The sequence below is a fragment of the Plasmodium malariae genome, assembly GCF_900090045.1.
Source record: "Plasmodium malariae genome assembly, contig: PmUG01_00_3, whole genome shotgun sequence".
Taxonomy (NCBI): Eukaryota; Apicomplexa; class Aconoidasida; order Haemosporida; family Plasmodiidae; genus Plasmodium; species Plasmodium malariae.
Window position 1 is genome coordinate 111,479 of NW_021638313.1, and position 138,399 is coordinate 249,877.

Genomic DNA, 138,399 nt, shown 5'->3' on the forward strand with positions numbered 1-138,399 from the left:
TGATACTTTATATTATTTCTCATATTCCTTTATAATATTATTATATTTTGGTACAATTAAAAATATCCATTATACTTTTTATTTTGAAAAATTATGTGTCTTGTTATATATTTTATAATACCATATTAATATATTTTTTTTCATGGATATATATATATATATTTTTTTTTTTTTTTCCTTAAAATAAACTGTAAAAGTTACGTTTTTATATATGGAAGTTTCTATGTAACAAAAAAATATTTTAATACAAAATGAAGAATTATCTAAGAGTGAATTAAATAAAGAATCAAATTTTGTATGCAAGAATTAATATATGAGTTTTTTTATTAGTATACTATATAATAAAATAAAAACATGGAAAAGCCATATGTACGTAAAACGATTATAATTTAAAAATAATTTATAAATAAGTTAAGTTTTTATGTAAACGAACTATTCCGTTATCGTCAAGTATAAATTATAAAGAAAAAATTAAAATGACACAATATTTTTTTCCCACAACATGTATAAATGCTCGTAAACTTATACAAACTACGAACACAGAGTTATAGAATACCTTTAATCAAGTAGAAAGATAATTGTTAATAAAGAAACAGATATAAATCTAAATTATAATATAAGAAAAATGACATGAATGAAATCATAAAATTTTATTCATCTAAAATAATAAATTAGATATATATTATTATGTAAATATATTAATGTTCAATTTCTAACAGAATAAATTAAACAATGTAACATTTTTATAATAAGTACGTTAATGTATTACAAATTATTCATGAATTATACACTTAATTTCTTCTCGATAAATATTAAAAACTTTTTATTATGTCTTAGACAAAAATTTTAAAAGAACGGTAATAAATTTCTATATATGGAATAACATTGAAAAAATATATTAAGAATATAATATATGAATGTAAATGATATATTTAAAAAAATGAAGAAATAAAAATTATTTTAAATATACACTTAAATGTACAAATCATTGCAAGATTAATACGAATACATATAAAACAATTCATGATATAGTAATTTAATAAGTAGAAAATTGAATATATTATAAAAATGGGAACTATTTATACATAATACTTTAATTTTACAAAAATGTGGAAAATTTAGAAAAATATATATGCGCAATTAATAATATATACGCCAAATATACGTTTAGTAACAATGAACTTATCTAACAATAATAAATTCTTTATATAAGCAAACATTTAGAATTATTTTATTGTATATATGTATTTTTGTTTTTTTTAATCATTATATATGTTTTATTTAAAACTACTAAAATGCATTTACATATATTTTATATAGAAATAATTACTGTGAGTAAAAATGTGAAAGAATCAAATTACAGAAACAAAAAAGTGTAATTAAATAAACAAATTTATAAGAATCAATAAAACACTATAAAAAATTTTAAATAATAAAAGCGAAATAATATTATTCTTTGTAAATTAATTTTTAATAATATATAGAATTTTAAATTTAATTATATTTACTTTTTTAAACTTTCTTAATTATTTCCATAAAAGTGTAATATCTTAGGTGAAAAATAAAATAATTTAATAATATATTATTACAATAATATTGTGTAAACATAATATTTTTATAATTACCAAATATTCAGTTATAATACAAAATGAACAGAAATATCTGAACTCACCATATTTTTTTTTCTAAAACCTTTTTTATCAAAATTATATTTATTTAAGTACATTGTTTTATTAATGTTCTAAATAATGTTCTTGACATTATGTATTAGTAAAAGAATAAATAAAAAATAATATCTTATTTTTAAAATTGTGAACATAAAAATTACTATATTATATATATAAGTATATAATTTCGTCATTCTTCTTATTTGTTATACATATATTACACCCATATATTATTCTTATTTGTAAATATATATTATCTTTAGTATATTAAAATTAATACTATTGAATATAATATTTCTATGCTAGTTTACTTTTAATATACTTTTTTTTTCATTATGTTCTATTATATTAACATTTCTTGTAAATATATTTATTTTTAAATAAAAAAATTAATTGTATTTATATATTTAAACATTTCATTTAGAAATAGTAGGTATTATTTTAATTTAACTGAAGATAATATTTTTAAATGCTAGATCATGAATAAAATATATATCTTTATTTCACTTAACAATAAGTGTCTTAATAGATTAGATAATATGAAATAACTTGTTATTTTTAAATATAATATATGCAATAAAAAAAATCATATGAGCAAGTATTAACTAATGGACGTGTTATATATAATTTAATAAAAAGCCTTATATAGAATATTACTTTTTTTATTTATTATTACCATTATGGATATTATAATTATTATTTTATAATAATTAATGAGTTAGAAGTAGTTTACAACAAATTATTTTATAATATAATGATTATAAAATTAAAAGTATAAGATAAAATACTTAGAATGATGATTTATTATTTTAATATGTAGAGAAATATAATATATATATATATATTCTATATATTCTCTTCTACATATAAATCCACTATATCGATGCAACAATATATAACATATTTTTTTTATTAGCTAATTCTTAAAAATTTAATAAAAATAAAATTTAATTAGTGCATTACATTAATTATATATTTTGAAAGTTTATGAATGAATTAATATTATTTTGTTTTAATGTACCTTAGCTACTTTTCCGATTAATATTAAGATAAAACTGTGTTTTATATTTTTAAAGATATATTTCCTTGTTCTTGTAAAAAGAAATACATTTATATATATTTTATTAAGTATTTACGAAGCAATTATAAAGTTAAATTTTAAAAATACATTTTCCATATTATCATTAGAAATACATTTTTTACTAATAATTTTTTACCCATTGAATACATTAGACTATTATATAACTATATAATGTATCATAAAATTTTGTTACTATTATTTATTAAAATTGATGCATTTATCCTTTTGTCTTGGATATTCCTTTTTAACCATAATGTTATATAATACTTTTATATAAGAATATTTATTCATATTTTACGTATTTTGTTTTTATTAATAATGTTTCTTTGCATGAATTATATATTTCTTACATAATAAATGTTTACGTTATTATTTTTTTTTCTTTAGAACTTGTTTAACAAATCTTTGGGTAAGGATAGCAATTCTTGGGAAAAATTGGATAAAGCAAGTTGTAGATTATTGGCAAAATATAATAATGATAAGGATTCAAATGTCTTAGTTTTAAAAGATTTACCATATAATGGAAAACATGAAAAAATGATTATAACTAATAATGAAAGAAGAAATAAAAGAAAAAATAAACAATCAATCAAAAGTTTATTAAATAAGGCACAATACTATACAGAAGTTATAGATTATAATAATGGAATGTTCGACGGAAAACATTTTCATTTTGAAAAAAAATGGATTAAAAAAAAAGATTACGATAATTTTCTTAAAAGGAACAGGAGAATTTGTAATATATCTTTAAGAAAAATAAGATTTAGAAAGTATGGTACTGGAGTTGCTATGTTTGTTATTTTTTCATTGTTTGCAGCAGCAATTGATGTATTACCAAGATTAGAATCTTTGAATACTGCATGGAAATCGCTTAAAGGGGATACTAATATAATGAAAATTTTGTATGACTATGTAAATGGATGGGGGCAGACAGTAATGACCTCTATTTATTTAACATTATATAGTGTACTTATGCTTATATTGATTATTGTGCTTGTAATTGGAATTTGTAGAGTCTTAGGAAACAATGAAAAATATAATAAAATTAAATTGATATCTGAACAAAATGCATATTAATAGAGTTATATATTTCTGTAATTATTTCTTTAATATGAGTAATGTCTGTAATATATTTAGTGATATTCCTAATACGAATACTTATAATTTCTAAAATATTGTAAATTCGCATGAACAGAATTAGTCTTTTTGGCATACAACAGTATATGTTCCTCGTCTTTTTAGGAATTTGAAAGTTAAAAATTTTTTTAATTTGTATTTTAACGTATAATTTAAGCTTAACTAAAAATACTTATAATAAATATATTTGTGTAATAAATAGGTTACAATGGACAATTATGTCGGTGCTTTAAGGGGAGTAAATAGTAGAATTATTCATAAAATATTATAAAACTCAGATAAATTACATTATAATTAAAAATTATTGTCTCCTATTATGTAACAGCTTTTATTATAAAATTATTTTTTACTAAGGTAATTAAAAGATATTATATTATTTTTTTTAAATTAATAAATGCATCTAGTTTAGTATTTAATATAATTATATGGAAACATTAGGTTGCACGGTTATATATATAAATATATATTTTTACTTAAAAATGCCATTACTATTTATTAGACATATATAAAATAATATATTTATTGAAAAAATATTCTCAACATATTTTGATTTCAATCTTATTCAGTAATTGTGAAGTATAAATATATAATGAAATAATATATTTTTGGAATATGGAAAATTTATAATTGTTTAATAATTTGTGTATTATGAAACTTCATAATTATTTCAAGAACAAAAACCAGTTATTATATTATTATTGTTCATAATTATATTGTTAATTATATTCATTATAAATTAATTTAATGTATATTATATTGAATATACATACATATATTTTATATTGTTTTTATTTTCATATTATTAAAAAATTAAATTTGTGAATTAGTTTTAATCACTTATTAATAAGTAATATTTATAATTATTTGGATTGTAAGGCTTATCATTTTAAAGTCTATTAGGAGAGTATAAAGTTTTCATATTAACTGGAAGAACTTAAGCATATAAGATATATATGTATATATATATATATATATATATATATATGCTTTTACTGAAAACATATGTCAAAGTAGTTCTGCTTAATTCTATTCATATTTTCTAAGTTAATATAATCATTTTGTTACTTTGCTACAATATTGTTGTATTATTATTGCATTCATGTTTTAAAATAATAATATATCTTATTTTTATTACTGATTAGAGTAAGTAGAATTAATACACATAATTAAATTTTTCAAATTAATAATGGAATAACTACATTTTTTATAATAATTTTTATAATTATAGACTAGCCACATATATGATATTTTATGGTTATATTAAACGTATTAAGGGTTAATACTCATAAAGTACATTATCACTTATATTTTGTTTATATATTATTTTATTTATTACTTCAACAGATGAATGATTATAGAGCAAGGTATATATCGAATTATTTGAAATGATAGTTATATAATAAATATGTATAAACTTCATAACTTAAGTATGTTTTTATATTAATATAAATATTATTAATTTATTTTGGATTAAATATTTCAAAAATTATATGTTATTTCTTGATTATTTTTTTGCTATTACTTACATATTTCAGTAATATTTATATTTTATATACTGAATTTTTGATATATATAAGGTAACACAATTGTTGAATTAAAAATAAAGAAATATCTATTTTATAGATAATAAATCTTGCACCTTTTATTTTTTTACGTGATTTAGTTAATTTTTTTTTTCTGATGAATTTTTAGATAGGAAATTGTATAAATCTATTATTATAGTGAGAATTATACGCTTATTTTAGTTTTTTCTAAACAACTATGATAATTAATTCTAATTATGAAGATTTTATTAATGTGTTATTATAAATTCAATTATTTAGAAATATTTTAAAAATTATACAAACTCGTTTTAATATATTGAACATTTATAACTAACATTTAATGAAATATATGACTGATTAACATGTTTTTCAGGGTTTCATTTCGTTGCACTATTCCCTACGTCGTTATAATATAAAATATGAAACTTAAGCGTATAAATGTAAGCATAAAACCTAAATAGTGAACCGACGGAATTGTCTAATTTTAGTACCTAAATAGAAGAAAATTTTATAAGTGTTTTAATATTTATTGTTAGATATATCGTGGTTTATTATATCTACATTTGCTTTCCAATTTATAGCCTTTTTTTCATTATTCTGTATATTCCATTGTTTTTATTTTCAACTTTCTTAACAAATGAATACTTCTATTAATTAAGAAAAAGGAGTTTATCCATTATTCGTTTTTTCTCTATGCTTAATATATTTAAATAAATAAAATTTTTCTAAATTATCTACCAGTTTTTTTTACTGCTTCACTTTTTAGTGCATCCTTTCTTCTCTTATGAGCCATTTTTTAAATATGAATATAAAAATGTTATTATTAAGCGCCATATCCATAGCGCACCAACTTTTTCTCTTTTTATAATCGGAATAATTGGTATATGTGTGAGCCAATCCACGATATGTGTGTTGTGTGCATAAACATATTTCTGCATGCCTTAATTTTTGTTATTATTTATTTCCCGATAATATGAAATATTACGTTACAATATACATTAGAAATTGGAGAAAAAATAGATATCTAGTGACAATTGTTTTTCATTACTAAAAATAAAACAAAAAAAAAGGACATATATTTGTATATAAAGAGTTTATACAATGAAAAATTTTTTTAAGAGAATACATTCCTATAAGAAATAAAGAAAAAACGAAATAATAAAATTTTAAATAATGTATTATCTTTACGACTGTATAACGAAAAAAAACAAAAAAACTGGTTTAAAACAATTTATCAGAAAAATAAAAAATAAAATTAAAAAAGCACTAGAAAATATTTAAATATTTGAATCCTTTATAATAGTGGTTAAATATAAGACGTATTAGCCTTTCAATTTATATAAGTTAAAATAATACAAAAAATATATATATTTTTGCATATGATTATTTAATGGAGTAATGTCAAACATTACGATTAAAAATGACTATTAACTCTTCACTAGTAAAAATGTAATAACTCCAAATCCATTAAATTAAGGGTATTTAAATATCAATACTATTACAAGTTAAAAGCACGCAGCTCATGTTATATAGTGCAAAAAAGTATATGGTATGCTCATTTATTATATAATATTAAAGAGTTAATATAAATTACTTTAATGAGGAATTTTATACTTATTGTGTAATTTTAATTGAGGGATGAATTGATCATGTCCTCACTAATAAATTTAAGTCTAAAGAAAAATATTATTTATATTAGGCATCCTAATTATAGATCTGTTATTATGAAATATAGAAATAAATGTAGTAATGACTGAGAAATATCTTTCTAATAAAATTATATAATGATATATATGATTTTAAATAATAAATTATTTTTATAAATTAAAGAATAAAACAAAAGCGCTTTATTATAATATATTTTTTTTCATATATAATATAAATTCTATAAAAAAAAATAATATATATGAACAAATACTATTTAAGCACAAATTTAATAAAAGCAAATAAATTAAAAAGTAAATTATAATATTTTATATATGAATGAAAATTTATGGTCACCATTATAAACTATTATATGTTTTGTGTTAAGGTGAGTTTTAAACTGTAAATACCACTCAATTCAGTTTTTCATTTCATTGATCTAGTTTCATTTTTTTTCTACTTTTTTTTTTTTTTTCCTTATAATCATTTTTTTTGTTTAAGAAATATATAATATATTCATTACATATTACATTACAAAAAAATTTTATATGTTTTATATTTTACATAATTGTATCATTCATAGCCTTCATTTTTGTATGATGAAATATTTGTAAAGTAAATAGAAGGAAAATTTGTAATTTCATATTGTTTATTTTACTAGAATATCTAATATTTTTAAAAACTAATCTATTTCATTTTCTTTTCTATAATCCACACATTCCAGAGTTTATTTTCTATTGAATTTATATAGAACAATGCTAACCAATAATTATAAGCCTCCGTAATTTGTTGAGCCATTGGTGTCAAGGTTGTGACTGTATTATCTACATATTCTTTTTTAATATTCTAAATTAAAAATTCCCACATTGTCTCTTCTCTTTTTTTTATATTTACTCAATATGGATAAGCTGCAGCACTTAAATAAAAATTTGAATCTTCACGTAATTTATTTTTCCTTCAACGTACTTCGCAAAAGTTATTTTCGATTAAATCCCATTCGCATTTCTTCTTCTTATTCCACCTAATCAATTTGGATGTCATAAGTTTATAGTAGAAAGATATATTTTCATTCAACCAGCCCTCAAAATTTGATGTTATATAATATGTTCCATGTTTTTTTAAACCGTTCCATACATTAATCTATGCTCCAACTAGAGCATACATCATAAAGATATGATTGATATTCTTCCTTCATACTGGGATTGTAATGCATCCATTTATCCTCTAAGTTGTTAAAAAAAATATTAAATTCCTGCTTTTTTTTCAGGCCAAGTATTCTTATACTTTTTAAAATCTTATATCATTTTCTTTTTCCATCTACTAAGCCATAGTTCCCCAATAAAATTTTTATATTTTTCTGATAATTCATATTCCGTTATCTTTTGTTTTAAATATACTTCTGGTATAACTTTAGAGAATTTATAAGATTTTCAAAGTGGAGACTCTGTTTTTCCCGAAAATATTTAAATAAAATATTAAAAAAAGTTTATTTTTTAAATTAATTTAATTTTGAAATGGAATTAACTAAAATTCAAATATATTTATTTGAAATATTTTATCTTACCCAACTGCAGTAATTATCATTTGAACTGGTAGAAGACAATTTAAATATGACTGTCGAAAAAGACATAAAAAAGAATATTGTTTCAACTTTAATAATAAATAGTGTTACTTTATATTATTTAATTTTCAATTAAATATATTAAATTACAAAGGTATACACTTTAATATAAATATGAAAATATAACTGAACAATATAAAATGATTTATAAAAAATATTTAAATTACTGTTCAAAAAAAAATAATGAAACAAAAAGTTTTATATAAAAAAAAAAAATTAAAAATAATGATTTTTATTAAGAATTAATTTTATAAAAACGTTATAACATATCTATAGAGAAACGCCTATATCTACTTAAATGTATTTAAATATTTATTTATGTATCTATGTCCCCTTATAATTATTTTAATAACATTAAATTATTTTATTTATTATTTTTTTTTATAAGTATTTAATTTAAAAATATAAATAATAATAATATATAAAATTATTGTAAAACTTAATATAAATAAATCTGTATATATAAATGTATAGATAAAACTTCAAGTGTTACAATAGATTCTCCCATTCATTCCTTTTTATCATATAGATATATCATTAATATAAGCCATATGGATTTTATTAATAAATAAACTATCCGTCATTAATATTATTATGATTATAATTTTTTTTTTTTATGAACATATTATTGTGTATAATTATAATATGATAATAAATATGCTGATATAGAAATGAAGAAAAAAATATAAAAATAAATAACTAAAATATGAAACTCAAATTTATATTAATTTTAAATATAAATAACGATTATATAATGGAAAATAATAAGTTTTTAAAAAAACCTTTTTAACATTTAAAACAGACTATGTTTTCTATATTATATAGTTTTACATTTTTCTCAACTATCTTTTTATTTTAATTTATAAGATTTTTCAAACCTATTTTTTGTTCTTCTAATACTTCTATTACTTTTTGTATTTATTTTTATGTATTTTACACATTCCTGTTAGTTTATTATTTTTATTCTCTTTTTACTTTTTCTATTAATTGTTTTCATATTTTATGTTTTTTACCCATTTTTTTTCTATTAAAAAAAGTTCAGTAGAATAAATTCTGATCCATGGCATTATTGGAACACAACTTGTTATATTAAAAGAAATATTATTTGCATATTTTTATTATTTTCTTTTTTTCCTAATTGAATAATTTTTATATTAAAAAATTATAATATATATAATGTATTACATTCGTAGAAAATAAGTATTTATATCTTTTTTTTTTTATGAATTCTAATGATTTTAAAATAATGTAAACGTCATAAAAATTTGCATGTATAATTTTTTATTATTATAATTCCATAACAGGATTAATATTTGCTATATTAGTAAAATGTTCTAATAAATTGGTTTTTTTATTTATAAATATATTATAAGAATTGTAATTTTTAAAAAATATAGTTAATATTTTAGGAATAATGTTAAAAGATAATTTAAAAAAAAAGTTTTTGCTAGTAGAAAGTATAATAATATAAAAATTATGGTTACTGTACATTTTATAAATATTGAAATATGTGTAACAAAATAAAAAAAAGATATATATTTAAAAAAAACAAATTTATTTATTTAACGTGAAGGTGAATGTTCACTTAAAATTTACGCCATGCGCTAAAAGTTAATTAATAACATGTTTTAATGAACATAAAAAATGATAATATAATACAATAATTTATACACAATAGAATAGCATGAAAATTGAAAAATAACGCCATAAATCGGATTACATATATCATTCCCATGATCTACTATAAGGTTGTTCATTTTATTAATATTTCATCAATCATTAATAATAATTACTTTACATTTTAGAAATATATAGGTAACATAATAATTAATTCAATTATTTAGATATATAATTTATTCTAAAATACGTTCTAATTGAGAATATCTCCCACAACTGTAGTAAAATATATAGCATATTGATTTATGGTATCTTTTTCTTATTCTCCTAAAAATGAAAAAAGAATATTTTTTTTTATAAATATATATATATATATGTAAATGTGTTTAGTTTATTATTCATTATATATTATGGAGAAAATGAAATTCTTCATTAAGAAATAGAATTCTTAAATATAATTTTTTAATTTTTCCAAAAAATAAATAATTAAAAAGAACGCAAATATAGCTATAGGTAAAATTTTGAAAATATACAATAAATGAACGCTATTAATGTACTATATTCATTAACTCATAACAGAATAAGACGTTTTCATTAAGTATGTAGCATATTTTTTTTTTTTTAATATAATTCGTAATACAGATTTTGTGTAAATTATCATTAAGTTTTCATCCATATAAAGAGTTCTTTTCCTTATTTTTTTTTTTTTTTATGAACAAATTTTTTATATAAATTGAAACATGAAACCGGTTGATCAATGGAAATATATAAAAGATACAAATAAGTATATTTCTAAACGTGAAAATAACTGTAAAATAAGAAGAAATGGAATAAAATAGAATTATATAAATTTTTGTAATAATATTATATTAATTCAGGAATAGTGTTACAAATTTTTTATTTTGTTTTTTTTTATTATTTCAAATTATAATTTTTTCAAGGTGTAACATTTTCGAAAAATTTTAATATTAATCTTTTTTTTTTATATGTGTATTAACATATTACTATTTTTGTTAAATCAAGTATTAGCGAAGTGTCCTAATGTATAATATTACAGATATAAAAAAACGTATATAATTGTAATATATTTTAAATGCTTCAATTTCAAACTTTATGTTTCATGATTTATTTTTTCCTTTTTATTACTTATTACTTTACATTCATTTTCTTTATTTCCTAAAGACATTAAAAAATTTAAATAATATTTTTCATTAGTAGCCTTTGTTTTTAAATATCATTTAAATATATTATGGAGGTATACCTATGAATTTATAGAAACTGTTTTTCTTCTATTTCATCCGATTTGTCTACTGTTCTATCACTAACTATAGAATTTGCATATAAGTCATCATCTCTTATCCAATCTTCTATTTCATTCCTGAAACTATCTTTCCATATATGAGCATCAAATTCCTCATTTCTTTTATTTTCTATATCATTGTTATTACATTCAATTATATTTTCTGTAATTTCTTGTTTTTTACTTGAATATCCTTTTCCCTTCCATTCATTTATGGATCTATCCAAATATGATTCCCTATTATCAAAATTCACCTCTTTTTTATATTCTTCTAACATGGACATAAGTACTAGAATACAGAGCATTGTTAATAATTTTTTTTTTATATATTTACATAATTCTTCATAATTTTCTTTGTGCTGCAATTCTTCTATATTCATTAGTGTTACATAATTCTTTGTATCTTCCTTTACGCATTCATCTGACATAATGTTTAAATCCATATCCAATTCCTTAATCCATTCCTGTTCCAAATATTGTTCTATAATAATACCCTTTTTCGATATCCAGTGTTTCCATAGATCTTTTTCTATTTCTAAAAATGGAAAGTTGTGATTTTCATTAGATGATTTCTTTTTTAATTCATCTCTTTCTTGTATGTAAGCTATTTCTTTTTTCCATTCATTTTTCAAATTATTATACCAGTCTTCTTTTTTCAATTTTTCAAAAAGATATCTATGTCTTTCTACCCATTTATTCCATAGAATATTTTGTTTCTCAATATCATTGCTACTTTTAATATTTTCTGTTATTAGATCATTATATGTTAAATTAGGATAGGTTCTATAATCCTTTTTTGTGAACTCATCTAGACAAATTTTTAAGAATGCTTCTTTGTTGTTTTCCCAATCTTCATTTCTGCATTCTTCAAGTACTTCCATATGTACTTCTATTATGGTTTTGGATCTGTCTTTTTTTCGTTTTGATAAGTATACATTTTTTGTAAGTTCATTTATTTTAATTTTTTTTATGATTTCTTCATCATCATATATTGGGTGTTCTAGATTATCATGTGTTAAAAACTCACTTTTTCCCCCCCAATGCGATGGTATTAGAATTCTCAAAAAGTTCATTTGTCTTTTTTTTACCTTTTTTTTTTTTTTTAACAGACTTATTAATACGCACTAACATAAAAAGAAAAAAGGAATTATTAAATAAATCATTGTTATTATAGTATGTTTATTATTTTTTTAAGCTTATATTTTTATTTTACTTTAATAAAAAAAGAAAATACAATAATAGTTAAAATGCTTATTAATATAGATATTATGTTTGTGGTAGACACATATCCTTCTGGATCTGTAATATTTTTTTAAATACATATATTTTTTTATAAATTATTTATAAAATAGTGAAATAAATAGCATTGGTGGTACCTGTTGTTGTAGAATGTGAAGAATGATCAGTAGAAATTAAGCCAAAATTGGGTGAAGCAGTATAGGTCGAAATATCTTTAGGATTAGGAAGTGCTACTGAATTTTCTGGAATTGGAGATTGTAATCTAGGAGATTCTTCTCTTTTTGAGTCTACATATTTATTAGCTGTAGTAATTTTTAATTCTACAGACAGTGAAGATTCTGTATCTTCATTTTCTGCAGTTCCATCTTGGCTAATTGAACTTTCAGTTGCTGTTTGAAGTGGAGATATCTCTAAAGGTGGAGCTTCCGCTTTGGGAGAATCTTCTCCTTGAGATAGATCTTGATTTTTAGGTTTAACGGATTCTCGAGAGTTATATTCACTTTCTGACTCTTGCGAAACTTCATCTAGTTTTTTAGGTGTCTTTTCTTCTCTTAAAATTATATCAGACACTAAGCATGTATTAATTCCTTGGAATGTTTTGGATTCGAGTATGTTGCATTTTTTTGTTGGAAATTGGGATAAATGTTCTTTGCTTCGGCAATTTTTGTATAACTGAACCTTCTTATTATTAAAATGAACCATCCTTTCTTTAATCCACACATTATATTCTCTACATTTACTTATGCAGTTAGTATCACTCTTACAATTATATTTATTACCTTTTTCTTTGAATGAATTTAGATATTTCAGATATTCTTGTTTTTGTTCACAGAAATCTTCTGCTTCATAATTTAATACTAAAATTTCTTTATCATTCTCATCTAAAATCATAGGACATCCTCCATATTTGGTTAGTGCTGCATGGTAATTTTCGTAAAAAGTCCTTAATGCTCCTTTCCATCTATTTTGATCAATATATTTTGTTCGAGGAATTCTACTAATTACATGAGTATTCAGTGCTAGACATTTTTTCCTGAAATCATCTTTGTTATTCTCTTTTTGTATAGATGCAGTTTCACTTCGAATATAAGCTCCAGTTTGTGTAAATAGAGAATATGTAAGGAAATGCAATGCCCCGAAAGATTGAACTCTTAAATTCTAGTTTCAAAATAATTATTAAGATTTATTTAAAAATAAATATTTATGTAAATTCTATTACGACATTTTTAATCATAAATAAACAACTTATGAATAAATGTAACCATATTAAAAAACAAAAAAATATTACCGAAGATAAACATTCTTCCATATTTATACTATATTAATAATATATTTGTGGTAACTATCAATTAACTGCAAAATACAAATTTATATCTTATTATACATCAATAGTGAAATTTTAAAATAATAAATCATAAATCATAATAAAAAGAAATTACGAGATTACCATTTATTTAATAATTTTTTATATCAAAGTATAAAATAACTAAATATATTAATATTTATTTTATATGATTAAAATATACATTTACATTAGAGAGTTATATAACTTTAGATATATATTAATAATATTGTGTTACTACAACACAGTTAAGTATATATGTCAATATAAAAATAATAGTTCATTTACAAAATAAAATCAAAATAACTTAAAATAAAAAATTACATATAAGTAATATTAATAAGTACTGTAAAGTTTTATGGAACATAATTATTATTAATATCTATATAGTGTCTTCTTCTTTTTTTTTCTAATATGGATTAAATAAATATTGTTACCTGTATTAATGTAAATAATTCTTATTATTCTTATTTTTTTCAAAAAATAAATAATCTTTTACGGTATCATCAATACTACTAATAATATGATTCTTTTTTATTTTGTTATTTTTCTATTTATTTTTGGTATTAACCATTTTACTTTTGTATATTCTTCGTTAATCTTTTTTTATATTTACTATGTTTTTTCTAGAAATGAGTATCAGTAATATATAAATTATACTAAATTTGTTCTATGGCTACTTAAAATACAGGCAACTAAAATATACTGACGCTTAATATTATATATATATATATATATCATTTACGTAAAAATTAATTATAATATATACTATGGAATTATATATTATCAAAATAATATATTTTAATAATGATTTATATGTTTCTCTGTTTGTGCTTATTACCACTTCTGGATATTAATTATTGAATAGGATTAAAATTTTATTTAATAAAATGCATATTTAGGCGTATTAATTAATTGAAATGTGTTTTCCTATTTAGTCTAAATACGAAAAGTTATTAGATATACATTTAGTAAAAAAACGATACTATATGAATGAAAATAAGTAAAGTAAGTATTTTATACAAAAAAGGAATGATATTACAATTTCGTGTAAATAAAATAAAATATTTCGTTAAATAATACAAATATTGAATTATCATAATTATATTTCTATAATTATTAGTACATATGTTAGAAAAAAAATATTATAAATATTTAATTTAATTTTTGGTTTTTAATAAAATTAATAACTGTATGTAAATAACATCTTAAAACTACTGATAAATATTTATTTAGTATGCAAAATAAAAATGCTTATGTATTATTTTATAATTATTTTTATTATTTGAGTGTTTAAATAGAATTACAGGAAAATTCAAAATTATTTGCGACAGCATTGGTTATTCTGTTATAATGTAAATATATTATTTATGAATTTAATTCATTATTTGAAACAAGCATATAATAGATGTAGGATGATTCGAAAATTAAAAATAGGCAAATAAATTAATTGATAGTAATTTTTTGTCAGTAGTTAACTTAATTAATTTATTATAATTATGTTAAATCTATCAAAATTAATAAAAATATTACTTTTTTCATATATATTTAATTTTTTATTTTTGGATTTATACAAATTTTTTGTTGTAAGTTTTTTTTTCTTTTAATTCCTTAAATTTTATCGGATCATTTTTAAATATATTTTTATTAATAGCAATATATGAGGAAGAAATATAAAAATAATTATTAATTTTTTAATATATTATATATTAACATTTTGTATTTGAATATATCATTTATATGTTAAACATAGTACATAATTAACATGTAAGAGTGGATGATTATCTAGCAAAATAAAAGCAAATATTATTTTCTCAAATATCTGAAAGTATTTTGGGAAAAATGATTAATAATTGTGTTCAAATATATATATAAATTTTTTTCTTTACTATTTTATGATTATATGAAAATATTTTTTTTCTTTGTTCATTTATTTTTCTTTGTTTTGTTTTAATATATGTTCAAATGTGTTGTAGGTTACTGTAGTTTTTTCGTAATTTTTATTTTAAAATAATAAAAAATTAATAAACATTCATAAAAATTATTGAAATTTTTTCATATAACTATGAGTATTTTAATTATATGTTTAAAAAATAATATTCGTCATTGAAATAAATGTATTGAATATATAAACTTTTCAAGTCAATAGCCTAATGAAATTAAAATATATATACAGCAAAGTATATAGATAAAAATAAACTTAAAAATAACGCTATTTGATATACTTTAGTAACTTTAAATGATACATTATAATATTTTCTTATTTAGTATATATAAATATACAATGCAATAACTGTGATATATATTATTATAAAAATTTCTAACGAATTTAAAATTATACTTTATATTATATTATAGTTGAGTTTATAATTATTAATGTATTCCAATACTTTAATACTTTTTGAGCAATAATATAAATGATTAACATAATACAAAAGTTTATATTATGATATATATTATGTAATATTATGTATATTCTTTTATATATACGTATATAAATGTAGACTCACAACATACCATACAAAGAACTTGTTTTTTTGTGCTTTTACTAATAATAGAATAAGCTGCTTTTATCCATATTATTATTATATGAAATATGTAATATTATTATTAGGATTTAATGTTGTTTATTCCTAAGGAACAAAACATTATTGTTATATATATAATTTGTTTAATTTCAAATTATGTGCTCATAGCACTAATATTTCATATATAAATTTCTATAATTTATTACGTTCTCATTATTTAATTATTAGAGAATATGTGATATAATATATGATTAATATTACATTAAATGAAAATTTATTTTTCTTATTATAAACATTTAGATAATTTATTGATAATTCTGTTTTTCCATTGAAGCTGATATTCATATTACTATTATTTAAATATTAAATAGTCATTTTTCTTACATATCCATTTATATACTTTATATATATGGATTGTTTTTACGAAAAAATATTTATCCTAACTATACACATGATGAACAATTATATGGGAAATAGGGATAAAATTAAGCTTAGAGCTTTTTTATTTCTTATATGTTTAGCTTATAATATATAATTTTGCATAAAATATTTGTATTTTAATTACATGTTTTTTTTTTCATATTGTGAAATTAGTTCTCACTTTATATTCATTATTTTTTTAGAATTACCATCTGTTACATATCATTATATTTTGCAATTTAAATATTAAAAAAATTTATTATAATATTTTCTTTTTTTTTTATTTTTAACATTACACCTTAGTTATCTTGTTCAAGAACTGATTTTATATTCAACAAAATTATTATTATAGAACATCTATACATTCAAATTATTTACAGTATATATTGTATAATATTTACTGTCACGTAAATAAGGTAAGCATTTCCAGAGCCATGACTGTTACTTGGTCATTGTTCTCAAATATACATTTCAAATTATATATAATATTTTTTGAATATAGGGGAAAAGTTAAAAAATATGTAATAGTATTAAAAAATATTACTTAATTGTAAATTAACGTTTATTATGACATCAATGCATTGTCTTAATATATAATAGGTTTCAAAGTAGAGTATTCAAATTTTTAAGTAGAATAATTGATAGTTTTAGAGAAAAACAGTATGATATATATTGAAATAAATGTTAATATAATTACTTAAAATAATGATGCGTATTAATATGTACTAGAATCAGAAGGTTCTTTTACTGGTAACGCGAGAACCTCAAATGAGTATTTTTAACGAAAACGAAAATCATTGACATTTAGTGGTTTTATTCGGTTCATTAACATGTTTTAAGATAGTTACACTTTTAAACTTAGTTATATTATTCTTAGTGTTTTACGTTGAATACAAAATATATTTCAATTTTATACAATACATCTGTTTATAGGGTGACATATTAAGTTATGACTTTTAAATAGATAATAATACTATATGAATTAACTGAAACATAGAAATTTTATAGAAGTAGAAAGCAAACAATTGGTAACAAACATGTAAAAAATGAGAAAGTTTCAAACAATTTATCTTTATAAAAAACGGAAGAAAAGTTTATTTAAAATAATAATACTTGAATCCATAAAAATAATGCAATAAATTCAATAAAAACTGAACATTTAAATAAATCTATTATTTTGTGTGGATTTTGAAATATATAGTTATTTAAATTATAAAATAATATTTTGGACATTAAAATTTAATAATAATTCACATTTATTTTGTCTTATTTGTATATAATATATATTTGATATAAAAATGATATAACATGAAAAAAATATTCACTTTATTGATATATTTGTGCATATTTAAGAATATAATATATTTAATGAACAATATTTAATATAGATATATAAAGCATTCAATAAAAAAGTTAAAAAATGTGTATATTATTTTTTAATTTATTTACAAAATTAAATAATTGAGAAAAATATTAATTTATTTTTTAAAAAAACATTTCAAAAAGAAAACGATTAGAACTTATGAATGTTGCTAATCCTGCAACGTTTTATATATGAGTAAATATTTAGGAGGATTTTATTATATAATGTACTTACTTCTGATAATTTATTTTACAGTTTATGTATATAAATTATTATCAAAATTTTTAAATGGTTTATAGTGCATTATATATGGAATCCTTATCTGAGAGTAAGAAATTGGAATAATCCAGTACTTTGAAAAAATAGTAGAAAATATATAAGATCACTCATAAATCTTATAACGGAAGTAATATATATATATTAAAACATTAAAAATATGATAATGTTAATATCTGTAAACTTTTTTTTAATTACTCTTTAGTAAGAATAATATTTCTTATGAATTATTATATTAAGTTGAATAACAGATGATTACAATAATTTTTTGTATATATAATATTTGTATAATTATATTCATCCGTATTGCTTTTCAAACGTTATGGAAATATGTAGGTACAATACGTTTATGTTTCTAAAAGTACTTTTAACACAATATTAATTATTCATATATTTATTTCCACTTATTATGGTTAACATGTAAAGCACGTTCCTAGAATTATATATTTTTAAAACAATAAATAAAAATAAATATATTAGTTATAAAATTATAAAGTAAATAATTGTTTAATCATATATTTTTTTGACGATCAAAGCGTTAATATTTCTTATGTTTTATGTAATTAAGATATCTTATAATTTATAGTATGTATATTAGATTGATATATTATTATATTAATGAAATTGTATGCAATATTTCTAAAACTATCTTACATTTAATCTGATTTTTTATTATATTATTATTTCTCGTAATTATATATATTTAGTTAAAAAAAAAAAATTTTTTATAGATGAATGTGGAGACGTTCACTCAGAAATAATGTTGTAAGTTAAATTTAATAAAAAATTATAATTATCAAAAATTATAATAAGAAAACATTAAATTAATTTTCATTTACCTTTAAATATATATTTATTCTTAGATCATTTTAGGTAATAACACATTAATTTGATTTTTTAAAGATATAATAAAATATTGTGGATTGTATGTACTCAAGGAATAACCATAAAAATGTATCATAAATAACACAGAATATTGTCTTCTCCATTTATTATTAGTATTACTATATTATTATAATATTTACTATATTATTAAAAATTGTTTTTCAAAAGTAAATTTTTATAAAATTAGAAATATTAACAGTATATCATCCGTAAAATTAGTAATTTTCTTCTTAATATATAGAGGGATATTCTATATATATATTCTCTACATTCTGTATAACGGATAAATTCAACATTTCCCCATAACAAGAAATAGAGTATTTGTTTCGTTTTTATTAATGACAATATTAGTAAGGAAAATATTCAGTTAGTTCGTTACATTAAATAAATAATTATATGTTTCTAATATTTATGAATTATTTTCAATTATTTTATTTTTTTTAAGGTCATTTTGTTTTTTTTATAATTTATGGTAACAATTATATTATTTTTAAACTTATTTTACTTTATATATATAGTAAAGCATATTATATTTGTATATATATTATTATGTATTTTTGAAGATAAAATAAAAAAAGTTTTTAAAAACAAATTTAGCTTACTGTATCTTTAAAAGTAAATTACTCTTAATTTTTTCCTCTCTGCATATGTTAAATATGTACATGATGAAACAAAAAATGAACTTACATATTATTATAAAAATTTGTGAGTTTCTCGTTTTAACTTGGATATACCCTTTTATCAATGATCTGGTGCGATTGTATTATTTAAGGGAAATTGTCTTGTTTATATTCATAATGTTTTATTTTTATTAATCATATACTTTATTATGAAATTATTTTTTTTTTAAAAATATGTACCTTGTTTTTTTAGAATGTACCTAATTATTATTTGGATAAATGCTACAATAATAATAGAATGTTAGATACAAGAAATTATCGATCACTGACAAAAAATAAGCGGGAAAAAGAATCAAATATTGCAGGAGTAAAAGAAGGAAAATCAATATATAAGAAATTCGAAAAAAAAGAAATATTTAATAATGAAAAAGAATCTACAGTTAGAAACAAGCTATCAAATGGAAGTTTACTAAATAAGGCACAGTACTACACAGAAATTATAGATTATAATAATGGAATGTTTGATGGAAAACATTTCCATTTTCAAAAAAAATGGATAAAAAAAAAATATTATGATGATTTTCTTGAGAAAAAAAAGAGAATTCATGATATAGCTTTAAAAAAAATAAAATTTAAAAATTACGGATTTGGAGTTGCTATACTTTTTATTTTTTTCTTATTCGGATTAGGATTACCTACACTAAATATATTATCTACTTTAAATATTATACAAAATGGAGTTTACGAAAACACATTAATGCATAAGATTTGGATATTTATAGAAGGATGCATCAATGGAATTGGTTTAAACAAAGATAATATATATTTAGTATCATTGTCTATACTTCTCGTTTTATTAGCTATTGTAGTTATAATAGTCTTAACTAGGATTTTAAGAAATAATGAAAAATATAATAAGACTAAATTGATGATTGATTAAAATAAATATAAAAAATTTACAATATTATGTGAAAAATCCTTTAGTAAGAACTAATATTTGTAATATCTTTAATTATGTTCTTATTAAACTTACTCATAATTAATTATATTTTATAGATTCTCAAGTATATGCTTTGTCCTTTTGATGCAGATCAATGAAATATAATGTTCTTCGTTTTTTTGTAAATTTGAATATTTGATGATTTCAAATTTGTTTATCAAAATAATTATTTCAACTCAATTATTTTCTTAATATATATATTTGTGTATCTAAATGGAATTTTATGAAAAATATATGCTTTTTCTTATAAATGAGTATAAAGCAGCACAACTCATATATTCTTATTAGTGTGTTATATTTTATATTTGATATGAAAATTGTTTTCTTATCTTTTTTATCTTGTTCTAATGTAAAATGATTATGTTTTAAAGTTATTAAATAAAAGTGTTATTATCTTTAAATTTACAATAGCTATATTTTATTTTATATTTAATGAATAGGAGTGAATATATATTTGTTAAAGTAATATGTATATTATTTATACATGGAAAAATATTTAATTTTATTTCTATAAATACTGTTTTATGTGATATATGTAATAAAATATATTAATTTTAAAAGATGTATTTAATAGTCATTTATATTTTTTGCATTTTATATTTATGTAATTATAAATATATAATAGTATTATATTCTTGTTAATTATTTATTATTTATAATTAAATACTAATTTGGAAATTCGAAATAATTACAATTAAAAGGAGTTAGATCCATTTATAATATCATTATTATATTTCTTATTGGCACAGTTATTTCGATTCCGAATAAATTATTTAAATACAAGTTGTTTTGAAAAATTATAGAAAATTATACTAGATATGATTCTTATTTTTCATGTCATTAAATTTTTAATATATTAGATTGAATCAACTGTTAATAGGCAAAATATGCAAATATACCTTATTTACTCCTTAAAATTTTAAATATCTAAAAATGCTTTATATGCCTATAAATATATATTTATATGTAATTAGGATAAATACATATTCTTACTATTTTCTATTATGTGTAAGTATTTATTTATATATTTGTCTTACTTCGTATGGTATCTATACATATATTAAGTAAATGTTTAATATTATTTAGGTGTATAAAATTACATAAATCGTTTATATTTATCATTACTAATTCCTTCATATTTATAACGATAATTTTTTAAATAAAATAACAGTAAAAAAAAAAATTTTATTTTTCTACGATTAATTTATAAATAGATGTTCAAAGTACAGATTATTACTAATATATATTAAAATTTTATTATTTCAACTTTTGTTTTAGTATAAACTGTATTTAAGGAATAATATATTTTGTGTGTTCCTACGATATTTCTATTAATAAGAGGATACATACATTTAATATTTTATTAATCCATATAAATAATTTTAATTCATATCTATTTTTAAAAATATTACTTCAATGGTTTTAATAATAATACATGATAACGAAAGATGTTATAAATTACTATTACTGGCAAAATAAAACGAATATATTATTTAAGTAAGGATACTCTGGAACTAAATATTTTCCAGAAAGAATAACGCTATCATTTAATTTCTTTTTTTTTTTTCATTATATTTCTTCTAAATATGTAAATTTAAATAAAAAAAAAAAAAAAAAATTCTGGTAAATGAATTTAAAAGTAAATCGTTAACGAAAATGATAAGAATTAAAGTAAAAATTATAATATTCAGAAATTATTATACAAAAATAAAAAAATTTAATTTATTTACCTTTTATATACATATTATTTCATAGATTTGATTGTAAGTTTTACGTTCTATATTTTAAGTGATTTGTAGTCCTTTGAAAAACGAAAGCTTTACATTTAGTATATCATAAGATGTGGTGCATAATATTGCTTTTTTTGTTTATCATTTTTGCTATTTTTTTATTAAATAATAATAATATTACTTAACACTAATAAAACGTCTTTCCAAAATACGATGTTAATAAAATTAGAATTATTAATAGAAAAATATTGTCATAATTATATATTATCATCCCCAAATAGAGGACAATATATTTCCTACATTCTATACATACTATATTCTATAGATTCCATAAACTAGATATATTCAGTATTTAGAAATATTAATGAAACTTATACTTTAATTATTAGTAAAAAAACAATTTGATTAAACTCCCACATATAATAAATAAATTATATATTTTAAATATTCTTGAATAAATTCAAATTTTGTTATTTTTATTATAATTATTTATTTAAAAATATAATTAAATAATAATTTTTTAATATATATTTAGAGTTTTCATTTTATATATCTGTATAAAAATACTTTGTAGTTACATATATGTTATTAGGTTTTTATGAAAATATATAAAAAAAAATTAGAAAAATAAATGTAGCATCATATATGATTAGAAGTATACAATATTAATGTAAATTTATTCGTCATTTTATACATTATAGATCTAAAAATGTATATCATGAAACAATATCTTAAGTCAATCTTATTTATTAAAATTTCTGTGTTTGTTCTTGTAACTTGGATATCCCATCTTAACGATGATAACGTATGCTCAAATTATTTAAGGATATTTTTATTATTTATATTTTTCTGTATTTTATTCTTATTTATACTGTTTTTAGTGTTTTATTTTTAATTTTATTAAATCATAAATATTTAATTTATGTTTTCAGGTGATGTTTAACAAACCTCTAGATAACATATACAAATTTTATGGAAAAATATATACAAGAAATTATCGATTACTAGCAAATTATAAAAAAAATAAAGACTCAATTATTACGGGGTTAAAGGAGGAGATATTAAATAATGGAGTTCATGAAAGTAAAGATCTAACTTATAAGGAAAAGGAGAAGACAGGACAAAAGAAATTATCATGTAAATATTCATCCAGGAATGGAGGTGTAGATGTAAAAGCTATGGGAAATAAATATTGTACATTTGAAACAAAAAAATATTCCAATATGGAAAAAAAAATATTCAAAGAACTTGATTATGTAAATTTTCTTCAAAACAACAGAACAATTAGCGACAAGACTTACAAAAAAATAATCCATAAAAAATATGGTTTAAAACTAGCTATACCTGTATTATTGTTCTTGTTTTTCTTGATAGTATCCATAGTAGATTTCTCACTAGGTTTTTCTACAACTAACGTTACATGGGATGGAAGTTTTTTAGGACTATGGCCTCATTTAAAAGAGTTGACTAATAATGAGGATGGATGGTTATCGACTGCATTAAAATGGTTGAAAGGAAATACATCAGGATTATGGAAGCACTATGTTGTTGGGACACAGAATAATGTATGTGATTTGTGTAAAAATGCAGCTGATAATCTGGATATAAAATGCATATTAGGACAATTACTTGGATACATATTATATTTCGTACCATTCATTATATTAGGTGTCACATTTATATCATGGATTATTTATTACCATAAAAAAGTTAAAAAATATCAAAAAATTAAATTAAGGAAAAGATAAAATTAATAATAAGAAAAATGTTTTATTCTATAAAGAAGTCTTTAATATGATTTACTAACTCTAACACCTTTACTCAAGAGTTTATTAAACTTCCATATAATTACTTATATTTTATAAATGCATATGCACACAAGTCGCTTTTTTTTTTTTACAAATATATAACAAAAGATTTTATTTTATCTAAATTTGAATTTTTAACATCCTTCAATTCTATTATAAGGTAATGTATGAGAATGATTAATTTTCATGGTTTCCTATATACAAGTATGCATTTATATAGATTGTCATTAAAAATGATTATATATACTACATATGTGGGTTAAATTTAATATATAATAACCAAATTTATATAAATTTACTGAAATATTTTATTTTCTATTTTATTTAAAAGAACTCGTTTTGTGTTTTTTATTTTGTTATAATCTAAAAGTGTTATTTATTTATGTTATTAAGAAAAATTATAATTACCTTTGTATTAGCAATTAATTTATTTTGTTTTGTATATAATAAAAGTGAATATATGTCGTTTCTCTTATATGTATATATATATATACTTCTTAAACCTTGGAAAGAGCTTATATTTCTTTTACAAAATAGGTGTATGAAAAATATTTTGTAGAACGTAATTGTTGTAAAAAGTTTTTTAATGTATATTTATTTTACTTTGAATGATATATCTTTGAAGATATAAAAATGTATTTAAAATATATTTCTTTTAAATTTTTATTATTTGTTGTAGTTTAAAAACTTATATATTTTTTATATATTTGTAACTTAATGAAGAGTTAAAAATATTAATTATTTTATTATTGCGTTTATTTGAGGTATTTAATTAATTTTGCAGTAACTGAATTGTATATATATATATATACACTATAGAAACAATTTATAAATAAACATACTGCAAATTTATTTCATTTATTGTATTACTAAAAAATTGAACTAATGAATTAAATGTAATCATATATGAATGAATTATATATGTAATTTCTTTTTTTCTTCTTTTTATAAGAATTTATAAACAATTAATCATGTCATATTATTGAAAAAAATTATATTAAAATTATGTAGTCCTATATTTTTCATTTGTAGGAAATTATTCAATAATATTAATAAGAAAAATGCATATATTATATAGAATTACAAAGTATAATAAAATGTAAGTAAGAATGTTCCTATAGTTAAAAAAAAAGAAAAAAATATTACGAAAATGCTCTTTTGTATAAGGCATAACAACAATATTTATAAAAATATCTATATGAATAAAAAAGTAATGATGATAATAAAACTTGTATAGAATTATAAAAACTTGTTTTCATGTATTTATTCTTTTTCTTTAATACTATTAGCTTTTCATTTATTTGTATATTTATTGTATTCCCAAAGTAAAATACATGACAACAAAATTCTTCTTTACTAGAAGCCACTTAAGAAAAAGTTATATTTTGAGCATGTATAACATTAAAACCGTAAAAAAGTTAGATACTTAATTCAAAAAAAATAAAAATACTTTTTGGGAATTTTCTGAATATTAAGATTTTAATTTTTCTATGATAATATTGAACTTTAATATATATAATTTGTTTTAAACTTTCTTTTAATTGTTTTTAATTGTTAATATATATATATATATATATATATATATATATATATATGTAACGAACATACATTACGTGGGTATGTATATTCCATGAGAGATCCTTAGTTCACATATTTACATGTCCCTCTTATCTGACTTCGTTTATTCTCTCTTTTATCTTAGTTTTTTAGTTTTCTATTTTTGTAATTAATATTTGAAATATTAAAATCTAAAATTAAGATAATATTAAATTCCAATAGAAATACATCGTATACTAGTTTTTAAGAATAAGTAATATTTGAAATTTACAGTTGTAGCAAAATAAATGAATTTAACACATAATATTGAATTAATACAATAATTATTGTAATATTTATAGTTAAAATTATAAAAAATAATTTATTTTATCTACTTAGGGTATCAATTTTTATTGTACCTATATGTATTTATAGAGTGTAAATGCACACATTTCAATAAATAAAAAATATAAGAATTTCGTGAATTAACGTTGTGTCCATGCGACGGTTATCAATATTATGGATATAAACAAAAGGCTTTCTTTTTATTTGTTACTTGTATCTGTATGCAGATGACTTATTTATCCAGAGAGAAAGTTGCGCTGAAAAAGGAGATAATGCAGAAGTAATATATTATCCAACATGATTATGCAAAAGTGACTTCAAGAAAATAAAAAAAAATTAAATAACATAAAAAGTGATTAATATTGATACAAAATGTATCTATATAATTGGAAATTTTAAGATAATTTTTTTTTTCTGTTTTAGGATCTTATAGCAATTAAAAAGAAATTTTTCTGAATAGGAAGATGGATATATATGTAATTGTTTTACGTAAAAGATACAGAAAAATATAGTTATATATCTGTTTAGAATATTTCTCTAATTTATTTTTTCTTTACTTTGTATGAATGAAGAAGTAAAAAAATAAGCCTTTAACTATGTAGTTTCTTTAGAAATGGGGATATAAGACTTAAAAACAATTGTTATCAACATATTTATATGTGTCAATAATGTTGCTATACGTGTGCATTTATATGTGCATACATATGTGTGTGTGTACATTTGCACATGAACGTGCATACATGCGTGTATGTATATATGTAAATAATTATAGGAGAGTGTACATATGTATTCTTAATGTAATATATCCATTTACATATTTCAATGCATGTACCTACCTATATTTCAAAAAACGTATCTTTATTTTTAAACTTGAGAAAATACGTAGAATTATTTGACTATAATAGTAACAGGGATGATGTAATCATGTTTTACTAACTAAATGGAGTGAACATAAAAATAATAGTAACAAATAAAAGACATACAATATATATTTACAGACTGGTTTATCCATTTCATCTTATGAGATTATTACAACATTGACTTATCATGGCTTAGCTTCATACATATATATGAAAATTTTTTTTTATGTTATTGCATCCATCATTCAAGACATCAATAAAGAAACTCATAGGAAGTGTGCATTTATACAGACACTAATACTAATTTAATCCGTTTAAAGTAAAATAAATAGAATAAGTAATTTATCTCCGGAATACAATGTTATGTCAATAACTTAAACAATTTGAGGACACAACTGAGTTAATAACTATGTTCATTAATAGGATAGCATTATTCACGATTATATGCTTATCTATGTGTACGACTCTCACGCATATATATATTTTGTTATATTCTCTTTCTCTGTATGTGTTAAATCATTTATATTGAAAAGTCATAAAGGGGAAAACATGCGCACATGCATATGTATGCAAACATTGAATAGTGGAAATTTATTTAAATGAAATTACTAACATTACCAAGATATGTTAATCCGTTGTAGTTCTGAAAACTATAGAATAAGTTAATGTACATAAGAGAGAATGTAACGGATGATAAAATTCAAATAAATGACAAATAAGAATAACAACAATATATAAAGTTCGTTGAAACACTAATTTCTCTTATGGATGTTAATAAAGAAAAAGGAAAAAAAAAATATATATATAAATTATATATCATTTGAACAGAGATATGTACAAATTAATAAATTGAAAAGGAAATTAGTTTAACTATAGCCCATTTTTTATTGCGTCAAAACTGTTAACGTTCATTTGATTACCTCTATTAAAGATATTTATAAGGATATTAAATAATGAGTTCACCGTAAGCATGGAAAAAACAAAAAATAATAATATAGAAATTACAAAAACATAAGGGGTAGAGGTATAAGAAAAAACCGAACGTTATTAGTTCTTCGTAGTAAGTTAAAAAACATATAAGTAAATAAGTGTACATATACATGAACTGTAATCACATGCTGATGTATATGTTAATAATTTTCACTATAAATAAACTAGTATCTAACGAAGTTTACACATGTAATAGTAAAAAATATGCACAAGTAAATTACGTATGTGAATTTGAATGTAATGAATGAAATAATATGGAAGAGAGAAAAAGGAATAAATTTTACATTAATTTTTTTATTTTGGTAAGAATTACATTAGACATATGCATGGAAACAAATCTGTAGTAAGAAGGTATTAAATATGTTTTGAAAAAAATGAATTAATTAGAAAAAATAAATGCTTGTAAAATTATAGAGTAATATAAAACACATATGAATGAAACTCATAAAGGTTCTAATTTATTGATTATTTTAATACGTGTATGTTTGGGCGGACTTACTTTAATAAAAATCAAAGTGTATTAGTATTATTGTTAAGATTTAATAGTTATATCATGTGTGTTATTGCAAAAATAATGCCTAATGAAATTATGTGAAAATAATAATTTCACTGAATATATATATAGCACACATAAATTAATTTTTAAACAAAATATTAAAATAAAATGCCATATATCTCATTATTATAATATTAATAACAAGATAAATTAAAATAAATCTAATCTATTATATCAAACACTATATATATGATAAATGACTATTAAAACTGACACTTTATGTACAATAATTTAAACAATATTAACGTATTAATATAAATATGTATGAATTAATAAATATACATATAGGAAATAAAAATATATATTTAATAATCAACCTCCATGTCGTATAAGTTCACTTAGGAATTAATATATTTCAAAAGAAATGACAATTATATATTGAATGTTCTTTCATTTTGATAAATATGAATAACTATTTAATTTAAATTGACGTGAATATTTTTAATAGTTCAATCATGCATAAAAGATTTTAGGAAAAAACTATAGTCTTAAAAATTATCAACTGTATTAGTTACATGCATATTTATAAAATAACTATAAAAATGAAGTTTATAAATTTATGTAATTACCATTATATAATATTCAAAACAGATAGAAATATTAATTATGATGCTTTATTTTTTTTTTTTATATAAGAAAGAATTTATAATTTTTGGAAGAGTTATGAATATCCAAATGAAAGTGTTATTTAAGGGTACCAAAACAAGAATATATTTAAATATGTTTATATATATACATATATATATGTGCACATGAAAAATGGTGTAAAAATATAACTATCTTATTTATGTAATACAGCCAAACGTAGTATGCATTATATAGAACATTAAAAATATAAATAATTTATATATTTTTTTTTAATTAATTATTTTTTAGAGAAGTAATTTGCATACAAAAATTAGCATAGATTTATATTTATTCATCTAACGTAATATATTTAATATGTTACATTTTTATAATTAAGTCCATTCTCTAAATTCAACAGAAAATATGTAATTTAAATATATATGATTATATTAATATATATATAATATATTTAATTTATTTAAGTTATGTAATAGTTGTATTTTAATACACGATTTTGGTATTATTAATTTATAATTCAGAAAAATATGTACAGAGCTATCTCCTTCATGTATATATTAAAAAGAAAAATAATACATTAATTTTTTTCCTAAATTTTATTGTATGTATTATTGTACATAATTTTTTCGTATTTTCTAATGATATTATTTTTCTTGTAATTTTTTTTTTAATTGTTTAATTAGTTAAAATGTTTATTTATTACATTTACTTCAATGTTTTTTTTAATATTATAATTTTTATAGAATTTATAATTTTATATTTAAAAAAAATAAAAAAGAATTAAAGAAAAATATAAATGAATTCTTAAATTTAGTAAATTTCTTTTTAGTCATAATTAACATAACGCATTATTCTAAAATATAAGAAATTATAGTTTTTCATTTTTAATGATATGATATAAATGCGTAAATGCGTTAAATTGGATAGTACATATTTAGAGATAAAACATTATGTATGTCAATTAAAGCTTAGAATGGAATTTCTTTAGTTATTTATGTAAAACATTCTATATGTTGGAAGTATATGACACAAGTTAGATTATAATTTATGCTATAAAAAAAAAAAATTTTTCTTAAACTGTGTATACTATTATATTTTATGCTATATCTTATATTTTGAATTATAAAATAGTACATAAACGTATTACGTCTAGAAATGACTAAGTTTATTTTTAGGATTTGACAAAAAAATTAATAACTATATTCCTTATACGTGCTTATCTACCTGTTCTCACCACATATGTATTTTTTTTATTCTAATTATCAAATAAAATCCATATGAATAAAGAAAAAGTTAATTTATCTCATTATTTTTTGAAAAACATTGATAACTAAAATTTAGAATTGGTCTAATAGATTATTATAATATATATGTTGTGCATTTATTAAAATAACTAGTATTGCGAAAAATTATTTTGATGTTATCTTTTTTTTAAATAACTTTGTCAGAATTATTTACAATAAAACTTTTTAAATTATCTTTATTTTTTGTACCAGATATTTGTATTTTATTTATGAATTTTAGTATCTTTTCATAAAATATAATAAAATAAAATGAGTACCCCAATAATTTTATTTTCTTAAGAATATCTTCATATTATACAGAGTTTTGTTTACAGAATAAAAGATAATAAAACATAAAAGGATACCCCTTAAACGGAAAAAGTAAATATTTAATTTAGCTAAATCTCCTATATTTATTCTTTTTATTTGGATATATTATTTTTTAAGTAATATAGTATAATGATAAAAACAAAAAAGTTTACTTTTTATTTTTTAATGCTTTGTGTTATATATACTTATATTAAAATTTTCCCTTATTCGTAGGTAAAATTATTAGGTTATAAATAATAAAAATATTTTCATTTATTTGTTGTGTACCTTTTAAAAATATTTTGATAAATAGGAGAGTGTATATTGAATATTATATTCAAGAACCGATATATTACTACATGAGAAGAAAAGAAATAATGCAGGATTAATTATGTTTTATTTGGAAATATATATATACTATTAAGACAGTTAAGTTATAATAATGAATGAAAGTAAATTAGGAAAGGCGAATCGATAGATAAAAATAATTATAGTGGTTTCCGCCAAAAAATTAGTCAAGAAATGAAAATATGTCATATATAAAACTTTTTCGATGGTAGATAACTTGTTTGAAAATGTATTATATATAGGATTTATTCTTATATATTTAATACTGGAAATATATCAATTCTACAGAGAAAATAAGTTTAATGAATTTAGAAATACGAGTACCTTTTTAATATATGCTTTACAAGAAATATTTATGATATCTGAATTTTCAACTATATTATTCATAGAAATCGCCAAGGAATTTACACAAATATTTTCATTATTGTTAGTTATTTAGTATATTTTGATAGTTACTTAAATATTTGTAAAAATCATAATTTATACAACTGATATATAAGGAAATTCATTTAAAGCCTATTTAAAATGAATATTTGTTTTTTAAAAAAAGTGCTTTGTGTAACTAAAAGGTGTGTACTTAATTCTAAGTAAGAATATATGTTCAAATTAATTACATGATATATTCATATAAAATTAAATATTGTAATAAAAATATATGAGAATATATATATATATGTATAAATGTAAATAAAATAGGGGGTAAATGTTTATAACATTCGAATGTTTTTATGTTTATTTTTATATTATTATGTATTATATTGTGTCAATTTATTATTGTGACTTAATATAGCTGTATTTTTATTTTTTTCTGGTTCATAGTAGTACATAAATATTATAGATTAATATTCAAAACAAAAGTATTCATTTTATGTATAAAAATTGGATCCATATATGTTTGATCTTAATTTTTATTATAGCAATTTTGTTCACTTAATTTAATAAACAAAGTTACAATTAATAAAACATCACCAAAGATAATGAGGTAATTTATGTTTTTAACAATTATAATATCCCTTTTCTTTTTTTTCTATTTTAAGTATTTATTTGAAATCTTCTTATTAGAATATATTTTATATTAGTCATAATTTAAATTTTTTATGTTGTTTTTCAATTGATAAAATAAATACATATATTTTTTTTTTTTCGTTCATGAGTGGTTTATATTTAAATGTATACACAATAAATAATTTTTGTAACAAATATTATGAGTAATACATATTTTAAAAATTAATTTACACAAGAATATTTTTATTAAATTTCTGTATATTTATTCTAGTTATGATACATTTCAATGGTTACTAATATTATTTTGATTTTAAGGATGAATTTTAAATATGGAATAAATTTTTAAATATATAAAGACCGTAATTAAATAAATTGATTAAGTAATATTCATCATTTTATTTTTTAATTTAAGAAGTTAATGGAATTAATGGAATTTTATAAAAATTACCTAAATTTCAATTATAATAATAATGTTGATAACAAAAAGTTATATTTTTTGTTTTAGGTTCTATTAATTGAACACAGTTTAAAACTAATGTTAATACGATAATAATATATACCGTATAAATACTAATTTCATTCTAAATCAATAAATAAATAATTACTAAAACTTAATAATATATTTTTAATGAAATTTAATTAACAATTAAATAAAATATACATAAATTTTAAGGTTAAATATATTTTGTTCAAGAAAACACACACCCATGGATAATAATTTATATAGTTACGATACTTTTAATTATTATTCTATATATGAACATACCAGAGCAGTAATGGTGCATAAAATACGTGAAAAAGTGCAAATAATCTATATTAACTAGAGTTTTTTTTCATATTTTTTATCACCATATATATAATAATTTAATGCTAATTAAAGGAAACATATGTCATATATAAAACAACATAACACAAAAGTTATAATGCTTTTATTAACACTCTAACTTCTTATATATTTTAGTTAGAGTATTAAGATATATTTTGCATAGAAATATTAATTATAAAAAGATAAATAACATGATTTTTGGAAATGCTATATTTAAGAGCCTTTAAAATGATTAAATACTAATTTTTTTATTTAAATACTATATTGTAAATTCAAATTGAACCCCAACATGAATATTAATATTTGTTTTATTAACCACAAGGCATGTATTTTTTGGAATGTATTACTTATACTATGTATTTTCTTAAGTATTTAATGAATTTTTCAAAATTATAGTTCGACATAGAGGAATTGAAATTAAATATTGGAATGATATTCATAAAAAAATTAAACAAATCGTAATAAAAGTTTAATATTATTTTTAATTTTTTTTTTTTTTAACTATATATATTTTTTTTCTAAATATACATATATATATAATTAAATATGTTTATATTTTTTGTTAATGAATTTTAAAATATTACCTTTAGTAATACTGGCATAAAATGATCTTAATTATAAATTATAATTTTCAAGTATTCTAATTTAAATATAAATAATCATTTCTATTTATCTTTAAATGTAATATCTTCATAGATTATGTAGTGCTCTATGAATTAAAAATTTTATAAATATTTTATTTAATATAAAGGAATGAATCCGTTCAAATAGTAAATCAAGTATACTCTAAAATTAACAAAAAATTAAATGTTCTACTAATTATTGGAATTCTGATTTATTATTATATTGCTAAATAATTAGTATATTTAATAAAAACATCCAATTTCTGAATTATATATTAAATTATATATTGTTTATGAAAATTTTATTATTAAAAGTAAAACATCGTTAAATAAGTAGTTTATTAATTTATGGAACTATGAATTATATCTATCTTCTCTATATTCCATACTTTATATAATTTCCATAATTCAGATATTAAAATATATATTATTTTGTAAAAAACTAATAACAATAATTTATTCATTTACTATAACAATCAATAAAATTATATATATTTAATATAATTTAATGAAAGCAAAATATATTATCTTAATTAATTTAGTTTTTTATACATAATAATAAAATAAAAATATTATAATAAATTTTTAAAGTTGTTTTTCTGTCTATTTTATAAAACATGTTATCGTTATATTCATTTTATTATAATTTTATGAAATTACAATAAAAGCATAATCAAAAATTAAAAACAGAAAAAATATAGAGTCCTTTAGAATTAGAAGTATATTATGTCGATATAAATTTTTAATTGCATATATTATAAAATTAAATATATATATTATGGATCAAAAAAATACGTTACTGTTATTTACAATAATTTCTGCGTTTATCCTTTTAAGTTGGATATGTCTTTTTAACATTGATCTCGTATGATAATAATAATTAAGGATACGTGCATTATCTATTTTATTCTTGCCTTATTTTTATTAATATATTTTTTTGTCATTAAATTACTTATTCTTTTAAATAATAAATATTTACATATTTTTTTAGAGTGACTATTATAAAACTTCAGAAGGAAACTATAAAAATAATAGAAAATTAGATAAAAATTATCGATTACTAGCAATATCTAAAGAGGATAAATGTTCAGTTTTTGTAAGATTAAATGAAGAAGTACCAAATTATGCTGTAAGCGAAAATAAAGATGTATATTTTAATGAGAAAGAACCCAAAAGAGAAATAAAACATTTAAATAGAAAATCATTTGTGAATGCAGGAGGAAATAAACAAAATATGAGGAATAGGAAATGTATATTTGAAACGAAAAAATATTCTCGTATGGAAAAAAAAATATTCAAGGAACTTGATTATATGGATTTTCTTAAAAACAACAAAACGATTAGTGATAAAACATATAAAAAAATTATATGTAAAAAATACCGATTGAGATTTGTTTTACCTTTATTATTAATCATCGTATTACTGATATTATACATTTTAGATTTATTGGTGGGTTGTGGGCTTAGGAAGGTACTGTTTAAGGCATTGAAATTGTGTGGTCCAGCTAATTGGTACAATAATTTAAGTGTGTTGTTAAGGGATTCTCCTATTAGTTGGTTGTTCAGGTCAATAAATAAAGTAGATAAAGCATTGGAAAAGATAACAAGTACGAAGAGGGGGGGAGCACAGGTAAAGGAGAGAATAGCAGGATACGTTTATGTAGATAGTTTTTTTAACTATCTAATATATATTATACCTTTGCTTATATTAGGTGTCATACTTATATTAGGCCTTCTTTATTACCACAAGAAAGTTAAGAAATATCAAAAAATTAAGTTTAAGAAAAGGTAAAATATATGGTATGCATTATGTTTTTATCTGTAATGAATTCTTTAATGTAAAAGAACTTCGGTAATATATTTAATTATATAATTATTAGTAGTATTTATAAGTGCTTAAATTTTATAAATGCGCCTAATTAAATCAGTTCGTTTTTTATGCATTATAGTAAAAAATTATTATAACAGTAATTCTATTTATAATTGAATATTTCAAAGTTTTTAATTAAGTATTTCATTGTATTGTATAAGGCTAACTAAATATTATAGTTTCATATTTACAATTTTAAATTTAATTAAATTTCCATGGAAAATATATGTTTATACATTAAAGGAAATATATTATAGTACAATTCACATAATTTTATTGATGTATGATAATTTATATTCAATTCAAAATTTTTAGATTTATATTTTTCATATTGTTCTTGATTAAACGTTTAATTGTTAATATATTTAAAATAATTTATTATGAGTTATAAATCAAACATATGTTTGTCTTTCTTTAATTTGAGGAAATGAAGTGAATAAAATTTGTTGCATTGATATATATATATATATTATTCATTAAAGAAAAAAAATATATATTTTTTTTATGGTATGTTATATACTACAACATAAGCATATTCTAGAGCAAAGTATTATATGAATGTAAATGAATTAAAATATAAAATAAATTTATATGAATCATGATATAATAACTTTCATTACTATAATATATAATGTATCAAGTTATATAAAAAGAATACTATTATAAAAATTCTATTATATATATATATATATATTGTATAAATAAAAGAAGCATTTATATAATGAAATATTTTGCGATGATTAAGTATTAATTATAATAACAAAATTAAGAGTTTATTTTATCCCCATTAACTTGTATATATGAATGTTAACTTATATAAACTTTGATAACGCAGCATGCTGTATAGATTAATTAGAAAATAGAGGAAAATATATAAAAATATATATCTCAATATAATAATAATGTAAAATGAACATAAATAAAATCATAAAATTTAATTATATGAAATATTATTTAAAATATTTATTATCATAAGAACATTTGTATGTTTAATTTATAAAGATATAATCAAAAAAGAGTAATACCTTTATTATTAATATGTAAGAAAATTATCTATTATTCAAATATTCTAAACAAAATTTTAATTGCAAATATAAAAATATTTTTATTATATCTTAGACAAAGATATGAATGAAGAAAAGTAAATTACTTAATATCAATATATCATTTGATATAAATATAATGATGTAAAATATATTAGTATAAACAATATATTTAAAAGAGCATTATAAAGAAAATAAGATAGAATATACAGTTGTTTTCAAAAGATATTGGAATATTATTAAGAATATATATATAAGACACATTTCATGATATAGTTATTTAAAAAGTGGAATATTAAATATATTATAAAGCATGTAAACTATTTGAATATAATACTTCAGTTATTTTAATATATAAGTTATTTACACAAATATGTACAGAATTAATAAAAAAAAGAACAAGAAAATACTTAGAAACCATGAATTTTTCTAAGACTAAAGAATTCTTTACATAAGTAAATATTTAAGAGGTATTTATTATATATAGAATAAAATTTTTTATATATATGTTATATGTTATAGATTTGATTTTAAAAATATATTATGAAACATAAAAGAATACATATATTTGTGTAATGACTAGAATACACTTTATAAAAAATATTACACAAAAATTGTACAACATATAGTTATATTTATTTATTATTAGTATTAATATATTGTTACCAATAATTAATATTTTATTAAAAATATATAATTTTTTGAAAATATGTTTATATTATTATAAATATTACGATATTACATCCATAGAATTAGTAATTCCTGTTTTAATATGTAGAGCAATGTACTAAATATATATTCTCTATATTCTATATTTTATATATTCTTAATAATTAAATTTAATAGGGAACTATATGTTTACTTTTTAGTTTTTTCTAAAAAGAATTAATAAAAAATTATATAACTTGTACACTATATTAAAAAGTTAAATTTTATATTTTGAATTTTTATAAATGAATTCAATTTATTCATTTCAATGATAGGTATTTTTTTTTTTTTTTAAATTTAATTACTATAAAGATTATATATATTATATTTTAAAAGTTATTTATTTTGTAATTTATGTGAAACACGTTATAGTTATATAATTTTTGAAGGTATTTACGAAGAAATAATAAAATTGAATATTAAAAATAAATATTTAATTTTATCATATGAGGAATATTATATTATTTTAAAATTTTTTTCTTATTTAGTATAATATAGTATTAGAGAAATATATGATGGAACAAAAAATTAAGTTAATCTTATTTATCAAAACTACAATGTTATTCGTTTTAATATGGATATTCAATTTTATCAATGATTTCGTACGTTATTTTATTTAAGGATATATATGTTATTTATGCATTTCGTGATGTACTTTATTTAATACAGCTTTTTACTACTAAATTATATAATCTATTATATAATAAGTATTCATTTTTTTTTTCTTAGTATATTTTTAATAAATATTTGGCTAATGAGAACAATTTTAATAAGACATTAGATACAATAACTTATAGATTACTAGCAAAATATAAGGAAGACAAATATTCAAATATTACACAGTTAAAAGTGGGTATGCCAGACAATGGGAAGTCGGATAAAGAAAATATATCTATTAATATAAAAAGAAATAAAGGAAAAAATAAACAGTCAGATGGTAGTCTATTAAATAAGGCTACATATTATACAGAAGTCGTAGATTATAATGATGGAATGTTTGATGGAAAACATTTCCATTTTGAAAAAAGATGGATCAAAAAAAATGATTATAACACTTTTCTTGAAAAGAACAATAGAATTGGGAATATAGCTTTAAGAAAAATAAAATTTAGAAATTACGGATTTGGAGTTTTCATATTTTTTATTTTTTTCTTGTTGGGAATAGGATTACCCATATTAAAAGCACTATCTTCATACAGTGGACTTGAAGAAAAATTAGGTTTTATGACAAGCTTTTGGAAGTATATAGAAAAACCTTTCACGTATATAGTAGAAGAACAAGAAGCTTTTGTATTATTTTCTTTTGTTCTTATCATTATATTAGGTGCTATTCTTATAATAGCTATTCCCAAGATCTTGAGAAATAATGAAAAATATAAAAAGATTAAGTTAATGACTGAGTAAATGAAAAAATAAGTATACGAATTTTTATGTGAGGCAATTATTAATATGAAGTAATATATTTAATATATGAGTAATATATTTCTGAATAAGATAACTATTATATAAAGTTTTATAAATGTACGTGAGTATACTTGGTCTGTATGTTAAGAAACGGTAAAATATAAACATATATGTTTCCTTATGAATTTCACATTTTTAATACTTTTCGTTTTTTATTTTAAAATTTTATTTTCGCTTAATTAAATATATTTAGACAAATATAAATGTTTGTGTATGTAAATAGATTTCTATAAAAAATATATGTTTTTACTTTCAAATGAATGCATAATAGTACAACTTGAATAATTACAAATAAATATATTCATTTATGTTAGGGAACTAAAGTTTTTTCTATTTTATATGTAGTTACAAACTATAATCACTATTTTTTCATGGTTTTAAGAAAATGCATTATTATATTTGAATTAATAATAAATGTGTATAGTATCAAAAAAAAAAAAAGTGAATAAATTTGGTTGTATTAATATTTATAGATTTATTTTTATTAATTAGAAAAAAAATTTTAGAACAATTATATTTAGAGCTTTTTTTAAGAGATATAATGTAAAAAATTTTTAAAAATTATATAGTAACTATCTTGTTATAATTTATTTTGAAATTAATTTTGATAAAAATTGTTAACTAAAAAGGAGAGAAATATGTATAACAGTAACAGAATTATAATATATTAGCTATATTTATATTATATGTAGTATTAGGTTTTAATATATTTTGATCTACAGTACCTACTAAAACCTAAGCTGGAAATACATAATTATTTAACATATGCATAGTTATATTTTTATATTATAAATAATACTTAAAATTATTAATTTGTATAATAATACAAGAAATAGTGCTATTAATTCTTACAGATCATATATATTTATATATGAAACCAATAATTCCAATAATATAACCCTATAAAGTATATTGAAACTTTAAAATTTGTGCTACTATTATTCTTTGTTTTATAAATGTCTTAAAAATACAAACAGGAAATGATATAATAAGAAAAAAGGCAACTAAATTAAGCATTAAATTTTAAAAATAAATTGTTTCTTTTTTTTTTTTTAACATTCTACTGGATATATTTGTGTACAGTATTTTTTTTATTTTAAGTTTTTTTTTTTTTTTTTTTTCTATTTAATAAGGTTATTTGTTCTTTATTAAATAATTTTATGTGCATTTTTTCAATCCAAAGACCATTAGCAAAAGCAGTTGATAAATTAAAATGTAATAATTTTTAAACATATTTTAACAACGTTTTAGAAGAATGATTTTTTATTTTATAAGATAATATTAGCAGAAAAATAAAAATAAGTAATAAGGAAAGTGATTTATATTGGTTTTATATGAAGTATTTTGTTTATTAATATTACTTTTTTCTTTTCATATTTGATTCTACCATATCTTACAAATAATTATATTTATAAATTACATAAAGTTTTATATTTAAAATATGTTTTTGCAAAGTTAATGTTAAAAATGATCAAATATAAAAATACTCTTAAATGTAGCGAATTCTATTATTATAATGTAATGTGATTCCGAAATAAAATAAATGATAAAAAAAATTTCTTTCTTATTTATTTGTTTATATCTTTTTTAAAAGCAAATATTATATAAGCATTAATGTAAAAAATTAGATATTCAGCATAGTTTCATTATTTTTATATATTAATGATTTTAATAATTTCAATCATTTACACAATGAAATTTAATAAAAGCTATATAAACTAAAAAAAAACACATTAATATTATCAATATATATATATATATAAATGTGAATATATTACATTTACGATAACATATTTATTGTATAGAAAATTAAATTATTTATTAAAAAGTAGAATTTTTAAATATAATCCTTTAATTGAGTGAAAACATAAATAATTCGAAAGAATAAGCATGCATTTATCTGAAAAGAGGTTAAAAATATATATTAAGTAAATATTATTAATCTCCGAGCATTTACTAGCGGGCAGCACCTTAATATGTTTAAGTATATAATTTATAGTTTTTATAATTTATAATAAAATATAATTCGTGTATATATTTTTATCAAGTTTCTATATATTTTACATATTTTCTATTTATTTTTTAAAACACTAATTTTTTCCATAGCCCCAAAAATAGCATATTAATAATTTATTGAAATTTCTATTTAAAATAAGAATTTAAAATGTTAAAGTTGAAAAAGTCTAAATATAGAAATAAATCTAAGAAAAATGATATATGACATTATTGAAAGTATAATATCATATTTAAAATAAATATAATGAAAAAATATATATATATATTACTTTTGTATAAGTATGTATACGTTGATTATACATGTATACATAAAGCATTATAATAATAATAAAAATGAAAATTTTTATATTATTAACGATATATCTATATGTCAACATTTGTAGAAAAAAAATTATTAATATGCTGACATATATATATAGAAATAAGTAAAAGGGAAAAATGTGATTACTAAAATATATGAAGCGTTCAAAATTGGCTTTATTCCACATTAATAATATATATTTTTGGAGAACAACAGAAAGGGAGAAATTTAGAAAAGACGCATTGAAATAAATTTAATTAAATAATAATTCTGTATAAATATGTATACTTAATAAATGTTTATTAAATGAAGTTACTGTTTGTATTATAAAAGAAGTAATTCCATGCTACTTTTTTTTGTCCTACAGCAAAAAAAAAAAAAAAAATCATCAGAAGTTAAAATTTCCACATAAATAATATTTCTACTAAATATAAATAATTATGAAATTAATTTTTATATTTATTTAAATAATTTTAAATTCTCGTAAAATGTTTTTTTGAGCAAATTTATTATGATTTATTTGTATTAGTCATTTATGCATAATTAGTAAATGCATTTTCCGGATTAGAACAAAATAAAATTTAATGTTATATATATATCTATAAATTTAACTAATATATTGAAATACAAATAGAAATGAAAACAAAAAAGCGGTAAATTAAAAAATGAATAAAAAAAAATAGTCAAAATTAAATTCTTCAAAATTAACGAAAACATATATATAAAGGTAATTATACTATATATCTAAATAGAAAAAAATGAATAATTTAAAAATGTAGATACTCCTGTAGAAGTATTCATAATTATATAAGTAAACACTAAAAATATAGATTATCTATTCATATGATGCGAAATAAGAACAGTATTAATAAAATTATCTTAGGAAAAGTTAAAAATAATATAATAATTTTATATAATAATTGCAACTTTATGCATTGTTAAAATAATTTATTTGAAAAAATGAATTTATATTTTTATAATTTATATACATATTAATAAACAGCTTTCTTAATATTAAAATAAAAGTAGATAAATTTTAATACAGGTATATAACGTAATATATATATATATGTTAACCATTGAAATTTTATTTTTTTAAATAATCTTCTTACAACTAAAATAATAAAAAATTCTTTGAAGCAACTGATATCTTACGTATAAACAAAATTTTAAAAATAATTTTGAATTATGCCTAATATAATTAGAAAAACAATATATATATATAATAATAACGAATAAAATTTAATTGAGATGAAATATAAAAATATTAACGAAATATATATTTTAAGAAAAAAATATTTTATTAACTGCTAACACAAAAATATATACTGCTTAACTAAGGTTACCTTTACCGATATATCATATTTAAAAAAATAAGACTTTTAATATTTTAAATAATATAAAAAATATTTTTCTTATGTGCTGGTGACATTATGTTTCTTTAATATGAATTCAAAATTTTTAATAATACAACAGTTTAAGAAATAATATTAAAAGTAAAAATTTGAAGATGAATAAGATTTTTTTTAATATTGCTACTATTATTAGAAAAAATATAATTTATAAAAAAAAAAAAATTAGTAAAAATTAAAAAAGTTACAATGATTTATATATATATATATATATGTATATAATTAATTGTTCCTTTAATTTTACTTTAAGGTGCAATTATTATGTATCTTTTATTGTATAATAAGAATATACTTATATTAGTATGGAAATATACTTTTACTAAAGTACTTTACCCCAACAAAAAGAAGATTATGAAAAAATGAAAAAAAAATTATCAACGTTACTGGTACTAAATAAATCTTAACATATGTAAATTATTTTTAAATATTGTATTTATATTTAAATAAATTTTTTTTATAATTTATTAATATGCTACGATTGATGTATATCTATTGAAGCAGTATAAATATATATACTATGTATAAATTATGTTTTTTATGTAATAAATTGATAATGAATAAATTAAATACCTTTCTCATAAATTTATATTTTTTGTAATATATCATACATTAATACATTAATTATATTTGTTTTTATTTATATATATATATATATATGCATGTACATAATGACAAAAAAAATTATTTTTGTACTTGGATGATGCATTTTATATCATTACATATATATAAGGTATTTTTCTTATTTTAGTTTTTATATATTTTATATTATAAATGTTATAATAATAGTAAGATATTTTCCTTGTATAAAATATTGTAAGATAAAATGTATCGAGATGTATATAAAAATTTAATAAACATAACATTTATATGAAAAACTCTAATATAAATACATTGATAATGTATTTATTTAAAATTTTTTTAATTGTTGCTTGTAAACTTTCACTGTTTTAATGTATGAATAATGAATATTTATTTTTAAAAAAGATATAAAATTGATTTATATGTAAATGCTTTTTTTCATGAACTTTACTCATAATAATATTGTTAATAATTTAAAATATATATACATTAATAATTCTGTGCAAAAAATATATTATCCGTTTTTAGTTTAATATTGAAATAATTAAGAATGAATATTAGATTTTATTTGTGATTTAAAGACTCTTAATATGAGTTCCATATAATATATCATTAATATGGATAAAATATATCATAAGGAATTTCCATATTCATGAATTTTATATATAAAAAATGAATTACTATTTAAATTTAGAAATAAAAATTATTGAACTTGCATTAATAATAATATTACACTTAATTTTATATTATTAATACTATGTTTTATGAGTTTTTTCTAAAATTAATTAAAAGAAGCTTTAAAAGAAATTGAGTTGTAGTTTTTAAACAATAAATAAAAAAAAATTAGAAATATCAATATAAAGTAGATTTACTTGTTAATTCTTAATTATTATAGTACCTTTAATAATATATTACGAAAAAACAATAAAATTTTATATATAAAAATATATATCCTACATTTCTTTTATAGAACTTTGCAAATAATAAAAATATTATATATATATATATATACATTTATGAATATATAGCCCCTCAAATTAAAGCTATAGGTTTTTTATAATTTTTTTTGTATTAATTTAGCAAAATTGATCGTAGTTTCTATGTACTCAAAAAATACTCTAATATTTTATTTTAGATAACAGCATATCTTACATATATAACATATGAGTTCTTGCGGAAGATATATATATATTTTAAATATAAAGAATCTAATATAAGGAATATAATAAACTATTATTAATTAATTATATTGTAAGAATATATTAATCAATTATTTATTATAAGTATATTATTGTAATATTTATTATTAATAAAAAATTATATTATACTTCATAATTATGTATTCAGTTAATAATAGATTTAATAATCTTTTTAAAACTTATATATTATAAAGTTATTATTATAATAACTCGTTTCTTCTTATATTAATATAAAAGAAAAATAAAATACTAAAGAATATATTTATTCATTTTTTCCAATGGTTCCTTAAAAAAAATATTGTTATTATACAAAGTAAAATATTATTTATTTTAATAAGAATATAATATTATATTATTATAATATTAAAATATTAAATTAGATAAAATAATTATAAACACATTAATTATTTAAAAGAGAACGGAAAAAAAAAATATAATATATATATATATTTATATAAATTCATAAGTGTATACTAATCTGAGCTTTAATATTTTATCTGGCACAGGAAGGTTACCAATATTAGATAATGTAATAATTTAATATATATTAAAAGTAAATATACATTTTAAAATTATAAGTTATAAGTTCAATATGTCTTATGATTTTTTGAAAGAAGTTATATATTAAGTAATAAAAAAAAAAGCATTTCATAAATTTTGCTGAATTAGTATGCTAAAATTTATAGTATGAAATTTATTTTTTATTATTTATACATTGGCAATTGGCTATTATTATTGATTCAAGTATTAATATAACGTGTTTTAGATATTCTTATAGAATTAAAAAAAATTATATATAATTCGAATTTTTTTTATGTAACTCTGTTTCAATGTTATTATTTCGCAAATAATTTCTACTTTTATTTTTCCTTTACTTTATAGTTATCTTTTTGTGTTTTTCCTTTCAATATCGCATAGTTTAGCAATTTTACATTATATATATTATTTTATTTCAATAAATTATTCTTCGAATACATTTAAATTTGTCTCTATCTCTTTATAGGATATATCAATCTAATTTTTCTCAGGATATTTATAATTTGTTCTAATTGTTTATAAAATTTATATATGTATTTTCTTCTCTTATCCAATCATTCAGTTCCTGTATAAAAGGTTCTTCTCCTTTATTGCTATAAGATTCCTTATTTTCCCTGTACTCCAAAACATTTCCTATATCTTTATTTATGTTTTCTGTAATTCCTGATTTTCCATCAATATTTTTTCCTAACTTGCAATCATTTATGGAATTATCCAAATATGATTCACTATTCTCTGTATTCTCCTCTTTTCTGCATTCTTCTAATATTGTCATAAGTACAAGTATACACAGTTTTTCTAGTAATTTTTTTTTTACGTATTTATATAGTTCTTCACTACATCCTTTTTGTTCCAACTCTTCCAAATTAATTAGTGATACATTATATTTATTTCTGTCATTTCCATATTCATCTAAGGTATTCTGTAATTCTTCCGTTAATCCGCTAAACCATTCATATTCCAAATACTGCTCTATAATCCGACTCTTCTTTGATATCCATTGTCTCCATATATCTTTTTCTGTTTCTAATGATGAAATATTTGGGGTGTCATTTGGAATATTATTATTTAATTCTTTACTTCTTTTTATGTAATCTCGTTCTCTTTTCCACTCATTTTTCAAGCTGTTAAACCAATCTTCTTTTTTTAAATTTTCAGAAAGATATTTGTATCTTTTTATCCACTTATTGCATAGAGTTATGGATTCTTCAGTGCCTCTACAGTTTTTAGTACATTCTACTAATAGTTGGTCACTTTTAAATTAGGATAGTCTCTAGTTTGCCTTCTGTGAACTCCTCCAAGCATATTTCCAAATATTCTCTTTTTTTTAAATCCCATTCTTCATTTCTAAATTTTTGAAGTACTTCCATATGTACTTCTATAATAGTTTTTGTCCTTTCCGTTTTACTCTTTGAGGAGTTACATTTTGTTTTATTTATGTTCTTGTATTTTTATTTTTTTTGTGATTTCTTTATCATTATATTTTTGTTGAACCAATTGATCATTTGTTAAAAATATTCTTTTTCTCTCAGAGAAAGAAGGTAGTAGTATTCTAAGGAATTTCATTTGTTTTCTCTTTATCTTTTTTTTTTTTTTGAACATCACTATTAAAGCATACTATAATATAGAAAAAATATATTTATAATATATATTATTACTGAACTCAAACATATATCATGTATTTAATAATTTTGTTTAAATTTACTTTAATAAAAATGGAAAATACCATAATAAGAAGAATGGTTATTAAAATAGATGGTGTGTTTATTACAGATGAATTTTGTTCTTGACCTGTAATAGTTTTATAAATAAATATATTATTTATTTTATTTGTTCCATATATATAAAAATAAGTAGCATTTATACTACCTGCTGTTCTAGGTAAATCAATTGGAGCACGAGATGTCGAAACAATAACTGGTGATTCTTGAGATTGCATTCCTGAATCCAAAGATTCAGAAAGTTTTGGTTCTTCTGATTCAGCATGATGTTTATATTGATCACCTTTGATTAGTGTAGTTCCAATATTTGTATTTGAACCGTGATGTAGAGCTAGATTTTCTTCACTATCTTTTGATACAGTTGATTTTTGAGATTCTACTATAGGGAGAACTTGAGATTTAGCTGAATATTGTTGTTCGTTTTGTACTTGTAAAGAGTTTTTTTGTGCAACGGGCTTTTGTGAATTGCATACAGGAATTTCTTTAAATGTTTCAGGATTACTTACATCGCAACTTTTTTTTGGAAAAGGTAGTAATGAATTGCTTTTTCTGCATTTTTGATAAATTTGTTCTTTATTATCTGTAAAATAATTCTTTCTCTTTATAATCCACTCGTTATATTCACTAATTTCTGTTGAACACCAACTATCACAATTATTGGGATTATCACGTGCTCCCTGAAGGCATTTTTTATTTGGTTTTTTACTTTCTTTTTCCTCACAGAAATCTTCTGCATCATATATTAATTGTAAAATTTTTTTATCTTCCTCATCTAAAATTATAAAGCATCCGCCATAATTTTTTAGGTCTTTATAGTATCTTCTGAACCAATCTCTTATTGCTCCTTCCCATTTTTCCTTTTGTTGAATATAATATGAAGGAGGAGCCTTATATTTAATTAGTAACTCAGTCAATTCAAGGCATTTTTCCCTAAATAGTTTTTTATCATTTACTTTACTTAATGAACTAGTTTTATCACTAATTAATTGTCTAAGCCGATTAAATTTTGAATCTCCAAAGAACGTGAATGAACTGAATCCTAGAGCACTAAGTTCCTAGATACAAAAAGAATTATTAAGAATTATTTATACATTAATGTTTAGGTTAGTTTTATTATAACTTTTTATCATAATTATATAATTTATGCTTAACTTATAAATATTAAAAAATAATGAAGATTACCGAGGAAAAACAACTATCCATAATGACTGTACATTAATATCCTGGTTTAATGTAAATAACAGTCTAAAAAAAGAATACAAAATATTTATTATTATTTATCTGTAGTGTAATTTTTGATTAATTTTTTTTAATAGAAGGAAATTATAAATTATTATATATATATGTATTTATATAAGTATTGTAAAATAATCATATACATTACTATATATTCGTACGATTATTATCTTATTTAACCTTAAATGAATAAATTACAGCTGAAGATGTATCAAAATAATATTATGATATTAAATCAGAGTCAATTATATATTGAATATAAAATTCATATGCTCTTTATGAAGAAAAAGCTAGACAACTAACAATACAAATTACATATAAGTTGCATCAACAAGTATTATAGTCTTTATTTTTGCAAAATTATCAGTAATATATATATAGTTTTATCTATCTTATTTTTAAAATTATGACATATATGTATAAATAATATTACCTGTAGCAGTGTAAATAATTCCTTTTTTTCCTACTACTTTACTAGGAAAAATAATCTATAAACTGAGTAATTATTGGTATTCATAGTGTGTCTTTGTTTCTTTGATTTTTTTTCTTATTATTTTTATTTACTTTTGTTATAGGTCATTATATTGTTTTAATTATATCGTTAATATTTTTTTAATATTATGTATATTGTATAAATAAGTGATAAATAACGATATATAAATTAATCTATATTGTTTCTTCATTTGCGGAATATTCTTAGCATTAACTTATTTTTATGATACTTAATATTATTTTTATATTTATTACCTATAAATTCTTTATTTATAGTATATATTATTCCTTTCAATACTATTAATATATTATATTTTAATATATACTAATTTTTTTTTTATGGGAGTATTATCAATTCTAGATATAAATCTATTCATTTGTACAAAAATTTGATTAAGTAAAAGTATATACTTAGTGTAATAATTAACAAAATTATGTATGGTTACTTATTCTAACTATAAAGAATAATTAAGGTATATTTATAATATAATAAATTTTGCAATATAATCGAAATAATATAAAATTAATTATAACATTGAAATAAAAAATAACATAATAATTGAATGTAAATTGAATAATATATCAAAATAGGCAAATCAAAAATTTTTGACACTTTGCTTTTGTTTTTCTGTAATTTATATAAGTATATTCTAATAAGCTGACTTAAAATATATAGTATATTTATTTGATTTTTGCTGCATTTAATTATAAGAAAATGTTTTCTTAATAATAATATATGATTAAATTGTATGAAAAATAAAAAAGATTTTGAATTATTAAAATACCTTTAAGGAGCGAACAATTAAATGAAAATGAAGAACAGTTTAAACTTCTAACCAAAAACAATTGCTAGTATAATACAATATACGTATACTGTTACTTATTTTAATGTTTCTTTTGAAACAAGTGCATATTATATAGAGAATGCTAAGAAAATTAAAAAAATATATTTTAATTTTAAAATTTTGTAGCTAATTACCCAGGAAATTACGTTATTATGGTTATTTTTAATAAATCATTCATAATGAGTTACATATTAATTTATTTATATAGGATTTATTTGTTCGTTATTCTGTTATTTTTATTTTAATATCATATATTTTACTTAATTTTTTTTTCATTAAATATGTTAATAATAATTTATAGTGGATTATAAATAAAAACAAATTATCATGTTTAAAAATATATTTTATTTATATTTATGTATTCAAATATATTACATAAATATATGTAAAAATATTTTATATAATGAATTTATAATTGTGGACTAATATTTACCAAAAACAACAGAATATTATTTTGTCAAGTATTTGAAATAATTTCAAAAATTATGAATAAATTTAGTTTTAAAATGTTTATAAAAAATGTATATTATTTTCTTCTTTTATTATTTTATAAAAATATGAATATATATTTTTTCTTTGTTAATACATTTTTTTATTATTATATCATTATAATTTTTCTTATTATACTGTAATTTATACATTATATTTATTTAAAAATTATACAATATTATTAAAAATTCATATAAATTAATGAAGTTTGCTTCATAATATTATGAATATACTATTTATGTTTTTCTTTAAAAGATAATATTTAATGTAAAATTGGATATATTTTTATGTAAAATAATAACATAACATAAGTTATGCAAATGCTGTATGAATAAAAGTTATTACATCATGAACCCTGAAATATATGTAAAAATAAATGTATTTAAGAAAATGGAGTTCTTTGAATAACAAGTTATATTTCTTTTTCATCTAATATATAAAAAAACGAAATGTAAATATTGTCGTATATAAAATTATAAAGAGACATTAGGTTTTTAAATTTATAGTTTATATTATACAAAATATAGTTCATAATTATTAGCACAAAATTATGTTGTTAACAGTCTTAAGTAATAATATACTTGAAAAACAAAAAAAATAAATTATTTTGATTATACATATGTCTTAATTTTACGAGTATAATTTTATATATATACATAAATATGTTGTAGTATCAAATTATAAAAGTAACATTTTTTAAAAAGTATTTTCTAGAATAAATGATTAAGTTATATTTGTGCATATTATTATAATGTAAAATACGTTATATAATATTAATGTATTAATAAGTATCATTTAATCTTATTGGATTATGTAGGATCGTGCTATGAATAATTTATTCATTATAAAATTCTATTGTTCTGGTATGCATTTTTTAAAATTTGAGTTCCCTAACATATAACATTACTAATCATATAATTATGTTAGCATAAATGTTTGTATTTATGTATTAATCCTGTGTTTATATATGATATAGTGTTAATATTACGAATTTTTATTTAAATCTCATTATAATTCTGCTTATCTGTTACATCTACTGACAATTATACGTTTATTGAATTATTATTTTGCTCTTTTTGCCTCTTTTTTATTCATGTATATTGTATGAATGGATTTCATATAAGAAATAAAATGTATCCTAAGTATGTTAATATTCAACAATAATTCGTATATTGGTTTTCCAATTAAAATTATCTGCTTTTTATATTTCTGTGCCTGTATTACTCATATTTTTTTTGCGAAAAATATTTGTCTTTCAATTTCATATACTATTTTTATTTTTTTTATCTTGCTATGCTTTTTATGTGAAAATTAATATATGAATTTTTTATAATACTATTATAATCATAATTATATACTATTATATTTGTAAAGTTATTATTAAAAAAAATTATTCTAATCTTTTCTTTTTTGTTACTCCTTTCAAAATGCATTTAAGTTAAATTGTTCAGAATTCTATTTCATATATACGAAGGAATATGTAATTAAACATTTATAAATTACAATCTTGAACAGCATACATTATATAGTTACTTCTCTAAGACGAATTTGCTATTTCTTTCACATAACCATTTATCTGTATTGGGGAATTTCGTATATATATATATTATTATTTTTTCTTATTAAAGCTCAAAGAAGAGTATAAGTGAAGTAAACTATTATTAAATAAATTGCATATTTATATATAGAGCACTATTGAAACAGTAATTTCTTGTAGTAACATATTACAGGGATACTGTGAAACGTTCAAAATTTTGAATAAATTAATTTTTAGTACTAAGCAAAAGGAAACGTGAATAATACTAAAATAAATGTAAATATAATAAGTGAAAATATAAAGATAAATGCATTCACCGTAGCTTTAGAAGTAGATTTTTTTTGTACCAGTAAATGAAAAATTAGAATTTTATTAGATCTGTATATCTTTGAGATTTAGTACTTTCATGCAGTTAATTAATATGCTTTAAAAGATGTATGCTTTTGAACATACGTGCTATTTATAAGGGAGTTATTCATTTGTAATATTTTCCATCTATGTACAAAAATTATTTTATTTATTGTATCATATCTACTAATATGACTATTATATAATCAATTATATGTCTTAACTTGGATGATAAGGATACATATGCAGTTGAATTATGGGAGAATTTTAGAAATAGTGAAACAGATAATTTTTGTGTTAAATTATAATAAGGGCTGAAAAATGAAACATGTCTTCTTTGTAAAAAAGTAAAATATTGATTTATTTGGTTAATTATATACGAAACTACATAAATAATATATTAGTTGCGATAAAAATTAAATATGTAAATGAAAAATTTATTTTTTATAAACATGGTATTATAAATCTAGTAAAAATATGAAAATTGTATTGTGGAAATGGAAAATTAATATCTTCTGTTCATTAAAGTGCGTTATTACAATGAATTAATAATGGAACATATTAAATATAAAAAATATATTACACAAAAATAGGCAAAGATTTTTGAGATATATATGCAAAGAAAAACAATTCTTATGCTATAAGTACGTGAAAATATATAATAAAATATTTTACTAGAAAAATAAACTTTTTGTATATGAATGCTTAAATTGAGAAAATTATATATAATTCATATAAATAAATGTTTATTTGTTATGAAAAATGATCAAAATATATTAAGAAATAATGAATATTGTTAAAATTAAAAAATCCTGTTTATAAGTAAATGACTTGGAGGATTCTGCGGTATTAAGGGTTCAATTTAGTAATACATTTTGCAAGTTATATATATATTATTATGAATATTTAAAATATTTTTGCATATATTTTATAATAAAACATTAACTGTACTTATAAATGTGAGATTACCGTATTAGGAAAAATCTCAAAAAAAACTAAGAGTCTCACTATATGACTTCAAGACAATAATATATATATATGTATGTTAAAAGAGCAAAATGCATAGGAGTTAATTTAAAATTGTTTTATTTTAAAACATTTAATTGTTTAATTTGATGAATAATATTTATTGAAGTAAAAAATAGTATATAGTTTTACATCGGATAATTATAATATGTTTTTATGCTTTTGATATATTTATAATTTACATGCTCAACATACAATACATAAAGTATAAAATTATTAAGGTGTATAATATATATTTTGTAAAGTTATTTTTAATAAAATATTATTTATTTATGTTAATTTTTTAATGTGTCCTTAGAATTTGTTCCGGGTATTATTGCTATGAAAAAGAACAAATAGAAAAATAATATATTCTTTCAATTACTATAAAAAAAATATTTCCAAATAACATATTTTATTAAAATATATTCTTATTTATTATGTGTATATTATATCTTATAAATTATAATTATTTTTTTATATACTTCATTTGATACATTATTGAACCGAGAAAAATGTATTAAATACTTTCAAGGAAATTTTACTTCTTATCTCAATTTTTTGCTTCTTATTTTTTATTATATTTATGTTTCTTCTGAATATATATTTTTAGGTAATAAACAGTAAAAATAAATTAATTCCATGAGTTTACAGTTATTTCGCTTACAAATAATGATATATAATAAAATCATTTAAAAATTATTATTTTCAAAATTATGCTAATAATATGAATAATTTTTTTTTTCAATTAGCTCTGAAGTATATATTTTTTATATATATTATTGGGTATCATATTAATATGATTATTTAAATACATTATATATCGTAATTAATTCAATATTTTTAATTTTTATAATTAATATAATACATAATTTGTTCAAAACGTTTCCTCTATTAATTACTATTACTATTATCATATTGTTACGATAATAAATATTTTACTACAATAATAAACATTCGTTCCATTATGTAATATTTACAAAATTAGCATTATTAATAAGAAAGAATCATTAAAACTGCAAATTATCCTCTTAATATATAGTATAATACATAATATATATTCTATACTTTATACATTTAAATATATTTAATAATTTGAAATATTAGAAGATTATGTATATATTTGTTTATTTTTGTTTTTTTCGAAAAGAATTATATAAAAATTATTTAATTACTGTACTATATTAAATTATATATTTTGGATATTTATGAATAAATTCAAATTATATTATTTTTATTAAAATTAATTTCTTATAAATAACATAAAGATATAAATTATATATTATATATTTAGAGTTTCCATTCTTTGTATTTTTTGTAAAAAAAATTTTAATTATATATACGTTATTACGTTATTAATAATAAATACGAAAATAATAAAATAAATATAGTAAAAAATATAATTAAAATATATTAAAGAATAATTTGTTTTTTTCCTACTGAATATAGTACTATATTAAAATTATATATCATGCAGAAAAAAATTTAGTCAATATTTTTCATTAATATCGGTATGTTTATACTTTTATCCTGGATATGCAATTTTTACATTGAACAGGTATGACTATATTATTTAAAGAAATTCGTATTTTTTATTATCCGGTTCTTATTTTTATCAATTCTAATTTTCAGATTGAAATTAATTATTCTTTTAAATAATATATAAATCTTTTTTTTAGTAGAGTAAGTTTAATATATCAAAGAGAGAGCATAAGTATCATATGAAATTATATTTAAGAAATGTCAGATTACTGGCAGAATGTGAATAAAAAAATCATTCAAATTTTGTAGAATCAGAACAATAGATAATTAATGATGAAGAGAACGATGAAAATGTTACATCCAACAATAGAAAGGGGAACAAAGAAACGAACATACAATGAAGCAGAAGTTCATTTTATAAAAAAAAATTTGATAAGGAATATAAGGAACGAAAAAAATTAATATATATAGGAAAAAAATGATATCACTTTGAAATTAATGTTTTCAATAACCTTGATTACATAGATTTTATTAAAAAAAGGTCGTCAATTAGCAATAAGACTTAACAAAAATTAGGGCGTAAAAAGATTGGACATAAAATGTGTTTACCTACTCTAGCACGCACGTGGGTATTATTAGCATCATTACGAACTACAATATTTGGTTTATTTAAGAAAACAAAATTAGAAGAATATTATGATTTTACATTATTTCTTGTTATATTATTCATGCTAATTGTCATGTTCATGTTAGGTCCTGTTTTTACTTATATGAAATATAGAAAACATAAAAGAATTATGAAGAAGATTTATTAGATTAGATAAAATAAATATTTTTATTTATGTATAGTATGAATTAATATGATTAAATAAATGTAGCATAGTTAGTCTTATATTTTATAAACATATATAGAACTGCTTAAATTGCATAAATGTAAGTATGAATAGCTAGATAGTTTTGATATACAAGATTAAATAAATATTTTATTAGTATATTTGTAAATTTGAATGTTTGAGCGTTTTTAACTATATAATATAGAGTATTATTTCAATTTAATTAAATATTATGAAGTGATATATACTCGTATATTTAAATAGATTCTTATGAAAATGTACATATGTAGGTAAAAAGTAATAAATAATTGTATTGTTCATACAATTTTTTTGTAATATTATTATTTGTATTTGATTTAAAAACTTCTCGTTTGATTTTTTTTTTTTTTTCTTTGTACTAAACTAATGTGATTATTTGTTGACGTAATTCCAGTATGAAAATTATTATTTTTATAACAAAATAAATGTAACTTTCTTAATATCTAACGCAATAAACTAAAAGTATTTTATTATATTTATATATATGTATTTATTTACGTAATGAACACTTAATATTTAATCTATAAAAAAGTTCTATAGAATATATGTAAAAAATCATATTTAGCATAAGAATCATTTTAACCGTATTCTATTATTTATTAATTATATATTTGTAAATCTATGAATATATAATGAAAAAATATCTTTTTTAATTGAAAATCATTTATGACAATTAGTCACGAGATACTATGTCTTTATAATTAAGTGAAGCATTAATATCATTTATAATTTTATTATTGTTACTAACTGTAGTGTTAATTAAACTTTTTATAAATTGTTTAAATATATATTATATTGAAAATTTATAATTATATATATTGTGTATCATTCAACAATTACATCAAAGAATAAAATTTAGTAAGACATTTATCTATATTATAGAGAAAAACGTTTCTTTTATATTTTAATTGTAAATTTCAAAGAATGAGTTATATATCTATTAAAAGCTATATAATTTTAGGAGTTATTAAAAAATATGTATAATTTTTACAATACTATAATAATGCATAAGTATTGGTTTATATGTTAGTACTACATTTCATAGTATCTACAAATATATTAAGTAATATTTTAATATTATTTTATTAATATATAAAAATAATTATAGCTTATATAGATGATTTCTAATTCTTTCATATTTATACCTTCATTTTTTTAAAAATATAAAAATAGAAGTTATATTCCTTTTTTCTCTATATAATTCATAATACATATTCAAAATTTAATTTATTTCTAAGAGATATTCTATAATTATTACAGATATATGAGTTGTAATAGAATTGTTATATACGTAATTATTTATTTTGTTAGTTATTATACTCTTTTAATAAATACGAGTATTAGAATTGTTTTATTTTTATTATAACACATCTGTGATCTTTGATTAAATTCCTCTTTATGGAAAGTAAATGCGTATCTAAGATAATACATATTTACAGCTAAAAAAAGATTTGTATTTTTCTATAGGAAAATATATGGAACCTTCCATATTCATAAAATTTGTTTCATCATCCTTTTACATATTTTTAATTTTTTCGATATGTGACACTTTGCTTGTAATTTTATATGGCTATAAATAATTTTGAGTATCAATAAATTTTGCATGCGTTTCATGTCTTTTTATATTTAATAAATAATTCTATTATTATATAATATATATAAATAAATAAAGATAAATATAAAATAATTTCGAATATCAATTTTCAAAACATTACTTCTTATTTAAAATAATTATATATTTCAATAACTAAAAAAATTGGAATGCTTATTAAGAGGTTCAATTTTTAGAGAAGGAAATGTATAGTTTACATGATTTCATGTACAATTATCTTAAATATATATATATATTTGTTTTCCTACAAAGAAATATTACTTGAAAAGTTTTTTTTTTATATATATTTATAATATATTTTACTTGTATTACTATTCCTTAAAATTTACCATATTTAAATTAATTCATATAGTCTTTGTGTATATTCATAGAATTAACGTTTATAAAGTAATAATTTTATATAATGATATATTGCACACAATGGCAATAATTGTTGTACGAATTGCAATATTTTTAAAAGAATTTAAATACTAACAAATAAATTATGATTAAGTGCAATGTTGTATCATTCGAAAAATTTATTCATTATGTGTATAAGGCTTCTCATACTAAGTAAATCCCATTTTCCTTAAAATTTTAACTGAGGCAATCACAGTTACGAGAAAAATTCTTATCATGTTAATGGGTATGAATTTATTTATTTATTCTTAATAATTACAATAAAATTTGTTCCAATATTTTTCATATTTTTTATTGAGGAAAACTACAATATGTTCCATTTATAAATATGAATCTTCTTGTACAACCTTATAATCCATTAGAACAAGAAATTATTGTTGTAAAAGTGTTGTTTTTACGAATAAGTAATTTTTATAATAATGGTTTATTCTATTTGGACTTTGTCTTATTCTTGAATAGGAAAAAATAAAAATATATTAAAAGATCTAGACGAACATAATGATCATTTAGCGCCAAAAGGTTCTGAAAATTATCGTGAGAACTCCCGTGATATCAGATATCATATCATACTGTACGCAATTATAATATATAAATGTTCAAAAAAAGATATTTATATTAATAACAATTATAGTTGTGAATAAGTTAAATGAATATTATTTTAAAAAATACAAAAAATAAAGGTGTTAGCATAAATTGTTATTTATAAGTATATTGCATGTACAATATATGTATTGGCGCAATAATATGATAACTATAAAAAGTTCATACATAAAGATTCATGTGATATATTTTAACAGAGTAAAAAAGAATATATATATGAAATTAAAAGATAATTATCTTACTCAAAATTATAAGTAATTAAAACAAAGAAAATATAAAAATACATTAACTTTTTTTTTGAAAAACGATTATCGATATAACTCTTCAATAGTGACATAGTTAGGATACACAATATTTATTATAGGTAACTCATTAATATAATATATATAAATGGACATGTATCAAAAAGAACGATTTAATAATTAAATATGAGCAATATGGACAATGTTTGTAAATGAAAAAAGAATTATTATTACATTTGCTAAATATTTGTAATAATAAGCGTATGTCATATATTATTGTAATATTAATACATATATAATAATTTTTATACTATTATAATTATATTATTAAAAATATGATATATTTTAGAGCTATAAATTTAAAAGATAAGAAATAGTACTATATAACGTTATATTAAGTAAATTATACATAGAACAATGATATGTATTTTAATAGGATTTAATAATAATCATTAAAACAGCAATAATATTACTTATTTTACATTAAGATAATATGGATTAATATAACTCATTGTAATTTTAATGAAATGACTTATATATGTACGTTCATTATATAGTGTGTTTCCATTTTGCATTTAAGTGTATATCTAAAGGTATATATGTAAAACTAGCATCTATTTATCATAAAATAATTTTTTTTTACTATATTTTAATAAATAATATTCTTTAAAATTACATGAATTCTGAGAATATATCTACAATTATAAATTCTTGTGTGAAATAATATGAATTGTAAATTTAATTACATAAGTGGATTTTTATAATAATTCATATAATAATTAATACATATTAAATAAGACAAAATTATGTTGTCTAAAGTGAATAAAAAATGTTAAATAGGACTGTTTTAATATAAAATTTTCATCTGTATTTTGTTCTACTTTATATATATCAATTATATTAGTATAACTTATGTGAAAAATGCGTATGTTCAGCATATGTATTTTAATGATAAATATTATTTTTTAAATAAATAAATAATATATTCATAGTACTACGAAGAAATATGCAATCGCTCATACGAAATGTTATTAATCTTGTATTACTTTTAATTAAATATTATAAATAAAGTGTATTAGAATATGTTAACTTTCATAATATATTAGAACAAAAAAATTAATAACAAATTAATAAAAAAAATAAAATGTTCATATATTTATAAAATAGTATAAAAAAAAAAAAAAAGATAAATTTGATTATACAAATATTTGAAAACAATTGTCATGTTGTTCTTCTAATATTCCTACAGATATTTGGAAAAATCATATTTTCATTAATATTTCTATATATTAGCCCACTATTTTATGTTTTTTAAGTATTATGTTTACCAAATATGTAAATAACATATTATAATACAACAATTTAAATACATAATATCTTTAAAAATAATAAAAAATTTTTATGAATAATCCCCTTGTATATAGTTATTAAACAATTTATTTTGAAAACAAAAAGAATAGAATGTAAAAAATTAAAATATAAAAATAGAGTAATAAACCAAAAAAATATATAAAAATAAATTCAAAATTTTAAAATAAATCAAACCAATTATTCTTTAAGATAAAAGTTTTATTAAACATATATATAATGGATGAATCTATTATGTGAAGCAACAATTTACAAAAATTTATTTTCAGTTAATATATATATATATATAAATATATATACATATTTTTTTATTTTCTCACCAGCTTCTATCCCTTGTATAGACGTTTCACCATAAGCATTAAAATTATTAATAACATATTTACATTATAGTATAATAACCTATATTTTTGGTAATACTTTTAATTTGTTTTGTAATTACATTCACAATTCTATGTCCTAAAAATTTATAAAATAATATGGCAGCTTTTTAATTTTGCATGCTAATTAAATATTTATGAATAGTGATAAAAGTATATTTTCATTAGTTATCAATTAAAAAAAGATACAAAAAAAAAAAAAAAAAATATAGCATCTTTCTAATCCATTTAGTAGAATATATCTACTAATAATTACCATAAAATAATTACGATGTCTAAATATTTTTTGTATTATTTAGTGTTGTAAATTATTCCACTTACATGGAATTATAATATTATAATATTTTCTAAACAAATTTATACTTCATTTTACTTTTTTAAAAAAAGATAATATAATTAATTTTTACTTAAGAATATCCTTATAATATTCAATATTTCAAAAAAGTACCTGACGTTATTGTCATTGATTAATGTATCTTAATATGTATTTTAATTTTTAAATTAATTCCTGAGAAATCATATTAATAAGTGGAAATATATATGCACTATAATTATATATTTAATAAATTATACTATTTTAAATCATTCAACAGAATAATAAATATCTATTATAATTAATTTTTAGGTAATTGACATACATATATATATATATATATATATAATATTAAAAGTTATATATAATTTTCAGTCGTATTTACTTTCCGCAACTATAGAAACAATTTAGTATAATTTATATAATATTAATTCTTCTCTGTGTAATATCATAGTAAATATGAAGAAAAACTAAAATAATACTAATAATACAACAATGGTTTATATCAAAAATAAATATAAAATATAACACAAAATAAGGTATGTACTAATATACTAATAACAATTTCTTTTATAGATTATATATTTTAAAAAAAAAGAAAAGAATAAAAAGAATTAATTATATTAATACAGGTAGTGTTATTTCTATATATGTGTCTTTGGTAAGAACAAAAAAAAGATATAATACTTATATTATAATAATTTTTATATAGTAACTTTTATATCACTTATATATAATTTTTTAATGTTAGTTATTTAACTTTTTCTATATAAGGTTTGTATGAATTTTACACAAAAATAATTTCTCTACAGTGATTTAAAGTAAAAATAATATTAGAATATATCCTTAGTTGTAATATATTTATATAAGGTAAAAAATATTGGAAGCATATAAAATGAATATTAATTTATTATATCATTTTTTAGTGCACATATTTATTCCTTAGTTCATAATTTTGTAATTTCTATTAATATTTATTATTTTAAAATTATGCTAATGATAAATAGAAGGATATATATTTGTATCTTTTTTTCAGTTTGTTATTTAAAACGAACTAAAGTAATAATGTAGAGTCAATATGGAAAGTTGTACTACCCGGGTAATAGTTATTTTTTTAATACTAATAAATTTATGGATAAATTATTTGCTTATAATAAAAAAGAAATAATATAGATAAATCAAAAAATTAATGCTTAAAAAATTCCTAATAATTTTTTCGAATGTAGGACTACAGTGGTTTAGGTTTTGGAGCATGGGAATACATTGGGAATCTAGAATTTATACAAACTCGAAATCAAATTTTATCTCGCCTTGCTTCTTTAGGAAAAAAGATAATTAAAGAAGAATTCAGGAAAGAATGCTTAGAACTGACTAATTTTTTAATTAAGAAAAAGGATGAATATCCTAAATATACTGATAAAAATCGTTGGGTTCCAGTTCTTAGGAATTATTTTGGAAATAAATTTGACAAGCTTACTCAACATGGTGGTTGTCCTATGATTTTTGATAAGAAAGAAAAAGATCTTTTAGTATTAAAATATAATGCGTTAGACTTCTGTGAAAAAAATATATCATATAAAAATAAGCTAAATACCTTCAAAAAGGGAAGTAATACATATGATTGTAATAATGATACTCAGTGTATACAAGATTGTACAGAATATGAGAAGTGGTTTATAAGTAAAAAAGAATATTTTGAGAGTAATAGAAATCTCGTTAGTGAAAGTTGCACATTTAAAAGCTTGTCATCAGAATTTCCGACAAAACAATGCAACATAATGAATTCCAGAATGTTAAATAATATTCCTAAATGCCTATATAAGAAAACACAGGAACCTGCTAAATCTGCACCTAAAGAACAAAACGAAATAAGCAGATCCAAATTAGATCAAGTCAATGCTAAAGATTCGCCAGTATCTGAAGATCAAAGTCCATCACAAGTGGAACGTCCACCTGATGACCAACATAGTCCATCTGAACGTCAACCAAGCAGTTTACCTGAAGATCCACCTTCAGATCAAACTCAACTTCAGGAAACAACTGAAGAGAATTTAATGGAAAATTCAACTAATTTAGATTCTGATACACAAAGTACAATTATTAAGAAACCAGATTCTCTTATACATTCATCATCCCCACAGGAAACATTAGGCATTTCTTCATTACAACCTTCAACTGGACAAGAATCAAACGCAGACAATGCTATTGGAACTATTCCTGCAGCTGCTGAAGTATCACATCCTAAACTTCTTCGTACTACTCCTGTAGACTCTAAAATACAAGGTAACATTAATTCTACTTTCTTTTCTATTTTTGTAATAACTAAACAAATCAATATATACATATAATGTTAATGCAGATCCAGTAGCAAATTCACATAACCCATATGTATCATCATTTTTAACAACGTTTCTAATTATTATTGTATTTACTCTTTTTATTAAAGTAATATAAAATTAAGTATTAAAAATATTGTAAACATTAGATTATTGTAATAAATTAATTTTTAAATATATTTCTCTTGTATCGTAGTACGTTCTAATGGGAAAGTTTAAAAAAAAGAAAAATATAAGAAGACAAGTTAAATTTCTCAGAATATTGCTGCCTTCGAAATCTGACAAAATAAACAAGTTTTTATCAGATCATCATTCAGATGAGCCAATATATGATGATGAAGAAATCATAAAAAAATTAAAAATACATGAACATAACACTATAAATAATACAAATATGCTAAAGAGAAAAAAGGACAGATCCAAAACTATTATAGAAGTACATATGGAAGTACTTGAGGCATTCAGAAATGAAGAATGGGAATTTAAAAAAGGTGAATTTTTAGCAATATGTCTAGAAGCATACAAATATGAAAAACATAGATCCTATCCTAATTTAATAAATGGTGATCAAATGGAAAATATTAAATATAGCAATGGTATTGAGGAAAAAAAAATTATATGGAATAAATGGATAGAAAAGCATAGAAATCTTTCTGAAAAATTGAAAAAAGAAGATTGGTTTAATAATTTGAAAAATGAATGGAAAAAAGAAAAAGCTAAGTTAAAAGAAATAGAAAAATTAAAATATATATCTTCAAACGAAAATCAAAAATGTTCACATTTAGAAAGAGAAAAAGATGCATGGAGAGAGTGGATATCAAACAATGGTAAAATTGTAGAACACTATCTGGAAAAGGACTGGTTTAAAGGATTAACAAATGAATTTGATAATATATTAGATGAATATGAAAATGAAGAAACTGAAAATAGAGTATCACTAATAAATATAGAAGAAATGGTACATAACAAAAGTTGCGAAGAATTATATATGTATATTAAAAAAAAATTATTATCAAAATTGTGTGTACTTGTATTTATGACAATATTAGAGGAATGCAAAAAAGAGAAAAATGTAGAAAATAAGGAATCATATTTAGACAGTTCAATAAATGAATGTAATTCAGAAAAAAATTCAGATAGGAAATATCACATTATAGAAAATGGTGTTGAAAAGGAAAAAAAGGTTTTGGAAAATAGTGAAAATACTGAAATTTTTGATTATAAGGAAAAAAATAATTTTACAGATGAAATAAAGGATTGGATAGGAGAAGATGATACACATGTAAATTCTATATAAACTATGAATAAAGTAGACTAATACAATTAATTAATACAAAAGGACAACATATAAAATGGTAAGAACATGGTCAAAAGGTATCATAACGATATTAAAATGAAAACATAATAAGTCAATGAAGCAGATATCTTAAAATTTTGGATATATTAGGGGAACAAAAAAAAAAAAAAAAATGAAATAAATTATCAAGCACTGTATATGACGAATAAATATAATTTTGAGACATAAAGAGTATTTTTTATGACAAAATGTTATTAATTATAATCTTCCTATTTAAAAGGTATTCTATAATTTATGATTTCTAAAAGTTCACCATGCCTATTCGCATTAACCTAAAGGCACCATAAAAATATATTTTGTTATAATTATGGTAGTCTCTAATTAATATATACATATATTGCACTTAATATGATTAAGTAAATAAATAAATATATATTTATTTATATTATTGAAAAGCATGCTATGAAATGTTTCCGTAAAAACAACGTTACCAAAATAGTTGAGCCCAATTGTTTAAAAAAGTTGCAAAAAAAGGAAATCAAATTTTATTTTAATTTTTTAACGCGATAACTACATACTTCCGATTATAAATAATAGAAAATTAGAGTAATTTATAGAAGTAAATTATTATATGAAAATACATTTAAATACGATTTTTTGTTTTTCGTATATTCACTAATAATTACTGAATCCTAAATTATTAACGCATATTTAATTGTATATTTTTAAGTGTATCATTTATTTCTATTGTAACTATTCCGATACTAATCGAAATAAATTTTTTAAGAAAAATATAAGAAAAGTTATAAAAGGTAATTCTTATTTTATTTTCCTTATATAATATTGTATTTGAAACTATTAAAACTTTTTCTGTGCTATATGTTCTATATATACAAAGTAATTGCTCTAAGATATCTTAGTCATACTGACGTATTTACACAAAATTAAATATATATTTTAATGGAAGGTTACAATTACTGGTATGCTTGTAAACATATGGAATGAATGAATCTTTCTACTTGTTTTTATATTTGTACATGGGAGGATGCTAAATTAACATATATTTATGGTTTTATAATTTATTCATAGGAAACAATTTTCTATGTTAGGAAAAATATATAAGCAAAATATATATTTGTAAAATGGTATTATTATACACTTTTTGTATTGTTAAAATATGAGAATTAATAATTTTTTTTTTTTCCTATTTTATTCTTTCGTTTTTGCTTATTATTTTATATATGTCTTTTTTCTGTGTTAATATGAGTTAAAATTCCTTTCTCTGAATATTCAGAGTTTAAATGATAAGACAGTTTTTATTATAATAATTTCTAATAAAATTAGACCTAAAATTGCATTTATGTTTATATCATGGAATAAAATATTACATAATTTTTTGGGTACATTGGATTAAATTTTGAATTATTATATTTGCTTTTTTTTTCGTTTTATTTGATACAAATAATTGTATTAAAATTTTTAATGATGAACTTTTTTAAGTTTATTCTTATAGAGTTTCTATGTACTACTCTAATATTTAATATATATTACCAATAAAAAAATACGACAACACGTTTAATATGCCTTCTGCTATATGTATATAATATTCGCATTATATATATAAAAGCTGTGTTCTACAGATACAAAGTTATTTTATCCAAAAGCTTTGGTCAAATATGAATATATGCTTTTTATTGAAAACCCAAATAGTTTTAGTATTGAATATTAAATAATATTTAATCATAATTTGATAAGTATATTTTTATGTAAAAAAAAAAAAAAAAAAACAGTAGGTTTTTATTTAACGAGTTACACCAATTTTATTTACTAACGATAAATTGTCCTAATTTAAGTGCTAAACTACTAGTTCCTGGAAAATTCAATAAATTCAAATTTATTTTTACTTTAAATATAACTATAATATATCTTAAATGTGTTATGCTTTAAGAACTCATAATAAGAAGTCAGGCTACAATCTCATAAGTATAATTAAATAAAAATGCTTTGCCAATATACGCTTTTGAATTGTGGCATATTAGAATCTTAAACTATTATTAGATAGGAACGTTTTAGTTCTTTTTTACATATATAAAACAAATATTATTGCAAGTTCAAATTAAATTCATTAAGAAAAAAAATTAAATAAATACAAAAAAATTATTTGACAAAAAGTTAGAAAAAATAAATTATTCTAAAAGGACAAAAAAAAAAAAAAATATATATATATATATATATATATATATATATATATATATATACATATATACATACATATATATATTAAAATATATATAAAATGTTAAAAAGTATCTATATTTTATTTATGCTCCTTTTTTTATTGTTTGATCTTTTTATTTTACTTAATAGAAATGTTTATATAATCCAATTTTGTGGGCTTCTTAATATCTTTGATATATGTCAGTTGATATTATGTAAATCATTTCGTGAATGAAGCTGATCTTCTATATTTACTACGTTAAATCTCCTTCTGTCAGAATGCCTATATGTACGTTTTAAAAAGCGCCTTGGTCGTTTGCGTGTATATAAATCCGTAAAATCTTTCCTATATCTTTGTTTCCTTTTTCTATCCCTACGTAAACGTGATCCGAAGGGAGTAAACTAATATATAAATGAAAGTAAAAAACATGCATAATATGTTTAATTCAGAACTACAGTATTTTAAGAAAAATGTGTTATAATTGGTAACTAATAACGTATGCATACAGCAAAAAATAATTTTGTATTTACTTTAAAAAAAAGGTAAAATATAAAAATAATTCCCATTACTAGAGTAACTCCAGTAGAAATGCGAACAAAAATGTTGTTTAATATATTTGATTCATTAGCTGATCTCCTTTTCCTCACTCTTTCGCGTGCTAGTTTTAAATCATCTTTTGTCCATGACTTTCCAGCCTGCACTTTGTATCTTTTAGTACCTTCCATTTGTGTAGCAAATTTTCCTTCAACTAATACATCCATATACTTGCAAAGTAGTTCTTCATTTTTATCTCTGCTTTTAGTTGGACACTGTAGTGTTCCTTTCTGGTTAAATTTCCATCTAATAGGACCAGGTGCATCTTTCACAGGAGGTACAGCTTCTATTTTTACTGAGATCTCACCAAAATCCCCTCTTATTCCTTTTGCATCAGGTTGACCTTCTTGTAATGCGTTTCCTTTTGGTAGTTCTACTTCTGCCTGATGTTCCCCGAACCCTGAATTCGCTCTGCGTAAGGGGGATTCTCTACGAGACACGTCTGGCCTATCAATTTCATCTGTAGGAGAATTTTTAGTTAACAAAGCAGATGTTGCTAATAAGCAAAAATTTTGTTCTGTTGTATTATCTGATGCACGTTCTCGATTATTCAGATTGATGCATGCACCATGAGTAATTGAGTTTAAAACTTCTGAATCTGTTTCAACGGAATTTAATTTTTCTTCATCAAAATTAGCGGTAATACTACTTAGTCCATCACAATTCTCACTACCTTTAGATAGCAATGCAGATAAAAGTTCACTCGGATCAAATTCATTTTTACACGTCAAAAAATAATTATCACATACAGATATCCCATACGAACAACAATATTCCTTCACATTGTTATATATATCACTAATAGATTTAAGGTATTCTCTATATTTACCGTTGTTACATTTATTACAAGTTTCACTACTTTTTATAGTGTTATAGTTTTTAAAATAATCATACAAATACTTCTCTTCGATATTATATTTCAATCCCTGTAAATTCTTAATATCAAATCCAAAAGAACAATTACGTTTCCTGTGCTTAATGAAAAGGTCAATCTGTAATTTATTAAATTTATTAATAACACCTTCGATATCATCATTTGATTTACCTTCTTTAAACAAATTCCATATTTCTTGATATACCCAGTTTCTATAATGCGAACAATATTCTTTAAAATTTTCTGATGTATCCTTTTTAAATACAAAATCTAAAAGTTTTGATACCTTATTACAAAGTGTAACATATGTATCCTTGTGAGTGGATGCTATATCTTTAAATGCATTACATTTTTCTTCATTTTCTACATTTTTGACTTGATTATTTAGTTCTTCATATATCTTATATGGATACGATTCTTTTAAAACTGCATCCTGAAAATTAAATAGATAAAATGAATTATGTAAATACATAAATACTTCTTACAAAGAATAATTTTTCTCATGTTGTATATGAAAAATGGTATTTAAAGAAAGTGTCACTATCATTATTTCAACTAAAAATAAAAATATACATAATCAATATCTGCCATTTCTGTAATTTCCTTTCCTTTTTGTACTGTATTTACTAGATGAAATAGTTGAAACTCTAAATATATGTATATTTACGTATGAATAATTCCGCAATATTTAAAAATGGCTCATTTCGAGTATTTTGTTTTTTTTGTAATTACATATATTTACATAACTCTTAAAGAAATGTAACACTAATTTATTTTATAGAATAAATTAAAGTTGTATTATTTTTATTATAATGGTATTGTTAATTAAAATATAAATAACTTTAACACTGATGGAGTATATTAGTAAATAGTAAAAAATACGAAATGTATTATAGCTAAACATTATTCTATATACACATATATATATATATATATATATATATATATATTATATATATGTCCATACGTAATTAATTATTACTATGCAATTTTCTTTAAGAGAAAATATAATTTTTACTATAAAAAATTATAAATTGTAATGCCCTGTTATATATTTTTTTTCAAGCACTTTTGTACTTCTAAATATATATTTGTATCTTAATATGGTACCTCTGTAAAGTTACCAAATTTCCTTTTTTAGAAAAAATACTTGCATAAATAAGTATAACATTACTTCATTAAAACTTTATATTTTAACTTATTATAAACAATACGATATAATATTATACTCGCATTACTATAAATAACTGAGTGCATATTACAAAAATTATTAATATGTACATAAAAAAAAGAATATTTAAAAAAAAGAATAAATGAAACATAAACAAATAAATTATTTTTAATATGATAAAATATTTTATTTGGAATATATTTATTTTATTTATAATTTCATTGTTTTTTAGGTAGACTATATATAAGAAGAATACAAATTATTCACCTCTATTAATGACCACAATAAATTTTAAGTCAATATTTTTTTTTGTTATATTTTTACAGTCCACATAGTGTATATTAAATTGTTCATCAATACTTTTATGCAGAAATAAACCAATCAAATGAATCATTTTTAATAAAAACTTTAAATTGTTAATTACATTAAAAAATTGGAATATAATATATTTATCTATCGAGCGTAATAAAAATATTATTTTTAGGATAATTAAAAGATAATTAGCACAATTCAAATATAGTTGAATACTAAATTTGGGAAATATATTTGCAATATTTATTTAACTTTTCATAAAAACTAAAAAAAAATTTTAAAGGAACATTATTATGAGGAACAATTTGTACGGATTATTTAATCCTTTTTATATATTTTCTTTTGTTTAATGATAAATGAACTAAAATATAATTTATTATATTAGTAATTAAGAAAATATTAGAGAATGTTTTCTTATTTTTTTAAATATATATATAATATATATATAAATCATTCTGTGTTTTAAAAATAACAACATATAAAATATTGCAATTCGGAAATGAGTCGATTATTAGCATGTTTTAATAAAATTATAACACATGAAAATTAAGAATGTAATATTACAAGCTATATAGTATATAATAATATACATGGAAAGAAGATTTATTTTCTGTCAATTTTATGCATAAGAGAAAATAAATATTTATTATGTTACATATTACATTTACATTATATTTAATTTAATTTTATTTTTTGTTTACTTAACTTGTTGGTCCGCATAGTATGCTTTTGTTTTGATACATAAATATAATATTTTATTATGCTCATATTATTATAATTTGTTTACATGCAATGCAAAAATGAATATAAAACTAAGTTTTCTTAAGTTTCATTAGAGAGAAAATAAAATATTTAATACTTCATTATACAGTGAATAAAAAAAATAATAGTATTGCAAATATTTTCAAAAGGTATCATATGTTAATTTTTATTTATATTGTTCTTATAATTTACTTATTATGTTATATACTTTCTTTGATTAGAGGTATTAACAGTTGTACAGATTACATTATTGTCACTCATAAGATTACACAGAATTACCTAATAATACAATAGTGGACATTGCATAATGTAAATAAAATGCTTTAATTATTTTTGTTGAAATATATCTTTCTTAAATCCTTTTATAAAAATTTTTTCTTATTATGTTAGATTATTTATTTTATATTTCGGGAATCTCCATATGTTAAATTCCATAAATTATACGCTTCGTAATTTCTAATCATAGTCATCATATTATTACCATTAGATATACAAATTATTTTTATAATCCTCGCTTATTTTTATTTATTAATTTAAATATCTTATACTTAAATATATTATGTATAACAAGTGAACCAATTAATCCATTAATTTATTAATGTTTAAGTTAAAAATTCACCTCAGACTTATTCCTTTTATTGCTCTACTTTTTAGTTTAAAGTTAACTTGAAAGGACAATGATAACATTTTCTTTATTCTCGAATGTACGTAGTTATATACAGAATTTATTTTTAGAAAAATGTGCAAACAATTATTAATTACTTCACATTTTTTATGTTCTAAAGAATATAATATTATATGAAAAAAGTAATACGTTCGAAAAATATCCAAACTTAATATTTTTTCCAAAAAATACTTATCTGCTGATTGTATATAATATAGTGCTTCTTATTATCTATTTGTTTAAAAATAAAATATTTAAAAAGAAAAAGTATCCATTTTTGTTAGATATTTTGTAAGTTCAGTTTAAATGTAAATATTGTTATACTTTTGGGATGACCACATTATAATATTACTCAGCAGTTAAAATAACAGGTATATTTAGAGAACAATTAGATATACCATTATTAATATTGTTTTATATACATTTTTGTCGAACATTAATTTAAAAAAATATAAAAAAAAATTAAATAATTTATGCATTATTTAAATGAGAAATTTTATTTCATGTAACATTTTCTTTAATTGAATGAATGTGTTAAAGGGGTATATTATTTTCCATATAATTCATTCATTTAAATTTACTGTTTCAAATTATATTATGTGGTATTATAAACTACTTTAGTGTATACAATTAAGTGTAAAGAATTCAAAAATATTTCATTTATTTGTTAAATATTTACTAAGTCTATAAATAGATACATAAAATTATATGCATATACATTTGGTCAAATGAATGGATAAACGAATAAAGAACCAATGTACCTCAATTATATAACATCTATTAATAAATACTTTATATTCCTATATATCTTCTACTAAAGATATATTAATAAAATATATTATTTTACTTCACCTTTTCACCTATTGCGAAATTTTTTGTAGTTCGTTAGAGGTTTAAGAAATATTTTTTCAAACTTTAAACGGATTAATAACTGTTTCTAAATACGTAATAGATAAGATGATAAAAATACTCGTACTATAACATTATATATAATAATAAAACATATAAATTATCTCAAAAGTGTTAAATTTATTAGTTTATTAACTTCTTATATTGTAGAATATCACTAATAATATATATAATGTATTTTACTTATTAATACCTACAGGGAATACGAAGCGCGAAATAGACATCCATACATTTCTTGCAAAATATTTATTCACAAAAAAATATTAATTTAAAATTAATATATATATATATATGTTATCATCCTAAATTTAAAATTCTATAGAATATTGGACAAGCAAATTGATAAACAGTACAGGGGATATATTACATCATGCTTATTAACTAATTTTTTGTGTATGTACAGATGGAATGAAAAATTCTGTATGTAAGGATAAATACAAAAGTCAAAACACTTGAAGAATAATTAACTAATAGTCCATTAATCATTCCCGTAATTAAAATTCTCTAATATGTTTATTTAGACGATGTTAATATATATACATTACACTCACTAGAAAAAGTTAAAGAAATAACTCAATCCAAAAAGTAATTTTAAAAAAAATAAGGATACTCCTTAAAGAATAAAATAAATAACACATATTATTAAAAAAATAAGTCTTTTATTGTTGCTAATTTGATAATCATAGCAAACTGCATAAAATATTCAACATATTTAATGATACTATTAGTGAAGTATCAAAAGAGTAGCACAGTTCTTAGGAGTATATAAAAAATATGCTTTCCGGTATTTAAGCAAATATTAATTAATAATATTTAAATACATAGAAAATATATTTAAATTATTCAGTTTGTATATACCTATTATATAGCTTTTGCTTAAACGCTTTAATGTAAATACATATATATATATATATATGTCGTTCCTTAACTATTCTATCGTCTATGCAGTGAATAACTTAAATATATGTAGAACAAATATACAACTGATACAACAGTATATGAACATTAACACCAAATGTGTTACATATACATATTTAACAGAACATTTTAGACCAGTGAATAACTATAAAATAATTCTTTGAAAAGTACTGGAATTTCACTAGTGATGCGAATCCCTATAAATATATGTTCTACTTACGCCTTCTCTAATTAATATTAGAAATAAGAAAGGGAAATATTTTAAGTTTTTTTTATTTTAAAGCAAAACAGATAGTTATAAATAGAAAAATTATAGCTATCTTCATATAAACGATATACTGAATTATATAAAAATTGATTATTAAAGTGAATATTACATAATTTGTAAATATTTTACTATTTAACTTGTATAAATATGATTATAATATTTTGAAATGTAATATTATTCTTTATATAAATATTTTTAATTGTATATATTAAATATGTAAACGACATAATATGAAAAATAAGCAAAATTTATTAAAGTATATATATATATATATATATCGCTAGAAAGTAAATTTTTAATTATATTTTAAATCTTTAATAATTTAAACTAAAAATTAAAGTACAGAATATATACTTATATTACAAGAAATATAAAATTATATAAAGACAATTTTTTAATAATAAGTGCAAAAAAATATAAAAAATTCATATATATTAGATAATTGTATTGGTGGCATACATTTTTTTACAAATGAATATATAAAATTATATTTTATTTCAGATTACTAAAATAAATTTATAGAATTAAATTTTTGAATAAAATAATTGTTTATCACTTTTTACTAGACTTGGATTAATTTACGAGATAGTTTTATGTATATTAATTTAAAACAGTTGTATTCTCCAAGGAAGCAGAATGAAATATGAAAAAAATATTACTAGTAATACAAATATATAATGGATTATAATATGAAATAGTACGAGACATAATTATTTTTGTTGTTCTTGGGTATAAAAATACAAAAGAAAAATTGGAATTAAAGGAAAAAACGGAATTGTTAGCATCATAGTAAAGAAAAAAAAAATCGCAGATCTTATTGGATGTTTATGATCATATTTTACACTAAAATTAATTTTATTTTTTTTAATAATACAATTACGTTTATTACTTGAGCTGATGTTGTCTAAAGATGAATCAATCTCTGAGTATAACTTTTTTAAAGATTTGTGTATGTTTTTATTGTTCTGAATATTATTATAATGTTTTAATGTAGGAGATTTTTCTTTTAAATTATTCTTAACGTTAGAAGCTCCATGTTTTTTAGGTTTTTTACGTGGCATAAAATCATTCAATTCTTCTTGATACGTATCATTGTATATTGATTCATTATCTTCTTCTTGAAAAAGGTTATTTTGCTTTAATGCATATGGTTTTTTTTTAAATGATGCAGTACTTTTTCCTTTTAAATCATATATTTTTTCTTTTAAACATTTATGTTTATCTTCCAGGGATGCTCTTATTTCACTGCTTAACAATCTGCTATATTTAATATTTAATATGTTATTTATGTTCAATTCCTTGTTCCGCGTTTTATCGTAGATATTTGACTATAAGTATAAGTTCATATTAAATATTAAAAAAATGTATATTTATATATTATATGAATAAAATATTCCTCTCATTTAAAAACATAAAATAAAAAAGAAAACGGGAAAAAATTAAGTATAATAACTATGATACCTCGTCAGAATATTTGAATATCCATATTAGACAGGAAAAAATAAAGGATCTAATAAAAAAAATGATCATTTGTGTATTTTGTTTTATAATGGATATATTTAAAGTTGTAAAAGCTTATATATTATTTTACTAGATATATTTAATATTTTTCAAAATAAAACAAATACATGAATAACTTAGAACTTGATGTATATATTTTATATATTGTCTATACAACAATTCTTTAAATTTTTTTTAAAATAAATATAAATGTAGTATTTAATGAAGTACAATAAAAAAGTTATAATTAAAAAAAATATTTTCGTAAAAGCTATAATTAAAATACTATTAATTAATATTATATAAATAAAACAAATAAAAAACTATTTAATGAGCACGTTACGGAAATAATTGTGTTAATATTATAATTCACCATACAAAATTTCATTTCGAAAAAAAATTATATATTTATATACATAATGTATATTGATAAAATATTGCTTTAATGAGGATATAATACGAGAAAAAATTCTAAAAATAAAATATGTATTAGAATGTATTTAGAAAATATTTTTAGAACAGTTATATTTTGATCTATTGTTAAAAAATATACTGTAATATTTTTTTAGAAAATATCTACTATCTTGTAATTATTTTTGAAAATATTTTTTATAAAAATTATTAATTAAAAAACAGAAGGAATATACATAGCAGTAACAAAATTATAATATATTATACTTACATTTATATTATATATAGTATTATATTTTGATATAATTTGATATAGCATAACTATTAAATGCTTAGTTGATAAAAAATATTATTATTTTACATATACATAGTTATATTTTTATATTATATAAGATATATGAAAATTTTATTTATTATAATATCTTCAATTTTGCTGTAATCTGTGCGGATAATGTACATTTATATTTTAAATCAATAATTCCAATAATATAGTTATATAAATGTATATTAAAACAATAATATTTGAGCGGTTATTATACCTTATTTTATAAAATTTTCAATAATATATGATAAATTAAAAACAATAATAATTAAATTAAAATTTGATTATTAAAAGTATACATTTAAATTTTTAACATTTTACTAGTATTATTTGCGTACATTATTTTTTTTATTTCAAGCTTTTTTTTTTTATGCACTAAGGTTATTTGTTTTCTCTTAATATTATATTTATTTTTTCATTTCGAAGACTATATTCAAAAATATTGGTAAAGTGCCATATTGTTTAAATGTATTACAACAAAATCATTGAATAATTATTTTTTATTAAATAAGATGAAAATTAGCAAAAAAAAAAAAAAAAAAGTGTATAATGAAAGGGTTTTATTTTGGTTTTATATGAAATATTTTATTTATTTATTATTATTTGTTTTTAGATTTTGATATATGTTTACTATAACGTATATAAAATAATATTTATAATTTATAAAAATAATTTTAAAATAAAATTTTATAAAGTTAAAATTAAAAAGGCTTCAAAATAAAAGAACAAATAAAATTTCGAATTGTGCTATTATATGTAATGTGATGCTTATGGACATGTTCACGATAAAAAAAAAAAAAACTAAAAGAATCTTTCCCATTTTACTTTATATTTATATTATATATATATATATAATTAATAAAAAAAATGTAAATAAAATATTTGTTATTATATATAACAAATTAATATCAATTCTTTTTTATTAAAGAAATTTATAGTGAAAATACTTATCTTTTTATAGAGGTAAGTAAAAAGAAAAAAAAGAATAAGTGTCATTGTTAATTTTTTAATTATTCAATTCTTACCAGTTTACATTATTTTACTAAGTTTATGTATTTGTTAATTATAGAATAATTAGTTTAATATTAAAAAAAACTAAAATTCACAGTTTTATGTATATTCTTGTATTTCTTTATTTATAAAGAAGAAAAATAAAATAAAATAAAATAAAACAAAGAAGCAAATAATAAAATGGATACAATTATACTTTATTTCTAAAATAGAATCTAAAAAGAAAACTTTAATTATGATCGTGTGATATTTAAAATATATAAAATAGAAATGATTAATACGTGTATTAAATAATTTAATTTTTTTTTAGTTCATTTAAATAATTTTTAAAAATATGAGTATTCCATGTAGTATTTACACCAGAAATAAGTAGGAAATGTTGTTTAGTTGTATTATTTCGATGGATAAATTATTTTGTTTGTAGAGGAATTATAACATTATACTATAGTTACATCAAATATCAGTAGAAATAGTGATATTCTTGTATTTCAAAAATCATGGTTTATTTCTGAAAAAAAATAAAACAAAACAAAATAGACATGAAAATAAAATTTCTAAAAAATATAATTTTTAATTTTATCTGAATTTTTCTTTTATTTATGTTTTTTATTTTTTATGTATAAAGGTAATTTTTTTATTCCTGAAATTATGTATTATAGAAAAATAAACTTTCTAATAAATTTTGGATTAGTTCCTGCACTAATTTATATATATTATATTAAAAATATATTAAGCGTATATTAAGTAAAAATATAAAGAAATATTACTATATAATTATTGTATTTTTCTTCTTTACGTTATTATTTAAAACGAAATGTGTACATATATATGTATAGTTAAATAATTAATATCTATAAACTAAAATATATGATTAAAATGTTAGAAGCGTTTAAATAAAAACTTTTAATTAAATAGAATTATGATCATTATAATGAACAGTTTCTCTTATACTAAATTTATGTGTAATATGGAAAAATGTCACGAAAAAAAAAATTAAGTTCCATCTCATCATAAAAATTTATTAATTTGTTTATTGTATATGAAGTTGTCACTGTAATAATAATATGACATAGTATAATTAAAATATTCATACTTTTCTTTTTTCTTTTTGTTTATTATTTTTTTTTTTTTGTTTTGCTGCTGTTTGCTTAATTTTTGTAAGAAGAATTTTCTTATTATGAGGTAAAACACTTTATGAATTTATAAAATATATTTTTAAGTCTTATTTTTATTTCCCGATTAGAAAAACTATAAACCAGGGGAAAAAAAGGAACTTTTCAATAGATTAGAAAAATATTATATTAATAGAAAAATACATGACGGAAAATGAAGCAAAAAATGCAATTTTGAACAAGAAGACATCAGAATATGATTAATATGGAAATAAAGAAAACGAAGAAAAGCAAAAAAAAAATAAATAGGAAAAATAAACCTACATTAGAAAAGATAATATGAAATAATAATTTAAAGAATATAGGACTAATTAAATTAAAATATATAAGGAAAAACTTAAATAAAAATATAAAAAATTAAAACATAAATTAATGGCTGTAAATCGGAATAGATTTATTACTAAAGAAATAAGTTATACTTTAAAATCCTTCACCAAATATATTTTTAGAATTGTGCATTGGATATACCGTGCTATAAAGATAAAAATAAAAAAGACCAAAATTTAATTAAAATGTTTATAATAAGATACATTTATGCGATTTACAAATATTACTTGCTGAAACACTTTTGATATTATTAATCCCTTCTCTTTGTTTCAAAAAGACACTATAAAGTTTTAATTTTTGCTAGTATATGCCATGTTATATTCACATAACTTTACTAGAGCTTTAAAATAGGATGTCATCAAAAAAAAGAGTTAGCTTTATTTTTAAGCATAATATATTTCAGCAAAAAGTTATTTATTACATAATTTAAAACAATATATAGTACTTTTACGAATAATACACCGTGGATGTATATTCAGAAAATATGTAACCATTGTAAAATTACCAAGATATACTTAAATGTTTTGATATACCGTAAGATGATTAATGTGAATTATAAAAGTTTAATATATTCTGATATATTATCTTCCTATTTGTTTTATATAGTATTTTTTTAAACTGCGTAAATGTTGTTATATATATATATATGTATGCATTTAATAATAATAATCATTTATGATATATATATTTATTTAGTAAGAACTTAAATATATCGAGAATAAGATTAAATTATTTATATATAATACGTATATTTGGATAAATATGAGTAATTAATTTAAAATGCCGCGAATATTTCTATTGGATATAAAAATAAAAAAAAATATATAGGAAAATATATGTTTTGCTAAAAATAAACATCTCAATTAGTTACATGAGTATGCGGAAATCTTTTATTAAATAAAAAGTTATATTTATAAATAATTCGTATCATTATGTGTTTCTCATAATATATAGCACTATTAATTAAAATATGCTTTTATATTTTTTTGTAGAAATGGAAATTTGTAATATTCGAAAATTAAGAGGAACTGAAGTAATGGAATATGTTATAGTTATGAACCGATTATTTTTCCAAATACGTTATATTTATAATATATATAAATATATATTTAACATGTATATAAAAGCATAAAATAAAAGAATAATTATCTTATTTTAAGGTCAGTGCCACAGGATAGTATGAATCACATGGCATAATTAAAAATATAATATGATTTTTATTTTAATTTATAATTAATTTTTTAGAACAGTAATATAATTTGTCATATTAATAAGAATTTACTATTTCCTAATAAAAAAATATATTTAATATATAATATTTTTGGTTTTTTTATGTTTATTTCATTTAGATTTGTATGATTTTTTTAATACAATATATTATTTTGTGTAGTAATAATTTACATATAAATAAAATATAAACCAATGTTTATTTCATTTATAGAATTTTCAAGAAAAAAAACTATATATCGAATACTTTTCTAAATTATAATATATTATCCTTAACACTTCGTAACGATAATATCTTATATCGTAGGTAATTTTATTTAAAATTCTTTTAAATTATCATAATTATTAAAGGTGTTTGTATACAATGTTCACTTTTATATTTTTTTTTTTCTTTTAAATATGCATATTTTGTCGAAGATATAAATTTTTTTATTTTTGGAAAAAAAATAAATAGAAAATAACGAAAATAAATGAACTCTTAGTTTTAAAATATTTACTTTTAGTAATAATAAATAAAATATATTTATATAAATTATATAGTAATTATTAGGTTCTATTTATAATTATTAAGTATAAAATTATAAAACCACTAATTTGGATTTACCCTTTAAATATATCTATCATAAATTTTGTTTTTTTGCTTCATAAAAGAATGAATTTATAAATATTGAAAGAACAGGCATGTTAAATATATATCATCTATAATTATTTTCTAAATTGGGATTATATATCATTACAGTTAAGTGAAAAATTAAAAATATTTATCACTTTATTATTGTTCTTTATTATTGTGTTAATTAATAATTAAAATATTTAATTAAATTTATATTAAACTGAAAATTTATATGTAAATATAGTATAATGTTATTTAATTATTATGTCATTAAAATATTAAGTAAATAAATCAAATTTAATCACATATTAAAAGATAATATGCACAAATCCTTTTTTTTATATACGTATAGAAGTGAATTTCAAAAAATGTGAAATATATCTACAAAAATTTAAATCGACATTAAGAAAAATTAAAACAAATCTATATTTCATACAACGGTTTCATCATGTATAGGTATATATTTATGCATTGTAGATATATCTTAATGTTGTCTATAAATGTTTTAAGTTTTCATTATATTTTAGGAATATGTAAATATACATAGAATTTATATTAAATATTAGTGAATTTTTCGTATTTATAATTTATATTTTATTAATAAAATAAAAGTAAAAAAATAAGAATTTTTTTCATATGTAATGCATAAGTATAATATTAATTTTTAATTTATTCTTCAAAGGTCAGTTCTTGGGCTATTTATAAAAAATAGTCAAAATATATTCATGTTAATTTAACTTTAGTAGTAATTAAATGTATGGAATTATTAACTTTGTGTAATACTCTTCTTTTCCAATAAGTAGTAGGATATCAATATTTATTAATTTATTTTTTTATATAAGTAATTTTGATTTAATTATATTTTATAAATATTGCTATAATATATATACTGAAGTAAATGAATGAAACAATAATTTTTTTTATTTTTATTGTTCATAAAATTATATAAACCTATTTTCTAATTTAGGTTATTCTGATATTTGCACATATTATGCAAGTTTTAATTTTTTATTTTTTAATGCTTATATATATATACATTTAATTAAAAAAAGTAGTAATTAGATACATTCATTTACAAGCATTCCTTTTAGAAATAATGATACAATTTAAACTGTAATAAAAATTATAATTTTCAAGAATAAATATAGAAAAATAAAAAATCACTTTTTTTATACACATGAAACATTTATTTTTACTTATGATATGTAGTATGTTAGTAAAAGGTTTTTTGATATATATAAAAGATAATATAAGAATGAAAATGCCCATGTACTAACTAATGTGAATGCTATAAATAATATAATACATAAAATTACAAGTAGTATTATTTTCTACATTTATTATTAATATTATAATTTTGTTATAATAATCAATATTATATTAGCTATAAAATTTTTTTCCAAGTATAATGTATATAATATTATAAGTATTATTAAGAAAACATTTTTAATATTAGAAATTATGTTATTAATATGCATAGCAGTGTCTTATTTCAATTCTCTATACTATAACAAGGAAATACATCAAAAAATTAAAAAATGATATATATATATATATATATTTTATTCTAAAAGTAATCAAAAAACAAGTTATTTAATTAATTTGTTATACTAAATAAATAAATAAATAAATAATATATTTTTAATATTTTTCAATATTTCAATTTATATTATTTTAGTAAATTTTAGTTATTCGTATATAACATTAAGATAAAAATTTTACATTATATATCTAAGGTTAATTTTCAGTCAATTCGTTGTAAAAAAACTACAGTTATATATATTTTATTTCATTTTTATGAAAATAGAAAAAAGTTAAATAAATAATTATATTGTTTTTTGTCATTAACAGAGAATTTTATTATTGATAACTGATTATATAATAAATATATTACATTATTAAAATTATACAACATAAAACAAAATATTACGATACTTTTATTTATTAAAATTTTTGTGTTTATCCTTTCAACTTGGATATACCATTTTAACAATGATTTGCTATAATAATATTATTTAACCATATTTTACATATTCCTGTATTTGATTTTTTATGTTTGTTAATAATATTTTTTTATGATGATATCATTTATGTTTAAATTACACATGTTATCTTCGTTTTTTAAATGTATGTATAATATATATTGGGGGATGAAATGCATCCTTATTAGAAAATTAGGTATAAGAAATTGTAGATTATTAGAAGAATGCAAGAGATATGATGATACATTTATTAGAGTTTTTATAGAAGATATACCACATAATGAAGCGTGCGAAAAAAAAGATATATATTATAATAAAAAAAGCATTATGACAATGAAAAAACAAACGTGTAGAAATACATTAAATTATGCTAGTGAGAACAAAAAGGCTACGAAAAATAAATCTTGCATATTTGAAACAAAATAATATACTCATTTAAAGAAAAAAATATTTAAAGAACTAGACTATATGAATTTTCTTAAAAATAACAAAGCAGTGAGTGATAGGATTCATAAAAAAATAATATTTAAAAAGTGCGGACTACAGGTTCTTTTACCTTTCTTGCTGTTTTTGTTTTTCTTAATAGTATTCATATTATAATTAGCACTAGGATTGTCAGGTAAAGATTGTTTATTGTCTTACTTCGGTTTGAAAAAAACTCATTTAGAAAAATTAGTAAATTAGAGTGAGGGACCATTATATACATTTGTAAGTGTGTTGAAAAAGATAACTGGTTTTTGGAAGCACTAGGAAAGTTTGGGTTCTGGGACAACATGTACGTTGTGAAGTGATACAACAGTTACTGATGCGTGCATATTAGGTCAAGTGTTCTGTATTTTAATATATATGGTACCGTTCGTTATATTAGGTATCGCAATTATATCGTGCGTTATTTATTATCATAAAAACGTTAAGAAATATGAAAAATTTAAGTTCAGAAAAAGTAAAATATGTAGTAAATAATATGTCTCTTTTTATAAAATCATTTTTAGTGTGGAATAATAAGAGTAACATATTTAGTTATATACTTATTAAAGGTTCCTACCGTTTACTATTTTTTTATTTTTGTACATAGATTCTCGTGATCTTTTTGATAAACAAAGTAAGAAATTATGACTTAGTTTTTTTGGTAAATTAAAATGTTTTAATACCTTGCATTTTATATTTTAAGATTTTTTTTCCGCATAATTAATTTATTTTTTTTAATAAATGTATTTGTATATTTAAATAGATATTTATAAAAAATAAATTTGAGTTAAAATTAATATATTTAAAAGGAATGTACATATAATTTTATTGAAGTCGTGTGCTCATATATAGTTGAATTACAAGAAATACTACATTCATAACATTATCATTTCATATATTATTATTATTATTAGTTAATTAGGAAAATGTGTTGTATGTTTTATATTAAAAATAAATGTGTCTTGTTTTGTATTTAATGGAACTACAGTCATGTATTTTGCTGTATTCTTATACATATAAGTATATTATTTTTTAAATATAAAAAACTTAATTATTTTTCTGTAAATAATATTTTACGAGAAATGCATCATGAAATATATTTATTGTAAAATTATTTTTCATATAAACTTACCTCTTTTTTTTTTTTTGAAATCTTATGTGAAGTTATAAATATATGATAAAATAATGTCCTTTACGTATATATATATTATTCATAATATTTTAACGAATTAGTATTTCTAAATCTTTAAAATTAAATTAGGACTTAAAAACATTTACTATGCTATTATTATGCTTAATTGTAATGTTAGTTTAATTTTAGTAGAATGAATTAAATATATATATATTGAAAATTTATTAATATACATTATATATTTTTTATTTTTACAACAATAAAATTTTAAATTAATTAATAAAATGAACGTGTATATTAATAGATATTGTTTCGTAATTTATTCCTTTTTTTATCTTTGATTTTTTATGGTTATACGCTTATAAAAATGCATTAGATATCTATATAAATGAAATTATTCAATAAGTGTAATGAGAATCAATATGTTCTTTTGTGAAATAATGGAATGATAAGTAGATAAATATATATACCTATGTTATATTTTTTGATCTTATTTATAAATATATAGTTTATAGTGTTAACGTCATTTTTTGGATATCAAAATATACATATAGTTTGAAATAACTAGTAATTTCTTCAATAAATTAAGATAATTTAAAAAAAAAATGAAAGTAAAAAATTGAATTATATTTTTTGGTAATTTATAAGTACGTAATACTATTTCTCTTTTTTAGAAAAGTTTTAATAAGATATATAAAAAAGGTTACTATATTTTTTTTATAATATTCAACTAAATAGGCGTAATATATAAGGTTCAAATGCAGCTGTTCTTAGAGTAATTTTCATTATTAAATTTGGTTCTTTATAGATCCAAATGAAAGTGAAAATATAATATTAATACATGTTTTAGTAATAATAATTACACAAATATTAAATAGTATTATTTAATCAATTATATAACACATAGATATATTTTTCTTGTAGAAGAGTACTTAGGAATTAAGAAAATGAGACCCTCATATTTGAAAAATATTGTATTCACAAAATAAATATGTTGCAGTGAGATTTTTAATTGAACGTATATATTTTTTTTTTTTTGTTACTATTCATTATTATTATATTTTAATGAAATATTTTTTCCATAAATATTATATATATTTTTTATAATTCTACTTTATATTTTTTTTTTTCTTTTATGATGTGTTTTAATATTATTTTGTTTATAATAATTCTTTATTTATTAGTAGCTGCATTGTAATCTAAAAAGAATAAAAAAATAAAATATAAAATACCTTACTTATATTAAGATAAATATTTATTATATAAAAATTTTAAACATTCATGTGGTTTAAAAACATATTTGTAATTTATTTATTTATAAAAAAACAATACAATATAAATTATTTCTATATTTTTTCATCAAAGAAATTGCTAAATCTTTCATATACCAATTTTCAATTTTTTTTTATTTATTCTTTTGTATATCACAAAATTATATTGTTAATGTCACTTTTATTTGTAATATTAAATTGCTACAAATATTTCTGAAATTATTGGATTGCACAAAATTGTTTTATATGCTAATTTTATTTTTATCTTCGTTTTGTTTTTTTTCTGATATATTAATATTTTTCAAAATATATATTTCTTTACATTTTAAAAAAAAAAAAAAAAAAAAAAAAAAAAAGCTAATTTGTACATTTTTAAAATTTACACTAGATAAAAATAAATTTCATTTGGAATTAGATACAAATTTTACAGTTGTAAAAATTATTATACAAAACTAGAATAATTATTATGGTACTTTTAAAAATATATACATAATTTCATAGACTTTTTAATAACTAAAGATTTTATTTTCTTAATATATAAAAATTTATATAAGAAAAAATTGTAGTTAAATAATAACGAATATACGATAAAATAAAAATATTTTTTCCTATCTTCATATTATTTTTCTATTATTTTTACGGTAACAATAATCAATTTATTTAACTGTAGAAGGTGAAGTAATACAAAAAAACATGTATAAAATAAGAATTATTTCTTAGAAGGAACACAAAAATTCATAATTATTGTGTGAATATATATTAGTATAGATTTTCTACGTACAGTTCTTTCTTTTGTATGAATGAAAAAATGTTATCACTGAATAAATAATATTTGTTTTCATATCATCTTAATAATTTCCTTCGTATTATATATTTTTTTTTTAAACTAATTTATAAAAAAAAATTTAATCTCTTTGCTATTAAATAATTAATTTAAATATTATATACAATTATCATTTATTTTTATTCAGTTTTATTTCTATAATAATCTATATTGAAATTGTTCTAAATTTTAAAATTCTTTTTTGTTTGTGAAAAATAAATGAAGTATATATATAATAATTCATTTTATAAAATTTAAAATAAATTAAATAAATGAAAAAAAAATAAAATATGAATGGCTTCTTTTATCATTTTCAATATATAAAACTATAGTTATTTTTTGTATTAGTTAATATATAATAAAATTAATGATGTATACAATAAAAAAAAATTTCAATTCCATGATTTTTATTAAAATCTTTATCTTTACTCTTTTATTTTGGATAATTCGTTATAACAATAATTTGGTATTATAATAATATTTCGTATAATACTTTATTTTTTTGTTACTGAACATTTTATTTTTAAAAATAACATTTTCTTAGCATGGAAATATATGTTCTTATAAATAATATTTTTCCTTTTTTTTTTTTTAGAAGAGCTGCAATGGGTTATTGGATGAGAAGTATAAGTTATATAGAGATTTATACTTAACAACTAGTCGACAGTTAGCACATTATTCAGTGAATGGAAATATTGATGGACGATATAATAAAGTGCTAGATAAAGAACATATATCTAAAAATAAAAAAGACATATTATTACAAAACAAAGAATTAAAAGGATGTGAATTAAAAAGAGAAATATGGCATAAAGTGCATAAAAGTAGTAATTCTTCGTTATCTAGTAGAGCGGATGTATTTTGTGAAAAACAAATATTCAGCGTATTACATTCCATTGACAAAATAAAGAATAACGAAGAAATGACCGACTGGGAAAAGTGTACAGCCATAAATAGAAAGAAGATAAAATTATTATTAATTCCTGCCTATATATTTTTATTGGTAGCTTTAGTATATTCAAGATTAGCGTCTAAGTTAAAAGATATAATTAAAGAACAAAATATATCTTATTATCTTGTGACTATAATTTTATTAGGTTTTGCATTCGCGATATACTTATCTATTGTACTAGGCATTATTTATACCTGTAGAAAAATTAATAAATATAGAATTATAAAAAAATATAAGCAACAAATTTGTAATAATGGTACGGTTAATTTATAAAAAAAAATTTTAAATTCTAAAAAATAGTTATGTAGCATTCTTAAGAATATTATGCTCACAAGAAGAGTATATGTAATTACATTATTTTTATAATACCACCTGAACATGCATATTTGTTTTTATATAAAATATAATAATATATATTCATAACTTTTATTGAATTTGATTGATTTATTTTATAAATTTGTATTTTAATATATTCTTTGTGTTTAATTTAATACTTCGATCATACAATATATATTATTTTAATTATATTTTTGTTTGTAAAATATATGTATGTTTCATAAAATTCATAAAAAATCAGCTTTTATTATAATTGTGTTAAATTGGTAGGAAATACATGTTATTACATTAGAATGTGCACTTATTTTGTTTCCATTTCCTTTATTCTTTTTAGTAAAATAGGATTATTTCGTCATTCAATTAAAAAGAGAAAGTATGATATTTTTATAAATTAAATGTAGATGTCTTTTCTTAATAATATATAATAAATAAATAGTATTTATTTAATTTTGTAATAAAATTGTAATTTATATGTAATAAAAAGTTTATTATGTTAAACATATTAATATATGTATTTGGAAAAAAAAGTTTTTTAAAGATTGTTTAAATTTTTTAAGGTTTTAAATTATTAGTTATAAATGTGTAACAGTATCATATTTTTTCAACAAATATGTTAGTTGTTTTTGGTAAATAATTTGCGGGAGCATTAATAAACGTAACTAAATAAAAAATTAATATTCTAAATAATTTGATTCCATAAAATGTTATTTTAATTCAATGTATAAAAATTACTTAAATATATATTATAAAGAAGAATTATAAATATATATTCCACTTCCATTTTTATGTTTTCCTAACTGCCACATATGAGCATACCAGAGAAAAACGATTAAACGTTTATTAACTCTTCCTTTAGAAATATACCTTATTTTGTTTCGTAATAAACATCATTTTTCTGTTTATGGTACTATGTAGTTTTGTATACAAGTGTGAAAAAAGTAGTGTTATTAATGATTACATATATTTTCAAATGTGCAAAAATATGTTTATTATTACCAATAGTTTGATACTAATAATACTTTTTTTTTTTAAATAATAAAAATGAATATAGGCTTATTTCATTTGTGTTTTATTTACAATTATGTCCTTTTAATTTTATTAATTTTATACGTTATAATACGATTGAAGAGACGTATAATAATACATCTATAAAATATACTTTTTAAAAAGGAATAAATGTAGGATTATGTGCTCAGTATACGCATGAAAACTTTATATATTTAGATTTAGTAAATCCAGTACTCTTCCTTATGAATTTTAATATATATGAAAATTATGTTTAGCGTTTGTTTTATTTGTCTGGGTTATATACGTTAATATTTCCATTTGTTGGCTATGAAACTATAAATATTTGTCTTTCAATTTAACATTTTTTTTTGTATCTAGTAAGACTTCATACATTAATCTTTATATATGAATTTTTTATAATCCTATTAGAATCATATTCATATACTATTACACTTGTAGTGTTATTAAAAAAATTATTCTAATTTTTTTTTTTTTTTTTTATTGTTTTTAATATAAATACCCTTTACAATATACAGGATTCTATTTTATATGTACGAAGACATATATTATTGAGCATTTATATATAGTAATTCTGTAAAGTATATGTTCTATAATAAGTGTGGTTAGCCTAATACTGGCTTATAAATTGCAGAATCATTTATCCGTATAGGAGAATTTTTTTCATTATATATTTATATTTGTTTTATTGAATGTCGAAGATAACTACAAGTGATATAAACTAGTATTAAATAATTTTTATATTAGTATATACAACATTATTAAAACAGGAACTTCTTGTAGGAACATGTTAAAAGTATTGCGTAGAATATTATACTTTTGAGTAAAATAATTTATAGTGCTAGACAAAAGGAAAAATATGAAAAATACTGCAATAAATGTTAATGTAATTATTGAAAATAAAAAGATAAATCCTTACACAAAAGTATCAGAAGTTGCTTAATTTTGTTGAATTAAACAAACGAACAAGGATATTTGTAGAATGGGATATTGTTCGGATTCTCTAGATTCATGTAATTCATTAACATATTTAAAGGAGTGTACAAATTTTCGATTAATAATATGATATTTACGAGAAGCACATATATAAAAAATATTATCAAATTGTATACATAAATTATTTCATTTTGTATAACATATATATTTATGTTAGTGTTATATAATTATTAACATTTGTTAACATAGATGAGAAGGCATTACGTGTTAATTGCATTATGAACACTTTTTAGACACAATAAAACAGATAATTTATATTTCAAAATATAGAAAAGGATAAAAATTCAAATATTTTTTCTTTGTAGAAAAGCAAAATGTAAGTTTTCGCCATAAATTATATATGAAATAAATAAAGTTTATATTATTTTCAATAAAATATGAACATGTATATTTTATTTTTTGTACCTATGGTATTATATAACTAGTATAAATATGAAAATTATATTGTAGAAATAGAAAATTAATATAGATCCTTTGTTAACTTTGTTATTTTGTATTAATAATAATATAATTTATTAAATATAAAATATATACGATGCAAAAGAAGAAAAAGGCTATTGAGATACATACAAAAAAGAAAAAAAGAAAATACAGTTATGTTATATATATCTAATAATGAAACTATAAAATATTCTCCTAAAACTTTAATCTATTGGTATATGACTTAACATTTTTGGAAAATTTAAATAATTTATACAAATACATATTTACTTTTTAAAAAAAGACTTAGAATAGTATTAAAAAATAATGAATATTGTTAAAATAGGAAAATCTGCTTTATAGGTAAAAGGGTTGGAGTATTTTACTATAGAAAAGGTTCAATTTTTAAATATATTTTATAAGTTATATGAATATTCTTATGAATATATAAAATGCTGTAGCGAACAATTTATATAAAAACACTAACTGTACTTAAAAATGTGACATAGCAATATTGAGGAAAAAACTTAAAAGAAATTAAATGTCTGAGTATATTATGTCACGGAAATAATATATATATATATATTAAAAGAAAAAAGCATGTTAGTGTTAATTTAAAATGTTTTTTTTTGTAATTTAATTATAGTTTTTTAAATTTAGCTATATTTTTATAGTTTTTTAATTCTTTTAATTGGTTAATTTGAAGAATAATATTTATTAAAGTAAACAGTAATATAAATTTTATTATTGGATGATTACAATATGTTTCTTTGTATATGATATATTAGTAATTGTCTTACCAAAGATTACTATACATAAAATAGAAAATTATTAGAAATAGTATATTTTTTAAAGTTATATTTAATAATATATTAATTATTTATGATCATTGTTAATTTATAACCTTATCGTTTGTTCCTGATATTATTAATTTTCAAAAAAATAAATAAAAAGATAATATATTCTATCTAATATAATGAGAATAATATTACTAGAAAACATATTATATTAAAATATACTTTATTTATTATGTATATATTATATCGTGTAAATTATTCTTATTTTTAAATTTATTTCATTTGATATGCATTAGAACTGAAGAAATCATATTAAATATTTTTAAGGAAATTATAATTTTTATCCATTTTTTACTCATTATTATTTACTATATATTTCTACTTAATATTTATTTTTAATAAAAAAACAGCAAAGAGAAATTAATTACATGAATTTAAAAGAATTTCATTGACAAATAATGATATATATTAAAATTATTTAAATTTTCTTATTTTCAAAATTATGCTACAAAAATGAATAATTATTTTTTTCTTTTTTTTAATTACTGTAGAAATATTTATTTTATATATATTGTTAGGTATCTTATTAATATGATTTTTTAAACACATAATATAACATAAGGAATTCTATTTTTATAATTAATATAATACATAATTTTTGTAAAATTCTACTTTTTAAATCACTATTATTACTATCTTGCTGTTATGATAATGAATATTTTTTAATAATAATAAACATTTGTTCTAAAATATAGTATTTACAAAATTAGTATTATTAATAAGAAAAACTTATTAAATTTGAAATGAGTTTCTTAATATATAATATAATACGTAATCTATGATGTATACATTTTACATTTAAAATATATATAATATAATGAAATATTAAATAATATATATATGTTTTTTCTTTTTTTTTTTTTTTTTAAAAGAATTATATAAGAATATTTAATTTCTGTACTATATTGAATTATATATTTTGAATATTTAGAAATAAGCAGTTCTTCTAAAACTGAGAAAGCGTATTTATAGATTAATTTTTAGAGAAAATAAATTACATAGTTTATTTATATTTATAATTTTTGTAAATATAAAAAATAGGTTATATTAAAAATAGGTTATCATATTCTTTATGTAGTAATATTACTTGTAAAAAACTAAGGCAAAAAAATTGTGCAAAAACTAAATGAAACTAAATAAGATTCTTTTTCATTATTGTAAAAACTAGATTACATATACATTAAAATAATACAAATATAATTATGTTAATTTATATAATTTAAAAAATTGTGTTATAAATTTAGCTATTTATTTACTTTTTTAAATTTTTAATTATAATTCGAAAAAAATACTTGTTAATGAGGATATTATAATGTTATATTTTACAGGATTAATATAGTTTTTGGTATATATACAATAATTTAAAATTATCGTTCTCTTCAAAAAAATCATAAAAAGAACAAAATATTGTAGGAATTATATTTGATGATTTTAATAGTATTTTTCATAAAAATATTATTCATTTATATATTTACGTCGATTCATGATCATCGTCAACAATATATGTTCCTTATATTATGTATCTTTAAAAGAATAAATAAAAAAAATATATATTCCTTCTAAATGTATAAGCAGATAAATTACTAAAACCATATATATTAGTAGAATATATTGTTATTCTTTTTGATTTCTTATGTATATGTTACATCTTGCATATACTATTCTTATTTGTAAATTTTATTTCATTTTATATATTTCTAAATTAATGAAATTATATGTAATATTTTGATGCCATTTTTGATTTTAGTTTCTTTTTTTTTTTTTTTTTCTTATTTAATATTTTTTCTAAATATATTAAATTAATTAATAGAGAATATATAAAATTATGTAAATTAATGTAGGGATTTCTAATTCAGAAACAGTGATATAAATTAAACTTAATTAAAGGAGCAATATTAAGGAATTATAGTAAAACAATAAAAAATTACTCCTTATTTGTTTTTAGAATATATATTTCTTCATATATTAGGTAGATCGCTAGATATTTCCTTTAAAAAAATATTATACACTAAAAAAAAATTGTGTCTACTTAGGGATGAATTAATGCATTTTTTATAATTAAATTAAAAAAAAATATTTATTTTTCTTCATTATTTCTATTATTGTATTATTATAATAATCAATATTTCATTCAAAATTAGAACTTTTTATAAAATAAATATTATAAAATTTAAATTTAATATGGTATAGCTTTCTTAACATAAGTAATTATTTTAATATATACAGGAACATATAATATATGTATTCTCTACATTCTATATACTATATAAAATAAATATTCAAATATAAAAAGTATTTAAGTATTTATTTCAGAATTTATTAAGAAAACAACAAATAAATTATTATATAATTAGTTTCCTATATTAATAATTAGATTAGATATTATATAATATTTATTAGTTAATTCAAATTATTTCTTTTTAAAAAAAGTTAGTTTTTCTTAATTATGACTATGATAAATATTATACAATACATTTTAAATTTATTTTTGTATCATAGATGTTTTGAAGTATATTATAGCTATGTATATTTTTTACGTACTTAAGGAGCAATGATAAAAAAAAAATTTTAAAAAGAATTTTGCTTTTTATTATTAGATGTATATTATAATATTATTAACTTCTTTATATTGATTAAATTGTAATACTAAGTATCTATATAATGGGAAAAAACAGAAGACAATCATATTTATTAATTTTTTTGGGTTCATCCTTTTATCTTGGATATGTCATTTTTACATTGATGTTGTATGATAATATTATTTAAGGATATTCAAAATACTAATATTTTTCTGTTTTTTTTGTAATACTTTTTTTTTACTTCTCGCTTATTTATACTATTATATAACAAATATTTACATATTATTATTTTAGAAAATGTTCAATATATCATTGGATAAGTACTGCGAGATTAAGAAAATACTAAAAATAAGGAATTATAGATTACTAGGAAAGTATACACATAATATGGATTTAAATTTTATATGTACAAAAGAAGAAATACCAAATATTGGATTAAATATTAGAAACGATATATGTAATAATGAAGAAAGTGTGAAAACACAAATGAAGCAGTCAAATGGAAGTTCACCAGGAAATACAAGAGGTCATAAAAAACATATGAAAAATAAACTTGTACGTTTGAAACAAAAAAATATTCTCATATGGAGAAAAAGATATTCAAGGAACTTGATTATCAGGATTTTCTTAAAAACAACAGAACAATTAGTGAAGTTGTACAAAAAAGTAATAATTAAAAAATACAGATTACGGTTTGCTTTGCCTTTAGTATTGTTTTTATTGTTCTCATTAGGACTAATATTAGATTTTACTTGTAATTGTGGCCTTACAAGGGGGTTGTATAAGTTATTGAGTTTTTCATTAGGTAAGGAACTAATGAGGAATTTTCACACTTATTTGCAAACCGCTGTAGGCTCGTTTTTCAAGTATTCAGTACCAAAAACTAATGGAAGTGGTACTACTGATTTTTATATAACACCGTTTTTTGATTTTCTAATATATTGCGTACTCTTCTTTATTTTGGTATAACTCTTATATCAGGAATTATTTATTACCATAAAAAATTAAAAATTTGAAAAAATTAAATTTAAGAAAAGGTAAAATTTGTTATAACAGATATCTTTCGACTTACGAAGAAGTCATTAATATGAAGAAAAAAATGTAATATCTTGAATTTTTACACTTATCAAACATATATATAATTTGAAGTTTTTTTGTAAATTTACCTATATACACATGATTTTTCTGATACATTACAGTAAAAAAATTAAATTTTTAGTTTTTTAACATTGTAATTGTTTTAATATTTTTAAAATTGTATTATGATGAATGATTTTGATCAAGTAATATTATTATGGTTTCATAAATGCATTTTTGTATTTAAGTAGAACTATATGAAAAATATATGTTTGAGCGTTAAGTAAATAACAACAATGCTACATATATAATTTTACTAAAGTGTTATAATTTATATTTGAAATGAAAAATGGTAACTTTTATTACATGTATGTTGTTCTAGTCTAAAATAATTGTGTTTTTTTTATGTTATAAAAGAAAATGTGTTATTAGTTTAAAATTAATAACAAATGTGTCTTTTTCCATATATAATGTAAGGAATATAATATATTTGTTGTACCGATATGTATGTATATATATATATATATATATTAAATAATAAACTAAATATTTATTATAAAACATATTTTTTATACGAAATATGTTATTAGATATATTTTTCAAAATTTTTTTAATGTACTATTAGTTTTTTTTGCATGATATAAATATAAAGTTATAAAAATATAATAAAAATATATCATAATTAGGAATGAATCATTTATAATTATTTAATAATTCTCAAATTATATATCCTTTCAATTTAATGAATGGTTAAAATAACATTTAATTGTTGTATTAATTCATTTTCGAAGAAATGTATTAAATGTTTGCTATATTGATATTTTATAAGAAAATAATTTAAATATGCATATTATTATATTATTAAAATATAAAATTAATGGATTAAATATAATTATATTAATATATTTTATGTATAAACTTTATTTTTTTTTTATAATATATAATAATTTAAAAATATTTACTTATATCTATAGTAATTATATTATGTTTAATGATTACGAAAAAAATATATTTTTTCCATTAATATAATAGAGTGTTAGTATTTCTTTATATATTTATTCAATTTATTATTATTATTATACATAAATATATTAATTTCTATGTTACTGTACTAAAAATTGTATAGAATTACAATATTTTATAAAGGAAATGTCTATTTCTTTTATGTTTATAACACTCATTAAGTAAAATAAAAGTTAAAAAAATTAAATTTTTTTTTTTTTTATTGTAAGTAATAAGTAACTAATAATATTATTTGTTGTTAGATAAGTTTTATGAAGATATCTTTAGATAATTATTCTAATTTTTTTATGAGGCATGATTAAATATGTGAATGACATAATGCTTCTCATGAAAATTTTTGCTCGTTATATTAATGAAAAAGTTTCATTTATTAAATAAGCTTTTTTAAAGATTTAAATGATAATTATTATATAACATTAATATACATTTTAGTTATTACACTTTCTTACATTTAAATAGTATTTTTAGTCAATAAAATTATGCATGCATATATTTTTTTTTATTTTAAATGTACTTTAAGAACGTAGAGAATATACGACTAGTGTATACGCATAACCAACATGTGTTGAATGAAAATATTGCTAGTAGGAACTTTAATAAAGAAATAATTTTTAATTTCACATGGCAAGAATTTTTAATTTGTATTAATATTTAAGTTACCATTGAAAAAAAATTAGAATTGCAGTTACACATATTATAATTAAATTATAAAATAAAATATATTTATTAAATATGCATTATAATCTATAAATAAGCTTAATTGAATTAATAAATGTACTGCATCACTGAAAACAAAAATATTTATAACATTATTATTTTAATAATATTTAAATGAATTTTATTATTATTGTTCAGGATAAAAAATAGAGCATCTAATTTTATTTGATTTTGAAATTTTATATGATATAAAGTAATATAAATTTTAATATTAAATTATAAGTAATCTATTTTAAAAAAATAAAATAAAGTGTGATATTATAATAATTTAATATGAAATAAGCAAGTTATATTTTAGTTGGGGAATGAGAAATGAAGTTAAAACATTAAAATTTTATGATCATAGTAATTTAAGTATATTGTAAATTTTGTTCTATATGATTAAATAATTTATTTGTTATATATGATTCAGTGTGAATTTATAAAAAATAACATAATCGCTACTCTGTATATTTAATGTAATTCAGTAAATAAAAATAATTAGTTCTCATATACATCTGAATAATATAAGGTAATTATAAAATAAAGTTGCTAAGTACGAAACATAATTTTAACATATGTGTATGAAAAAACTATATTGCACTGTCTTATAAGCACTTCTATAAGAAATAAAAAAAAAAATATATATAAAAAGAATGAAAAATAGAAAGTTCAGTTCATATGCATACGTTAATGCACGCGAAAAATTTATTCAATTATATGTAATGTTATATATTTATTAATAAACATTACTTAATCATGGTAATGTATATTCATTTAAATATAATATCTAAGTAAAATTTCTTGAAATTTAATTACATAATAAATTAGGTATATATATATATAAAAGAAAGAAAATAGCTTATATATTTTAAATAATTCTAAGTTTAATATACGTATAACATAAGTATTCAGAATCATTTTATAGTATAAGATATATATACATTTAAAAAGTATCTCATAATGTAATACAATATGCAAATTTTTACTAATTATTAAAATCGTTTGAGGACTATCCTTATAAAAATGTATGTTTTGAATGAATCCAAATATATGGCGACCATATAATGAACTATAGAAAGTAAATAAAATATATACCTTTCTAACTCATAAAATAACTATATATATCTAATGTTATGGAATAATAATTTTATTGTGTTAATTACCGTGTTATTATTTTTGTAATTCATATATTGTAGCTTAAATGTAATCGTATTCTTTTTATTTTTTTGTTTATTAATTTTTTTTAAGAAACTACGAAGTTTTTCATGTATTATTGAAAAAATATTTTGTTCTTATTATATATTAAACATTTTACTCGTATTGTTATAATAATGAACAATAATATTAGGATTTACATTATTATATTTACTAAATGAATTTCCATAAACAATATTAACTTGATTTTGAATTTATTTTTTTTTAAATATTTTAGTCATAGTATGTTTATATAAGGAACCAAGTAATTAACTATGAATTTGTCGAACGTTTTTCATAATAAAAAATAATTAATGATAATTTTTGTTGAGCTTATTATTATTTTATTATGTACATTAACACAAAAAAATATATATAAATTTATTTTTAGATATATACAGAATGAAATATTTCTGAAATTATTGTTACTGCATGCAGTGGATTATTAATTTATTTTAAGATATATTTATTTTTATATACATAAATATAAATATTAATTTTTGTTTGATGAATATTTTGTAAAATTATTGTGAATTAATAAATTCATAATATATTATTGAATATTATTAAAATGTATTCCAAAAAATGAACAATATATTTTATATATTTATGATAAAAAAATAATTATTATTGTTTAAACTTTTTATATTATAAAAATTTTCAGATATTATGTATTACGAAAAAAAATATTTAGAATAATATATTATATTTTATGCATATATTAATTTAAATATAATTATTTCGGAATAACCTGTAGTTTTTTAAAATGGAAAATTGTTTTTTTAAATATTAATTTTTAATTATTATTTTATATTAACTACCCTCAATTATAACAGTGAACAACTATATGACAGAGTTTGTATAAATTAGCATGACTAGTTCAATATATATTTTAAATTTATAATTAAAACATTAATGTATATTATTTTTTAGTCTCCACATTATATATGTTTGATATGATAAATAGAAACAATATTTAAAAATATGTCGAAATAAATGTTTTTATTTTTTTTTTTTTAATTATTCCATATAATACGTTAATAATTACTGTAGTGTTAAATAATTAATTTTTATATTTTGGATATTTAAGTTAAAATTCGAATTAGATTATTATAATTGGAGATACTTCATTATAAAAAACATAATGATAAATATTTTAAGTTATTTTTTTAAATTAATTTTTCTTATACTATGCAATATATCATCTTCACATTTTAGTGAGAATTTATAAAAATATAAAAAATGTTGAAACAAAATTAAAATATTGAAAGTAGTATCCTTCTATATTTGTTGTATATTAAAGCATTGCTAATTATTTTTCATTGTGAATATATTAAAATATTAAGAAAATATATCATGGAGCAAAATTTTTTGCAATATTTATTAATTAAAACTGTGGTGTTTATCCTTTTATTTTGGATATGTCATTTTAACAATGATATGGTATGATTATATTATTTAATTATATTTATATTTTCCATATTTTTCAAATTTTATATTAATTCTATTTTTAAGCAAGATATTACATATTTCTTTAAATAACAAATATATTTTTTTTTTCGAGCCCTTATCAGAGATCCACATATGATAATTGCAAATTTATTATAAAATTAGATGTGAGATTGTGTCGAATAATGGCGGCACATAAAAAGGAAGAACATACAAATATTAAATGGATAAAGAAGGAAATAAAAAATAATGGAGAATACAAAAAAATGGAATCATCTAATACTAAAACGGGAATCACAATAAAAAATAAAAGGCTAGACAAAATATATTATAAAAATTTAGTTAGTTATATGGCAAATGCTGATTTTAAGTATTTAAGAAAAAGCATGAAAAAAAAAGTATTTCAGATTTGTGTTTTAGCTAGCTTCCATGTATTACTTGGAATACTATTAATTGTTTTAGAAAAATTAGATTATTTAAAAGTTATAAAGTTAGATAATACTTTAAATTTATCAACTCTAGGATTTGTGATATTCATGTATATAGTTATACTAAGTATGTTTTATTTTTACAAAAAATTTCAAACATATACAAAGTTAACACGCATAAAAGATGATATATATAATACGGCATATCCTTCTTTCCGTAAAGTAGTCTTTTATAAAGATTAATATCTATAAGTTCCCATTTTATATACACAAATAATAAGTATACATTTAATTGCTTATATTTAAGCGATGCTTCTTCTCTTAGCTGACCATTTTGAAATGCATTAAAAAAAATAAACGCTACTATTTGCTTTGTTGATTTAAATGTTATAATTTCCTTTTCTTTGCTTATTACATTATTTTTAATCCTTAATAAATTGTTGTGTTTTACGTATATATTTTTGTATATAACTATATTTTTATGAAAAATACTATATGTGCTTAAAAATTAATATAGAAAATAACAGTTTATATTATTTTGTTGACATCATGTGTGAATTTTTATTTTTACTCTAAAATATAGTGTTCATGATTTTCTATCTTGTACTCAACTAAATGAATATTTGTTGAGGTAATTAAAATAGTGTAATATTTGTATCAAATTAAAAGTAAATGTGTCTTTTGATTAATATGAAAATTCAAGAAATTTGAATGTAGTTATATAGTTATATCTTTTATTTTGTTTAAATAAAAAAAACTAATTAATTATAGGTTCCAAAGAGTTAATTTTTTATGTCTACATTGAAATGTAATATAAAGATACTTTGCGTAAGCTAAAAATAAATTTTCAAAAACGAAACCATTGAAACATAACAAATTATGTTATGTGATAATTTTAAAATAATATATATGGTAATTACTTTTAATTATTTTTTTTTTTTTTGATGTTTTTTTATTATGATGAAATAATTTGTTTAATTAATACTTAAAACTTTATAAAAGTATAAAAAGGCGTAGATTATTTTTAGGATATTTTATAGTAGTATATAAATTTAAAGAGCTTTTTTCTTTTTATTAACAATTTTATTGTGATATAAACTTTAATTGTCTTATTAATATTATTAAAATTTACACATTATTATTACATACATTATATATTTAATATTACTTTGTATTATATAATATAACATACAATTTTTTTTTTTTAGTTGGTTTTGAATGAGTTCGCTTAATAACATATATACATAAAAAAAAAGCAAAAATATTTAGTAAATAAAATATCTTATTTTACTTATATTAGTTCTACTTGTTATATATATTTAATGAATCATTAATTTTATGATGGCCTAATTTAGTAATCTTTTTTTTTTTTTTTTTGATTAACATTATATTGAATAATTATATATAAAACCGTATCAACTATGAATTTGTTAAATATTTTTTAGCCATAGGAAATTAAAAGATAAAATAGGTACCAATTATATACTATAGTTAAATGAAAAATATGTCACTGTAAGAAAAATTGCAAATGAATCCAGAAATGATAAGTTTTAATAGAATTATTAGCAGTAATAGAGTAATGGACACGAACAAATTTCTGTACAGTAAAGATCATTCTAAAAATGTTACTTAAAGAAACAGTAATATAATAACATTTTCAATTTAAATATATATGGTATGACATCATATTATTTTAAACTAAATTATAAAATAAAAAAAGCATATACTCCACCGTTATATAATATTAATAACAATATATATTAGAAAAAACATGAACTACTATTATAAAGTTTTTAATTAATATAAATGAATACTATAAATGATACCGTATTAAAAAGATGTAAAAACATTAATGGATTAATATATACATACATATATATATATATATATTATATTAATTAAAATATTTCCTATATACAAAAAATACATATGAATAAATATTTATAAATTAAACCTATTAATGTGTGATATATCCTTTTATTCAATGGAAGAATATTTATTTACCTAAAAATTGAAATTTTTTTATAGATGATATTTCCATTTAGATGAAAATGTATAATTAATTATGATTGATGTAAATGTTTTTAACAAATATATCATTAAAAATAAAATTTAGGAGAAAAAGGAATAATCCTAAAAAAGTCAAACCATATACTTGACATGATAATTTAAAAACTATTGATTAGATAAAAGATTATAGTTTTATCTAACTTCTTTGATTAAGTAATCTGAATAAGATATAGTATTAACAAATAAGGTAATACGTTATAATTTTTATATAAATTAAAATATGTAATATATGATAACGTAAGAATCTGTCAAAGGTGTAGAACTAATTATCTTACTAATATTCATTATAACTATATTTATAACAAATTTATACATTATATAAATATGAAATCACGAAATACATAAATACCTTATTTTAATACTGTTTCTGTTAGAGTAATACTATATATAGCGCTTATAATTAAATTATTTTTTTTATATTGTTTTTATATAAACTACTTTTTTTAAGGAGATTAAATTAATTAAAAAAATTAGTAACAATTTATTACTTATATTTTTAAAATAATATATTTAATATTTAATTATTTCATAATTAACTCAAGACTATAAGTGAAAAAAAAAGAAACGAATAAAAATATTGATATACACATATATGTAATTTTCTAAGCATATTTCAATATAGCGTCTCATTTATTTTATATACATTACATAAATAATGGTTATAGTTAAATATGTTAATTTGAGTAGAATTTATTTATAAATTAATAAAAAATAATTACCAAATTTTTTCCTTTTTCAAAATTTTCGGGAAAATAATTAATATATTAAAAAATTTCATAAGTTATATTGTATAATATACTATATAATAACTTATATGACGTTTTAAATGTAAATTATTATACGTTTTCTTTTTACGTTATATATTTTTGGAATTTTCCACTGAATTATCTAAATTACTAAGAAGAATTTTTTGCTAAATACGTTTTTACATTTTTTTATTAATGCTAATATTTCCGCAAAATTTTTAAATATATAATATTTTAATATAACTAAAAAAAATATATTTATAAATAACTGAATTATCACAGTTAATGCATGCATTATTGGTAATGATAAATAAAATACATTTTTTTAAAATTATATATAAATTACTGTATATTTCTTTTATTAATATGTTACAAATGTTTAAATTCAGCAATTTGGATTGTGTTATTTAAATACCAAAATTTTGTATCTGAATTACATCTTACAATCATATTTTTACGAAAAGAATGTTTAAGCTTTTTACATATTCAAAGGCATTTATCATATCTTGGATCATAATTTATACGATAAAAAAAAATTTGTATTTTTTTATTTTTTCTTTACATTTCTGTCATTGTAATTATATTATATATGTGAAATTTACGTTTTTTGAATAAAAAATAATGCTTAGAAAAAAAAATATGTAAAAATTACTTATGTTATTTACAGGATATTTATCAAAAAAAAAATAATTATATTAATGTTATGTGATAATATATTTATTCTTATCACATAAACTGTTTTGTTTTATATATAAAGAAAAATCATAAGGAAACCAAAAATTTATTTTATTTTGTTTGAAATGTATTAACAATGAAATTTAGTATTACTCTGTTAAGAAGCTAAAATGTAAATATATTTTTAACATTTATTAATAAAATTAGGGCTACTAAAAATTATTATAATTAATGTTTATTTTTTAATAAGTAAATTTATTGAAATATTTACTAAAATTTTTTTTATATTATTTTTTTTTAAATTTCTATTTTTTTTTTTTTTTTTCTGAATTTATTACTCTTTCAATGCATAAAATCAAATCATAAACGAAATGAATGTATATTTTTATTAGATTTTTTTATTATATAGTAAATTTTTTTCATGTTTAAAGACATTAAACAAAATAATTTTATGGAATGTAAAAATGATATCTTTTATTTTAGTTAAAATTATTATATTTGTATTTTTTATTTGGATATATTCTTATTTCTGTGATGCGGTATAATTATAACATTGCAGAAAATTTTTTCCATATTTTATGATGATTCATGTTATATATACATATATATCACTTGAAACAAAATAATTACTTTGTGCGTAGAAAAATATATCAAACTATAAAAAATTAAAACATTTTATTTTCCTTGTAGCATAACTTTGATAAAATTTTATGTATGAAAAGCATTCAAAACATATCATTATATTCAAGAACTTATAGATTATTATCAAAATTTAGCAATGAAAAAATAAAGGTTTCATTAGAACGTAACTTACCTAGAAATGGATATAACGATATAAAAAAAAAAAAAAAAAATTATCAATTAAAAAATTATGGTAATAATACTGGAGCGGAATACAATGGAAAGGGCAAAACTAAAAATAAATGTAATTCAGGATTTGAGAAAAAAAAATTACTGAGGAAGTGCATATATGTATTATGTAAACCATTTTTAGAAATAGATAAAATATTTGAAAAATTAATTTATAAAGGATTTATTGCAATATATGAATATAGGAAATGCACAGATTCTATCCAAAAAAAAAATTTGAAATTTTCAGCGTGTAAGAGTGCTGTTTTAACTTTTGCTCTACCATCAATAATTTTTTTTACAGTACTTTCATTACTTTTGATAGTTTGCCCTCCGTTAGGTACATCATTATTGGGGCAAAATAGTAAAGGTTTTCAAGAATTTATGGCAAAATCTGATATGCAAGCTTTTTTATTGTCGTTATTTATATTAAGTCTCACCATGGTAATTTATATACTGGTAAAATTTATAAATTATGTAATAGAAGTAGGGGGAGATGAAATAGAAAACTAGTTATAATGAATACATTGGTTTCCGAAAATTTTTGTTTTTGTGCATATTGAAAATTTACTATTCGCTTAATGAAATTATGAATTAAATTTATTGTTTTGTTTTGTTTTCATTATTATATTAAACTATTTAGATGTCATGCACTTATACATAACTATAAAAATGTACATATTTATTATTTACACTATTTATAGTGTTTCGAAATTTTTTTTCCCATAATAATATATTCTTTTGAAGGAATTTAATACTTTCATTTGGTGCAATTACATAAATGTATATACATATAAAAGCATGAAATAAAAAAATTATTAACTTATTTTATGCAGTGTTCCAGAGTAATATGTGTTATATAATATATTAAAAATTATTATAATTCTTTTTTCTTATTTTCAATTAATAATTTTTTAGAACAATAGTTTAATTTGATATATTAATACCAATTAATTATTTATAATTAAAATAATTTATTTAATATATTATATTTTTATAATTACTTCAAGTCACCAAATTGAAAAAATAAGAATGAATGGAAATATTGGGATATTAGTTTTTCTTCTTTTACTTATAACATTATTAAAAAAGATATTTTATATAGCTTGAACTGGTTTCTGTAAACTTATTTAATGTAAAATTATTTTATATTGGAATATATTTTTAAATTTCATAATTGGTAAGAATATTTTTTCGTTAAATTTACTTTAATATTTTTCTTTTCTACTATTTTTTTTAATATTATTATTTTTATATAACTTATAAGTTTGAATTATTTTAACAAGATATAAAAAATTATATAAATAAGTGAACTCATATAGTGTATTAATTTTTAACGATAATATATAATATATATTTTTAAAATTATATAAAAATTATCATGTAATACTTATAATAATATGGCGAAAATCTATAAAACATATAATATAGAGTTTACTTTTTAAAATACAAAAGTTTACATGTTTATTTAATCCTCCAATGAAACCTCTACAATTAAACTGCATGAATATACTAAGAATTCAAATATATATCAGATGGAACTTTATAATTTTTACAATAACAAAAATATGTAGTTTTTTTTTTTCAGTATATTACAGGAATTATATTCTAAATAATAATATAAGGTATTTTAATAAGTGCACAAAACTACGTTTATTTAAACGAATCTAGACACTTCAATTGTTATATTTCCGATATATATTAATGTGATCATTTATATAGAAGATTTTTTATATTTTTTATATAAAACAAAAATTTTAGGAATGGGAAAATCCTTTTTTTTTTTTTTTTTCTTAAGTTTATTAACAGCTGCATTTAATATATGTTATCTTAGACGAATCAGAATAGTGTATATATATATTAGTAGATTTATTAATAAAATTATTTCTACCAAATTTATTTTAATTGAATATTATTTACAAATAACTTCAATGGAGTTAATTAGAAACGCCTCTATAGTGTTGACATTTCTGTATTATTTATATTTTTGTTTTATTTAAAAAATTTGATACTATTTAAGGAAAGGAAATATGATAAATTTAAAATAACAAATGAAAAGAGAGTATTTTTCAACGACATTTCTCGAATATGAAGCCTATTTTCTTACATATATAAATATATTATAACAATTAATTATGAAAAAATGAAGGGGAATAGTAACAATTTTATTTCCGTTAAAACCATAATATTTATCATTTTTAATTTCATTTACTCTTATATTAATAATTTGGTATCACTATTACATCCCATACAATTTTCTTTATATTTTTAATACTTCACGTTATATACAAATGCATAATATATAAATGCATTTAACGGAAATATTTTTTTAAATGTAAGAAAATATATCACATTATATACAACATTAATATTTCTTTTTTTTTGTAGTGCAATTCTGATAAATCTTTATACTATAGAAACTGTATAAGTAGCATATTAAATTCAAGAAATAATAGAATATTATCAAAAGTTAAGAATAAAACAATCAATTTCAGATTCAAATATAAATTAGACCTAAAGAAAAATTGTTATTTAGAAAATAAGAAATACGTTGGTGAATCAGATTGTGGTGAAAGAAGTGCATCCAAAAAAAAATATAGTTCAAAATTTGCATACAAAGCATTAGTTAAGAAATATATGTTTTTTATATGTAAGCCATATACAGCAATAGATACTTTTTTTGAAAAACTATTATACAGGGTATTTTGTACTATATATAAATATAAGAAATGTAGAGATCCTTCCCAGAAAAAAAGTTTAAAACGTTCTGTATTTATAAATACAACTTTGATATTTGCTCTACCAGCAATACTATTTTTAACAGCAACTGTACTATATATTTTATCACAATTTTTCTCTGACACGTGGAAGGAACTTATTACATTACAAGGTACAAATACTTTGTCAGGTTGGATACGTGAAAAATCACAGTTCATTGCATTATTATTATCCATTTTAAGTGTTTCAGTGGTTATTTATACTCTGGTAAAATTCTTAAAATATGTAATTGAGGTGAGAAAAAATGAAGTTAGATCTTAGTTATAATAAATATAATTATCTAAAAAAAACTGTTTTTCATATAACTATTGAAGATATGCTTTATGTTTGAGAAAATTATATGCTTCAAAATGTTTCTTGTAGTATAACTGAGAATATTATAATTCATTCTAGATAATATATAAATATATGTTGACACACAAGAGTAAATAACAAAAAATATATTTATATAATAAATATATATAAATGTCTTTTTGTTTCTGTATTATAATATGTTTCTGTAAGGTAATTTAATACTTTGACTTAGGACATATCTATATATATATATAACGTATGCTACATAAAATGTAAAATTGATATTTTTTAATATTCACAATAGAATTACGTTTATATGGAAAATAATATTTGTACAAGTTATATATAAATATTATTATAATAAATAAGTTCTTTTTTAATTTAACACATAAAATTTCAATTACTCGTATTTTACTTATGTAGAGAAGCGATTTATATTTTTAACAGTCATGAATTTTATGGTTTTTTTTATGGTTGAATGTGGTTATTTGCTTATGTTTTAAAAATTATTAAGTTTTACTTTTAATCTAAATATATAATATTTTTTTTCATTTAAGAATGCAAAAATCATTTTTTTGCTTTTGTAAATGTCTATTTTTTAATTAAATTGAAACAAAAAAAATAATCATTGTTGAAATAATTATTATGAGCCCATATTTAAAATAATCTTTCACATAAGAATATATTTATTAGTTCTTCAGATTTTTTTGCACAACTTATGTGTGCATTTATAAATATATACTATTATTATATTACTTTTAAGTATGAACTATATATAACACATTAACAATTTTAGGATTCATGAAACTTTATAATTAAAAGATACGATCGAAACATATGTATCATTATGTTGAATTATGTAATTATTGCATATAACACTTTTTTTTTACACATTAATTATATATCTATAATAAAAAAAAATATGAATATTTTTTTTGGAAAATAAATTGTGATCATAATATTGAATTAATGTTAATTCGCTATTATATTGTATTATATAACCATTACATATTTTTTTCTGTCTAAAAAAATAACTAAATAAAAATAAATGATATATTATTAATAATATTCAGTTATCCATTAAATAAAATGTAAATATATTTTAATAATAAGTGTATTTTTTTTCGTAACATAATTATATATGTTTAATTCTTTACACATTTGTATTACATGATATTTTTATTCTATACATTCGTTTACCACATCAATAGGAAGATATTATGTGCAAAAATATAAAGAATTTATATTAATAACCAAAAACATTTTTGAAGTTCGTAATCAATATCTTTTTAATAATATAATATTTAGTAAAATAAAAACTATCTTATATGTATAAATTAGTTCGTATAAAGGTTATTTTGCTTTTATTAGTGCTGATGAATATTATATACATTCGTTTAAATATTAATATATTTTTATAAATTTTCTACTAAAATAAGAATATACTACTTCGTTTTTGGTTAAATTTATTTATAAGCTTTTAACTCTACCAAACGATAATTTTTTAAAAGAATTCTTCCATAATTTCAGTATAAATCCCAAATTAAGATTAATATTTGATTTATTAATCAATTAGTATATACAAATGAAATAATATTACTTAACCTATGAAAAATATAAAAAATTTCTGTTTTATACAAAAATATAATTGGACTTAAATATATTAAGATATATATTTTGAAATATGTAAAAAAACTAATTAAGCATCTTGTTAATAAAAACGTTAATGTTTCTAATTTATATTTTTTTCCTTATTATTAAAAATATGATATTTTATGAAATTATATTCTTTTTCGTAAGTTATATATATTTGTATTTAAGAGTTTTAACACATGTAAATATTATTTTGTAGGAGGTGTTCAAAATTTATTTTTACATATATAATTTATAGTAAGTATATACATAAGAAATTATTAATTTCCTTATTATAATGTATTACCAATATATGAAACAGCAGTTACATATATTATATCTTAGTTACTTTTATTTAATTGCTGATTTAGTTATACATTAAAAAAATTAAATAAACATATATAATTAAAAGTATCCATATCAAAAAGGGATAATCTGCTTATTCATCATAAAAATGACTAATATATTATAGAAATTTTATTATTATGATATTGGTACATCTTAGACAAGGGTAAATGTTTATTTTTACTATATTAGTATACATAATAAACAATTACATTTAATTAAAAAAATAAGATAAATGGAGTAATTTAAATGTATTTCATTTATTAATAATAATAAAAATTTAAATTAATTAAAAATTTCTATTTGGATAAATTATTATACAAAAATAAATTATTATCATTTATTTATCTTTTAAACATATATTTTTCCATGGATTATTTATTATTTTATAACATGTATATTTTAAATATACTATAGACCATAAAAAAATGCATGCTCTTATTTAGTAAGTAATTCCTTGATTACAAATAAAATTAAATCATGTACAAAATATTTCACTACTCGTATAATTTAGTTCTAAATTATTGTTGTAATAATTAATATATTTTTAGGAATAATAAGTTTTTCTAAAATATAATTTTTATAAAGTGTGGATAATTAATAGAAAAACATAATTGAAATAAGTAATTATTCCATTGTTATAGAGAACAATATATTTTCTATGTTCTCTATATTCTATATTATACATATATTCCATATCTCAAAATATTAAGTACTAATATATACTTTATTTTTTTCTGGAATGTATTAGTAAAAAATTTTTTTATTTGCATTATTATATTAAATGATAAATTATATATTTTAAATATTTATTAATGATTGCAATTTATGTTATTAAATTAAAACTATTTTTTATATATATTATTAAGATAAAAATTTTGTTGCTTATTTTTAGAGGTATTTTACTTTGTCTTTATTGTGAAAGAAATTAAAGATATATTCGTTTTATTAGGTCTCTGTAAACAAAAATAATAATAAAACAAATTAGGTGATTATGTTTTCCTTTATAATTAATAGAATATTATATTATTTTTAATTATATTTCATCGCGTATATTTCAGTATTAAAGATATTTATAATGAAACAAAAAATTAAGCCCCTTTTATTTAAAAAGTTTTCTACATTTATTCTTTTAAGTTGGATATATCATATTCATATTTATATGGTTATGCATATATTATTTAAATATATATGCACTGTTTATATTTTTAGTATTTTATTTCTGTTATTACGTTTTTTAGTGTGGATTTATTTATTTAATTAAATGATAAATTATTTTTTTGCTTTTTCAGACTACGCATAACAGATCTTTGGTTGAATGTTACAATGCTTGTAAAAAATTTTATGCAAGAAATTATCGTTTACTCACAAAATATAAACAAGATAAAGTTGCACATATTGCAGATTTAAAAGAAAAGATAATAAATAATGGAGAATTCGGAAAAAATGTTATATCGAATAACGAAAAAGGAGAAAAAGAAAGAAAGAATCCCTCATGTGGAAATTTATCAATGAATAAAAACATATATAACCATAATAAGAAAAATAAATCTTATATATTTGAAACAAAAAACTATTCACGATTAGAAAAAAAAATATTCAAAGAAATTGATTACGTAGATTTTCTTAAAAACAACAACACAATTAATAATAAGCTTTACAAAAAAATAATACGTAAAAAATACGGATTACGTATAGTATTACCTTTATTGTTATTCTTTCTTTTATTAACAGTATTCATAATAGAATTATCATTTGGTTTGTTAGGAAAAAGTTGTTTATTGTATTATTTTGGTTTAGAGAAGTCGCATTTAGAGAATTTAGCCAAGAAAGAACCTCTTTCTACCATTTTAAATTTTTTGAAAACATACAAAAAGTTTTGGGAACACGGCATACTGGGAGAATCAGGGGTTGTATGCGGATTGTGCGGAGCACGAAATACAATATCTGAAACATGCATATTAGGACAATTAATTCGTATTTTATTATATTTTGTACCTTTTATTATACTATGTATTACATTTATATCATGGATCTTTTATTACCATAAAAAAGTTAAAAAATATGGAAAAATTAAGTTCAGTAAAAAATAAAATCAATAACAAAGAACATATTTTATTATTTAAAGAATTTTTCAATAAGAACTAATATGTATCATATCTTTACTTAAACAGGTATTAAGCATAGACCTATTTGATCATAATTTGTAAATGGAATTATGTATGTCTTGTCTTGTGAGGAATAATGAAATGATACTAACTTAGTTTATTTTTTGAATATGAATATTTTAATATTCTTAAATATGTATTTAATATACTATTTCAGTTTAATTAAATGTTATTGTTCTATATATATATATTTGTGTATAAAAATATATTTTTATGAAAATTAAATATTTATATGTTATAATTCATATGAATAATAGGATACTTAATTAAAACTTATTGAAGAGAGATTATTTATACTAAATATAAATATTGTTAATTTTCTTTTTATCTTGTAGGATAAAACAATTATTTTTTACGTATATTAAGAAAGAGATTTATCAGTTCTAAATTAACTATAAACATATTTTATTTTGTATTTAATGAAATCAAGGGAATACATTTTTTTCGTCATTATGTATATATATTTGTGTATATATTTTACGGAGTAAAAACTTAATATTTTTTCAATAAAATAAGTTTCATGAAATATATGTCATAAACCATAATTATTACAAAAATCTCTCTAATCAACAATTAGTTTTTTATGAATGATATAAATATAATAAAAAAATATTACTAGTGAATATAAATTATTTATTATTGCTTATTATCTTAATGATTATATATATTTATAATAAAATGAAGAATTAGGGCTTTTTTTTTGTGTATTTGTTGTGTTAATTTAATTTTGTAAAAATAAATAAAATATATATTATATTGAAAATTGGTAAATAATTAAATGATGTATTTATTTTTAACATTTACATTATTAGAACATTAAATTATGGAATTGGATTTAATATATTAATAGATAATATTTGCAAATACATTTACTTAATTTGTAATCTATCAAATAATTTACGATTGAAGAAAATATGTTATGTATCAATATAAATTTAAATTACTATGAAAGCTACTGAAGATATATGCATTATTTTCTTTAACAAAATAATTATAGGATGATAAATATTTATAAAATTCTTGTTCCATTTTTTATGTTTGTCTCTATTTATATTAATCAAACATCTTACATTATTTAAAGATATAAAAATATATATAAAGTTTATTTTACCAATGAGTAAATTCTTCAAAATATTAAGGCTTATTTTTTAATCATATTAAAAAAGATAAAAACAAATTATTTTTTTATTGATAATTTATATGTACATAATATTTTTTTTTTCGTTATATGAAACATTGCAGGATGTAGTTTAAAAGTTACCCTATATTTTTTACAATTTTTAATTAAATAAATATAATTACATAAGTCTCTAGGTGAAACTGTACAATATGTAATTTTCATATGTTATATTTGTTTTTCTATATATTACAGTAAAAATCGTAATATATAATTATTATATAATTTATCTACCACATTGACATACTCTTAAAATTTAATATTTAGTCAGAAATAAAACATTCATATTTTTTTTGTTATTGTGAATTTATGAATATGTTTATAGAAAATAGGAATATGATGTATGAATAATTATGTAAGAGAGACTAATATCATTGCAAATACATATATTAAAAAAAGATATATTTTAATTTAACTATTTTAATATTAAATATTATAATTTTTTATGAAATTATGTGATTTTGAATAAGTAATATATATATATTAGAGTATTTCCATAGAGTTTAGATTATTGTTAGAATATGATTAAAAAGCGTTATTACATTTATAATTTCTTTTAGACAAAAATTTAAGGGATTATTAATTTGATTTTTCATTTGTTTAACTATAAAAGAAAGATCATATACATTTATTTTTTCTCAATACATTTTTATAATTGTTTTATTTTCGAATTTCATAAAAATTACTTAAATATTTACAATAAAATAAATGAATAACTGATAAAAATATGATTCTTAGTACGCAATAGAATTAAAAATATATATTACCAAACAAAGGCTATTCTGATATTATTAGGTTTTATACAATAAATAATTTATACATATATCCCTTTTATATTACTACATTTCTTATGAATATATATTCATACATAAAATGTAAAATTAGTAAATATTTTAAAAAATTTTATATAGAAGAAATAGTATAAATTATATAATATTAAAAATCATATTACCCAAATATGGCTTTACAGAAACAAAATATCAGTTATTATTTACTTACAAAATATATATATATGATAGATCCGATAACATGATAGAAATTTGATTATTTGTTTATATTATAGACTATAAAAAATAAAAAATATGTACTCAATTTAACTCACAAGCTTGTACAAAAAGATGTCATTTTTATTTATTATTACTATTTATATATTGATATAATAATTAATATATTATTAAAAATAATTTATCTTTCCAATATATAATGCATATAAAATTAGAAAAATAAATATGAAAAAATCAATAAAATTAGGAATAATTTCCTTATTATACAGAATGGAGCAATACCTATGTTCTCTACTTTGGATATTCTATATATACTAAATATATCTAAATATTAAAAATTCATATATATTTTTTTAATTTATATTAAAGAGAACTAATAAAAAAATTATTTATATACTCTATTAAATAAATTATTTATAAAATTCGAATATTTATTAATGAATTCAAATTATACTATTCTAGTTAATGTTACTTTTTTAAAAATAACATTAGAATAAAAATCATATGATGTATTTTTAAGGCTATTTTTCCTTTTATCCATTGGGAAAAACAATATAGTTATATAATCTTTATAATATATTTACAAAAATATAAATAAAAATTAAATGAATAATTATTTTATGTTCAACATTAAAAAAATACTATATTAGTGTTAATTTTTTCCATACTGAACATATTACAACATTAAAAATCTATGTAATGGAAAGAAATATTGTTTATCTCTTACTTTTTAAAATTGCTGGGTTTCTTTTTTTTTTATCTTGGATATGTTATTTTAGCAATGAAGTTGTATGATAATACTATTTAAGGATAGTTTCATTTTTTAAATTTTTTACGTATTATTTGTTTATAATTATATTATATATTATGTTAAAAAACATATATATTATTATTTTGTTTTTTTAGTGTACGTTTAATAGATCTTTAAGTAATAACTATAACATTGTTAACAAGTTAGGAACAAGAAATTATAGATTATTAGCAAAATATAAGCAGGATAGGGATTTCTATTGTGTAGAATTAAAAGAACATATAAATAATAATTGGAATCAACAAAAAAAATATATATCTAATAATGAAAAAGGAATCAAAAGAAAAAACAAAAAATATAATAGAAATTCGTTAAACAAAGCACAATATTATACAGAAGTAATCGATTATAATAATGGAATGTTTGATGAAAAACATTTCCATTTTGAAAAAAAATGGATAAAAAAAAAAGATGACAATTTTCTTGAGAAAAGAAGGAGAATTTGTGATATAGCTTTAAAAAAAATAAAATATAAAAATTACGGATATATAGTTGCTATGTATTTAATTTTTTCCTTGTTGGTAGTAGGAATAGATGTATTACCAAGATTAAAGTCTTTGGATACTGCATGGAAAAAACTTGATAGTGGCAATATATTAAGAACTTTGTATGACTATGTAAAAAGCTGGGATAAAACAGTAAAAACCTCTGTTTATTTAACATTATTTAGTGTAATTATAATTATATTGATTATTGTACTTGTGATAGGAATTTGCAATGTCCTAAGTAATAATGAAAAACATAATAAAATTAAGTTGATGATTGAGAAAAATGAATAATAAGAAATTTATATTTTTCTGTAATTTGAGTTTTTAATATTAAGTAATATCTATAATATATTTAATGATATTCTCACTATAAATGCATATAATTTCCAAATTATTATAAATTCGCACGAGTATAATTATTCATTTTGACGGGCAACAATATAAAAATATGTTTTTCTTTCTTTTGTGAATTTGGAAATTTTAATTTTTTCTAATTTTTATTTTAAGTTATAATTTAAGATTAACTAAATATACTTATTATAATAATAATATTTTTACATATAAATAGATTTTAATGAATAACATATGTCCGTACTTTGAAGTGCATAAATGATAGAGATGTTTATATAATTTTATAAATCTCAGATAATTTATATTTTAACTACTTTTGTCCTCTATGTTGTAACTTGCTTTATTCTAAAATTATTATTTGATAAGTTAATTAAAAGAAAATATATTATTTGTTTTAAATTAACAATAAAGTTGTCTTCTTTAGTATATAACATTACTATGTTAGAACATCTTTTTTCACTGTTATATAAATATAAATTTTTATATAAAAGCACCATTCATATTTATTTTATATAATATTTTTTATGAGATGTATGAAACAAAATATATTTATTGAAAAAATATTTTTAAAAGTCTTTTGATTCTTTTCTTATTGTATAATTGTGTAAATATAAATATATAATAAAATAATATCCTTTTTGAATATAGAAAATTTGTGAAAGTTTATCAAGTTGTGTACCGTGAATATTCATAATTAATTGAAAGATGAAAACAAATAATTATATTACTATTGTTCCTAATTATATTCTTGATTCGTTTCTTTATAAATTATTTTAATGTATATAATATTGAAAATATATTATATATTGTTTTTATTTGTTACATCTTTAAAAAATTATATTTATGGATTAGATATAATGAGATAATTATAGGTAATATTTTTATTTATTTAGATTGTAATGGTTAACATTATAATATCTATTAGGGGGATATATAATTTTTATATTATATGGTAGAACTGAAATATAGAAAAAGTATATAAATTTGCTACCGGAAAAATATATAAATGCAGTTCTGTTCAACTGTATCTAGATTTTCTAAAGTAATATAATCATTTTATTAAACTGTTGCAATTTTGTTGTATGATTAGTGAATTCATGTTTTAAAATAATAATATATCCTATTATTAGTAGTTATTAGAGGTAGTCGAATCATAATATAATTAGAGTTTTCAAATTAACAAAGGTATAAAAACAATTTTTATAATTATAATCTAGTAAAATATATTATATTTTATGTTTACTTTAAACGAATTTGGGGTTAATATTCATAATATATCTTATCACTTATATTTTATTTCTATATTATTTTATTTATTATTTCCATGTATGGATATATATGGAACAAAATATATATACAAGCATTTAGAATAATAGTTATACAAAGGTATATATAAAGTTCATAGATTAAGTATATTTTTCTATCGATATAATTATTATTAATTTATGTTGTCTCAGATATTTCCAAAATTAAATTTCATTTCTTGATAATTTCTTTGCTATGACTCTCATATTTCAATAATATTTACATAATATATACTAAATTTCTGAGGTATGTAATCCAACACAATTATTGAATTAAAAATAATTAAATACATATTTTACAGATAATATATCTTATACCTTTTGCTTTTTTACATAATTTAGTTAATTTTTTTTTTTTATGAGTTTTTGGATAGCATTGTTTTATTACCCTATTATAGTAGGAAATATCAGCTTAATTTAATATATACAAAAAAGTATAATAATTTATTTTAACTATACCGATTAAGTGATTTTATAAATTCTGTTATTTTAAAGTTTTTTTATAACTATACTAACTCTTTTTAATATATTTAATATTTATGTCTAATATTTAATGAATAATATGACTAATTGACACGTTTTTCAGGGTTACATTTCATTTTGTCTTTTCTCTGTGTTATAATATAATATCTTAAACTTATGTATAAATTCCTAAACATAAAACATAGTTAATTAACACATGAACTGTACTAACTTTAGCTGTTTAATAGAGGAAAATTTTATAAATGTTTTAACTTTAATCCTTAGATATATCGCTGTTTGTTTAATCTCTATTCTCTTTCTAATTTAAAGCCTCTTATTCTTTGGACTATAAATTCCATTGTTTATTATTTACAATTTCGTTGACAAATAAATATTTCCATAAATTAAGTAAAAGGAGTTTATCCATTTTTTTTTTTTTTTTATGCTTAAAATATTAAATAAAATAAGAATTTTCTAAATTTCCTACCAATTATTTCTACTGCTTCGCAGCTATATGAATACTTTCTATACTTATCAGTCATTTGTTAAATATGAATATACAATTGTAATCGTCATGAGACATTCCCATATCTCACAAAAGTTTCCACAATGTACATTCATAATATTTGGTGTATTTATATGTGAATCATGATATATACGTTTTTTATAGGAATATATTCCATAATATATTAAATTATGTAATTTTTTTTTTTTCGTTATTGTGGAATATTGAGTTACAAAATATATTGGAAAATGAGGAAAAAAGGAAAAATTAGTTCCTTTTGCTTTTAGTTATTAAAAATTAAAAAAATAAATAGGATATATATTTGTATGTAAAGAGGTATTACAATGAAAAATGTTTTTAAAGGAATATTTTCCTAGAAGAAATAAAGAAAAAGCGGAATAATAAAATTTTAGATAATGTATTAACTATTAGACTGTAGAAGAATACAAAAATATATACAAGTGAAAACCATGTGGAAGAATAAAAGATAAAAATAAATATAAAAGACACTATAAAATATTAAAATATTTAAATCCTTAATAATAATGATTAAATATATATAGTGTTATCCTTTAAATTTATATCAGATGAAATAATACAAAAAATAAATACATATACATTTGAATATGATTATTAAATGAGATAATGTTATACATTATAATTAAAAATAATAATTAACTTTTATATGACTAGTAAAAATATAATAATCATTAGGCCAATAAATTAAAGGTAAATTTATATCTATACAGTTACAAATTAAACAAACACAGCTCATGTTATATAATGCAAAAAAGGTGTACTTTATTCTCATTTATTTTATAATATTAATGGAATAAAAGGACTTGCTCAAATGAGAAATTTTATATATTTTGATTAATTTTAAATGGGGATTGAACTGTTCATATGCTTACTAATAAATTTAAATCTAAAAGAAATGCATAATTATAATGGACATCACAATAATAGTAGTATTATTATAATATATGAAAATAAATGTATTAATAGCTAAGAAATATCTTTCTAATAAAATTACATAATGGTATTGTATATTTTAAATAGTAAATTATTTTTATATATTACAAGAAAAATACAAAAGTACTTTTTTAATATATAATACTTTTCATATATTAAATAAATTCTATAACAAAAAATAATATATAAGAAAAAATACTATTAAAACAGAAATAATATGAATGAGAATAAATTTAAAAATAAATTGTGATTTTTTATTTATGCAAGGAAATTTACAGTCACCATTATATAACTATTCTATGTTTTGAGTTAATATTCGTTTTTTAATGTAAACATTGCTCAATTCATTATTTGTTTTCATTGATTCAGCTTCATTTTTTTTGTATATTTTTTTTTTTTCCTAATAACAATTTTCTTCGTTTAAGAAATATATAATATATTCATTTAAATTTGCACTATAATGAAATTTTATATGTTTTGTATTATACATAATTGTATCATTCATAGTCTTCATTTGTGTATGATGAAATATTTACATTTGGAATTAAATAGAAGGGAAATTTGTAATTTAATATCGTTCATTTTACTATTAGATTTTCTATTTTTATTTACTAGTCAATTCTATATTCTTTTCTTTAATCCATACGTTCCACAGTTTATTCTCTATCTAATTTATATAAAAGGATATTATCCAATTGTTATAGTCTGCCACAGTTTGTGTAGAGCACTGTGTTCATGCGATTGCAGAATTTGCATATTTTTTTTATTAATATGCTTAGTTAAAATATTTCAGGAATACTCTTCATTTCTTATTTTTTGGTACCATTGTCGATAAGCTGCAACTTTTATATAAATATCTGGATCTCCAAATAATAATTTTTTAAACCAGCGTGTCCAGCAATTAAATTCGTATAACCTATACATAAATGAATCCCATTTGTATTTCTTCTTTTCATTTCAATTCATTAATTTAAATGTTACTATTTTATTGTAGAAGGACATATTTTCATTGAACAACCTTTCAAAATCTGATGGTATATAATCTAATACATGTGGTTTAAACCATTCCATCCATTCATCGTCAATCCAATTAGAGAATACATCATAAAGATTTGATTGAAAATCTTCTTACATACAATAACATAATCATTTTTCCTCGAAGTTGTACAAAAAAATTATTCAATTTATCCTTTCTGTTTCTAAACCAAGCATCCTTTTCCTGATTAAAAACTTTTATCATTTCTTTTTTCTGTTTCTTTAACCATAATTTCCATTTATCATTTTTATTTTATACTAATGTTCTAAATCCTCATATCTTTTGTTTTAAATAGAATTTTGGTATATATGCAGAACCATCATAAGGTTTACAATGTGGATGCTTTGTTTTTGCAGTAAATATCTAAATAAAATATTAAAAAAAAAGCATATTTTTTTTAGTAATAAAGTTTTTAAATATAATTAACTAAAACCTAAATTTATTTATTTAAAATATTTTATTCTACCCCCCTAAAGTAACCATTGCCATTTTCAGTTGCGGAATATAATTTAAATATAACAGAAGAAACTGATACAAAAAGGAATATTGCTTTCATCTTTAATAATATATAGTTTTATTTTATAATATATATTTTTCAATAAAATATATTATATTACAAAAGCATACGCTCTAAAATAAGCATAAAAATAACACGGAACTATAGAAAAAGATTTATAAAATATACTTAGATTACTATTTAAAAAAAATACTAATAAAAGAAATTAATGAATTTATTAACTTTAAATAAAAAATTAAGTATATAAAGAAATTTAAAAATACTAACATAATTCCTAAAAATAGTTATTTTCTTTAATAAAATATTTCCATGTAAATTTAACAAAGATATCTTTGTTTTTCCTTAGATTAGAAAAATTTTTGTTTTTATTGATTATTAAATTTTCTTGATATGTATGTAAGTAGTTGATTTTTAATATTTTACTTTTCTTTTAAAATGAGCTTTTTATATAGTTAAATATAGCATAATAATTTTTGCATTTGCGTTTATATGTAAAAATACATTTTATATTTTTAAATTTTACTAATATATATATTACTTTGTTTAACATGTGTTATATAATTTCCTTTTTAATTATTATATGTGAGGAAATATTTACTATTTTTTTGTTAACTATATGTATTATCGTACATTTTTATGTGTATCATGTTATATACAAATTTTCTGTATTTAATTTTTTTTTCAGCTTATATATCATACTACAGAGTTATAATTATATATAATACTATGGTTGGAAAATTCTTCACTTACTCATTGTATCCTTAGTAGATTTATTTTATGTATTATTTGAATATATTTCATTTTTTTCAATTTTTTCTATAAGTGTAAGAGCGAGTATCATCTACTTATGTCAACTTTTCAATATGCTTTTTTTAAACACTTTTTCATTTTATTTGAAGTCATTAAACAATATTTCACCTAGTATAATAAGAAAATTGTAATCCCCTATTCCCAGTTTTTCTTCTGCCATATTTTGGAGCTCGGATAATAAAATGACGCATATACGGATCATCATAATAATCGTCAATTCTTTTTTTCTTTGATACTTTTTTATGAAAACATCTTCCAAAAGGAGTAAACTATTATAAAAATGAATAATAATAAATATAATGAATATATTTTTTTTGTAATTATGAAATTTTATGGGAATTAAAAATAGTAAATTAATATATTTTTTGATTTTATTGAGGAACATTCACTTACTTTATAAAAAAGGAAAATAGTGAAAATTAGTCCTGCTATCAGAGTAAATGCGATTCCAACGCGAAAAAAATTGTTTTTGAACATGTTAGAATTATGATTTAGTCTGATTTTTATTTTTCTTCCTGGAGAATATGTGTTCAATTTTACTCCAATAGTTTGAGTTTCGCGAACATCGGGCTCTCTGCATATTCCTGATATATCTCTTACTAATAGTGTATTTTTGCAAGGAGCATTTTTATCATCACTCTTATCTTGAGTTAAATCTGGTGTTTGTGAAGGGGATAACATATATTGTTTTTTTAAATGTTCGTTTAATTCTAGGCTCTCACGTGGTAATTCTGCAGATAAAGAAAATCCTCTTTGTCCAGAAAACGTAAAAGGAACCTGCACAGAAGGAGGTTGAAGAGAAGGCGATATCAGATTATTATGCGATCTATCGAATGTCCTAAATCTATGACATCTAAGCCTTCCATCTTTTTGTTGGCTATTTGTAATGTTACCATTTGTTATATCTGTACACATAAAATAATAAATTGAATCTGTAACATTTGTTAGGGAATGCCCCCAATGTGTTATACTATCTGATGTTGGATGTGTCTGAGCTTTTATTAAGTTATTGCACTTTTTACTTCCGTTAGACTTTAAAGTAGACAACAATTTATTAGGATCAAATTCTTCATTGCATCTAAAATAGTCTTCACATTCTGTCCAAAATGAATATATACAACATTTCATCTGATTTTTATGCTTGTTATATAGTTTAATAATATAATTAAGATATTTTTCATATACACTGAGTGTAACACGACTACAACTATCAGATGTTTTAATAATATCATAATTTTTAAAATAATCATGTAAATATTTTTCTTCTTTCATATTATTTAGTTCTTGTAGAATATCATCGTTAAAGCTATATTGGCAATAATACGCATTAAAAACCCTAGTAATATTATCTCGAACCTGTAAAAATTTTTTAACTAATGGTTTGGCATTATTATTATCTGTAAAATTTTCTAAAATTTTATTTATATTGTAATATGCCCAATATCTATAATGTGAACAAAGTGTACTAAAATGAATTGTATCACGATATACTGATAAAATATCTGTATTTCTTGATATTTTTTTACACAGATTATAACTCTCTAAGTTGTTACTATTTCCTGTATTACTGAATTCACTACAATAACTATCGTAACTTGTTCCCTGAACATCATTATTGAGTTCTTTATATATATGATGTGAAAGTGATCCTACTAAAATATTTTCCTATAAATTAAGAGGATATAATGAATTAGATATAAATTTATATTTTATTATTATAAAAGCAATTCAAAATATGTTACAGCAGAATATAATACATAAGCTATAAGGAATTATTAAACTTTTTAATTAAGAATAAATTTATACCCATGAACTCTCATTTGGTGTTGACATTTTTTTTTAAGTGATATATAAAAAAATGCCGTCACATTAAGTATGCATTTAGTTATATATAAAAAATAAGAACATATAAATTGATGATATAATATGTATTTTTTTATGAGAATTTCCAAAATAAATAAATATTTGTCAGTAGGTGATATCTGATAATTCTGGTTATGGATTAATATACCGCAACAACTATAACATCTAATAAAACAATTATTTTTAATTTTAAAACAAATGAAATGAATAATGAGATTATGTATCAACTTTAAAAACTAAAGTATTAAAAATAAATATATTATTTGTAAATATTATATTTATTCTGCTAATAAGATACATAATACAAAATTTTGATTTTTTAATCTTTTAATATATGTATTTATCCATTTTGTCCTTTAAATATAATGTCTATATATAATTTTCCGCATAATAACTATTTTTTCAGTATAATCAATTATATGGATTTTATGTTTAGTACTATTTTTCTATAATTATCCTATAGAATATCTTCTGTATGGTAATGTATTATAAAATTATTTTTATTAAAAATTATATAAATACTAAATAAAATTTTTTTCATATAAGTGTGACAAAATAAAAATGAAGGAATATATATGTAAATGATAAAAAATAATTAGTTTTAACTTATATAAAAAAATAATTATTACTAGGAACGTTTTAACAATTTTAACTATGCTACTTAAATTATCACTCATGAATTCATTTTAATATAATAATTCCTTGAATTTCTATACATTATATAAAATATCATTTTAGTTTCCCACTTTTTTTTTTCATTTGCTATAAGTTTTTCCTTAAATAATATATATGTTTTTGCTTATAAAATTATTAAAAACACGTAAATAGAAAAAACAAAATAATACATAAATTTATGTGGTAAAAAATGTTTTAAAAAAGGATAGATTGAAAACTGTTATATTTTTATAATAATAAAAATAATATTGTATAATACAATATAAACATGAACGCATATTATATAAACTGAAGTTTTAAAATATATACAATGCTGTATTTATTATGTTCATGACATAAAATAGATATGAAAAGAATTGTCATTCTATTGTGAAATTCGGAAAAGTTTTATAGCTCATTCATACATCTTGTATTATTTAAAAAAATATTAATCCAAAAATATAATAGAATTATAATATAAAATTCTTTTCATTTTTTTGTATGTAATTTGTTTCAAGCGTAAACACTTATTTTAAGTGCATTGACATAAGGCATGTTCCATTGAGTCACATAATATCTTAAAACTTTTTGGAATAAAAATGTGGTATAAGGTACTATCCGTATTATATATGTAAACTCAATGGATTTTTCTTTCTACGACTTTTGTGCATTATATAAGGACTTTATTTAATTTTTCAAAATAACTAACACAATAATGTATATTTAATTATATCTCATTTTTTTTTTTAATTTTTATTTATATAACATGTTTCTTTTTCCTTAAAAATACGATATTACTCTGTTAATTTTATTATAACTTCTAATTTACTTAAATATTATGAAAGTTTTCAAATTAATGATTTCTAGTTAAATATTGTTATATAAGTAAATTAGACTGTAATTACTGTATAATATATGTCAAAGTTAACATTACTTATATTATGCATAATTTTTTAAGTATATTTTGCTATACTTTTATTTATGTTATTTTTTTTTTTTATAAGGTATATTCTATTAACTATTAACACAATTATTTTTGCATTTTCGACTACTATTTATTTAAACACTATTATTGATAGGATTTTTATAAAACATTTAATTAATAATACAGTCACAATTGTTCTAGTATTACATTTTAGTTCTATTATTTATTATATATATTCGTTAAAAAGTTTTTTTATTGATTTTAGTAAAAATTACATTTTATTTATGTTTTTCTTATGAAATCTGAATGAATATTTTAGTATCGTTGAAAAACATCATTAACTGTTATTAATAATAACCACTATTAAAATGTTATAATGTATTTAATACTTTTAATAATTTGTGTAATGTTTTGGTCGTTCAAGTTAATATGTTCAATTTTTCTATTTAATGTATGCTTATGAATTTAACTCATTAATGGATGTATTGATACTTCTTTTTTTTTTTTTACGATATATTATCGAATGCGAAAATGAAGATAATAATACTTATGAATTTAATTCTGAACATTTCATAAAAAATATATTTAATTATTGATTCTTATTTCGAAAACAATTAAAATGTTAAAAAAATAATCTTATCATACATTTAATATTTATTGTAAATTATGATTTGTTATTTTTTCAGCTGAAACTTAGCTAAAAAAGAATAATATTATTTTTAAAAATTGATTTGGCTTTGTTTTAAATAATATAATATTATTTACTCACATTAATGTAACTTGTAACAGAAATGAATAAAATCGGTGAAAATATATAATTAAAAAACATAATAAAATAATTTATCATTATTATTATTTCTTTAATGGAAAAAAAATAACTGTTATAAATTTTTTTTAAGCGTAATATATGTTTTGCATGAATTATTAGAGTATGTTTTAAATATAATTCACTAGATATTTTTACGATGTAAGAAATATAGGAAAAATATTTCGTTATTATTAATTTTAACTTTTTAAAGGAAAATTTTTTGGCTTAATTTGAAATATTGCTTTATGTCTAATAATTCATAGTATGCATTTATTATGAGTATACATATATAATAATACTAATATTTCAAAGTTTATATGTTAAATGGAGACTATTGTATTACATAATAAAGTAATATTTCTAATTTAGAGATATGTTAAAATTAATATAAATAGAGAAAACATTTCTACAATAATAAAATATAGATTACTTTTTAAATAACTCTATAATTAATAATTTATTGTATTAATAAATATCTTTATATGTAATCAGATAGCTGATTTTTATATCATACTATATTTATCAATTTATAATAGGGTTTATGATTTATTTTATATTCTAATGAAAATTAAGTTAAAAATGAAAAAATGTGTATATATATTTTTATAAAATTAAAATGCAAATAAATAGAACGGTTAATATTCTATATTTTTGAACTTGGGCAGTTTATATTTCTAGTAAATATATTCATTATATTTTGTGTGAAAGATATATATTTGTATCCATTTGTTTTAAATAATTAAATAGTCTTATTAGTTAAATATTTTTATACAAAATGCAGATCATAATTATATAATATAAATACGTTATGTATATTATGAATTATTAATAGTGTTTTATGAAATGCTTAAAATAAATTAGAATTGTAAAGGGAAATAAAATATTTTATAAGACTTCATTTTATAAGGAAATTACACTTTTAATTTTCATTTTATTTCTGTCATTTAAAATACTTATTTTGTGCGATAATGCTAGTACTACTACAATTATATGTTAAAGAACATTTAATAAGCTATTCTTACTATTACATATTTATTTTCAGCTTAAATTAGCATAGGAAAATGCTTAACATTTCAAAAGATTAAAGGCCATTATAAATTACATATATATATAATTCTGTAACAAGGTTTATTCTTTGTATATTTATCATATATTTAAGTATAATAGACAATTTATTAGAGAAAGAAGTACATTTTTATTTTTTATTGTAAAAATTATAAATGATTTATGTATTATATTTCTAATAAAGTAAAATGAATAAAATTCTTTCATAAACAAAAGCATTTATATGTTTATGCAATTCATTTTATTTTAATTTATATGAAGGTATATTAATACGGGTGTCCTCATATAAAAAATATAATGAAATTGATAGTGACAGCAAAACATAAGCAATATTAATGATAAATGTAGTACGTTATATATAATTAACAAAAATATGAAGAATTTTTGTAAAAAAGTTTCAACAAACTTAAAAAAATTATCTAGTACAAATAAAGAGGAAAATTCTTAGCACGTTGCTCTTATTCCTAATAGTTCTCCTTCGATATCATAATGAAATATTTGATATTAATAGGAAAAAAGTTGGTAATTAAAATGATACTAGAAAATTTTTTACGGAAGTAAATGATATTAATTTAAAATATTTATAAGATGCAGCATATTACTTTTACACTAATATCATTAACACTAAAGGATAGAATGAACAGAAATATTTGCATCACCCTTTTTAAAAATTATGATCATATAATTAAATATACTAATAACAATAGTAAGAATAATAATTGTAATATGGAATTTCAAGTACTTTACTTATATTAACAATTTATATCGAAACTACATAAAGGAATAACATAATGGTTTTAAGAGATAAAATTTAGTTTGTAAAGAAAAATGTTAAAATTATTATAAATGTAATATAATACATTATACATATAGCGTCTTATAAAAAATGGTACGAATAAATTAAAGACCCATTGAAAGCAAAGAAATAATGTTTGAAGTTACACTCACTATGCTTGGTGTTATAAAAAGTAAAAAAAGAAATTTTAAATTAATTATAATAAGAACGTTAATACAAAAAGAAAAATAGCGATGAATTCTTTTTACACTGTTGTTTCAGTTGGTTATTCAGTGCTTATAATTTTCTTATATTTTTCTTTTCTACTAAGAATAACATCTGTTTATATTTATAAATTAAATGTATAAATATATGTATGTTATTTTTCATAAAAATTTATAATTTTAAAACAGATTAAATATATATATATTTTGTTGTTAATGTGTATATTAGTTTAATTTTTTTGGAAAACGGTTTAGTAATAGACTCTTAAAAAATTAAAAACATATATATAATATTCAACAAGTACAGAGGAAAAAATATTAAAGAATGCTCCAAATATATTTTATAGTAATTCTAGAAAAAATAAAATATGTATATCTCATTATTCTACATTAGACCATTAGGACTAACTAGGAAAAAACGTGTCAAATGTATCAGAATATTGTTACGAATATTACAAAAATAGATTTATTCTTAAATATATTTAATAAGTAAAAATAAAAAAAAATATATGTGTAAAAAATTAAAAATTTTTATTTGATTGTTTGAGGTTTAACTTGTATATTCTGTTTTTGTATAAAGGAGAAACATATTCATTCATACTGTTTTTTAGTTTTTAAAGTAGTATGATTCTTCTATAATTTTTACTTTAAATGACTTATTTAATAATATGAAAAGTTTATATTTCAAGTTTATAAAAATAAATACGATTTTCTGTGTTTAAAAATATATTGTTTTTTTATTGTCCTATAAACTACAAAAAATGTGGAGTATTTATAATAACAAATTCTGTTCTATTTATGAAGTAGGAAAACGATTGAATTTTATATTTTTATATGCTTTACAATCTGAATATATGAAATACAAATAATAAAAATAGTAACATAAATGTAATTATAAATATATGATTATTATATAGAAGTTTTATTATAGCTTACGAATTAAATGCATGATTTTGTCAAAATGTATTTAATATACAATATATGAATATGCATTATATTGTATAATCATAACTTGCTTTATAGGTATAAATGATTTTAAATAATTTTTACATTTTTTTATTATTTTTTATTTAGTAATATTCGTAACTTTAATACAATTTACATATTTCTATATTATTTTTTGTTGAGTACAGCATGTTTTTGAGGAACATCAGTTATACGTAAATAATATGATATTTAGGAATGTTCCTAAAGAATTAACATGTAAAACGTATTTTTAATGTATATTTAATTAGTGTATAATATATAATGAATATATGATTTTTGTGTTTAATTTCACTTTTTACGCTTATATTTATATTTATTGTTCTTTACTATTTCCAATATATCCATTTAGAAATGGTGCTAAAAATAGAGCAAACACTTTAGGTATAAGAAGAAAACTATTTTAAATATATATGTGGAAAAAAAATTTTATATATATAAAAATTGAATAAAAATAGGTTATATGTTCTTAAAAATTAAAAAGGGTATTCGTAGATATGTATTTTTCAGAATACAGTAAAAAAATAATAATAATATAAAAAGCTAAGACAGAGTATACTTAACAAAATATATATATAATTTATAATTCGAAAGATTTGATATATATTAGAAATAGATAATAAAAGTATAATTAATATATAAAAGGTGACTTATGTTTTACCTAGGAATATTTAATGTATTATAACTAACCGAATATATATAAAAAAAAGAATTTAAGAAATATTTTGAAATATAAAAGCGATTGAAATATATATTTAAAATTGTAGTTTGCTTATACATTTTTTAATAGATAATTGAATGAGATGGAAATTATAAAAATAATGTTTTTTTTATGTTACTCAGAAGTTTATAAAGGATTATTGTGTATATTCATATATTCTATTGATGCTTTAAAAATAGTAAAACTTAAAATTATATTAATGTGTTAGAAATACATTTAATATATTAAACAAATAGAAAAACGCTTTAATTTTTTTTCATTTGATTAGTAACAAACGCTGAAAGTAATAGCTATATTCAATAAATTAAAAGTCATGTGCGAAAAATCTTTTTAAATATATTTATATTAATATATATATAAATATCTATACTATATGAATGTAAAAACTGAAAATACAAAAATGATTATATTAATTTTGTAATATACTTTAGGATATTGGTATTTTACAGCATAATAAAAATTTTAAAATTTTACATTTTTTTTTTTAATAAATTATTTTTTAGAAAATTAATTTGCTTACACAAGTCAACATCATTTTGTTGTCATATAGTTATTATAATACATTTAGAGTGTTATATTTTTATAATTATCTATATTCACTATATTCAACAAATAATATGAAATATAAATATTTCTACATTTATGGATATATTTCATCTATATATTATTTATTTTTGTTATATAACAGTCAACATCAAATGTATAAATTGGAATATTAATTATTTATATATTAACAGAAAATACATGTACTATTACCTTCTCAATACAGTTGTCAAAAAGTAATATAAAGCATTAATAATTTTCCTAAATTATATTATATGTTATTTTATATATTAAATTTTAGTATTTTATATCTATTTCCTTTTGTGTTCTAAATTATATTATTTAAAATAATTTTTTTATCGTAAGTTTTGTTTTTTTAATAATAATAATTAATAAAGATGTTTTTTTGCTGCATTTAATTTTGTATACTTTTTGTTTAAATGATCATTACTGAAAAACTTATAAATTTATGCTTTTTAAAAAGAAAGAAAAAAAAAAAATATAAATTTTTTAATACTATAATATAATATATTTTATTTTAGCATTAAAATAAAATACATTTTTTTAAATTATATAAAAACTTTAGCATTTCATAAATAATAATATGGTATGAATATATAAAAGAATTATATTGTATACAAATTTTTAAAATATCAAAATTTTGCTTGAGTATTAAATCTTGGAATATAATTATTTATTTAATACATGAACGTTCATCATATTGTAGGAATATAATGCATGTTATATTGTAATTTGTGCTATAAAAAAATATTTTGTATTTTTTTTTATTTCTGTGAATTGTATATTATTATATGCTATGCAATAATTTATGTTTAACTATGCAATAGTATTTTAAAAGGTATAACACATAAAATATACTAATCTGTTATTAGAAAATGCAGAAAAAATATTTAATAATTATATTTCTAATATGTGTTAATGTACACATTCAAATAAACGTATTCTTTCTATTCTAATAAAATAAAATGTGTACGCTCCAAACAAGGCATTTCATTTTTTGTTTTTTCCGAATAGTATTTATATCAAAAATTTAGAATTGTTCTGTTAGAATATTAGCATATATATACTTTTTAAGTATGCACGAATAAAATTAGTTTTACCATAAATTATTAATTTATAACTTTGTTTTTCATGTAAATAAATTCATTGGTAATATTAACAAAAATATTTTTATAATCATTTTATCTTATTTGTACATTATAATTATATTTTATTTATGTAGTTTAATATTAGTTAAAAATAGAATAAAATAACCAAGCGCATAACCTTGCTTTTTTGATAATAAACTTTGAATATATAATAAATTGTTTAGGTGCTTGGACACATTTTAAAATTTAATAATTCTATAATTAATGGAAAAAATATATATTTTATTTTAGGTAAAATACTTATATTTATTCTTTTAATTTGGATAAGTTCTTATATTATGAATGCGGTATATTAACATAGGAGAGAGTTTTCCGCATATATATTGCTTCTTCTTGTTTTATATACTTGTAAGAATATTTTACTTTTGAGTAAGTAAATTTATCACAGTATAAATAATAAAAAAAAAAATGTTCATTATTATATATTTTTCATAAATCTTTAGATTATACGAACAGTGCAGGTAGAACACTATATACAAGAAGCAATATATTATTCGAAGAAAATGAACAAGTAATATAGAATTAAAAATATGTAAAGTGGAAGTGGATATGTTAATTCTGACATTAAAAAGATTGCATTGAATTAGAATATATTTGAAGGTGTTATTGTACGTATAATGGTAATACATGTGAAGCAAAAAAATAACTTAGGAAACGGATATTTGCTATGTGTTATCCATTTGTAGTATTACTTATATTTTTTTTGAAAAATTAATATATAGGAAATTTGGTCCTATATATAATTACAGAACATATATTGATCCTACCTAGAAAGATAGTTTAAATTATTCAGAATAAATGAATATCTCTTAGTATTTACTTTGCAGACATATTCTTTTAAACAGTTTTTTTATTGGTTTCTTTTTTTTACTTCATTAGAAAATTGATTATATATATCAGGGTTATAAACATTAAGGTGATTATTTAATTTTGAAGAGAGAGGAAGAACTATATTCCCTTTGATTTGTTTATTATGCATTTTAATGTTTATTTATGTACTCGTAAAATTCTTAAATTTAACCGTTGTAGTATAAGCATATATAATGGAATTATAGTCATAATTAATATATTTTTTTAAAAATAATGATTTTTATATAACTATGTTTTTCTTTATAACTAATGAAATTATAAGAATACACAAGAATAATTGTTGTATACTTATAAATGTTTTTATGAAACGTGGATAACATGTAAATATATATAAATACAAAAAAATAAAAAATTATATATTATATATTTTTAGGAGCCCATATGTTTCTATATATTTTTTGTATTAGAAATTATTTTTTTGAAATAATTTCTTATTCTGTCCTAATATGTATATGTAATCTATTTTTTTTTTTTTGAACCATAAAGAAGTAAAATTGATATTAATTAATATTCACAATAAAAATGTGCTTTATATACGATAATTATATGTAAATGTTTCATAGACATTTTCATTATAGTAAATTTGTGATCCTTTAATTCAATATATAAAATCACAATTAATACATTATAACGCGGCAAGTGCAGTAACTTATATTTTTAAAAATTATTTTTTATTACGTTTTTATTATTGTAAGTGATAATTTAAATTACACTTTAAGAAAATATTGTATTTATTACATTTAATTTTATTATATAAAGTTTTTCCATATTTAATAAAATCTCAACCATTTTTTTTTTGTGGTTATGCGTATTATTTTAAAGGTAAACATAAAAAATGATCTTCATAAAACAGTTAGTATTAGAATTACATGTTTCATAAATTATTAGATACAATAATATTTTTAATAAATTTTAAAAAAAATTTTATATTTCATGTATAAAAATATGGAAAAATAATAATACATTTTTGCTAATATTGTTAGCAAAAAAAATACCAAATCATATATTTTGCCAAATTATATTTTTATTATTTTTAATTTTTCAAGTACATATTATGCATAGTATATCATACTTATTTCAAGACATATATAATTAAAAATAATTTAAAATTTTAGTAATTTTATATAATATTTCTGGAAAAAAATTTTTCTTGAATTTTTTTATTTTATATTAATATCACTTCTAAATATATATATAATTAAAAAAAAATTATAAAATAATTAAATGAATTAAAAGAATTTTCATTTAAAAATAATGGTATGAACTAAACATAAAAATTATAATTAAAAAAGAAAAAAGCTATTTTTATTTGTTTTAACTTATATTTTTTAATTATCTTAGGTACTATTTAATAAATTTGAAATTTTAAATATATAACAAACAATAAGGTTACACAAATTTTACAACAAATAGAGCTCAAAAGAATGTATAAAATATAATTTCTTTCATTTATTTTTTCTGCTAATTACATTTTATAATAATTTTTGTTTTTAGTAATAATAGTTATTTAAAAATAGTACGTTTATAATATGAAAATTATTATTGATTATTTTATTAAAATTAGTAATTATTTTCTTAATTAATAGAACAATATTTTTCATATGTTTTTTGCATACCATGTTGTAAGTGAATTCAGTAATTCGAATAATTAAGCAATCGTATATTTTTTTTTTACTCTATTTTTATAAGAATTAATAAAGACGTTATTTAATTATAATACTATTAATTAAATTATATATTTTGAATAAATATTAATATAAAATGAAATTATATAATTTTAATTGAGGAATTTTATAATATTAACATAAACATTTAAAGATATACTTTTAAAGTTTTTTTTCCTTTTTATTGTTGCAAAATGCATTATAGTTAGATACAATTAATTATGTTTTTTAGAAAAAAAACAAAAAGAAAATGTTTTAAATAAATATAGGATCATATGTCATTAAAAAATTGTTATATGTTTCAAATTTTTTTCTTTATATACTACAATATTAAAAATTTATATAATGAAAAAAAATTGTAGGTCATTTTTTTACGTTGAAATTGCTATCTTTATTATTTTAACCTGGATATATCATATAAACAGTAATGTGGTATGATTATATTATTTAAGGATAATTGCATCATTCATATTTTTAGAGTCCTATATTAATACGATTTGTTAATATAAAATTATTTTTTTTTTTAAATAATAAATATTTATTTTCATTAGAATTTATATAATAATTCTTTGGATAAAAATGACAATATTTATAAAACATTATACACAAGAACTTGTCGATTTCTAGAAGAATATGGACAAAAAAAGGGTTCGAATATTGTGTGGATAAAAGGAGATATACCAACTATTGAAGAGTTTGAAAAATTGTATCCACCTAATAATGCAAAAGTAAAAAAAGAAAGATATAAACATCCAAATGGATGTTCCTTAAATAATGCAGTAGGAGAAAAACAACGTAGGAAAAATATATTTTCTGTATACAAAGGAGCAGATCCATATTTTCAAAAACGGACGTTTGACAAAACATATTTTAAAAATAAAGTTAGAGATTTTACGAATGAAGATTTCAAGTTTTTAAGAAATAAGATAGAATTAAAGGAAGCTTTGTTTTATGTCATATCTATTTTTTTTGTACCAATTATATTAATACTAAATGTTATAATATTTCTAGACTGTGTATTTAATGTAAAAAATAGTGTAACAACATGGACAAACTCTTATTGTTTTAGTGTAGGATTTGTTATATTTACATTTATAGTTATGGCAGCCATTATTTATATTTACAGTAAAATTGTAAAATATGATAAGTTTGCACTAATAAAAAATAAGCTGAATAATACTATGTTCCCTTTATTATAGAGATCACTCAATTATTACTAACAAACACTATGAGTTTTAATTAATATATCGAATAAACAAATATAGCTGTATTTATATAGTTTTTAAGAATCTACTTGTATCATATTAACTTTTTTGATCTGCAATCTTAAAAATATGTGCTTTTAGTTTTATTTGCAAACATGAATGTTTTAATGTTTTTTTATTGATATTTTAAATTATTTACAGAATCTAACATAGAATTATGGCTTCAAATTATTGTTTTTGTATTTAACTAATTTTTTATGGAAAATATATATATGGCACTAAAATTAATATATAAGAGAAGTCGTATAATTATATTGAAGTTTTGTGATAACATATATTTTATCTATAATAAGTTCTTCTTATTATTTTTTAACTTCTAATCTAAATGATTATTTGTTGAGGTAATTAAAAAAATACTTATCCCTTTTAAATGAAGAATAAATGTGTCTTGGTCTTTATATAAATATACGAAGTTAATGAATATAGTTGCAATATTATATTTATTTAAGTTTTAATTAAATTCTCTTTAGAAATTGGCTATATGTTACATGAATATTACTATGGTGAAATTAATTTTATTTAAATTATAAATCCACCTAATAAAATATTCTAATAAAATTAAAAGAAACAAAAAAGTGAAATTTATTATATTACATAATATGGTACATTACAAATTATATTTTGTGTTATAAAAAAAAATGCCTCTTTTTATTTTTTTTTTTGGCATCCTGTTAATAATGTAGTATACTATTCAATTATCTTTATTTTTCAATTGCAAAATAGTATTTAAATGTGTAGTATCTGCAAATAACATATCTTATATTAGGAATCTGACAAAATATTTAATAACTATATTAAAAATATATACATATATTTCTGCTCTCACCATATAAAATACTTCTTATTGTATTTATAAAATATAATAATTATGCATGAAGTAAAAAGTATTTTATTTTATTACTTTTTTGAAAAGTATGGATAACTAAAATTTAGAATTATTCTGTTATACTATTGATATATATAAATATCTACTGGATATTTATTAAACAATAAGTATTACATAGATTTATTGTGCTGTTTATTTCCTTGTAATAGTTTTATTAGAAATATAAGCAAATTTATTTTAAAAATTTATTTTATTATTTATGTTTTATATTAGTTTTTTACTAATACAGTATAATCCCTTTTTAAAAAATAAAATATCAACGAAAATAAATTTACCATTTTGTTAATACCATATGAATATACTGTAAACATTTTAGTTAGTTCAATATATACTACGAAATACATGAGTTAACACATAAATTAAAAATTGAAATGTTTGATTTTATTTAAAGTAATTAGGCTTATCCATTTTATATGTATACGCTCTTGTTTCACTAATGCATTACAAGAACATAGAAGAATATTTGCTTTATATTTTTTGCTGCTTCTTGTTATATAAATTATATATGAACTTATGGGGTAATTTCGTTTGAATAAGTGTATTTATTATATTATAAATAATAAAAATGTTTTTTTTGTTGTAATGCAACTTTAATAATTTTTTAGTTAATTAGAATTATAAATAAGGAATAGTATACTCAAGAACTGTTATATTATTATCATAAAATAGGAAGGGAAAAACTAATATAGAATTAATGATATGTTATTTGAACATTAATATGATGATTAAGTGGATGAAAAGTAAAATGTTAAATCAGGAATAGGATGAAATATTTTAGTCTTAGGATAAGATAATTTATGTTTTGCAGTTAAAAATTGTTTAGAAATAGTCATCAGTTTTACGTTAGAATTTTTTGTGATAGATATATTCTTTTTAAAAAACTATATATGTGTTTTTCAGTCTATATATATTGATAAGAAATGTATTGAAATGCCAAAAATAAAAGTTTAAAATATTAAGAATTTATAAGTATTGCACTTGTATTTGCTATAAAGGAATACATTTAAAACTTTTTTATCACTTTTTTTATTTTTTGTTTCATTAGGATATTTGTTATAAAGTAGAGAAAAACTAAGGCGTTAATTTTATTTTGAGGAATGATGTTCAAATGGATTATTATTATTTATTTAATTATGTATTTTAGTTATTATTTATATACTGTTAAAAGTCTTAAGAATATATAAGCCACTGAACTAATATAATATAAATTCAAATGATGGTTATAATTAATATATTGTAATAATATCTAATATTCTTGATATATTTAATGAAATTTTGTTTTATTCTTATTGAAATGTGCTTAAGAAAAATTAAATGTTGTATACTTATAAATTTTTTATTATACAAGCTACATAATATGCAAAAATATATTTATAAAGAAAAGTAAACAAATATATATGAAATATTTTTAATAGTTCGCATATTTGTATATTTTATTAGTCTTGAAATCAATTGTTTGGAAATAGTTCAGTACCTTGACTAAACATTTACATATATTATATTTTTCTCTATTCATAAAAATGTGATATTGACATGATTAAATATTCACCATAAATATATATACACTGTATATTAGTAAATTATATGTGTAAATATTTCGCCTAGATTTGCATTATAATAAATATATGATCCTTTAATTTAATGTATAAAATTACGGTTAATATAAGTTTACTCATATATTGAAATAATTTATTTTTTTAATAATTATTTTTTTTTTAGTAAATTTATGAAATTATAAGTAAATGATAATGTGATTCCATTTTAACGAATGATTTATTAACATAGCATTGTCAAGTTCAGAATTATTGAAGCTTTGTATTACGTGAAAAGCTTAAAGGATATTTTTATTTTACTTTTTATATAAAGGAAAATTTATAGTTCAAAATTTTTTATAAATATTACTTTAACATCGATGATAAAATACGGAGATAACAAAAATTTTATATTAACTTTTACTCTCTACTATATTAAATATGTGTATTGTTCTATCAAATTTATTTTTATGTTAATACATTTAATATATAGGTTACTCTATGCTTTTTATATTTATAAATTTATATTATAATTTATCTAAATATATATATTAAGATAAAAGAAAAAAAAATAAAAATAATTTTATAATTTTAAAACGTTTGCATTTAGAAGTAATTGTAAACATTTTATCTAATTAAGTGCTATAGTCTTCATAAACTATATTACATTTATAAAATATCAGGCATCATATACATTTGAAGTATATACTTTTTTATTAGATTAAAAGATATGTTATAAATTAGATAATGTATATAGTGAATATTAAAAGAACAATTATGTTTGTGTAGTAAATAATGTCAATAATATCAATAAAATAAAATAAAAAGTTTTAATTATATAGTTTCATTTATTAACATTTTCATTATATTTTTATAATTATTAATACTTTTTTAAGAATAATCAGATTTTTTAAATTGTAACTTTTATAAAGTTAGAATAATTAATAACAAAATGTGCTGTTATACACAATATCTCTATTAATATGTATATCTATGCGTTATCTATTTTCTCTATATTCTATATTATACATATACTCAATATTTCGAAATATTAAGAAATCATATATATATTTTATTTTATTTTTAAGAGAAATAATATAAAATATATTTATTTAATATTCTAAATTAAATAAATAATTTGCATGTTTTTAATATTTATTATTGAGTTCATCCTACATTTTTTTAATTAAAGTTATTTTTTATAATTAACATTAGATAAAAATTTTGTAGTATATATTTAAAATTATTTTTTATTGTTTATCATAAATAAAAATACTTTTATAATTTTAATATTTTCTTATGGAAAAACAATAAATTATACTAAATAAAATAAATAATATTAGTGTCCTCTATCATTAAAGGAATATTATATTATTGTTTATTTTTGCTAAGTATATTATAGGTTTAAATACGAATAAAAATGGAACAAAATATTAAGACCCTATTATTTATTAGAATTACAACATTCATCTTTTTATGTTGGACATACCATTTTTACAGTTATGTGGTATAATAACATTATTTAATGATATTTATGTTATTCACATTTTTTGGCTCTATTTTTATTAATTCTGTTTTTTTCCCATTAGATATTTTATTCTATTATATAACCAATATTTACATTTTTTTTTTTTTAGATTACTCTTAAGAAGTCTTTAGAGGGGGGGACAATTACTATAGAAAATTACATGCAAGTAATTATCATTTATTGGAAAAATACAAACATAATAAGTATTTCAGATTTTTATGTTTAAAAAATGAAATTCAAATTAATGGAGTTTCCGAAAAAAAGATATATCTCATAATGAGAATGATGATTCTGAAAAAAAAAAGAGATCGAAAAAATATGCATCAAATATTGCAGGTCATAAATCAGGAATGAAAAATAAATCTTGTATATTTAAAACAAAAAAATATTCCCATTTTAAAAAAAAATATTCAAGGAACTTGATTATACGAGTTTTCTTCAAAATAACAGGACAATTAGTAATAAGGTTTACTCAAAAATAATGTGTAAAAAATACGGATTGCGTATTGTTTTACCTTTTTTAATTTGTTTTTTTTATTAATAATATTTATAGTAGAAGTATCACTAACATATAGCAATAGTGGTAGTTTATTGTATCATTTAGGTTTGGACAAGGAATCTTTAGAATCTTTATCAAAAAAATAATGGTCCATGGTCACCTATTGTAGGAGTATTGAAAATTTGGGAGAATTTTTGCAACACAGTGCATCTTGATCGGGTGCAGTTTTATGTGGCTGGTGTGAAGTAGCATCAGGCGTTAGTGATATGTGTATATTAGGAAACTTTTTTCGTATTCTAATATATTTCGTACCTTTCGTTTTATTAAGTATCACTGTTATATCAGGAATTTTTTATTACCATAAAAAAGTTAAAAAATATGAAAAATTAAATTCGAAAAAAGGTAAATTACATACTAAAAAGTACTTTTTTTCTTCAGGCATATCTTGAACATAAACTAATTAATGGAATATATATTAGCATATACTTAATACAAATACGAATAATTGCTTAAAATGTTTTAAATATACCTATGTGTACGTAGCATTTTTTTGATACACAACAGTAAACGTTTATGATCTTATTTTTTTTGTGAATATTAATGTTTTAATGTTTTTGGATTTGTGTTTCAAAGTATTATTTCAGATTAATTGAATATTTTGCCTTAATACATATAATTTTGTATTCTTATGGTTTCCTTTGTAAAAAAATATTTTTACATTATAATTAATTAACAGTAGGACAGTTTGTATAATTTTATTAATAATATTTACTAATTTATATATAACTATAAAGAGTACAGCTTTATAGTTTTATACTTTTTGTGTTCTAATATGACTATATGTTTTCAAAATTTAAGAAATATATGTTTACTATAAGTTGCCCATATATATGTTTTTTTTTGTATTTCATAAAGAGAAATTAACTTATTATATTACACTGATATATATATATATATATATATATATATATTTATATTTATATATGTATATATATATTTTTTAAAATGAGACATATATTTTTTTTAAATATGCTTAGTGATATAGATGTTATAGAATACTTTTAATTAAAAGATTTTTTATTAAATATTTAGTTTTGTAAGTTTTAAAAGTGAAATTATAAACATATAAAAAAACAGAATATTTATAATATATAGTTTATATATATTTGTTTAATTCCTTTGTTTTTTAAAAATATTCACCATTAACTAAAGAGTTAGATACATTTTACTTTTATTATTGCTTTTAAATATGTTGTTATTAAAATTGTTTAAAATTAATTAAATATAAATTATATTGAAAATTTATAAATAAATATATTATATAGTTTTTTTATTTCTTACATCCTTAATGTATTAAATTAATAACTGTACATAATACTATTTTAATATATATTATGTTTAAATTTTTTCTTTAATTATTCTTTGAATTTTCTTAACAATATACATCTATATATATGCTACATATCTATAGAAATCTAAATGTTCCTTAAGTTTAATGGGAAAAAATGTACTATTTTCAGTATAGATATATATATGTATAAATAAATTTTTTATATTTGAGTTATTGTTTATACTTATCTATATATGTAGTTAATATTTTTTTACATATTTATGTGAACATGTATGGTTAATGTTGACAATTACAAATTCATTTTAT

The 138,399-nt window shown here is 18.8% G+C and overlaps 17 protein-coding genes and 7 pseudogenes across 24 annotated transcripts; 17 read left to right on the top strand and 7 right to left on the bottom strand.

The window, feature by feature from the left end:
* Positions 1 to 2,919: 2,919 nt before the first annotated feature.
* On the top strand, positions 2,920 to 3,825 carry PmUG01_00015100 (fam-m protein; the record flags this gene model as incomplete). Its single annotated transcript, XM_029005700.1, has 2 exons — positions 2,920 to 3,003; positions 3,136 to 3,825. The coding sequence occupies 2 exons, from the start codon at positions 2,920 to 2,922 to the stop codon at positions 3,823 to 3,825; spliced, it is 774 nt and encodes a 257-aa protein (XP_028859181.1).
* A 3,935-nt stretch (positions 3,826 to 7,760) lies between these two features.
* PmUG01_00015150 lies at positions 7,761 to 8,703 on the bottom strand (annotated as a pseudogene). The gene is given in 4 exon segments: positions 7,761 to 8,177; positions 8,191 to 8,327; positions 8,344 to 8,500; positions 8,638 to 8,703. Coding segments are annotated over 4 exon segments (777 nt in total).
* A 2,877-nt stretch (positions 8,704 to 11,580) lies between these two features.
* PmUG01_00015200 (STP1 protein) lies at positions 11,581 to 14,151 on the bottom strand (the record flags this gene model as incomplete). Its single annotated transcript, XM_029005711.1, has 4 exons — positions 11,581 to 12,735; positions 12,825 to 12,904; positions 12,988 to 13,941; positions 14,139 to 14,151. 4 exons carry the CDS (start codon positions 14,149 to 14,151, stop codon positions 11,581 to 11,583), a joined length of 2,202 nt encoding a protein of 733 aa, XP_028859182.1.
* Positions 14,152 to 20,326: 6,175 nt separating this feature from the next.
* On the top strand, positions 20,327 to 21,224 carry PmUG01_00015400 (fam-m protein; the record flags this gene model as incomplete). Its single annotated transcript, XM_029005722.1, has 2 exons — positions 20,327 to 20,416; positions 20,538 to 21,224. The coding sequence occupies 2 exons, from the start codon at positions 20,327 to 20,329 to the stop codon at positions 21,222 to 21,224; spliced, it is 777 nt and encodes a 258-aa protein (XP_028859183.1).
* Positions 21,225 to 23,723: 2,499 nt separating this feature from the next.
* On the top strand, positions 23,724 to 24,762 carry PmUG01_00015500 (fam-l protein; the record flags this gene model as incomplete). The annotated part of the gene is made up of 2 exons (XM_029005733.1): positions 23,724 to 23,819; positions 23,947 to 24,762. The coding sequence occupies 2 exons, from the start codon at positions 23,724 to 23,726 to the stop codon at positions 24,760 to 24,762; spliced, it is 912 nt and encodes a 303-aa protein (XP_028859184.1).
* Positions 24,763 to 34,866: 10,104 nt separating this feature from the next.
* On the top strand, positions 34,867 to 35,880 carry PmUG01_00015600 (fam-l protein; the record flags this gene model as incomplete). Its single annotated transcript, XM_029005744.1, has 2 exons — positions 34,867 to 34,953; positions 35,080 to 35,880. 2 exons carry the CDS (start codon positions 34,867 to 34,869, stop codon positions 35,878 to 35,880), a joined length of 888 nt encoding a protein of 295 aa, XP_028859185.1.
* A 2,341-nt stretch (positions 35,881 to 38,221) lies between these two features.
* On the top strand, positions 38,222 to 39,113 carry PmUG01_00015700 (fam-m protein; the record flags this gene model as incomplete). Its single annotated transcript, XM_029005755.1, has 2 exons — positions 38,222 to 38,311; positions 38,439 to 39,113. 2 exons carry the CDS (start codon positions 38,222 to 38,224, stop codon positions 39,111 to 39,113), a joined length of 765 nt encoding a protein of 254 aa, XP_028859186.1.
* Positions 39,114 to 45,728: 6,615 nt separating this feature from the next.
* Positions 45,729 to 48,141, bottom strand: PmUG01_00015800 (annotated as a pseudogene). Its single transcript is given in 6 exon segments — positions 45,729 to 46,466; positions 46,481 to 46,495; positions 46,510 to 46,647; positions 46,661 to 46,834; positions 46,923 to 47,993; positions 48,121 to 48,141. Coding segments are annotated over 6 exon segments (2,157 nt in total).
* Positions 48,142 to 54,403: 6,262 nt separating this feature from the next.
* Positions 54,404 to 55,187, top strand: PmUG01_00015900 (annotated as a pseudogene). The gene is made up of 2 exons: positions 54,404 to 54,448; positions 54,573 to 55,187. Coding segments are annotated over exons 1-2 (660 nt in total).
* Positions 55,188 to 61,233: 6,046 nt separating this feature from the next.
* On the top strand, positions 61,234 to 63,788 carry PmUG01_00016000 (STP1 protein; the record flags this gene model as incomplete). Its single annotated transcript, XM_029005766.1, has 3 exons — positions 61,234 to 61,254; positions 61,382 to 62,438; positions 62,809 to 63,788. The coding sequence occupies 3 exons, from the start codon at positions 61,234 to 61,236 to the stop codon at positions 63,786 to 63,788; spliced, it is 2,058 nt and encodes a 685-aa protein (XP_028859187.1).
* A 2,418-nt stretch (positions 63,789 to 66,206) lies between these two features.
* PmUG01_00016100 (PIR protein) lies at positions 66,207 to 68,065 on the bottom strand (the record flags this gene model as incomplete). The annotated part of the gene is made up of 3 exons (XM_029005777.1): positions 66,207 to 66,407; positions 66,537 to 67,907; positions 68,048 to 68,065. The coding sequence occupies 3 exons, from the start codon at positions 68,063 to 68,065 to the stop codon at positions 66,207 to 66,209; spliced, it is 1,590 nt and encodes a 529-aa protein (XP_028859188.1).
* A 5,123-nt stretch (positions 68,066 to 73,188) lies between these two features.
* On the bottom strand, positions 73,189 to 74,008 carry PmUG01_00016200 (Plasmodium exported protein, unknown function; the record flags this gene model as incomplete). Its single annotated transcript, XM_029005788.1, has 2 exons — positions 73,189 to 73,806; positions 73,940 to 74,008. The coding sequence occupies 2 exons, from the start codon at positions 74,006 to 74,008 to the stop codon at positions 73,189 to 73,191; spliced, it is 687 nt and encodes a 228-aa protein (XP_028859189.1).
* A 7,147-nt stretch (positions 74,009 to 81,155) lies between these two features.
* On the top strand, positions 81,156 to 82,006 carry PmUG01_00016300 (annotated as a pseudogene). The gene is given in 2 exon segments: positions 81,156 to 81,170; positions 81,185 to 82,006. Coding segments are annotated over 2 exon segments (837 nt in total).
* A 3,098-nt stretch (positions 82,007 to 85,104) lies between these two features.
* On the top strand, positions 85,105 to 85,962 carry PmUG01_00016400 (Plasmodium exported protein, unknown function; the record flags this gene model as incomplete). The annotated part of the gene is made up of 2 exons (XM_029005800.1): positions 85,105 to 85,203; positions 85,333 to 85,962. The coding sequence occupies 2 exons, from the start codon at positions 85,105 to 85,107 to the stop codon at positions 85,960 to 85,962; spliced, it is 729 nt and encodes a 242-aa protein (XP_028859190.1).
* Positions 85,963 to 91,985: 6,023 nt separating this feature from the next.
* Positions 91,986 to 92,872, top strand: PmUG01_00016500 (fam-l protein; the record flags this gene model as incomplete). The annotated part of the gene is made up of 2 exons (XM_029005811.1): positions 91,986 to 92,051; positions 92,198 to 92,872. 2 exons carry the CDS (start codon positions 91,986 to 91,988, stop codon positions 92,870 to 92,872), a joined length of 741 nt encoding a protein of 246 aa, XP_028859191.1.
* A 4,380-nt stretch (positions 92,873 to 97,252) lies between these two features.
* Positions 97,253 to 98,016, top strand: PmUG01_00016600 (Plasmodium exported protein, unknown function; the record flags this gene model as incomplete). The annotated part of the gene is made up of 2 exons (XM_029005822.1): positions 97,253 to 97,339; positions 97,471 to 98,016. The coding sequence occupies 2 exons, from the start codon at positions 97,253 to 97,255 to the stop codon at positions 98,014 to 98,016; spliced, it is 633 nt and encodes a 210-aa protein (XP_028859192.1).
* Positions 98,017 to 101,728: 3,712 nt separating this feature from the next.
* On the top strand, positions 101,729 to 102,626 carry PmUG01_00016700 (Plasmodium exported protein, unknown function; the record flags this gene model as incomplete). Its single annotated transcript, XM_029005833.1, has 2 exons — positions 101,729 to 101,803; positions 101,955 to 102,626. 2 exons carry the CDS (start codon positions 101,729 to 101,731, stop codon positions 102,624 to 102,626), a joined length of 747 nt encoding a protein of 248 aa, XP_028859193.1.
* A 1,813-nt stretch (positions 102,627 to 104,439) lies between these two features.
* Positions 104,440 to 105,152, top strand: PmUG01_00016800 (annotated as a pseudogene). The gene is given in 2 exon segments: positions 104,440 to 104,499; positions 104,514 to 105,152. Coding segments are annotated over 2 exon segments (699 nt in total).
* A 3,088-nt stretch (positions 105,153 to 108,240) lies between these two features.
* Positions 108,241 to 109,255, top strand: PmUG01_00016900 (fam-l protein; the record flags this gene model as incomplete). The annotated part of the gene is made up of 2 exons (XM_029005844.1): positions 108,241 to 108,327; positions 108,455 to 109,255. The coding sequence occupies 2 exons, from the start codon at positions 108,241 to 108,243 to the stop codon at positions 109,253 to 109,255; spliced, it is 888 nt and encodes a 295-aa protein (XP_028859194.1).
* Positions 109,256 to 112,210: 2,955 nt separating this feature from the next.
* On the top strand, positions 112,211 to 113,101 carry PmUG01_00017000 (fam-m protein; the record flags this gene model as incomplete). The annotated part of the gene is made up of 2 exons (XM_029005855.1): positions 112,211 to 112,300; positions 112,418 to 113,101. 2 exons carry the CDS (start codon positions 112,211 to 112,213, stop codon positions 113,099 to 113,101), a joined length of 774 nt encoding a protein of 257 aa, XP_028859195.1.
* A 3,907-nt stretch (positions 113,102 to 117,008) lies between these two features.
* Positions 117,009 to 117,996, bottom strand: PmUG01_00017050 (annotated as a pseudogene). Its single transcript is given in 4 exon segments — positions 117,009 to 117,131; positions 117,146 to 117,567; positions 117,581 to 117,803; positions 117,907 to 117,996. Coding segments are annotated over 4 exon segments (858 nt in total).
* Positions 117,997 to 118,871: 875 nt separating this feature from the next.
* PmUG01_00017100 (PIR protein) lies at positions 118,872 to 120,600 on the bottom strand (the record flags this gene model as incomplete). Its single annotated transcript, XM_029005866.1, has 3 exons — positions 118,872 to 119,036; positions 119,161 to 120,432; positions 120,574 to 120,600. 3 exons carry the CDS (start codon positions 120,598 to 120,600, stop codon positions 118,872 to 118,874), a joined length of 1,464 nt encoding a protein of 487 aa, XP_028859196.1.
* A 10,777-nt stretch (positions 120,601 to 131,377) lies between these two features.
* Positions 131,378 to 132,231, top strand: PmUG01_00017200 (Plasmodium exported protein, unknown function; the record flags this gene model as incomplete). The annotated part of the gene is made up of 2 exons (XM_029005877.1): positions 131,378 to 131,464; positions 131,584 to 132,231. The coding sequence occupies 2 exons, from the start codon at positions 131,378 to 131,380 to the stop codon at positions 132,229 to 132,231; spliced, it is 735 nt and encodes a 244-aa protein (XP_028859197.1).
* Positions 132,232 to 136,363: 4,132 nt separating this feature from the next.
* PmUG01_00017300 lies at positions 136,364 to 137,148 on the top strand (annotated as a pseudogene). The gene is given in 8 exon segments: positions 136,364 to 136,501; positions 136,516 to 136,638; positions 136,653 to 136,763; positions 136,778 to 136,807; positions 136,821 to 136,982; positions 137,008 to 137,031; positions 137,045 to 137,119; positions 137,134 to 137,148. Coding segments are annotated over 8 exon segments (678 nt in total).
* The last annotated feature ends 1,251 nt before the right edge of the window (positions 137,149 to 138,399 follow it).